A 144,179-nucleotide genomic window follows, 5' to 3' on the forward strand; every position below is an offset into this window, starting at 1 on the left:
AACTGAAAACAGACACTTTAATTTGAAATCTTTTGGGCAAAAATATTTAAGTAAATAATCAGAGATTACAAAACATGCTGAGGATTCTATTATCAAAACATTTGAACACTGAAAAATGCAGTTAAAATGACATTAAAATATGACATGGAAAGCACATCCAACAAAATAAAAAATATATAAACAGAACTTCATCAAAATTAAAACCTGGGCTGAGCACAGTGGCTCACGCCTGTAATCCCAGCACTTTGGAAGGCTAAAGTGGGCAGATAACCTGAGGTCGGCAATTCGAGACCAGCCTGACCAACATGGAGAAACTGTGTCTCTACTAAAAATACAAAATTAGCCAGGCATGGTGGCACATGCCTATAATTCCAGCTACTGGGAGGCTGAAGCAGGAGAATCACTTGAACCCAGGATAGGGAGGTTGCTGTGAACTGGGATCGTGCCATTGCACTCTAGCCTAGGCAAGAAGAGTGAAACTATGTCAAAAATAAAAAATTAAAATGTAGTGCATTGAGGCTACTATCAAGAGACTGAAAAGACAGCCCACAGGATAGGAGAAAATATTTGCAAATGAATTATCTGATATGATTCTCTATACTAGAATATATAAAGTCAAGTATATATTCAGAAGATATAAAGTATCCAGAGTATATAAAGAAACTTACAACTCAACAAAAAAATGACAAAAAAACCCAGTTAAAACTGTGCAAAAGACTTGCTCATTATATCTTTCAAGATATACAAGCGGCCAATAAGCACATTAAAAGATGCTCCATGACATTAGTTATTAGGGAAATGTAAATTAAAACGACTTTATGGCCACTAGAATCGTTATAATTCAAAAAAAGAAAAAAGAATGGGCTTTGATAAGGATATGGAGAAATGGGAACACTATATATTGATGGAAGGAGTTCAAATGAATTACAATGTGATCCTGCAATTCAACTCCTAGGTATGTACCCAAAAGAATTCAGAACAGGTGTTCAAGCAAAAACTTGTACATGAATGTTTATAATAGCTCTATTCACAATAGCGAAAAGGTAGAACCAACCTAATTGTTCATCAACAGATGAACAGATAAACCAAATGTGATGTACTCGTATAGTGGAATTGGCTCCACTATAAAGCAGAATGGAATACTGATACGTGCTATAACATAGCTGAATTTCAAACACATTATGCCAAGTAAAAGAAGCCACAGCCAAAAGGCCACATAGTATATGCTCCCATTTGTATAAAATATCCAGAACAGGCAAATTAATAGAGACAGAAAACAGACTAGTTGCTGCCAGGGGCTGAGGGCAGCAGAAAATGGGCGTGACTGCTTAATGCGTATTGGAATGAAAAAGTTGTGGAAATAGATAGCGGCAGTGGTTGCACAAGACTGTGAATGGACTTAATGCTACTGAGTTGCATACTTTAAAATGGTTACGATGGTAAGCTCTGCATTATGTGTATTTTACCACAATAAAAGAGACAATAAATGTTTCAAAGGCATGATTGAAATTAGTTTTACCCATGCATTTTATTTCAGAAACTGGTGTTTACATTTTATAAAGATAGAGCTAATCCATGTTTTAAGCTTTTGTTCTAAACAGTGGAGAGAGAATGTTGAAATGTTTCTCACCATCACCCTGTGTTCTTGGCATATGGGCTGCAAATGTACATTATTTTATTTTTTTAACTTAATTTGGCCTCCACAGTTATGCGTTATAGCTTGAGGTTCAAGATATAAGAGAGTTTCATCATAAATGCTTTTGGAATCATATTTATAATTTTTTCTAAACTTTGTATATGTCTAGTTGTAGTTACTGTTTTAAAGTAAACCCAGTCTTTCACTTTCCTGGTAAAGTTTATAGCTATCAAAATCGCACCTAACATCAATTGGGCTCATTTATCTCTTAGATTTAATTAAATTTTCTAAACAGTCTTTGCTCATTATGTATTTTCCTTCTCCTTCAAAAATGAATCAATTATTAGTTTCCAACGTATTTTTGACCAAATTTAAGTTCTTGTTAACACTTCTTTAATTCTATGAAGCAAGTCAAGTGAGTTATCTCAACTATATTTTCATAATGTATGTAGACTTATTGATAATATTAAGTATTACTGCAATGGTTAATGTTATATGTCAACTTGACTGGGCTAAAGGATGTCCAGATGGCTGGGAAAGAATGATTTCTGGGCGTGTCTATGGGGGTGTTTCTGGAAGGAATCAGCCTCTGAACCAGTGGACTGAGTAAAGAAGATGAGCATCACTGACGTGAGTGGCACCCATTCAATCTGTTGAGGGCCCAAACAGGACAAATAAGCAAAGGAAGGGCAAATTCTCTCCATACTCTCTCTCTCTCTGCTTAAGCTGGGACATCCATCCTCTCCTGCCCTCAGATATTGGCATGCTCCTGGTTCTCAGGCCTTGGACTGGCATCTACACCACAAGGTTTTCTTGGGCCCCAGCATGAAGATGGCAGATCATAGTGTTTCTTAGCCTCCAAAATCATGTGAACCAATTACCTCATAATAAATCTCTTTAGATCTATGTCAGAATCTACACCTGGATGTATTCTATTGGTTCTGTTCTCTGGAGACCTGTTGATATGGTTTGGCTGTGTCCCCGCCCCAACCCAATCTCATCTTGAATTGTAATTCCCATAACCCCCACATGCGGTGAGAGGGACCCCACGGAAGCTCATTTAATTATGGGGGCAGTTACCCTCAAGCGGTTCTCATGGTAGTGAGTGAGTTCTTGCAAGATCTGTTGGTCTGGCTTTTCCCCTTTTGCCCATTCTTCTCTCTCCTGCTGCCATGTGAAGTCAGACTTGTTTGCTTCCCTTTCTGCCATGATTGTAAGTTTCCTGAGGCCTCCCCAGCCATGCTGAACTGTGAGTGAATTAAACCTCTTTCCTTTATAAATTACCCAGTCTCAGGTATGTCTTTATTAGCAGCATGAGAACTAACTAATACACCTATAATACAATTACTAATAAATGATAATGTAGTACAGTCAGGGAATACAGAAAATTATTAAGAAGAAAATATAAATCACTTAAGAACCTCTTACTCGCTGTTAACGTTAATATTTCAGTGAATAGCCTTCAGATATATGTATGAGAGATACAGAAAACGCCTAAAACAATCCTGCAATTTTTACTTTCACTCTACTGTACGGAGTGGATATATTTTCATATTAGAAAATAGACATAAGTCATCTACTGATAGCTCAAAAATATTCATTTGTGGGAACTTATCAAATACGATTTCATTTGGGATGAGCATTCAGTTTTCAACTCTTGCTTCTGTGAACCTCATTCTAGTGAATGTTAAACACCCATACATGCATTTCCATACACAAGCAGTTATCTTTGCAGGTATTTCTTGAGGTTATGAAGAAAGGCCTCATGCCGTCTATAGTTTGAATCCTATTGATACGTAATGCTAACTTTCCTCCCATCTGCCCTAGGAATCCCAACACCGGACCCCAATCTCCATAACCTAAAGACAATCTTTTCATTGTAAATTGACAAATGACAGTTGTATATATTTATGACGTACAAAGTGAGATAATGCTTTATAAGTAGATTGTAGAAAAACTAAATCAAGCTAATTAACATATCTATTACCTCAAATACCTTTCATTCTTTTGTGGTGAGAATGTTTATTCTTAGGGATTCCAAAAAGGTCCAATACACTATCACTAGTTATATTCACCACACTGTACAACAGATCTCAGAAACCACCCTTATTTTTCTTGTCTAATTGAGGCATCATCTAACAGTTTATTTTAGTTTTTATCTTTTAACCTCTACTAAAGTGGAACTTTTTTTTGCTTTCAGTGGTCTTTTGTATTTTTTTATAAATTGTATAATCATTTTCTTCACCCATTGCTTATTGAGTTATTTCTTTTTTATTAATTTTCAAGAGCTCTTTGTATATTAGGAAGTGTAACTCATCTTTCATATTCATTGCAAATATTATCTCAAAATACTGTTAGTATCTAATAATGCTCTTCTTGTCTTTTTCTTTCAAAAAAATAGTTCATCTCTGAAATTTTCAAATACATACATAGAGATAATTACATAAGGGATCTCCTTATAGCTATTACTCAGCTTCAATAATAATTGAAACTACTACCTGGTTTTATCTGTCAACCACTCTTTTTCTTTGTTGTTTTAAGCCAGGCTCATGCTACCCATAAATACATTGGTAGGCATCTCTAATTAATATGAACATTTGGACTCATAACCATGTACCATGTTCCCAACTTATCCACCTGTAATATGATGGAAATTTCACCAACTCACATAAAACCCTTTTGTATAGCATATACCCATTTCAAAACTTCTTACAGCTATCCATACTCCTCCTGGCCCAACTCCTGAAGCTGTTTGGCCTATTAAATCAGCTATTTCATCCATCTACTTGTCATAGGTTCTTGAACAAATTTTCACAATGTTTACCAGATTCACTTTTTCCACAAAGGTTTTTTGTTTCATTCAGATGTTCTCCCCACATTGTTCACTTTCTCTTTTCTGTGTATCAGATATTTGCAGGCTTTTGAACCTAAAGGCAGTTGTAATTCCTATTTTCACTGCCTCTCGTCAATTGCAGCTCAATATTTTCAATTTAAGTGATAGTGTATGCTCAGATGGCAAGCCCTTCCTGTTAATTTTCCATGTTGTAGGCATTTGCATAGGCATTTGGGGAAGTTAAGGGTTTTCCCCAAAGCATTTCCCACTTACCACAACTGTCCAACTCACAGCAGACTTTAGGATTTCCCCCAGATCAATACACTTATTTTAGTCTCATATTAACTCATCTTCATTAAATCTCCCTTTGCCTAGGCAGCAAGCAGCCTGCCCCCAGAGTCCCAGTCTTCACCAGGTGTCTCTCCTCTTTTACTCAGGAGGACTTTCCCAGGAAAACCATGCCACTAGCCAACACACACAAACACACACAACAAAGAAAAACATAAAACTTTTCTGTGAGGGATCTTTATCCCTAGAATACTGTTTTATTTCTTCTTCAGATTAGGAGAATTTGTGACTTCTTCACTCCTATTTACACAGTCCTGAAGTCAAACCACCCAAGTTTGACCAGGGGGGTTAGTCAATATAGATTAGCAGGTGATGGAGTTAGTGATTGTGCTTGTGCGTATCTGTGGGTGTGATAAGCTCTGGCTGGTTTTAGCATAGTTAGCTCTCAGTGCTTGGGTCCTTCTGGAATAGAATGGCATAAAAGCCAGGGAGGCCAGGTCCGCTTAGTGATGACGGGACAAGAACTTGCAAAGATTTTTCCCTAAAGCTGTTCTCAGTTCCGTATCAGCCTCCTAGAAATGTGTTACCAAGGCCAACCTGAAGTCATAGAGTATCAGTTAGGGGGTTTCATAGCGATCATCTTGTGAACCTCTATCATCTCATGAATAAAACCAACACTTAGGAAGGTGAACTGGATGACTTGCCCATAGTTGGAGAGAGAATCATGACCCAGACTAGGTCTCCTGAATCTTCCATCCACCAAACCAAACCAAACCAACCTCTGGCTACTGTGCTCTCTACTCAAGCACACAAGGCCAGTGTTGACTCTACAAAGCGTCACATGTTACAGCAGAGCCTCAAACAACCTCCGTGGGACTAATTGCCACAATCAATTTAACTCCAAGGGAATGAAACATAACTTTCTCAATCTGGGGTCTCATCTGTCGCAATTCTAGAATCCCTCATGATGGACATCAGGGAAATGGAATTCAGTATGGCCCTGTTGGATAAATTAAGTCTACTAAACAGAAGGGAATAGTAAGCATGGGACTAAGAAGAAAAATAAGATTTCAAAGGAGAACAAATGATGAGCTTTGATGCCCGCAGGAAGCCCCAGAGCAAAGCTTCAGTTCCATCCTACCCTTGACCGGCCTCAGATCTTAAGGTAGTTGGTCTTTTGTCTGTAAAAAGACAACAGGATTGGGTCTCTAAGTGAAGAAATAAATAGTAAGTAGTTCTCCAGGTTTTCTGCAGCTATGTCTCATATTTGACAATCTTACACTCACCGACTTGACAGTCTGCTTTCACTAATCCATATGCATATAAGGTGTATATTACCCCCATGTCTACGAGATTCTCACTTAGCCAACGACATCTGTCTTTGAACTGTCACGAAATGCTAGAATGATTCTTTTTCTTTTGTGGTGTCAATTCCTCTTTCTGTCATTATTAACCTTGTTAAATACCCTCTTCCCTCCCCTTCTGAAAGGCATGAACTGAGTGCTAAGTTTCAAACATACCCCCTTAACACATCAGATGGGGGGAAAAGCACATCTAGCTATCTACTTAATCAAACATCTACTTTCACTCCATCAGCGGGGAGTAGGCCCTTTTGTACATTTAACAGATTCAAGCAATTTAGCAACTGGGTTAAAGTCTATGTAAAGTACTTCAACAACATGGGAAATGAAGACACTGGTCTTCTGTCTTAGAATTGGTTAATGGAAGACATGAAGTCTCAAAACGCGCACAACAGTGGGTTCTTACGGAGCTGCCTAATGCACTGCTGGGAAAACCTTGAGAAGTTTTCCATCACAGGGGGAGGGGAGTTGACAGTTTTTGCCTTTGCTGTCAGTTCCACTGTGGGAGGCTCCTAAATTTATTATACCTGGGAAATGATTCTAGTGCAAACCCATCCTGAAAGAAGCCGAAGAAGTGAGGCATGCAGGATGCCCTTCTACAGGTAATGTTGGTTCCTACCCCAAGTTACAGAGGCCGAGTCAAGGCGACTCCATGGGCCGTGACCATGGAGCACTTTATCTAACTTAATCAATGTGGAGCACAGCAAGAAATGGATCCTGTTTGCCTTGCTACATCAATCAGTTTTCCAAGCCTTAACTGAAAAAAAAATTGTTCCGCTCATAAAACAGAATCGTCACAGTGGATTGGTGGTGTTTTCCATCAGCAACAATATCTATAAACCACCCTTTCTACTGAGTAGTCAAAATGCTTAATGCCACCTGTTAGAAGCTCCCATGTCAAACATTAGTTTTGGGTCGTCAAGAAGCAGCTGTATGTCTTTTAAAAAAAATTAAAAATAACTCTCTTCACTTTGGGGGACTCCTTTACCTCAGTTTCTCCATCCACAAAATAAGAATAATAATGTGATTCAACTTCCTGGGGAGGAGAAGATTGATAAGTGCTTTTTGCTGATGAGCTCAAAAGCCACGCAAATATAAATCACTGAGTACTGCACGCATTGCCACACTACTACGGAGGTGCTGGGAGCTTTCAATGAAATCAACAGGAGCTCCAGGAATGCAGAAGAAATACGTACTGGGAGAGATGGGCCCAGAGCATTTTGGCGGTGCTTACTGAAGCACAGTGTTGTAGTAAAGGGGCAGCTGCTAAGTGTATGATTATCGACCGCTGCATTTGGATTTGCTCTGAGAACTCTGCTACATCAGGTAGTCCGGCTCAAAGGACATCAATCATTTGGTGCAACACTCTGTGTCTTATGGACTTAATGGCCTTTGAATCCAAAGGGCCAAAAGCTGCCCTCTGAAGTGAGCAAAGGGCTCTTCAAAGGCTGGAGAAATACAAGGAGGATGAACTGACTTTTGATTCACAAATAATTAAGAACCTGCTAATAAGGTAATTAAAGTAGCACGCAGGTTCTGACCTTCAAAGGATCAATAAGCAAGTGCATATCTGTGCTCTACTCTTTAGCCCCTGGGACCAAATCCCTGGGTTCTATCCTCAGCTTAGTCCCTCGGCTTAGTCATCTTTTGATGGCCATGGAATGAGTCCCCAATTATACTCAACTCCCTTACAAACATATATATGTCCTGTATTTCTATTTGTACAAAGAATCGGCTCTTCATTCTGCATATTCACTTTTCAAAAGTAGCCTTCGCTTATCATCCATAAATGAAGACAACATTATTCTTTCTCCCAAAATGCAGGGTCATTCAATACAACTTGTTGGAAATATCCTGCTTGGCTGAAAATGTTTATGAGCTATAATCACAGAAAATAAAGGGAAACTATAATGAGAAGTCAATCTCTCAGTTTAATTGCAGAACACTTTTTAAGCTAAAGAAAATTGTGAATTTGAGCTCTGAAGTGGAAATAAAGTTGCCAGCTTCAGACTGCAGATCACAGAAAATGAGTTCTTTTTCTTCATTAGAAAAACATATCGGCTAGTAGTAAGATATTATGAGTAAATATTAAAAGAATACATTGCACTGGCTGTGTGTAGCTATAGAATACATTATATCTTTAAATTATTTCTAAATCACCAATTTAGAGAAAGTCTGCTTCTGGCCTTACTAAATTATAATCTGTATTCTTATTCGAAATAAAGAGGTATCACTCACTCAGGATAATTGCCTGCTACAACCAGAACAGGATTAGGGAAAATTCATTATGGTAGTGAAGTCTTGTATTTTGAAATTATTCTTTGCTTCCTTTCTGAAAAATAGCTTGAAAATGAGCAGAATAATGCACGTACAAGGAAAGTGTGAACCAAAGTGTCAACTTTTAGTTGAAGGAAGGAAATTTGGAATATTCTGTACTGAAGCCTTTCCTGCTAAGAGAGCATTAAAAAGGTGAAGCAGAAACATGGCTAGTGCATGATGTCGAGCCCCAGACAGGACAGAAGTTTGGGAAGGGAAGGAGGGGTTTTGGCTCACAGGAGAGGAAAACACAGTCCCTCTACATATTGGAAAACAAATGTGCCAACTCCTTGCCATGTTATGTAAACAAAAATGTTTTTCCTGAGTTACAAAAGTAAGATAAACCATTCAAAAGTAGCCCCATGAAATGGAACTCTCTGTTGAGTATCTGCTCACTGTTCCAGGAACTGAGGAAACAGACAAAAGCCAAATCTCTACTTTCATGGAGAGCAAACAAAAAAGGACACCAATGAAAACCAGAGAGAAGGCAGGAGGAAAGGTGACGCTTGGGTGGTTCAAGGCCGCTCCCTTTCATGGAGAACAGACAATGACAACTCAACCACAATGACAACTGAGAAAACACTTGAAGCCAGTAAGGGGGAAGAAATCCAGGGGAGGTAGAAATCCAGGGGAGGACCTTCTAAGAGAGAGCAGCGAGTGTAAGGCAATGAGCTGGTCTGGAGCATTTGAGGACTACAAGGTAGGGCCCGGTGGCCAGATACGGGCAAGTGAGCGGGAGAGTAGCCAGGCCAGTGTCATCAGGAGGGAGGAGTGAGAAAGGAGGGAAATCACACACCCTCCTAGGACTTTGGCTTGGACTGGGGGAGGGGTCTGGTCTGTATTCCACACAGAAGCACCCCGATCTGACTCTGCTCTTCATCAAGCTCTCTGTGGATTCTGTGAGGGACAGGGGTGGAAGTAGAGAGACCCCTGAGGAGGCTGCTGCTATTTGCAGGTGAGAAGTGACCAGCCGGTCTACAATGGAGGGAGAGGAGGTTGGACCATGGATACCTGTTACATGCAGAGCTGGCGAGATCCCCCCAAAGACAGCATGGCGAGGGAGACGGAGAGGCATCAAGAATGACTCCAAGGGTTTGGCCTCAGCAATTGCTAGTTGCTATTCAATGAGGTGAAGGGGTCTCAGCGAAGCAGGTGAGAGAGGAAGACCAGGGATTCAGCCGGGAGGTAGTAAACATGAGTTGCCTATTAGGCTTCCAAGTAAAGGCTTCAAGGAGGTGGGAGAGTTCAAATGGAGGTCTGAAGAGCAGGTATAAATTTTTGGAGTAAAGGTACAGAGTTGACATTGCAAATTGATTCTAGAGATGTTCCTTCAAGGAACTGACTGTGAAGGGAGACATATGCAGGGTCTCCTCTGGAGAGCTGCATTCGTTTGGGAAAGAGACAGGGGAGAAAACAGCCAATGAATGGCACAGGAGGAAAGCCGGGCCAGTGGGGTGTCCTGAAGATCTACCTCACGGATATCAGGGTTCAATGAAGTGTTGGTGCAAGTTTTTGGTAAACTTTAAAGTGCTAGATAAATGCTGACTTACTACTCAGTAGAGAGTTGCTATAATTCAAAAATAACCTCCGGGCCCTACCTTGTAGTCCTCAAATGCTCCAGACCGGCTCATTGCCTTGCACTCGCTGCTCTCTCTTAGAAGGTCCTCCCCTGGATTTCTGGAAATCCCCTGGATTTCTTCCCCCTTACTGGCTTCAAGTGTTTTCTCAATTGTCATTGTGGTTGAGTTGTCATTGTCTGTTCTCCATGAAAGGGAGCGACCTTGATCCACCCAAGCATCACCTTTCCTCCTGCCTTCTCTCTGGTTTTCAATGGTGTCCTTTATTATTTGTTCTCCATGAAAGTAGAGATTTGCTTTTGTCTGTTTGTTTCCTCAGTTCCTGGAACAGTGAGCAAGGAGGCTGAGGTCGACGGATCCCTTGCGCCCAGGAGGGGAGGTTGCAATGAGCCGAGATCATGCCACTGCACTCCAGCGTGGGTGACGGAGTGACACCTTGTCTCAAAAAAAAAAAGTTGCTATAATTCAAAAATAACTAGACTAAATTTCAGTGTACTTGATTGGCTGGAAAGGCTGTTCATATACCTTAATCTTTCCTGGACAGGTATATCCCATCCGACCCCTCTACAAGACTGCTTCTTCTAAGATTGACAATTCGGCCTTAGGGGAAACAAAAAATTTAAAGAGAACTGGAGAAAAATGCTTCACCAGTTGGAGAAAGGTGTCTTAAACCAGCAGTCCCAACCTTTTTAGCACCAGGGACTGGTTTCATGGAAGACAATATTTTTTTCACAGAGGTGAGGAAGGGATGATTTGGGGATGATTCAAGAGCATTACATTTATTGTGTACCTTAGTTCTATTAGTATTAAGTTTTAATATATAATGAAATAACAACCCACCATAATGTAGAATCAGCACGAACCCTGAACTTGTTTTCCCACAACTAGATAGTCCCATCTAGAGGTGATGGTAGACAGTGACAGATTATCAGGCATTAGATTCTCATAAGGAGCATGCAACCTAGATTCTTCACATGCATGGTTCACAATAGGACATGCACTCCTAAGAGAATCTAATGCCACATTGAACTGATGAGAGGTGGAGCTCAGGCAGTAATGCAAGTGATGGGGAGTGGCTATAAATACAGATGAAGCTTTGCTTTCTCACCCATCACTCATCTGCTGCTGTGCAGCCCTGTGTTGGTCCATGGCCATGAGGTTGGGAATTCCTGTCTTACAGGAATCAGTCCTTGGAGAGATCTCATTTCTGTGCTGGGAAATGTGGCTTAAGCAGGAGGAAAGAACACAAGGATGGAGCCATAGGAGGAGCCAGCATGATTCAAAAGGTAATTTGAAAAGAGAGGGCAGAGGCATGGCTGAAGTATTATAACTGGGCAAGATTTCAGCCTGGTCACATAAAAACACAATGCTTCAAAGTTCCGAACACTTACCCAGTGCATGATATCTGCCAGGGAGCCATCGAAGTGTCCTTAATGTACGTACACTAACTCGTTTAGATCTCAAACATTTTCAAGGATGTTTGTGCCACGGCAATGTTCCCATTTTACAGAAGAGGAAACTAAGGCACGGAGAAGCCTAGTCACTTTCAAAGCTAACTCCAATAGTTTGGCTCCAAAGTTTGTCACTTCACAGCCAGGCTCTGGGCTTTCCATCAGCCCATGGCGAGTCACCTGCCCTGAGCTTCAGTGTCCTCATGTGAAATGAGGACCACAGTGCTGGCTTTGCTGCACCATTAGATAACACCTGAATGCCTGTTACAGAGCTGGGCTCAGGGCGGGGTGATTGTTACAATATTACTATTAATCTTTGGTTAAGTCTCTCTTTTGAGAGGGATGTTTCTAAGTACCCCACCCCCGCCAGCCAGGTGTGGAGCAGAAAAGCATTTGCTCAGACCTCCTGAACGATCTCTCCTCCCCACTTCCCTCCTTGTGTCCATGAAGCCTTCCCCACCTCTGGCAACTCTTTATTGCTGTCCTTTGTGTTCCATAAGGCTCAAGTCAGAATTTATTGTGACATATTTTGCATCAGAATGAAACTATTAATTGTCCACCGACTTTACTAGATTGTGAGCTCCTTAACGGACAAATCCTACCTTCTGCTTTCTTGTGACTACCTGCATCTCAAGTGCTACCTGCAGTTGTACACTCTCAATAAATACAGGCTTTCTGAATTCATAAATGAATACATGCCGCCAGAATGTTTATGCTTCCAGAAATCCTGCTCCAATCCTATTCCTATCCAAAGAATCAACTGGGAGTGACACACAGCTCTGTTTTTCTTTGTTCTGATCTGTTCAGGTCAGATGAATATGTTATTTTTTATTACTCATCAAAAACATCTTCAGAAACTTTTCATCAGAAAGTTTTTTATATAAACCTACCTATCTCCTCCCAATCACTATATCTGACTCAGTGTGTTTTTTAATCTCTTCTAACCAAATGATATTGATAGAAATTTGTTGGTTTTGAGAATGTAAGTGTATTTCTCTTAAAATTTCAAAGGGAATAGAGTGAAAGTATTTTCAGGAAGTGGGAAGAATTCATATGTCAGCTGCAGCCCATCCTTGATTCAAAACCTACAGGCAGAGATGTGAGTGGTCAGTAGTGCTGAAGGATTTCTGTGGCTCCTGCAAACCAGCAGCCACTGAGGAGCCAAGATAGGGCCTTACAGATGTTTCAGGAAACTGAGCGCCCAGAAGAGTGTCTTGCAGGGCTCACCAGGTGCTTCCTACCCAGGCACTGCCAGCAGGATAGCCCTAGCTCTGCACCAGCCCCCTATCTCTCCTCTGTTTTCTGCTCCTTCACCTCTAGCAGCAGGTGGGAGCCAGTGGACTGTTCTTAGAAACGCCCAAAAAAACAAGGGAGCCCAAGAAAAAAGATCGAGGACCTCACCCCAGCTCAATGATCATTAGTTTTTAAAAACAGCAAAAGCAGAAGCTGGAGGTCATGAAAATTGGGAAAAAGAAAGCAAAGAAGCAGTGTCTTTGTTACAACCATTTCATCCAAGTCCTGGGTCTTTCTTCTTCTGCTCCCTGCTCCTGTTCCTTTTCAGATGAAACTAAATGAGTTCTCTTAGCGTAACACTATAGAAAGACAATTGGCTTTTATTTTTTAGCAAAAAACAAAAGAAAAACTTCTGCTGTCATTTAAAAATATTCTTGCTGTTTTACAACCATCAGAGGAAACATTCTCTTTATATTGCTGTTAACAGATTTGTAATTGATGAAAAATACAATTGTAATAACTACTTCCATATATTATTTTAATTTCACCTAATTCTATCAAGACCATTGTGCAGTAGATATGCTCTGCAGATAAGAAACTGAAGCTCAGACTTTAACTTGCCAAACACAGTAAGAAACAAAACTATTAACTATATCATATCACTTGAGTCATCCTTTTACTTTTCTTTGAAAGTAAAAAACTCACTCTCCTTTGAAAATCCCATCCAGGCTTTACCTGGACCAAAGTGCCTAGCTACCCCTCTTTCCATAGTGAGCTCTGAATAAGTAGCCTTCAATTAATCCTATAGGTGGTCTCTATTATTTCGATAATACAACCTCAAAAGAAGAAAAATTGGTGACTTAGCAATTATTTCCTGAATAAATTAAACTGTTTCATTTTATACTCTAACATTATGAAGAGGGCAATACATAAATAAAATAAAATGATTTTAGACATAAAATGTCTACAAAACAGTTTTATATGTTTCAATTTCTCCCTGTATGTTTTCCCATCCATTGTGCATTTTTCTGTTTTCCTAAAGGTTTGAACATTTGATTTAAGCCACCCCTCTGGTCCCTCTGAGTCTATCCACAGACCCCAGGTTACAATAATACAAGCTTGAGTTCCTTCAACTCCACCTGCTTGGGGTCAAGGGTAAGGTGTAGTGCCTGCAGCCTGACTGCTATTTTGGTTTTGAGACAGGGTCTTGCTCTGTCACTGAAGTTGGAGTGCAGTAGTGCCAATCATGTGGCTTACTGTAGCCTCAAACTTCTGGCTCAAGGGATCCTCCTGCCTCAGCCACCTACGTAGGTGGTTGGAACTGCAGGTGCATACCACAACACCTAATTTTTAAATTTTTAATTAAAATGGGGTTTGATTTTTAAAGTTTAACTTTTTTTGTACAAACAGGGTCTTGCTTTGCTGCCCAGGCTGGTCTGGAACTCGTAGCTTGAAATGATCTTCCTACCTTGGCCTCTAAACGCAGGTGTGAGTCACTGTACCCAGCCAAGAAGCCTGAATCTTCACAGCACACTCATTATCTCATTGGGAAAGTGGTTGTGTTAGCAGGGAATAAATTTCCTACTTGGAGTGTACTCCTCTCTGTCAGGCATGTGGCAAGGTATTCCATATGTGATCTACTTAACCCACAAACAACTCCACCAGGAAGCTTTTATTAACACCGCCAATTTGCAGATGGGGAAAGGACCTCATTGTTGAGAGGGGAAGGACCTCAGTCAGAGTCATAAGCCCAAACTATCTGGGCTCATAGCCCCATGCGCTCCTGCCTCAGTGGGCTACACCTCAGTGAGATGCCTGTTTCAGTCTACCAGTCCACTCCTAAGGACCAGGGCACATATTCAGAGAGACATACCAGCGGCTAAAGGTACTTCCGCATCCAAGAACTAGAGGAGTCCCATGTCCCCTTCACAGCATTGCTGGCCTCCCTCTGGGCCTTCTACCTTATGTATGTTGCCTCATCTAATCCAAGCAAGGACTCTTTAGGATTAGTGGCATGTATTCTTTTTATAGACAAGATGATGCCCAGGAGTTTGAATAACCTGCCCAAGGTCACGCAGTGGAGGAGAGGATTAGAAGGTAAATCAATGGACCTTTCACTACCCTCCCCTTCTTCAGGCTGTAGCAGTGAGTTAACTAGCTCAGGCTTGTCCAGCGGACTGTCCTTCAAGACGCACAGAGTACTGTACTGAGAGCTATATAAGTGCCCAGGAAAAAGGTGGCCTGACGCTCTTTGTGATTCACTGGTAGACGGGCCTTCTCCCAGGGCCAACAGAGGCAGATCTCTGTCTCTGGTGTGCCCGGGCCTCAACTTGACAGCCTCTTAGGCCAGACCACAGCCTTCCCAGGCTGCGAAGATCTCCAGCCACACTGAACTGCCTTGAAGGGACATTTCCTGCTTATTCCCTTGCCTGGCTGTGCCCTCTACCAAGAAGGCCTTGCCTTCTTCGCTTGCATGTCCTGCCCTTGGGAGGCTCCTTGGTCTTTCTTCGCTCTCCCTACGGATCTTCACGCCTTCCAGAGCCACTGCACCCAAGCAGAAGCCCACCCTGGGCCCTCTTCCCAGGGTGCTCCTCCTCACAGTGGTCCCCGGGATTTTTATTCTGTGCCTTCCTAGTGGCTCCTAAAAGTCTGGAAGGGCAGGAGCCACATCTCACTCCTCTGGGTCCCCTTCCCTAGCGCCCGGCTGGAGCCCAGGCTGCATTTGTGGAATTCATGACTTTTCCCCTCCTCCTCAAGCTGAACACACTGCTGGCTCCTGCTCAGGTGGAGCCAGGCTAATCAGAGTGAGGGGCTCCCCGTAGGGCGAAAGGGTGCGCTGTCAGAGGTGGCATTCCCGTTTTACGGAGACACACGGCGTCTTACACGCCAGGGAGAGGTCTGAGGCGCAAAGAGCCGTCGAGCGGACTGCGGGATTGCTCCGCTGTCATCTCCGCCAGCAGCCGCCCTTCCTCACCCACTTGCGTGTGCACCCAGGCCAACATGGAAGGCGCCATCCTAACTTCTGCCGTGAGCAGGTGGGAGGGAAGAGAGACGAGAGGTATTCCATTGGTTGTCTGGGAAAATGAATTGCACCTTCCCCTCCCTTACGGAGGATCAACTTTTCCCACCCCCTCGGGTGGGCACTCTCATCCTGGGGCCGGAGCCCGAACTCGGGAGCCAAGGGGCCCCAGTTCCAGGGAGGTGAAGCTGAGCGTGCAGCGGGCGCTCCCAGATACTGGGGAAAGTGCTTTACGGTGTCCCGAGTCCCTTGAGTAGTCGCCAGCGGGGCAAGCGTGCGGGTGCCCCGACCGGCTAGCGGCCCCGGGTGCAGGGTGGCGGACCAGGCGGCCCGCGTCCCCCTCCCCTCCCCTCCCCCTCCCGGCGGCCCGCACGTGTCGCCCGCGCCGCGCCCCCACGGGTTACGCGCGGGTCCCGCAGCGCCGCGGCCGAGCTGGGCTGTCCGGCCGACGGGCACAGAGCGGGCCGCCGCATCCCGTGCGGGGCCGCGGCGCGATGCTGCGCTGGAATGAGGAAGCGCGGCGGCGAGGGGAGGGCCCGGGCGCGCTGCGCGCGGGGGTGGCGGCGGCGCGCCGAGCGGGCCCGGCGCGGGCGAGCGGGCTGCAGCCGGCTGCGGCGCCAGCAGGTACGGCCCGCGCCCGCCGCCGCCCCGGCGGCCTTTGGGGGCTGAGCCGGAGCCCGGCGCGTTTGCAAAGTTTGCGCGCGCGGCCCCGCTGGCCCGGAGTTGCGGCTGAGACGGGCGCCGCGCGAGCCGGGGGAGCCGGCGACGGGGCGGGGACGGGACGGCGCGCCCTCTCCGTGTCCCGCTCTGCCCCCCTCTGCGCTCCCCGTTCGGTGTACCAGAGCTGCGAGCCGAGCGACGGCCGAGCCGTGCGCGCGGGGCCGAGCCGGCTGCGGGGCAAGTGGAGCAGGGACGGCCAGCGTGCGTCACCCCAAAGTTTGCGGAGCGCGGGGCGGCGGGGCGCGCGCTCGGGCCACCCGCCGCTCTGGGCGGCAGCAGGTGGCGACGCGAGGGCGCGGCTGGGGCGGCCGGCACGGAGAGGGCCAGGTACGCGGCCCGCGGGCGGCGCTGTGCGCGCGGGGCAGCCGGTCGGCCGGGAGCGCGAAAGCCGGGTCGGAGCCGACTGGGGGCGGGGAGTGTGGCGGAGAAATGGGGAACAATGCGAGTGAGCAACTTCAGGAAGTCATTGTGAAAGAAAGCTGGGAAGAGCTCCGCGGCCAAGTTAGCAGGACACTCTAACAAGTGCCTGCGCGGCCCGCGCCCGGGGCGGTAACTGCGGCGACCCCCCTGGGTCCCCGCGCAGCGCAGCCCAGCCCGGACGGGACGCTCGGCCGCGGAGAGGCGGGCGAGCCCGGCAGGGCAGAGGGATCCCCGGCTCCGAGGTTGCTCTTCGCACCCGAGGATCAGTCTTGGCCCCAAAGCGCAACGCACAAATCCACGTGAGTGTTTTCAAATTGAATTTCAATAGGAAAACTTGGGGTAACTGGTGAATATTTTTAAAAAATGTAAGAAAGGCGGTAAGATTGGTAATCCCTGGTGTCGCTCAGATCCGCCTCTTCTTTCTGAGGACAGTGAGAACGTTGACTTCTGTCAAGGGTCTGCCGCTCTGCACTGTGCCCGGCAGGTGCAGGACCAGGCCGGCATGGGACACTTCTGAGCAGCCCCGCTGTCACCAGAGGAGGATCTAGCTCCCAGCCATATTTAAATTTATAGACCCCCATAAACCCACAGAAGTCAGCCTTTGTAAAGTCATGTGTAAAGAGTTTTCCTTATATTTGGGCCGAGAGCTTTCTTTTTATACTGTAAAAATACGAGGTCGAGTCTGATCTTGATTTCTGTTAAAGAGGTATTATCCCGGCTTTGGAAAGATAGTCCTTTTGCTGACTGCAGGTTTGGCTCTCAAGTCACCAAACCTTCTTAGGAAAACAGTAATATTAAGGCACCAGGTTACTTGCGGTTACCTTTGAAATGTATTTTAAATATTTGTCAAACATCGCTGGTGATGCCCAAGGATCCTCGTGAGGGCTTGATTGTTTTTTCCTTCTAATTTGGTGGCACAATGTATGGCATCTAATGACCGAAAAACCCTAGCGATTCCATAGGGTCTGACCAGGCACAGCTTTCAAATGCAGCTTCCCTCTTTCTGGGGACTGCAGCCCACCCAGACTGAATTTCAATGTGGCACTTTCTGCTTAGGTTTCCCACTCACAATTTCCCACTGTGCTTCAGGCAGTATAATTCAGCTTTGAGATACCTTGCTTTAAACTTCCAGACAAAATAGTGTTGAAGAAATATCTCTTTATTGGTTCCATCAGCTTCTGTTAAAAAAGGAAAATTTATGGAAGTTGAAAATACTTCGTATGATATTTAAACCTTCATAGAAATTCAGATGCTTTTAAGGATGGTTCACTTTGGTTATGAGATGAGGAGGGAGAGAAACCAACAGAAAAATGTCCCGGGTCCTCCTGAATTTATTTATTTGTTTGAAGACATTTGTTCAACCAGACTCATTGTACTCATCTTTTATATGGGGTTTTAAAAAGTAACAGTTTCAATATTATTTATATTAGGTGTAAGAATTGTTTCTGTGACAAATCAGATCATTTGGGCTGTGGCTTAAAATGTACACAAGGCAAAAATTTATGACAGGAAGGTTCACCATCTTAAACTGGCATCTTGTAAAACGCAGAGCATGTTAAAGAAGTAATGTGTACACATACATATAATGATGTCACTTTAAAAATACTACACTATTCTTGCTTGATCGAATGTATCTGATTTCAAATTTCACCATGAAGATATTTTGTACCTTTTTTACATGAAAAAAAAAAAATGTGCTTCTCAGTCTCACAGTCCACCAGAGCTGATGACCAGAACATTTTATTGAACTAAGTGGTCATGTTTTCTTCTCCTTTTGTTTCATGGTGAGAGTTGAAGGAAGGAGTTTAGGAACTCTCCAGTACTTTAATTCATCAGCGTTCTAATTAGAGTGCTACCTCTTGGAAAACTACATATCCCCATAATGCAGAACCATCATAGCAATAATTGCCCACCCTCGGGGTCTTCAAGAGACCACAAGGGCTACAGATAAAAGTGTAGATTTGTTAGGTTTGACCCTTTTGAAGAGTTTTACACAGGCTCCTAAAGAGAAGATCAGCTGTGGCCATTTGCAGCCATTTCCCTTGTCGAAAAGTAAGATCGCAGTGAATGTATTGGCCAAGAGGTCTAAAGCCCCGTTGTGCCACAGGCCACTGTCTTCCTTGTTTGACTGGAGACTTGGAGTTTGAGAACAGTGGTTCTTTGGTTTGGATACATTTTTGTTCTTGATTTGGATGTGTGTGTTTCATGCATGGTTAATGTAGCATATTTTCAATATAAACATCAAAGATTTTGAAATTGGGAAGAACTCTATATACATTAATATATGTACGCACACATACTTCAAGATGATGAATATATTAACAGATACATGAAATAGAGAAATTCCATGTGCATATGAATGTACACAGAACATGCCCATAGCGTGGAGTGAGAGGCATGGGGCAATGTGAAAGAGTTTTAACATCAGACTGACATGAAATTAGTATTGAAGGCCCCCTTTATTTTTAACCTTTTACTAAAACAAAATGGATTTCCCTATATTATATAATAGTAAATTTTAGGCACAAATAACATTTTTTGAGTGTTTGCATAATGTTATGTATTAATGTAATGTAACTGCAGTTAGCTAAGAATTCATCAAGGATAGCACTGTTTTGTGGCATTTTTTCCCTCCTCTAATCTTTGGAATTGTGAAATAATTTCACCATGATATAAGTGTTGGTTCTTGTCATATTCTAAGGGAGATTGATGTAAGTGGCTTCACTCCAGCTTACAGAAGGTAAACCTTTTTGTGTTCTCTGAAAATGCTTGCCTTCTGATGCCTCTGTTTCTAAGACTGACAAGCACTCTGGGGCACTGCGAGCCTGCTTCTAGCGGCAGAATTGCTGCAGCTCCTGCCCTGGCTGTGAACATTGTTCTCCGTCTGGTGTCTCTACGTTCATATTTACAGAGACTTCAGATCTATTCCATTTCATATTTGTGCTGAATAATCATTCCATTTTATGGGAGAAAACACAAGATGTAAAAGCAACAAGTGACCCATCTTTTGAAGCTTACAAGAGAAGAAATATGAATCTATTTCACATCTTAAAAACAGATCAGTTTTATTTTGCTTAAAAAGGGCACATGTACATTTTGACTTAGGTTTTAGAAACGTAGAGTTTCAAAGGATCAGCATTATACACACTGTCGCTCACACAGGCACACTTAAAATTCAGATGAGGAACAAGATAGAAATGAAGTTTTATTAGGGACGTAGGGCACCTAAAACCAAAGGATATCAATAGTAACAAAACCGTTTTTACTGTGGTGCTCACTGAACATTCATGCTGGTGTCTTCATTGCAGACCATGGGCTTTCTCATATTTCTTTGCAGTTTAATAAATGACCTCATACCTCAGGTTACCTTTCCACATCTCCTGGAATATATATTTATGTTCTTAAAGTTTCAGTGTCATGACTTTAGTAGCTTTAGTTTGAGTTTTTAAACGTTTGGTGATATTCCAATAAATATTTTTGAAGACATTATGAAACCTTATGAAGTGCTGCATATTACAAGTGAGATACAGCAGCAAACAAAAGAAGATTTGCAGAAGGTTTTTAAGTGGCGAAGCGCGGGCCTGCCCATTTTGGTGTCTCCTTGGTTGGTTACTCCTGAGAAGGCCTGGAGGAAGGGCAACTGCAGCGTAATCCACAGGCAACTGCCAAACTGTTTCAGTTGGCAGTTTTTCCCTCTCACGTTTGACGGTGATAAATAGGTAGATGCCAGAGGAGCCTTCAGCCAACCACCTGGTAATAAACTGTTAAAAGTGGTGCAAACCCCAGCTCACAGGTATGGGGGCTATTTGTCTTGCTTGTTAACAGGCCTGGCCCTAATTCTTTTCTCCCAAGGCCATTTCTGCCTTTGGGGAACTCACAATTCCTGTTGACTAAAAGAGTGCCCTTTTCCACCACAAGCTTGACAAATCAGACGTCCACATAATTTCTGAACTCACTTTGGTTAGGGCAGGAAGCACAGGCTCCCTTCCTGTCTGTGTTTTCCTAAGAGAAAACGGTCTTCCCTCCTTTTTTGCATATTTGGCAAGTGGTTCCACCTTTCTCTGCACCCTGGTGGAGTGTGAAGGCAGCAGTGGAACCTTTTGGAGCAGGAGGAGGACACAGAGGCCCTATAGCCAGGCACCAAGATCCCTCCCAGGTGGCTGAGTCTGAGGGGAACTCCAAGCAGCCCTGGGTCCTCAAAGTCTGGATTTGTGTGGAAAAGGCCGCTCTCACTTGGCCTTGGCCGGGCCTTGGTTGGTTGGTGAGTGCCACATGGTTTCTTCGTGTGCTTGCCTGGATTGGAATAGCCAGTGTGTTCTTCCCTTTTACCTGCTGGGGTTTCTGCAGCGGGTGGTCTGATCCCCAAGCAGCTCCCCATACCCCTGTGCGGGCCGCCTGTCTTGGGTGATGGAGAGTATCATTAATGCTTCCTCTGCACGCTCTGCTTTCGGATGGCCCCATGCTCCACCTCCTCATAGCTCATGGCGCAGGGCCACGGCTTAACAAATGGCTGGAAATGGGTCCTAATTAGTGGAAAAGTGCTTTCTTCATATTTTCTCACTCAAGTGTGCAGTGATTCATTTTTCTTCTGCAATCAGCTCACTGCTAAAGAAAATCTGACTCTCTTCCCGCCATTTCACACCAAAAGTTAAGTTTAATGGGTAGGAGGTTGGGCTTCTGGAGAGAGCAGTGCAGTAGGAAGAGGGGACCCAGCATGGGCTTGTCTGGCTGGTCTTCTTTTCTTCCTTTTTTCCTTCCTTCTCTTCTCTCTCTCTCCCTTCCCTCTACTTCCCTTTCCTTTCCTGTCCTTCCCTTCCCTTCCCTCCCCATTTTCTTTCTATAATTGGTGGGGGTTTTGTACAGACTGTTGAAACACCGAGAACTGCATAAAGTGTTTTTGAATGACCTTACACATATTGAACTAGATTTTTATGCTCCATTTTTGAGATCACACACTAAAACCTACACCTTTAAAGCATTTTCTGTTAGTTTGAAACTATTTGAAAATGAACAGTATGGTTTAGAGTCCTGTTCTGAAGCTAGTACTTCCACTATGAATATTGACTGATCAGTTTTTGATAAACTTTTGTTGTTATACCAGATTTTCACTGGCAAACCTAAAACAAGTAAAATTCCACATAAGATACTTCCCTAGACCTAATGGGAAAAATGTTTAATTTAGAGTCTTTAGGAGAAATGAGAATGAGGAATTGACCTTTTGTAAGCTTACTTCTCAGGCACTCTGAAGTGTGTTCCAGTGCTGTTAATGGAAACTACAGAGAGCCAGCAACCCCCTAGTGTGAGCCCCACTTTTAACCTGAAAAAGCGACCTTTCTCTCCTCTTTTGTGCTGAGTTATGTGTAGGGCAGACAATTAAGCTGATATTCAGAGATTCACTGCAAAAACTTATTGATAAATTGTATATTCTATTTCATTAAATTAAAACCATACTGCTAATTATCTCAGGTTGTTAATGATAAGGCAATTAATTATCATTTTAAAAATTGGTAGGAAATTGTGAGTACTTTTGCAGTACCAGTGCTTTCCCTCTCTTAGTATCAAGTTGTGTATGTTTCCTTGAATTGAAAGAATTTTCACTTTAACAGCAGACAGTGTTTTTGTTAAAGAAATGAAATTTGCTAAAAAGGAACATATAAAGTAAAACATTAAAAATAAATAATTTTGACATACCTAAGGACTGCAGAAAAATCTGACTGCAGTGTTTAAAATGAGTTTTCCTGCATTTTCCTCTCTGATGGACAGGAGCACTTTCTGTCAGGTTATAAATAAAGACATGCCCATTTTTGTAGTCCTACAAATGAGGAAGTTGTAAACTCTCTGAGGTTTTACTGATGAGCCCCCTCTCCCTGGCTGTGCATGGAGAGATCATAGGCCACAAGTGAAGGACTATAGAATGGGGTCTAAACTATCCTGGTACAGCCTGATACCCATGTTTGGCATGGACCTTGCAGTGCGATGCGTGGTTTTGGCATGAGTGTCTTAAGAACTCTTCCAGATTTGGGTTACAGGACCAGCACTGAGCTCCCTATTGCAGAACAAAATAGGAATCTAGAACTTTCTTGCAAACAGGATCCAGCTGAAACACCAAGTTAGATTCCCAACTGATGTTCTTTTTTGTCATTATTTGATTGTTGTCAGTAGCAGTTATTGATACTAAGTCATTGATGCATTTCTTCTTCCCTTTGCCCTTTGAGACACGGCTTAAGACTTCAGTGGAACCCCTTGAAGGTGGGGTAACCAAGGTGAATTTCCAAAGTAATGCTACTAAGAGATCAAACTGCAATATAAGGAGATTTTTGAGTCAACTTTAGTGTGTGATCTCACATACTATAAGCATGGTTCAAAAATGTGAGCATAGATTAATTTCTTAGTTATGAAAAAAATCTCATTTTAATTGATGATAGCTGATAATTTTATGGTTGCCTTAAACACAACAGAGCTCAGAATTCAGTCCCTTTGGGGGAATTTTTGATTAGTCTGGAAACCAAATGGCCTCCCCTAGTTTGAAGAGAGCAATCAGGATGTCTGTACCTTTTCATCCTCTCAGGAGAAAAGACTAAATGCCCATTATTGTCTACAGGTTAGACCACAGCGGCTTTTTTATCACATGGAGTAAAAGGTAAATAGGTACGTTTGCAACAATGAACCCCTAATGTGTTTACTCTAGAACACACGTTCTCTCTGTTTATATGTAGATTTTGTAGATCTTGTCTTACCACCTGCTAATGGTAGATACTATATTTAAATAAAATGAAGAGAATTTACAGTACCTAGGAATGTGTCCTCAGTTGGCAAATCAATCAGTAATAACTCCCAGGTATTTTTAATAAATATGCACGTGTGGGTTCATAAACAATGGGGTATTCCTGTGAAGATCTAAATAATTTTAATTCTTTGGGACTAAATATAGCTCTTACCAAGTAAGCTCAGACGAACGCTTATTATAATAGAAGTCAGGTGGCTTTGCAGAAACTTCAGTGTTACAGGGACCTTGTTTGAGATGTTATGGGTAGGCAAGGAGACTTCTTTATTATGTAAAGTGTTAAGTTTGAGTTTTAAAATATCCACCTGAAATGATTTACTTGTGCATTAAGATAATTTCACTCCTGAGAAGGCACGATAAAGCATTCTTTGTGACACCATATGGCCTTGCTGAGGGAAAAACTTACTGTTACAACTTTGTGTTTATTGCTCTTTAAAAAAATTAAAAAAAAGAACTTTGAAAATAATGGAAACATAACTGTTCCTGGTCTCCTCCTCTATATTTTATCTTCTTAATATAAATTTTAAAAAGTCAAGACCTGGGGCATATCTGTGTAGACCCTTCTCTGGAGGCAGTTTCTACGTTTTGTAAAGCTGTAGGTTTTATTTTCATTTCATTGCATTTTGTTGTACAGCTAGCTCCTGGCCATGCATGAAGGTCTTCTGAAATCAGTAAGAGGACAGAAGAAAATGATTCTAAATTTAGATTTTTTAAGTTAAGTGATGAAGTGTGAAACGCCATTTATATTTGAGGAGCTACCTCGAAGTGGCTGATGTCGATGGCCAAAATCGGGAGAGGGCCTGTAAAAGCCTCTGTCAGTTTTGACTGTGTGTGCCTCTCCCATGGCTGCTCAATAAACAGCGGTAGTAGTTTGAGAGCAAATGGTACAGTAGTATAGACAGGAAGTCTCTCCTCTCCATGTGAACCGTGCACCCTTATGAGAGGGTAGAAACAATGCAATACACCTGTAACGTCAGGACAGACAGCCACAGCCAGCTCCAGCTCCAGCTCTGGGCTTCTTGCAGCAACAAACGTAAACACAGAGGACTGTCTCCAACTCCACTTTCTCCATTTTTAAAACAACCTTTCGAATACAGCATCTGCTATCTTTTCTGATACCTCACTTTAAGACAGGTGGCTCCACTGTGGCATTTAAAATGTTCCGTTTCTTTTCCCTCTGTATCAAATACCTCTTTACAAAGAAAACGTTCAAACAGCATAGTTTTTAACTGTATTTTAAAAGGTTTCCTTAGTTCCCTTTGACCCTTCCTCTTTTGCATATCAGTTCCTGGCCATAAAAATAAAAAAAATTGCTAGGACAGAATCGCACATCTGAGCTGATTCGCCCTCAGAAAGAGGGTTCACAGTGGAACAAACCACAGGAGGAGTTTTCTGTGGCTCAGTTAGATGTTGGGGGAGGGCGGTGTGAAAGCCAAATTGGATTCCTGCTTTCCTGTTTAAATCTTGTTTTTCATTGTTATTTGTACCAGCAATACTCTGTGGAATAATCATGAAAATGTGTAGATTGGCACCTAATTTTTGAAAAGTGAAAAGAATCAGAAATGAAATAAGAGGGCTCAGAAGTTTTTATGCTCTCTCAACCTGTTTTGTCAAATTGTTACGAAAACCTATAAGGTCTCTTTGACTAGATACAAAGACTTTGCATATTGCCTTAGCTTTCTCTTGAAGCATTTCCTTTTTAAAAATACAGTGTAATTCACAGTGATAGCATAGATTTGCAAAAGTAAAATCTACCAGTCTGAAGATGAAAGGACTTGTCTCTTAGCAGGAATAATGGGTTTCATTAAAGAGGTCTCTGACCTAAGGCATTTCAAATAAATTAAAGGCTTGGTCCACGTCCCTCCACGTATCTACTCCCTTCAATATAAGCATCATTGAGTATTGAAGGAAATAACCCGAAATGTAACTCTAGTGTAGCGTCACTTGCCAGGGAGGAAAAAGTAAATAGCATACATTTGGTCAAATAACCAGAACTTTACTGTACTATAGAAGTTTTATGATGAAGTTTGCCATTATTGCAGAGTATTACAAAGATCACGTTTGGTTTGTGGCAATATGTAAGTAGCATCCATCCTCATCTGTCGTACATTTGGAGTGTGTGACCCCTGCACTGGGCTGTGACATTCTGATGGGCAAGACTGCTAGAGAGAAAGAAGCATCACCATCAGACTGAACTGGTTGGAGTCTCAGCTCTGTTGTTGATTAGCTATATGACCTGGGGAAAGCTATTTCTCTTAGCCTTGGTTCTCTTATCTATAAAATGGAGATGGTAATGCAGAGATGCCTTGGGTTTAATTGGGAGCGTTAAAGACACATTTACGTATTTAGCAAATAGGTGGTGAATTTCAGCTCTACATTGGACACTATACCAGGTGTTCAAATAAGCAAGTGGACAAGACAGACAATGCCCAAGGTCTTAGGAGGTTTAACCATTGGTCTCTTAAAAGAAACTTAGTAGCTTGCTTGGATAAAGCCAGTGGGTACCAGTATCCTCTGCTTTGCAACCTTTTCCTGGCATACTCAAAGTATTTAATATATGTTACAAAATATCACTGGACAAAGAATCCTCCGTGGAGTACCAGTGGAGAAGGAAGCCATTTGCTTAAAAACAGATTAACAGAAAGGCACTGTAAGACAGCTGTTTAGGTCTCTGAGAACTACAATTATTTTAAAGCTCATAGAAGTACTGTGGGCTACCAACAGATAGGCTAATTTTGAGTGACCCTTAGTACTTTGTCCAGTAACTTTGGAATGCTGTGTACTTAGTGGTTTTTTAACAGACATAAATTTGGGCTGTTAGGAAAGCAGTACAGTTGTGATTCTTGACAGGCATCTGCATTTTCATTTTTACCTCATTTGTCTAGACTCAGCTTGTCAGAATTACGGAAGAGACTCCTTGTGTCACTGTGAAGAGAGGTATTCACTGTCAGAAAGCAGAGGGGAGCTGGAGGCAGCTCAGAGGCCTGACATTCCTCCACAGGGGCCCCAGCAGGCTCGGCAGAGCTCGGCCAGACTCTCCTCTGGGGTGCTGCAGTTAGAATGAGTTCAGTTCCCAGCCAGGCTTGCCAAGGCTCCTCACCTGGAAGCAGCAACTGCCCGGGGCTGTTGGATGTTTCTCCCCAGGACACAGCCAGGTCCCAGTCCTGCCTCAGTGTGGAAGGAGGAAAGGCAGGGTCCAGGAAGCTGTTTCAGGGCAGGCCTGATGTCCCCCAGGGACACCTCGCAGGGTCAGCGGGGGCTGTAGGTCAGCACCGCCCCTGGAACAGGCCCCTGTGCTGTTGGCTGGCCTGGCTCCTCGTCCAGCTTCTGCTCCTCCTTTGTAAAGTTATGGGTGTGCTATCAGTTTCCAACTGAAACTAGGAAAGCAAGTCCTATTTGGTCAGAAAGAGGGAAAGGAGAAGGACAGAGAAAGACTGAGAGAGAGTCAGTCTCTCTCAGACAAAGGGAGACAGAGGGAGGGAGAGAAAGAGAAAGAGATGGGAGGTGGTCGTAGGAGGACGGAGAGATACAGAAGACAGAGGAAAGACAGAGATTTGGACCTCCCAAGTCGGTGGGCAGTCCGGAGTGGGAGCGGCGAGTGCCTGGTGGCATGTGACTGCAGAGTCCGCTCCCCGCTCCTAGAGGTGCAGCCATGGACAGCTTCTGTCACGGTGGTCCTGCGCTTATCGCTGCATCTATTTCCCCTTATGCACGATTCGGAACTGCGTGCTCCTAGAAAACGATAATAGCATTCCTGTTCATAAGAACTGTGCAGGTGGAAGGTAGTTTGCTGATATTGTTGTATTTTCTACTATTGATTCTTTTAGCTCTTGGCTGAAATTGCTTGGATTTCCCAGGCAAAGTAGAAAACTGTGGTATGTTTCTGTGAAGTAATTATTCCTTCTGGCGTCTCCCTTTACAGGCCTACTGATTTGGGTTTTTCATTTAGGTGAAAGTTTGTGGAACCACACCATTAGTTTGCTTTTGTGATTAGCTCCTTTTACTGAACTTAAGCGCCTTTTAAGCTGAGGCCATAGCAAGCTTAAATTTTTTACTATACACTGTGTTTCTTCCATGTAGGAGAAGAAGCGCTACGTAAGTGCTTGTAAATTACACAGCCGAAGTGCTGCACATGCTGACAGGGGAGCGTGGTGGGACTTAAGGGCCCTTCTGGACACTTCAGGCTGCCCTTTGTAAGCTGTCTTGGAAGAGGCCACGTTTTTTTTCCCCTCAAACACTTTCCCATTGTTTGATTATTTCATTAGTCTTTCTCTGGAAGCTAAGCCACTTTTACGAAAAAGTCACTGCTTTTTCATCTTAAGAGATGCAAGTTTGGAGTCTGGAAAAGTTATCGGGAGCTCATCAGCTCATCCCTTATGATGTCAGACGAGGCAGACCACAGAATTCACAGGGCCCAATGCAGACTGAAAACTTGAGGCCCCTTATTCAGAAATCATTCAGAATTTTGGTGAATATCACCCCAAGCAAAGAGACCCCCTAAGCACCAGCCCCCAAGCAACTGTACTCACGAGCCCATGAAGCCCCTTGCTGTCACAAGAAGTGTGGTTGAAATTGTGTATGAATTTGGAAGTGAAGTGGATTGTGAAACACAGGTCTCCATGCTGGGGCAGGAGGTGGGGATAGGGCATTGAGTGGAAATGCCCACCCAGCAGGCCCATGTGCAGAAATGCAGAGTTCTCTGGCTCCTGCAGACTTGGCTGCTGACACTGAACTTGCTCCAGGAAGGTTCTCGCTGTGGTGTGATCTGCTGCCCACTCTCAGCTCCCTCCAGGAGACTGGTGCCTCGACTATTTGCAAATGACTACCAAAGGAAGGAGACTCCTACAGAGCAGAGTTTGATCCGGGGACCAGCCGAGGGCAGTGTGTCAGGATTCCTGCTTGAAACTGTTCTCACATCTCATGCCCTGAAATGATCCGTGTGTCCAGAGGACTCAGCATCGATCACCTCTGTCTCCATGCAGCAAACCCAGGGGCTCAGGCCGCATTCTACTACTAGAAGGGTGTTTGCCCGTGGTGCTTAGGTGAAAGAGCCTTGACTGTGCCTTAGGAAAGATTTTTTTTTTAATTGAAAATAACTTGAATATGCAACAATAAGGCATTGGTTGTATAAATGAGTTGAGTAGTGTGTAGCCAAGAAAATGATGATGATGATGTATATTTGGTAAATAAAAAGATATGTATAGTATTAAATTAAAAAATATTTTAAAGCAGTATATTTGTAATCTGTTTAGTGTCCTCTTTTTGTAAAATGCAGATAAATATATATACAGAAAAAAATTAGTAGTCCTGAGTGGTAGAAATTATGAGCGTTTTCTTGCCTTTAAAAAAGGTTGTAAAAAATTATATCATTTATGTAGCAAAAAGTTTAAAGTCACCATTCTAAAAATTTCATGTTGGTATAGTTGCTGTGACAAGATTTAACTTCTGCATGCTTCACCAATCAATACAAAGGCATGTAAGACCTGCTGTATGATAGGCCACATTAAAATACCATGCATGTCTTCAGAAAAGTAAATAACTTGAGTATGAAGTTAGAACACTAGGTTCTAACTTCTTACACTAGTGCGGCACAGTGATTACAAAGATTTTTCTCATTTGAGTCTGTCATGTTTCTTTATCGTTGTTTTGACAGTTTCAGAAGAATCATGGCTTTTTCCCTTTTTAACAGTAAAGGTATCTGAGACTCTTGATGTATTGCTTTTTTGGTAGTGCTTGTGCTGGTCACATGCTTGCGTCTGGGCTAGTGTGTCTGGCTTCTGTGTGCTGGAGGATGCTTACTCTAGTTTCTGACACATTTCCTGTACAGTGGCCGCTGGCTGTGCTCCTAAGCCACACACCCACCTTGAAAATTCATGCCACTTTTAGAAATAGATAAAAACCCTCCCATCCAGAAAAAGTGACTATCGTGTATATCCTCATCATGACTAATACTGATATTCCTGAAATTGAAAATACGTATTCCATATGTACCATAAAAGGTATTAAAGATATGTGGAGTGATAGATGTATTATATATAACACTTCTACCCACACAGTTTTCAGCCTAATTGAGAGGGTAAGGTCCCTGAATCATACATCAGTTTTCAGTTCTCTGCTGAAAGCAGGCCTCAGCTCAGATCTACACATCTGAACCAAAGAGATAGAGGTGGCCAAGAAAAAAAGGGGGACTGGGTAACAACCTGGTTTAAAGTCAGCAAATAGACTCAGTTTTCTGGTTAGCAAAGGAGCTCTTCTGAAAATCATTTACCAGAGCATAAATGAGCAGATTTCCTTGAGGTCACCTTCTGCTGGCCACAGCTTTCTTATCCATGGAGCTGCCAGCTGTCATCCACTTTGGGGCACCTGAGACTGCCGAGTGGTAGGCCAGGACCCCAAGTGTGAAACACACAGCACACTTTTTTGCTCCTACTCCACTGTTGCTGGGGTTCTCTCCCCGGTGTCTATGGCTCGTAGGGCACTTTGTGGAGCATTCACTGTGGCCACCGAAGGACAGCACCTTCCTGTTGTTGTTGTTGTTGTTGTTTTTTAATTTAAACCAATCTGAGAAGTCAGCCATCTGTCAGCAAAACAGGAAGGCTTGGGCCCTCTCCTGGGCTCGTTTTGCTGCCGTAGTGAGCTTCACTTCTCCCCGTGTAAGAGCGCTGGTGAAGGCTGAGGCAAGGGCCCAGAAAGATTGAGGGACAAAGACAGGAGCGCCCACATTGCCCATCTGCCAGGCTGGAGGTGTATTCATTATTGATGGAGGTAGTGCAGTTGCTGCTCAGATATGCAGCCCTGCCTGGGTAAATGAGACATTCTTCAGCAAATTGCTTCGTTTTTTGATTGCTGATTGTACGCGTGTCACCAAGCTGACTCAAGGTTCATCGATGCATGCTCAGTAAATTAGAAAGAACATAACTATGGATCAGCCAAGAGAATGAATTCTGTGCCTACAATGACCCAGGGCCATTTAATTTTCTGCTTAATTTTGTTGCAGTCAGTTTGCATTTTGGGTTATTATGCAGTAGGAAATTAACAATAAATAACAAATTTGGTCCTCCTGTGCTTGTAATGATATTTTTATAAATCTTTGTAATGCTGTTTTTAAAAGGATCAAGGTCTGTGCCAGTCTGATACTCCGGCAAGTATGTGAGGAAGAAAATGCATTATTCTTGCTAGATAACCTTGTTGTTAAATAGCATAGGGGTTCTTTCTCTCTCTCTCTCTTTCTCATATCTTATTAGTATTTTTGCTTTTGACTAAAATCCCTTCCTCTCTTTCTCAGATAACCTGAGGACAATGGATGCTGATGAGGGTCAAGACATGTCCCAAGTTTCAGGTGAGACCTTATGAGATACCTGTGTGGGGAGTTCATGAGAAAAGCTTCCCTGGGGCCAGAAGTCAGGATGCTTGGTACGCTCATGGGGGAGGAATAGGGGCTATTCTGCAAAAGACCATGATAGAATTTGCCTGAGTGTTTCCTTCACCCGTTACAAATTATCTGACTTTGAGAAGCTGAACAGAAAGTTTCAAGAAGAAATTAGTTTTACTATTAAACCTCAGGACACAAAAATGGAAAGAGCTAAATACATATTTGTACTGTTGGAAGGCGAAGTGGCTGATTGATCTGCCCTAAAACCCAAACCCATGCCAATGGTGGTACTTAAAAAGAGAGAGAGAAAGGAAGAGGAAGAAGGGGAGAGGGAGAAGGAGAAAGTAGCTTGAAAAACATGATTGTTGGGCATGGTCATGACTTTTTGTTCATTAAGTATGGATACAACATTGCTCCCCTTTGTCATATATCTTTTCGAGCCATATTGGACATAGCTCTTCTCATCCAGGAGACCCGGGAATTGGAGAAGTCTGTAGTGGGAGAAGCCTAAGGGTGGGTCACAGACTGTGACCATTTGGCAGTATTGAGGATGGATGGCCAGCCATTCCAGCAAAACTGCACAGTTCCCCAGTGCATGGACATAGGAAGACAGCTTTCTGTCTGGCCCTGTATCCAGAGGCATCAGCCCCAGTAGCGGCTTCCATGGACTTCAGGGTTTTTGGTATTTCATATTTTCATGCCTCATGGGGTCACAGCCAGCCCCAGAGGCTGGCCTCTATTCAAGAAAAGTCTCTCAGTGGCATCTTGCCTTGGCTGAGTACCCTCGTGTTTTGAAGTTTCTATGGGATTCCACATGTCAGTGCTCCTGATGAAGAGCAGGACCAGTGTGTGGCTGCTCCCCTGCTTGCTGGCCTCCCTGGAGAAGGCAAAGGAGAGAATCTTCTGAGTTCCATGGAAATGGAGATAGATCTACCAATAACAGGCCTCCCTCTCCACCGCTCCTTCAGCCACTCTATTCATGTTTTAGGTTTTGGACTTTTAACTCTCCAAGATGCAAAGAACAAACAAAGGCTAGCTTATTTTTCTCTTAGAGTTAGGCTTCATATTTATTACAATATAATTTTCATATTCTTTATGTAATCTCATATTCTATATCTTAAATGTAACACTCACATATGAGAATTATGTAATGCTCTTTTTGTATATCACTGAATATTTTCACTTAATTTTTAAATTTTTTTAATAGACATAAAATAATTGTGTACATAGACACAAAATAACTGGGCACTTAGTGATGTTGTGATACATACAGTATATAGTAATCGGATCAGGTAAATCAGCGTATACATCGTCTCAAACATGTATCATTTCTTTGTTGGGGACATTCAACATCTTCCTTCTAGCTATTTGAAACTGTATCTTATTGTTAACTACAGTCATCCTGAAACAGTGTAGAACTCTAGAACTTATTCCTCCTATCCAGCTGTAATTTTGTCTCCTTTAACAAATCTCCCCCTCTCTGCCCCTCCTCCCACCTGTCCCAGCCTCTGGTGGCCTCTGTCCCCCTTTTTACTTTGATGACAGCATTTGTTAGCTTCCACACGTGAGTGAGAACATGTGGCTTTTAAACTTTTAGAGTGTGGTGTTCAGGCACTTCGTGGTACAGTTGGGAGAAGTGAAAATGTGTCCAAAAGTTTGTGATTATCTGTATAAACTAAAATTGTATAAATCCAACAATCTATCAACTTCGCGTTGAAGAACTTACCTTAGAGGTGTAGTCTCACAAGTGCACAGAGCATTTAAGCATTTGTTCATTGGAGCACTTATCAATGTTTTAAAACTATGGTACATTCGTGTACTTCCACATTCAGCCTTAAAAATAAGGAGGATGAGAATGAACTAGTATGAAAGGAAGTCCAAAATACATGTGAAAGTGACAAAAGCGTGGTTCTTGATGGTATGCCAAATATGATCCCATTCTTTAAAAAGGAAATAAATTATATACACGTACACGTACACGTGTATATAATTTATATACTTGCACATAAGTTTAGGAAAATTCTGGACTTCCTCTTGGAAGATTGGTGGTGGAAGGAAGTGGGTGAGTTAGGGAAGAGGAGGGGGAGAAGGAAAACTGCTTTTCATCTTCTACCTTTTAGCATTATTTGAATTTATTTTCCTTAAGCACATACTTTGTTTTTTAAACAAAAAAGCACAACAACAAAAAACTACTTAAATGGCGGCGGGGGGGCGGGGGAAGCAGTTTAACTCTCTGTTGGCTTTGCCAACCTCTCATGCAGCCTAGGAGAGCTGGTCTGGGAAACATTGGCACATGAGGACTGTGATCCTCACTCGTGGAAGAGGGTCTCATTCACTGGGTTTTCTGACTGTGACTAGAAGTGATAGAGTCAGAAAACCCAAAGATGTTACAAATTTCCAGGGGCAAAAAGATACTTTCGTTGTTTCTGCTCTTCTGCTTTTCCCTGTCACTTTCACTTTGGGTAGCTTCTAATTGGTATTTTGCATGGCACATCTGAAGAAAATGAAACCCCTTTGGCCAATGCAGGGATTTACACTCAGTTATTCTAGAGTCAAAGCTGAATGCTGACGCCTAGGGATTCATCTCTAGAATGTTTCTATAAGGAATAGCCACTCGATATTCTGATCTCAGGTCTTAGTAACAAAACTAACAAAAGCCTGATGTTCCTCTGGTGGTTTTCTTGTCCCTACCACTATACAAAATAAGTAATTCCTTCTGCACTCTGACTGTTTAAAGGATAGAGTAGCTGGGGGTGGGGATAAGAACGAGCCCTTATTACACAAGACTTCCTGAAAAAGGAAACTTTTTTTTGTTGGAATGATTTGGTCTGAAATTTAGTTTGTATACACTTACCAAAGGGATTCCTGTTTCTAAAACACTCATGGTACTTTTGATTTCTGTTAGCCTTTGAGTACTCTACATAGTGACGAGAGCACTCAAAGAGTCATGTCACTTTTAGAAAGAGTTAAAGGATACTTTTTCTACTTCTTGGAGTTTCATCTCTGGTTCTCCAGTTAAAACCAGTATTTGATTTTTCATTTCTAAAGTTGGAATAAGTGACAGCTATGGCATAAGGATGTACATTTAACCAAATAGGAGTTGACATTCTTGATAAGAAATCTCAGGAATATGTTGCTGAATCATCCTCTTTTCCCATAAAATATTTAAGTATCAGCAATTTCATAGGATTCAACCTAATATATGTGAAATGCTTGATAAACAGATAAAGACTTAATATCTGGTTTTTTTTTTTCAAAGCACTGGATTCTGTGTTCTTTGAGATTTATCCTAAATGTGCACTGTGTCCTGGCTTACTGTGTCTGGCAGATGTGTAGTAGTAGACACTCCGTGAGTGTTTAGTGACTTGAATCCACAGGGTATTGAGAAAATGCTATTGATAGACTTGGAGGAGAGCATATCTAAAGCAGGGTACCCTTTAGGGCACAGCTCACTAATTTTTGGGTAAAGCATATTTTTCCTTTCTTTGTGTTTTTGGCCATCTTTCCAAAATGTGTGTTATAACTATGCGTTATTTTTTGGTTTGGTTTCTAAAGTAAGAGTTAGCCAGTGGGAAAGTGAAGTATATGGGAGCTGAGAGACTTGCATCAGCATCCCATCTCCGCCTCCCACGATGGGAACTGAGACAGTTATCTTTGCCTCCTGGACCACTGTAGTATTTTCTATAACAGGAGGGCCTTGAGCCAGTTGATCTCTAAGGTTCCTCTGGCACCTGTGACCCTAAACACATGTTGGATTTTTACTTAATGCTATTTGTAGTTTTCTTGGGATATGGAAACCAGAAGTACACCCTTAGATATATATAATCTGCTTAGGTAAAGAATGTTTGTATATATTGCAGTGTCAATGGCAATATTTAATTAATTAAACATAGTAAATCACATTGATTGAATGCTTTGTATTTACCAAACATTACAAGAAGTGTTTTCTCATTTCAAACACACAAACTCTCACAGAAGAAAACACAATTATTATCTCCAACTCGCAGGGAGCTGAGACCCAGAGAATTTAAGTAACTGACCACAAGTCCAGTAGGGAGTCAGAGATGACTCTGGGGTGTGAGCCCTATGTGGACCCTAGAGTTGAAGCTCCTCCACTACTTTATAGAGTTGAGATTCTATATTTTGAGCTTGTATTTACCCAGGGAGTTATGCCCCCTTGGGCAGTTGTATATAATAAAACCTCATGCATTTGGGAGGGGGGATCACAGAACTTTGTGGAGTGAATTATAATCTACTTGACAAATTATTTGCTTACAGTTTATAAGCTAATTGTACCATATCTCATTTAGTTTTCCCAAAACACTTCTCCTAGGTAATGCTTTATTTGAAACATAGGCCATAGGTAAGTTAAATGTAAATTCATATTTTTATAATTTAGCCAGAAGTTTATTTCATTTTTCTAAATATGTGAATGGTATTGCATCTTCTAAATTATTCTGTTTAAACACTTGACGTCGTGCTATCTCCGTCTCTGTGTGTTTGCTGGGAGCTTGGTGGAATATATGCCTTATGTTTCTGTGTGCACATAGTTTACCAAATAATGCCATAAGCTTACTTAGCGTATTAGAATCCATGCACATTATTTTTATCTTATCTTTACTGCAACCCTGTGAGATAGACCAAAATCATGTTTTTCAGCCTCCTTTTTCCACTTGAGGAAATAAGTCTTAAAAAGGTGACCAGTCTCACGTTCCCGTTGGTCTTACAACTAATCGGTGAAGCCAGAAAGCCAGAATTATGTCCTGGGTCAAGTAACTTCTAGTCACTGTGTATTAGTATTTGAGGTGTGTTGGCTTGATTTAATCATTTATTTTTTAGTGTTTTTTAACCTTTGCATACTTTTACATTTTAAATGGTTAACCAGACAAATTCATTTAAAGTCATTGCATAAAAATACTGTGCCTGTTATGACAGGTTTCATGAAGTGATAACTTTTCATCATGGAGATCCTCAGCTGTCACAGACAACGAGGGGCCCTGGGTCCAGAGGCTCACATGAGGGATGAAAGTCTCAGCAGCCTGGACTCACACTTTGGGGCTTTTAGGCAAATCAGACAACCTCTTAAGAACTATCACTTAGTTGAGGCAAGGAGAGCTTGAATTAACGCAGAGCCCTTGGTGAGCATGTGAATATACCTCACTTAATGACCATCCAGTTCTGACTCTTTACTGGATGCTCCTATATGTACCAAGGCTGATTGTTTATTCTCCCTTCTCCCCATGTGGTTTCTTCTGCATAGAGAGTTTCTATTGATCAGTCTGACCCATGGTATTTTGGAATTGCGATCCCTACTGTTTCATTATTCCTTTTCCTCCCCCATGTTGAAAAAAATAAATGTCCTGAGATGCAAGATCAGGGACAGTGGAGCACTGACATTTAGTTCAGGGCAGGAACCGAAGGCAGATGTAATTCTTAAGAAGCACACCTGTTATTATGAACCATCCCTCAACAAATTGTAGGGGATCCTCTTCTCTCATAGACACAGCATTTAATTCTTTTGGAAAAAGTAGGAGTGATGTGGATGTATTTTAGCATGCACTGAGCAGAAAGGATGGCGTTCCTTCACTGGTTAACTCCTGATTCTTCATGATCCTTTCTTGGCTCCAGGGTGCTGTGCACCTGAGGGCGCCTCAGAGCACCTCTCAGTGCTCCAGCGTGATCACAAGGAAGAGCCATAAGAGGAAAAGAGTCAATAAAGTTTAGTTTCTCAACCTCCCACCCTGACCCCATAACAATGACAGCTAGTTAATCATGAAACACATGCACACTGCACGCGCTCTGTACGCATTTACTCATTGGGATAGCATGTCAGGCCTGGAGGCTCTATGGTTGTTTCTATGAAGGTACTTTAGCAGGTCTTCAAGAAGGGAAGTGGCCTAGGTTCCTTCCTCCCCAAATTGCAAGGTCCCCACTTTACACAGAAGACCTGTTGTATATATTACAGTTCTGTGTAAGATTATCTTGTTATTCTTACCCCCTGCCCCCACCCACAGAAAAAAGATTCCTCTTCCTAAAGTCCTGGAAGTTTGAACATCACTGCTCTAGGAAGTCATCTTACACAAAAATAAGAGTTGTCAGGTGCTTCCTATGCCTCCTGCGTTCTCCTATGTGGAGTTTTTCCCGTTTATGAAAGAGGTGAAAACACGAAGGTATTTAGCAATTGTCACTTTAAACTTTTTCTATTTATAGCATGAAAATAGTAATGACTTAATGTACCTTTCCAAGGCTTTAACATAACATGAGGACATTCAGTCAGTGTCTCTCTGGCCGTTGTTTTTCCTTGGGAAATTCTTATACTCCTGCTCCATCTTTAGCTATGCATTTTGTATTGGCTATCCAGATATACCGAATAATGCTCTTTCTGAAAATATGCCAGTTGTGGTAATTACAGGTAAGCTGGAATATTAAATTGTGATATCTGTTTTCTAGAGAGTGAAGTAGTATTCCCCAGAGCCTAGGCTTGGTGCCTGTGCAGGTTCTATTTTAAATATTCCAGTAAGGGTTGTTTTATATGCCAAGGATGATTTTACTGGTCTTGCCAGTCAACTGAAATGCTGGTGTTACTCTTCTGGGAGGTTTTATTTAAACAAGCAAGGACATGGCACACAGTACCTACTCATATTTTTCAGACCTTTTAATATTTGGTTTATCATTTGCACACACTCTTAAAAATCTAGCTTTGTCTGTGTGTTCATGTCATTTTGCCTTTTGCTAGCTCAGTCAGCAGACACACACTGCCAGGCTGTTGCCATTTCATTAGACTTCTTCAGGACCTTCATCTAAAACGGTCTTCCACACCCGATACAGCATTAGTTCACATCATCTGTTTCTTGCATGTGGGTTGTGTCTCATGTCAAGTTTAAGTTAGATTGGAAGGGCAGAAACTACAGGAGTTGCAGCTTCAGTGGAAAAAAGAAAAGTATTTTCTATTAGTCATGGCTTCCCAAGGAAGGTTGGATTCCTGAGTAGGAGTGATTCCACATTGTCAGAGCCTCTGATCCAATTTAATTCTAATCCAGTCAAAATAAATATAGGTATTCTGTAAAACCCAATTTCATTTTCTAAATCCTACTTTGTATAGTATAAGCAATTTTTGTATTTATGTGGATTGTGTTTTATTTTCCTATTTCAAAGAAAAGTATTTGTGTTGGCGGACTCCCTTTGCATGCAAGGGGGTCATTTTCCCAGTGGGCATGGGGTTCCCTTCCATTCCCTGTCCAGTCTTCTTCTCCCCACCAAGTTAAGTCTAACTAAGCAGCTGGTAAAATAATCCCTGGCGCTTGCAAAGAAAGTGAGCAGATAGCAGAATGTGTGGCTCTAAGCAGCGTACCTACTGTGGTGTCCTCAAACACAAATTGACAGAAGGGTGTGGCGCAACAAGCTCATTGGGGTACTTGGGGTGGGAACAAGCTTACGGGGGGAAAGTTGACAAAAGATAGGGAGAACCTCAAAACTATAGATGCCTTTTGATGCAGTGATAAAGCGTCTAGCTATTTATACTGTGGTGATTGTTAGGGATATGAGCAAAGATTGGCTATTAGGATGTTCATTACAGTGTTGTTTAATAATAAAAAAAAGAACACAATATGAGTTCAAAAATAGGAAAATAATTGAAATAAATCCTGGTATACCCGTTATAAATCAAACTATGGAAATATGGCCACTAGCATGGAAATATGTTTCTGAGAATGTCTAAAATCTAGTTTATTTTGTAAAAGAAAATATGTCATCTCATATTATTTATAGTATATAGAGGTGATTTTAAGAGTGGCAGTGTCTAGGATTACAGGTGATTTTATTTTTTCCCTTTTACACATCTGGGTTCTCTCATTTGTTTTGTGTGGGGAGCAGTGACTTTTTTTTTTTTACAAAAAGATAAAGGTATTTGTATCTCAGCAGAGAAAGCAGTGGCTCCACCCGGTACCTGCCCCCTCATGCCACCCTCTCAAGCGAAGCGAAGGGAAAGCCCAGGCACCTTGACAATGAACGCCCAAGACTCAAGCTCCTTCTTTATCCTCAGGGAAGGAAAGCCCCCCTGTAAGTGATACTCCAGATGAGGGCGATGAGCCCATGCCGATCCCCGAGGACCTCTCCACCACCTCGGGAGGACAGCAAAGCTCCAAGAGTGACAGAGTTGTGGGTAAGTGGGTCACTGGCCACCTCCATGCCTGTGAAACCTTTATCTCTTTATATTTGGATGCAAGTCATTTTATCCATTGTGTTCCCTCAACTGGCATATTAAGGAAATATGGCACAGAGATCGCAGGATGGGGGTCTTCTGGTATGCGGGAGGATGGACACTCACAGGCCAGCATGACCGTGAGAGCCACACACACCCCATAAAATGTGCGAATTGAGGAGCAATTTTCCCCAGGGATGCGTCTCTGTTACTGTCCCCTGTCCTCACTGCCCTTTCAGGAATATCAAATGTTATGGATTGTGTTTTGGCAACAGTACTTCAGTGTTTGGGGTTAGAAGAAGCCACATCTGGCCATTTTGTGTTATCCCTCTAATCCCTAGTTCTTAAATTTCAGATTTAACTGAAAATAGAAAGTTTCATAAATGGTAATTTTTAAATGTTAGAAAAAAATCTAAGTTAGCACAGATTTACATACCTTTCCCATAAAAACGTATGTTTGGAACCGACACCTGCAAGTCCACTGGCTAACTTAGACATGCCACAGTTTGTGTTTGGAACGCGTCACCCAACCTCTTTATTTCAAGAAATCAAAGACTGAGAGAAGTCAATTAACCAAGGTCAAATGATAGAGTCAGAATTGAACCGAATTTCTGACTCAAAGGCTAGTCAGAAATTCAGTTATACCATGTTCTCATGAGCTAATGAGTCAACAGTTCTTTTGAATACCTGTTTTCCTCCTTCAAAAGAGAAAAAGCTGTGATACTGAGAGCCACCCATTGACACAAAAGAGTATCATGAAGGACATACAGGTAAAATGAGGTAGACTGGATCAATGTGGGTCAGCTACATAAGCCCCCATAGCCAAGGAGGGAACATGTATGTAAAATTCTCAGGCTTATGCGAATCACCTCACTGTCTGACTATAGGACATCCTAGTGCAATAATGGGAAATTGCGATAACTGAGAATTTTATCTACATGTATAGAAAACATACTTTATATGTTTTTTATGTGCATTAGAAACCAAGTAGACTAAGTATAATGGTTCCTTTTTTTTAATTCAGCAGTACAGTTAATGACACAAACAGATAAAGATAGTGGCTAAAGCCATTTGGCGTAGATGAATCCAGAAAACAAGTACATTTATGAATTATTTTACCCTATAGGAAAATGGCTATGATAAGCAGGAAAGCAGAGGGGAAGAGAAATGAACTTGTGGCTCATCCACTCTATTCTACCCAAGAAAGATACATATATCATTTCAGGGTTTTCCAGCATTGGGATGCAAATGATTATGTTTGATTTCAACTTAGGTTTTTATTTTTGAGATTATCTTCTATGTATTGCAAGTGATACTGGTTTTACCACACACTGTACTGTTATAAGGGTTCCTTTCAAAACACATTTATGTAAGTTAAAAAATCAAATGAAATGGAAACATTAAGTCACTAGTAGAACATAGATATGATAAAAGTTTGCAAAAGTGGTGCAGGAATAGCCATTTGGAGGGTGATGTTACCTGACTTGTTTAGTTCCTGAAGCACCCAGTGCCAAGGATACTATTCTCCCTTCTTAACACAGGAGCAAACAGATGCTCACACCCTGCCTGAGAATACAGAGAGGCTCAGGGACTGAGCCAGAGTAAATGACCCACTAACCATGTAAATGAAAGTCTGGATGTCAGAGTGAGGACGTCGGCTTGGGTCACTATGGAGAAAGAGATGGGTTCTCCCTGGAATCCCTGCAGCTGCCCTTGGAGGCTGTGAGCCATCGTGGCTGGGGGCATCCTTTAGAGAACTGAAAGTCAGGCTGATTCCTGGAGAGTGAGGACTAGCACGTGTGCCTTCAAAACAGTGTCAGTATCCTGTCCCTTATGGACTTCACATTGTTGGTAGGTTTTCCTGGATGGCAGATCACCCAGCACTCTGATGGGTTCCCAGAGCTGTGTCTCTTGGTTCAGAGTCCTGCCCTCGGTCTTATCTGCACTCAGCACAGGCATCACCTTGGAGTCAGGGGCAGGTTTGTCATTGCCCAAGGCCATGACCCTCCCTGCCCTTTATCATGTTTGACATGATTTTCAGTCTACTTTTCCTTCAGGATGAAGTTGAGAAAATATGACTTCAGAATTGTGAAATTAAAAAGCTCTGGAAAACCTCTTTGCTTGGCTTGTAAATAGCAGTCGATGCAGCCCTGTGGACAGGTGGGGACAGCCATGTGACCTGGGCACTGAGATGATTTAGGAGGATGGGAGAATGAATGCTTCTCAGTGGAGCTGGAGGCTATAGGAGTGATGGGTTACTGCAAAGAAAGCAAAAAATATGAAGGCCTGCATGACAAACTGGGCACCACACAAGGGACGGGCTTGAGAAGAGGAAGTGAGGGAGGGAGAGGATCTCACAAGACTCAAGCGCCCAGGAGACACGGAGGGAAGAGAGGGCTCTTCACAGAGCTGAGTTAGAGACTACCCTCAATGGTTCTGGAAGGAAACCAGCCAGCTTTCATATGTGGTGACAGGCTGTTCATTAATTTGTAGTGTATAGCATTAAATAAATCAAATATGTAGAGAACATTAGGAAACAATATAAAAAGGTAAGGAAATCCATGGATAAAGGAAATAAACTGGGTACCATATTTCATCAAATTATTCCATGGGAATAAGTCATCAGAGCAAAGAACTGTAAAGAGTGCACAGCAGGAAATGAGAAGACAGCCCTCTCCGGTGACAGAAGCCATGGGGCCGGCAGGAGGAAGTGGAGTTGCTTAAATGCAGGGTGAGCAGCAGGGTCGGAGAGTGCCGTGTGGGGAAGGCACACCTCGGAAGGGACAGGTCCAGGCCCCCTCCCTCCTCCCTGGCCCGGAGCTTCTGGCAAGGCTTTTCTTCTCTGAGCCTCAGTTTCCTCTTTATAAGGTAGCAGTAGCAACTGAACCCATGTCAGAGTAGCAAAGACACAAAGTAAAAAGTACAGAAAAAGAAGTGTAATTTGTGCAAGATGGAAATTTCAGAGATTTAGGAGAAGGGTAAAGAAACCTATTGGAGCCTCAGTTGGGAAAAGGGAGATAATAGATGACCTTGTAACACCAAGGATAGAAAAAGGATTTCTTACTTTAAAAAAAAAATTGATCCAAAGAATAAGCACACTGAAAACAGCCAGAAGAGAAAGGAGGAACCCGTTACAATAGGGCAAGACCAAAGGATAGAGAAAGGGTGCTGGCCAGCACCACTGACCGAGTCGAGCCAGCTGTCGCTCTTGAAATTTTAAGGAGAAATGGTGAGAGGCTAAAAGATGGGAAAAAAAGGTGAAAAGTTATTTGCTAATAATAGATTACAAGGGTGTCTGCTTTAGAAAGAGACAAGGAACCCTTTTGGAAAGCTGTGAGCTGTTATGACCACTGGCATCCTTCAGTTTTAGACAAATCTAATCTCAACAAGGATAACAGACCATATTAATAAACAAATTGATGGGAATGGTGGAAATCAGTCCCCTGTGATGAGGCTGTGAGGATATCCTTATTGGTGAGTCACTCCCAGAATAAGCAAGTAGTGGTTTCACACCTCATTGCTTTATTCAATGTGGAAGGAACATTCTAGGTTTGTGTATAAGTTTGGGGAGAAGGAGACAGAGCCAGGAGGGAGAGCAGCCCTGCAGCCGTGAATTGGCCTCAAAACAAAGGATTTAAAGTGCTGCTTGGAGAATTTAAGTTAGACTTAAAGGAGAGATGTCGTCTTAACTCTCCTTTTGGCGAGGGGAGATTTAGTCATCAGAACGGTCTATTTAATGAGACTTGTCTATTTAATGAGCTTGTTCTTCTGAAGTGGTCTTTTTAAAAACTAGAGAACTCTCGCCTCTCTGAAGTGGTTGTGTCTGAAACTGTTTCAAGCTGAGCATGCACTCAGTGACCTCTTCAGGCAACCCCAAATTTACTCAGTCAGCCATGGCACTCATACTAGAAAAGTAGAAACATGAATTCAGACTTATTCTGAAAACTCTTGAGCAGGGGCTCTTAAAAGGTTTTCATTTAGGAATTATGTCAGAGTTGGCGTCTGGAGAGCAGATAAGTGTTTTGGATGAGAAAAGCCACAGCTTAGTTATTTTCTTCTCTTATTCAGTAATACCTCCATCTTTTTCCTCCTTCTCTATTCATCCCTTCTTGCCGGTTACCGACTTCTCTCTTGTACACATTTCCATGTCCTAAATTAACCAAGGGTCCTCAACTAGGATTCTGTTGACAGGCACACGGGTCTGGAGGTGTAACGGCATTCCTCCCCCATGAATTCAGGCAGCAGGGGAGGTATTTGGGTGGGTGGAACAGAGGAACAAAAGACCAGAGGATAAAGAAAAAAGATTCCAGGTTAGAAAACGGGATGGCCGCCCTGGAGAAAGAAGACAGGCTAATTTAGGGCTTAGAGTAAAACTGAAGAAAAAAACGCAGGGCAGAGGCACAGGGATGCTGTAGAACTGAATTGGGACCACGATTGACGTGAGCAGAGATGGGTTGGTTGAATTCGTGCAAGGTGGAAGGATGGAGGCCCATATGGGCCTGGGACAGGGCCTACTAAATGACTTGCTATCTGGCTTGATAATCGGGACAACCTCAGGCAGTATTATTCAGGTGGGAGGAAACTCGAGTTTGAATATAGGGAGATAAGGTATATTTCTATATGCCCTGGTACATTCTAGAGTGTGCTTCTTTGGCTCTGTACCCTGGAGCAGCCAGCTCCTCAAGTTGTGAGGAGATCGTCACGATTTCATGAGCGGTTTATTTCAGCTTGCATCTCACAGTGTGGTGTTCAGAGGCACAGGCTCTAGGCGCCCTGAGTGAAACTGAATCAGTACAACTTAGATTCTTCACGTTGAATCCTTTGAACAGTATTTGATTTCCCTTAGCACAACTGAAAAAAAAAGTGGAAAAAAAATCTAGATATTTTCCTCCGGACAACAGAACAAATGATCGAGTGTGTAAAAGCATAAATCTTTTTTTTAAAATTCATTCAATCGAAGTGAAAATTTCTTTACTCAGCCATGAGTTCTAGGACTGCAGTGGGAATTGTAAGAGGATTACTATATTTTTAATTGGCTATGCTGTTGCCAAATCTCCCCTTCATTTTCCAGTGTCAGGCAGAAGACCAGCACAGTACTAGGGGGTAGACAAATGGTGGTAACAGTCCTCTACAGCCTGGGCGGGAAGGAGCGGTGCTGGGGACAGCTTTCACCATGGAAAGAAAGCAGCTGCTCTGGTCTAATTGGAGATTGGGCAGCAGGCTTTTGAGCACGGATGCGGAGCCTGCTTATCTAATCAGCAGCTAGAGGAAGTTGTTTTTATCTGCGAAATGCATCTCTTCTGAACCGATAAACCCCATTTTTGCTGGGGAGAAATATTATCTAGCAGCATCTGAGCATTAGCTGAGCTCAAGCATGTTCAAATGTGAGAGAAGGCTCAAGCCGAGAACTATTTGCCAAGCTTCAAGTGCCTGGAGTATTGGTTTTCAGGTTTTCTTTTTTCTTCTTCTTTAAGGAATAACTGAAAGCATATTGTTTGGATTCTTGTTCACCTTGCTTTTTTAGTTCCTTTCCCCCTTCATAGTTGAATTATTATTCAGTGATCCATAGAGCAAATTTTGAAAATTCTGTCTTCCTCATCTTGCAATTTACTACCTCTGTCTTGGAATGGCTTGTGAAGACGGCAGGTGTTGTCACACGAACACATCCAAACCAGAAAACGCCAGTTGGAAAACCTCCTCTTTTTCAAATTTCCCAAACATGAGATACAGCATCACAGAATAATCTGCCCACCTCTGAGCTTTTCCATGTTTGATAAGAGAGGCTATGATGTAACAGGTTCATTGCTTTGCATTTCAAAGTAAATTTTAATTTACAATCTTCTAGATTGCCTTTTGGGTAGGTGTTTTATGACTGCTAATTTGTCAAAAAGTTCAGAATGCTTAGAGATCATGATGTCTTCCACAGAACCTCATGACAGCTTTGACTTTAGATTAAAGTAAGTGACCTTTGTGCTATATCAGATACTGTCTTGCACTAGGTTTTGGAATAGACCGGTGAGATCAGACAGCAGAAGTTTAGTCACTTACCTTGGAAAACTGAAATTGATGTGTGTGCGTTTGTGTATATGTGCATGTGGTAAATGTATCTTGTGTGTGCAAGTGTCTGTATATATGTGGGGGGTATATGTTGTGTATGATGTATGTATATGTGTATGTGTGACACGTGTGTTTATGCATGTAGTTGTATGTGGTATGCATGTATATGTTTGTGTGTGCTGTGAGTATATGGATGTGAGGTGTATATGTTATGCTGCATATATGTATGTGGGATGTGTATGTGTGTGATGTGTATATATGAATGGGATGTTTAGTGTATATGTGTGTTGTATATATGTGTATGGGATGTGTGGTGTGTATGTGTAGTGTATATATACATGTGAGATGTGTAGTATGTATGTGTGGTCTGTATATGTGTATGGGATGTGTGGTATGTAGTATGTATATGTGTATGTGATATGTGGTGTGTTTTGTATACTGTGAGGGATGCATGGTGTGTGATGTATATGTGTGTATGGGATATGTGGTGTGTATATGTGGTGTGTGTGGACATGGAATGTGTAGTGTATGGGATGTGTGGTGTATAGTGTATATATGTGTATGGGATATATGGTGTGTATGTGTGGTGTGTGTGCACATGATATGGATATTTCTGCAGGATGTGTGAGGTGTGGTGTATATGTGTGGATTGGATGTGTGGTGAGTATATGTGGTGTATATGGTATGTCTGTTTGCATGGGATTGTTGCATGTATGTGTGTATGGGATATGTGTTGTGTATGGGATGTGTGGTGTGTATATGTATATGAGATATGTGGTAGGTATGTGTATGAGGTATGTGGTGTGCAAGTGTGTATGGAGTGTGTGGTGTGTATGTGTGGTGTGTTGTATGTGTGTGAGATATGTGGTGTGCATGTGTGGCATGCATGTGTGTGGGATGTGTGGTGTGTCTGTGGTGTACGTGTGCACATGCATGTGGCAGCTGAGCCACAGGGTGTTGCTGTGCCCGGGAGCAGGCCATGTGGATAGGCAGGCCCGGCTCTGTCATTTCCTAGCTGCCGGCCCTGGTATGTGGCTCTGCTATTCCTGCACTGTGAGGTGAGGGCATTCCCCCGATCCTGGCTGTCATGTGAAGCCTGACCCAGAGGAGCACAGCATGGATGGCCATCCCAGGCAGCCGCGCTGACATCATCATCTTCTGCATTTTGGCATGCTCTGTGTCAGACATTCCTGTTAAGCAGGTGGCTTTAGGGAGAAGCCCTGACTCACTGATCCCAACAAAAAGCTTACACTTCCTCGGTGATTAAAAAAAAAGGTGGGGAGGGAGCAGCTTGTGGCTAGTCTGGCAAGGCCCAGAGAGTCCTTGAGAAAGCTCAGTTGGCAAAGCCATGTGGTTGCCACAGCTGGAAGCACTGGGGCAGGAGGAGCCCTGCCTGGCCCCCGGGGAGACAGAGGGAGGGACGAGTCATTTTGCCACAGGTGTGCATGTGCTGGTAGCGGGGTGTGCTTAGTCACGCCTCAGCTGTCTCCTTCTTTTAGGAAGGTGTGGAGGTGGCAGGAGGGTGGGCTCCAGCTCAGGCTCAGAGGCACTGGAGGCCCGCACTTGCTGTGCAGCTGAGGAATGAATGGTGCACTGCTGGAAATGGAAACCTCAAACGCGCTGATCTGGGTATAGCCCTTCAGGTGGCCTATCAGATAGCTCGTCCTCGGGACAGGCAGTGGCCAGAGGCCAGGAGGCCTTTGGTACAGAGGAGAGGTGGGCCAGAAAGCACAGCACCAAGGGAAGAGGGGCAGGGAGGGGTGTCCCAGCAGCCCCGTGGTGTTTGCCCTTTTGAGGCAGCTCCATCCATTGTTACAGTGTTCACCTCAGTGGGTGACTGGGGCCACAGTGATCCCACTGAATGCAGTGGGAACAGCCCAGAATAGGGGTTAGCGTGAGACCCAGGGATGGTGCCTAGCCTTGGAACCATCTGGGCAGTAGGGATGTCAGCTCTGAGTGAGTTCCAGCTGTGGGACACCATCAGCTCAGGAGGGACAGCCAGCAAAACAGCAGGACCACAGGGGCTCTGGGGAGTAAATACCTTTAACTGTCTAAGGGAGGAGCGGAGAAGGAGATAGAGAGTAAGTTGTGTGATTTGAGCAAAATTTCTAGAAACAAACATGGCAGGAAAGCCTGGGACAGCGATTTTAGCGAAGGTGAAAGTAATTGCTGGGGACAGGATGGTGCCCAAGAAAGAGGTGTCTAGGGGGTCAGTGGTGGGTTTCCCACAAGCAGCTCAGTAGGGTTGGGGCAGAAACCAACCTTGTGAGAGGGACCAGGAGCAGCCCAGGAGAGGAGGCAGCAGCTGTGGGCTGGCAGTGGCATCTGAAACTAAGGGAAGAAGACAAGGAGTTGCTTGGGGTCAGGGGTCAGAGGGGACAGTATTTATAGAGTTTTTAGGGGAAGGTTTAAATGTGATTGAAGGTCAGTAACTGGGAGCTAGTGGGGAAGAAAGGATTAAAATCTAACCGGCAGCCCCAGGGTAGGCTGGCATGAGTCACCTATAAGCTGGGGCTGGTCTTGGACTATCCCCTAGGTCTCCTCCCGGCGCTCTCCTCCCTTCGCTCAGGGCTCTATGCAGAGGTCCCGCACAGAGAGGTCTTCTTGGACACACGCTCTAATATAACGTTCTCCTTGCCCTGCTTTATAGCAGGAATGTCACCACTCACAGGTGAAGGACTCAGCTCTGATTTGCTCCTTGTGCGATCCCCAGCACCTGGGCATCCCCCAGCCTACAGTAGGTTGGTATCCGATACATGAGTATTGAATGAATGAATGGAATATGGCACTGCTGTCTCAAAGATAAGGGCAAATAGAGCATTAGGACAGTAGAGAGAACTTTCTAAGTGAGAGGAGAGAATTTAAGACTGCATCTGACTGTTCATCATTTTATTTTAGGTCACTGTTTCTCAGTGGACACAGTGATATCTGGGGTAGAGGGGCACTGCTTCAGGTGAGACTCCCCTTCCCATTGCGGGATATTTAGCCACCAACATCACAGGTGGTACCATGGTGATTGTGACACCCCTAATGTCTCCCCATTTCCCAGGTGAGGCCCCTGCTGGAAAAGCCATCATTTAGCCCAGACTCATTCATCCTCACTTCCTTCAGTACCTCCCACTCAGAAGAGCTTTGAAAATTCAGAAGGGTCATCCTTGGCAAATTTGTTAGGATTTTTACTATAGCAAGTAATGTTCCAGAATCTGACATGTGAATTTAAAAAAAAAAAAAATCTGTAGAGAAATTGGACCAGAAAAGTTTGAAAAATGCAAACCTTGCATTTTCGACCATGTTTGCAGTGGTGACTACGTGTCTCAAAGGTGCAGATTAACTACGAAAAGTTGCTTGTTTTTATAAACAAAAGCCAACATTAGTCTTATTCTTAATCTTCATTTTATTTTGATGCCTTCAATTCAAGATCACATTGAACCTAATTGGTTTAATTAGTGGAACCAACTTCTAGAAAATACAGCGATCTTCAGATTAAAAGTGCTGTCAGAGTAGATAGAGAACGTTTTCTGTTGCCAGGTTTTTGGTCCCAGTTTTATTTTCTACTTTGTTCCATCTGCGTTGAAAGAATAGTTAGCTCTGTGTATAACACAACCAACTGACATTTCGTTAACTTTCCTTCTACATGGGGTTTCAGAAAGAAATGGGAAAATAAAGCGGGGCGGGGGAGTTGAGCTGTGGTTGCCAGTTGCCACCTGTCCCCCTATCTAGTTAGTGCATTTTCTGATTTGGGAAGTGTAAATATAACCCAGAAAAAACAGCTTCCCCTCCTTTTATGCAAAAGTAGAAAGCTGAACAGAGTACAGCCTTAACATTGCCCCGGAAAGTTTCTGCAGAACGCGTTAGACTAAATGAAAGCCCTTGCTCTGGGGGAGTGGGCTATGCCAGGAAGCTGCCTGCCAGGCCCTCTCTTGCTGGCAATTCAGGGCTGGGCCTGGGCTACTGTCTCCCACCAGATAAGCCCAGTTTTCTTCAAACCGTAACAAGAACTTGCATTTCACAAATGACCTCAGACCTGCTCACCGTTTTAAATTCTTTGCCTGTTAGGATCAGTGAGATAACAGAAACTTATGAGAAACTCAGAAAGCATGCTCCAGTGAGCAGTGAGCTGCCTAGAATCAGCCAACTGCTAATATTCAGAACATCTGCCAGGCTGCTGGCAAACTTTTGGTAGCTTGAAGTCGACTGTGGTTGGGAGTATTTACAGCACAGAAATCGGTGAATGCTGCAAATCTGGGCTTTTTCTTTTTCTTTTTCTTTTTGAGAGCCAGTTTATCTGCGCACCACTGACTTAAATACACTTTTAATGTCCTGACAGCTGAAATTTGACAGTGCAATTTGAAAGGAGGAATTTTTGTGGGGTAGGGGGGTGGGTGCGTGCGTGTGTGTGTGTGTGTGTGTGTGTGTGTGGTGGAGGAGGAGCTGGGAAAGGGTGACTCTATTGGGGAGGACTGTGGGGTACACATATATAATTTGTCCAACAAGAGTTGGTTCCAAATGACCCTTTGCCGTCAATATCACAAACTGGAAATGCTGGAGCAACTAGACTGTCCATATTCTAAACAAAACACTTCTTTAGCATTTACTTTGGTTGCTGGGGGAATATGATTAGAAAAGTATTCTGTATCTTATTTATGAGATATTATTATTGCTATTGCTATTATTTGGAGCTGAATGATTTTTATTTGGGGCTGAATGATATTTAAATGTAAAGCAAAATGTCTAAATTACATTAATATGTCACTAAATTCATATGATTTTTCCAGAAAAATACTAGCCCACGCAATTCTTTAATTCTTGTGATTAACTTGATCTTCTGCAAAGAAATTTCTGTTGACTTCCTTAGATGAAATGCAGCCCTGAGATGGGTATGCAGGCCCAGGAAGTGGCCTGTGCAGTTCTCCCTGTGCCTGCAAGGGGTGGCTTCTTGAAGGCACTTTCTCAGTAAGCGCTTAGCAATACGTGCATGTGTAGGGAGACTATCAGAAAACTTCCTCTACTGCAGAAGGGCTGGAGATACTGTGTTTTTGTGCTTTGAAGCACCTGACACTTGCTGCAACTCCATTAACTGAAGAGCAACCCGTTTGGTGCCCTAGTTTCAGGAGTGAGTTCAGCTGCAGGGATCTGAGAAAGACAGGTCTAGGGTGTGTCTTTGCACGGCCTGCTGCCAGGAGAGTACTTCCCCCACAGGGGATGTGGCTGCAGGCTGTCGATTTCCACTGAAATCACCAGGCGATGATTCCGGTGAAGCCCTGAACATCCGGTGTCACTCCTCACCAGGTTGGGTGTGATCGATGGAAGGCCTCCAGCACAGCCCCTTGCTGCATGGTGGAGCCCAGTGGCAGATGTGGCTGTTCTCTTTTTCAGAATGAAGGACTGTTACCCTAGAAGTGAAATCCTGCTGAAATGAGAAGAGCACTGCTATTATATTTCTACAGGCAGCTATATGATCATTTTTATTATTATGCTTGGAACCCGGCAGGATTTTGACTGCTTTTGCAATATCTCTATGCTCTCCACTTGAACTTGGTGGCAATAAAAATAAGAATCTTCCAGTGCCCCTGAGCATTTCTACTCTGTCCGTAATGTTTAGTGACAGTTAACTCTTACCAGGTGTAGCTACCCTTACTTAACCTTAGCATTACGGTGTAAGTAATCCTTAGTGAAATTATTGTTCCGTAGAGAATGCTGTGATCTAAGGAAGTGACTTTCATCCTGAGATGATAACGGAGTTGTTTCTGTCATTCCACAGGCTGCATTTACTCACTGTTTTAAAGTATTATTGCTACTCGTGTATGGTCTTAACACTGATTTTTATATTTGACTTTGTAGCTTTAAGTGTAAAACTTTCTGTTCAGTTTATATGTGTTAGTTAATTTTTCCCATTTCAATAACCATGTTTATTGTTGATGGAGTCTCCTAAAATATACCCTTAAAATCTGCTTGCCCTGTGCACATTTTAGCATCCCAGGCTGCGATGCAGTCGTGCAATCTTGGCTCACTGCAGCTTTCGGCTCCTGGGTTCAAGCAATTCTCCTGTCCCAGCCTCCCAAGCAGCTGGGATTATGGGTACCCACCACCACGCCCATCTACTTTTTTGTGTTTTCAATAGGGATAGGGTTTCACTATGTTGGCCAGGCTGGTCTCAAATTCCAGCCAGACTTTGTGATCCACGTGCCTCAGCCTTCCAAAGTGCTGGGATTACAACTGTGAGCCACCGTGCCCAGCAAGTATGGACACAACCTTGAACAGTCATTGTTTGAGGGACAGAGGTTTTACAGATGGATGATAGCTAGCATCTGTGGAACGTTATTTGTGAAGTATAGGAATCTGATATTACAAGGTAGCACTGTCCAATGGGAACATAATTTGACCTGCATTTGCACTTGTCCATTTCTTAGAAGCCACATTCAAAAAGAAAAATGACACAGGTGAAATTAATCTGAATATTATTAACTGAGTATACCTAAATATTATTTAAATATGTACTCAGTATAAGCAATTGTTAATGAAATATTTTACTCTTTTTGAACTATGTCTTTGAAACCCAGGGTGTATTTTTTTTTTATCCTCACCACACACTTCTGTTTGGGTTGGTCACATTTCAGGTCCTCAGGAGTCACATGGGTCTAGGGGTCACCTATTGGACAGGGCAGATCTCGAAAGTTCCAAAGAACTATGTGTCATTATATTGTGGGGGGGAGGGCCTATTTAGATGAACCCTTATTGAATGTTAGCCAAAGACTAGTCATTTATCAACTCTAAAAGCAGTTTTTAAATCAGTTTGCTTTTTAACACATTTCTCAGTGTTCAATCATGATTATTTTTGAACACCTGATTTTTAATTCTTTCATTTTTGCCCACATTTGACTTAAAGAAAATCTAGGTCCAGTCCAATTTTAACCATTGGGTTTATTTTATGTAGCTGTGTTTTAAGTATAGGTCTTGTACTTGTAGGCATTTTGGTTAAGTACAAAGTAAGGAGAATTCAGCAAATACAGCAACATGTAAACATGTCAAACAAAGCAGTTTTTCAAAGCTAAGTAGCTGAATTAAATGTACAAATACATGACATTTAGCTTTTGTCTTCACCTTCATTTTATTTCCATGTACTCTATGGTAACTTTTTAAAGTTGGGAAGTCCTCTTTAAATTTTTGAAATGAGGTAGGCTGCTTTATAGACATGAGGCAGGTTCCTTGAGAGTGCCCTTGAGGACAGGCTCTAAGTAAACTAAGCTACAGAGACAGACACCATCACACCTATGGAACTGTTTTGCAAAAGTGTGGAGAGTAATGCCTCTTGATACTTCCTAAAAGATGCTTTTGCAACCTGATGAAGCAACAGAGGAGAGGTGATGAAGGAAATGTTGTGTTTTGTCTTTTTTTTTTTTTTCAAAGAGAGAAAGATAAGCAGCAAGCTGCCTGCCTGCAGCCTGAGAAAGCAGTTCCACCTTGGCACGCATGTCCTCATAGCCCAAGCAGGGCCACCCTGGCATGTGAATCTCCTCCGCAGTGTGCAGCCCAGACCCCAGCCTTCCTGTGTAAGGGACACCTCCTGCCTCTAACCGCTGCTCTTCCTGCAGTTCAGGAGACAGCGTGTGCTCCTGTGGCGGCTGTATTTCCTGAGTACACCGTGATCCAAAAAGGCACAGATTCGTCATGGAGGCTTTGATTGGGCTGTTGCTGTCTTTTGACCTTTCTTGTTTGCTTACCTGTTTTTTTCCTTCCTCCTTTTCCTTCTTCCTCTGTCTTTTTTCCTCTTCCTTCCTATCTTCCATTTTATCTTTCTTTTCCCTCCTTTCTCCTTTCTTTCTTTCCTTCCTTCCACTTTCTTTCCCTCCTTCCTTTCTTCCCTCTCTCCTTCCTTCCTTCCTTCCTTCCTTCCTTCCTTCCTTCCTTCCCTCCCTCCCTCCCTCCCTCCCTCCCTCCCTTCCTTGCTTTGTTCCTTCCTTCCTTGGCTTTCATCCATTCTTCCTTCCTTCCTTCCTCTCCTCTTTTCTCCCTCCCTTTCTTCCTTTTAACATTTGATCAGGGATATTATTTCATCAGGATTCTGTTACTTGGGTCCAAGAACTAGTGAACAAATTTTTTTTCCCAGGAGTAAACTTGTCTACAAACATAGAGAAAAGGCTGCCAGTACCATCAGGCACACCTCCTGCATGATAGGTAACCTAAAATATTAGTACAGCTGGGAATAACTGGAAGAGTCAAAGCTACCCAAATTTCTTGCATTTTCCTGCTTATTAAATGAATTAGGGATTGCCTGGCTTGAGATTTGTGGACAAGGAGAACTACCTCTTTGTATAAGAGGCTTGTGCCAGGAGAAGACACACCGTGCTGAAAATGTTGCTGTCTCTAGCTATGGCCATCTCGTGTCTTTAACTGAGTGTACGCAGAGTGTAATACATGCAGAGGGATGGGCTGAAGGCCTGAGGCACCAGCACGCATGTCCCGCAGACTCGACCCTGGGGGTCCACATTTTTTCCATCACTCACATTTATTTTGCATCTCCCTCTTTTGATTACCTTCAGAGACCCAAGCACTTGCTTTTGTATATTTGAGTCTGTGTTTTATTTTTCTTTTAAAAATAGTCCAAAATCCCTTTAGAACCTACACCTTTGAATAAAGTGTTGACTTAACCCGGGGCATGCTGTTTTTGTTCACAAATAAGGCTTAATTGTGAAGTCGTGAGAATCACTTTCTGGGCTGACTTATAAATTTACCCACCTCTTTTTCCCCCAACCCCCAGAAAACCTCCAGAAGGTGAGCCCAGCTTGTTGTAAAAGATTTTTGAAAAGGGAGTCCTGGTTTAAGTTTCAGTTCTCTGCCTTACCGGAATCAGGATATGTGGGGCAGGCCTACCTTCTCTTTCTTCATCTGCAAAATACATTGAATGAAATTGTATTTTTTCATAAATATATGATATGTAAAGTGGTATTTCAAAAACGCATTAATCTACATGACCAGGTTGGAAAGGATGCACTGTTTGCCTTGTGTCTGGTGTGCGACTGTCCTCATATGCAGATGCTCAGGCCACATCTGTTGGTGTCCTCTGCCTTCACTTCTTTGTCCCTTCCAAAGACTCCTTTACAGACTCACTCAGCAGTGTTTATTAGCCAAGTTCCTTCTCTTCACACATCACCAATCATAGGGCAGGTTATCCACATTTCACCTCTATATTTCTTTGTGCTTTGGGAAACACATTTTACAACTTCCAGACTGTTTTCCTATGTTCATCTGAGCACATCTAGAATTTCTCCATTCCTCCGCATCAGTGCTAAAAGCACAACCATTGCATATAAGCTGTTATACTCCAGTTATTTTGTACCCCATGTGCAGGTAGATTGCAGGATCCTTGCAGGCAGATACCACATCTACTTGAATTGCTTCGTGATCAGGTAACACAATGCAATGTAAAAAGTAGGAACGTAATCAACATCTGGACTTACGAAACACTAAATTCAATGTATTGTGATGATGCCTTTTTACGAGACAGACTTTAGAAATAGAAAATCATCTTAGTTGGAATTGCAAGTTAGGAAGCAACATTTTAACTAAGAGATGAAAATACTTAAAAGGGAAAGGAGCAGTTCTTATACAGTTGAGGGGGAAAAATAAAATGTGTCATCTAAAAGCTAAATGTATTAGGTTGGTGCAAAAGTAATTGCGGTTTTTGCCATTAAAAGTAATAGCAAAAATCTCCATTACTTTTGCACCAAACTAATAGATGGGAAAAATAAGAGGAATGAATATTTTAAGCTTTGCTATATAACTAGAATATTCTTAGAAGTCTGGAGTCTGTGAAGGTCACAGCTTCTGGTCTTCTTCAAGCCCTTAGGGTGTAAATAATCTGAATTGACAGCATCCTGGGATCTCAGAAATTATTAGCACATCCCACATTGAATTACCGCCTTACTAAAATACTTGTGGGTGTATATTACAAATTTGTTTTATCCTATTTGGTTGTAAAAACCATAAAGAAATCTTCAGGCTTAGTAACACCATACTCAGAACTATGTTGTCTTCAAAGCACAAACCAAATCAGTTATAAGAGACTGGATCAATCATGGCAAATCAGAGGTAGATAAGACCTGTTTCTCCTGAGGAGCTAAACAAACTGCAGAGACCTAAAGGGAAGCCTTGCACCACACTCTACTTGAGGTTTGGAGCTCAGGTTTTGAGTGGTGTCAGGACCCCAGAATGCATGGGACCCCCTGGGAGGTGGAAACTGAGATTTGGAGGATCAACTAATGAGACAGATGCATGTTAACTATCTGCTGTGGCCCAGGCACTCTGCTAGGCAGAGGAGTGAGCCAGAAAGATGAGATTTGTGGGGCCAATGAGTTTGCCTTCTGGTGCAAGAAAAGATAGATGTAGCTTGGCAGAAAGAAAAGAAAAGGTAAAAGATAGAAACGAAATAGAGAATAATCTGTCTCCTTGTCCCACAAGCAATTCTGCCTGGTTTTGAACATCTGGTTCAGTTAAAATACCTCATGAAAATATTTAGCTTGATGCACTGAAGTCCTTGGCTGCTTTTGTGGGATGCACTGATTTCAGTCTGACTGTTCTCCTAGTGGAAAGGGGAGCGGTAGCTTCTGTCTGCATGTGCATGAAACAGATGGAAATTAGAAGTGCTTCTAATGCAGACATCTTCATCCTACCCCCACTGCCCAGAGCTAGCCATGTGCACAGTGTGCTTGAACGGTGGTATGTCGCCGCTGTGCACAGAGATCCCCAGGCCCATAAAACTGCCAAGAAGATCATCAGGAAGGCTGTCAAGAGATCATCAGGCCCCAGTGCATAAGTTCTTTGTGGGCACCCTTAACAGGTGATCAGCTCACATGTTGAGACCCCTCAGGAGGCAGCCCGCTGTGAGTTTAGGGAAGCACTGATTTATTAGAAAAGCCCTAAACTTCTGCTTCTCTCTAAAGCCAGCTCTGCAGATGTCTGCAGTGTACCTGCTTTCTCTTCTGTCAAGCAGAACTGCCCTTCTAATCATTGACAACACGTCTAAATAGCCTGTTCTCGGCTGGGCGCAGTGGTTCATGCCTGTAATCCCAGCACTTTGGGAGGCAGAGGCAGGTGGATCACAAGGTCAGTAGATAGAGACCATCCTGGCCAACATGGTGAAACCATTTCTCTACTAAAATACAAAAAATTAGCCGAGTGTGGTGGTGCACACCTGTAGTCCCAGCTACTCAGGAGGCTGAGGCAGGGGAATCTCTTCAACCCAGGAGGTGGAAGTTGCAGTGAGCCGAGATCACATCACTGCACTCCAGCCTGGTGGCAGAACAAGACTGCATCTCAAAAAAACAAATAAACAAGCAAAAATAGCCTGTTCTTTTGGCTAAACTGTGTTGGTTTCCTCAGAATGTAATGAAGCAGACACCGTGATACTTTTTCCTTGCGTCTTCTCGCTGGTCTCACTCTTCCCTGGCATTCTTCAATGTGCCTGTGCCCTTCCTAGAACATTGCCCCCAAAGGGCCTTCCTGGCTTTGCTAGGGAATGCAGAATGAAAAAGGAAGCCCAGCCCCTGCCTCCAAAGGAGCTTGCCCGTGTGTAAATCTACCTTTCCCCTCGGGGTGTGATGGCAAATAGTTTCCCAAAGCTAACTGTGTAATTCCACACAACTCACTGCCATTAGTCTGAGAAAGCATGGCATATTAAACTCATTTTCCATGCTTCCCACCTTTATTTACCATTCCAGTTCTGAGGGGCAGAGAGCTGGGCAGGAATAACACCTTCTCGCTCCTCCTAGTAGGGCACATGCGCACATATAAAATTGTGTTCAATTTCTGCAGCCACAACCCACATTAACTGTCAACTAAGAACTCATGAGTCAGTTTCTCGGGAACAGCCCTGAAGACATTATCTCCGGATTCTTATATTTGTGCCTTTGATATTTGGAGGGAAGGGTAGGATCTGGCAATTATCGTTATCTCATTTGGTTCACTGTGTTTCATTTCAGCCTGTGAAGATCTTCTGGAAATACTGTATGTGCTAGTTACAGGGACTGATAAATAAGGCAGCATTCCTGCCCTTGAGATGCTATTTCCACAGCTCCGTAAGATGCCTAGCTTAAAACAGAGCCTTTTTTGAAAACAGCCTAATGATCTGTTAAAATAATAATTGAAAGAAGATGAAGTTAGCATACCTGAGCTGCTAGCGATGCCTCCTGTTCGGATCCCTGACAAGGATCAGGTCCCAGAGCCTCTGAGATCACTGGCCTCCCTGTCTGCACCAGCCCTCACAGAAGCAGAAACAGTTTATGATGGTTTGTCAGTGAACCAAGCTAAAAATCAAAGTCATACCCTTTAAACCATTGGAAACCAAGTTTTTGCAAGTTGCCTAAAGGGGGTCAAAAATCCCGCAATGCAACTGACACAAACAGGAAAGCAGACCACTGAATCCCCAGGAGCCCTCCTTGACTTCTTCTTTATCCATTGACGCTAGTCCTACAGGTACCTTTGTCCATCCAATTTTTAATTGAATTTCGTTTTTATTTTCATGAGTGGTAATATTATCTTTAAACAAATCAATCCTCTCCTGAAATCCAGAATTCCTGGAGCTCAGTTTACATGTTTGACCCATGTCACATGATTCCACAAGTCACTCATGGGCAGGTGGATTACCATTGATACAGAAAGATTTCTTAGAAAGCTTAAGTGAAAGGGAAACCAGGGAGAGAGTGCGTTTCATGAGAATAGGTATGTGGACGGCCGTTTGTGACGCTCTGTGCAGCCCTCCTGTTTGCGTTGAACCAAACTGTGCTGCAGATGGATGCCCATCCCATCTCCCCCACTCGCACCAGCGAAGCTCACGTTGCAAGGTCCACAGAGGGGATCGCAGAGCAAGGGGCCACGCAGGGGAACAAGGGTCATTTTAGTGTAATCAAAGTGTGAAATATGCACTTTCCTTTATTTAGAAAGAATAAAGAAAATCCCAGGGTTTCCCTCTGATATGCTAGGGACATTTCCAAGAAAATTCCTTTTTTGAGAGAAATCTCCATTGATATCCCATCAGTCAGCCATACCTGTGTAATTGTTAGATAGTGAAAGAAATTCATTTTTAAGTTTGTCAGAAAAATAAATTATTTGAAGTCTTAAATTGCTGTCTCTGGACATGACGTATCTGGCTCTTCCAGAATCCATATTAGTCATAGCTGAGGAATAAGGAGAAAGAGAGGGGGGTTTGTTGATTATTGATTTCGTAAGATGCCCCACAGGTTGGCTGTTAGCAGAATTCTCACCTCCAAAAGGAAAATGAGTATGAGCTCTGTTCAAAGAGAAACAGTTATTTTTAGCACATTCTTTGAGGTAAAACACCTCCTTAAGCTGCTGTTTCCTCATTGCTGTGGGACCAAGATTAGAGCAAGAACGTAGACGTCATCCACGGCTACTGCAGAGGCCCTGCCCTCTTGCATAATGAGACAGGCCACCATTGTTTTTTCAAGAATGAACCAAGGGAACCACCACGCCAAATGTGGTTAAGTCAGCAGCTCTTCTGAAGATGGACATGAGCTGGTCAGGGTAGAGCAGTCTCAATCGGCAACTTGTTATTTTGCACAGCAGTGTACCCACTCATTGAATAAAATGCACCGAACCACGTACTGCAGATGCTAAGGAGAGTTGTCCTTCAATAAGGGAGACGGGCTGTGCTGGCCGCGGGGCACGGTTTATATAACTCGGTCCTTGTCATGGGCAGGCATGACTCTCTCTCCGCTTCACAGATGTGGAAGGTCCCCAGCACAGACCCAGTCTCCAGCATGGCCTAGAGGTGTCAGGCACTAAGCATCACCAGCCTCCTGCTTAGTCACGGGGTCAGCCAGTTTGTAACATAAACAGAGGTTAATGAACTGATCTTTCCATCACACAACTGGTGTGAACCCATGTCTTCTGATCTAAATTTTTTGCTCGTTAACTCTTAGTTGTTACGACTTTTTAGTGTAGCCCTGTGTGTTCATGGCCTTTGCTGCCATCAAAAGATCAACTATTAGCTGAATGACATACTGAGACATGTTGGTGTTGTGTTCTAAATAGCACTAGGAAACTGGTAGGGAAATCTGACCATGATGGCTACTATCCAGTCTAGTTTGTCATGCAAAGTGTTTGTTGTGTGTGTAATAAGGAGTAAGGAAGATGAACAAGAAATGGCCTGAGTCTTTCTAAGGGGGCAGCATTTACAAAGTAAGCAAGGAGAGAAATCGGCTTTGTTGAGAAGCGTGTGGGCTTTTTAGAAGATAGGACACGTATTCTGTACCTTCGAGAAAGGGTAGGATTTTGGAAGAGATTGATGGAGAAAAGGAACAGGGGGTGGGAACCAAACGTAGACCACGGAAGAGCAGGTGTAACCGTGGAAGCCCGACCCCGGCTTTGGTTTGTCATGGGCCAAGAGGATAGACCTTGTGGGGAGGGCTGGCCGCGGGGAGGGCCGGCCGCAGGGAGGCCTTCCAGAAGTCTATCCTGCAGGCAGTAACAACCACCCAGTCTATAAGCTGAGTGGGCATGGGGGTGATGGGGCATGGGTGGGGAGTCATCAGGGTAGTTTACTCACCCCAAAATGTTAGCTAGTTGGAACCATTTCTTCTATTGCCTTTTATCAAGAAATCTTACAGCAAGTATCATCCTAGTGAAAATCTTGTCACATTGAGGGCATCTGTCCTTATGTTTTAATACGTGTTATTGAGTCTATGAAAAATAAGGCTGGAACCTATGAGCACCTTCCATGCAAAGTTTCCGTCAAGGCTTTGGAAACAAGACAGAGTGTCTTACTCATTTTATAAATTCATTCAGAAAGCTGTAGGTTGAAAATTCCAAAGTTAAATGTAAGAAGCTCTGAGACACACATGAAATTATCCCCACATCAGTAGAGGTGTCTCAGCCGAGATGGGAAAAGGGGCAGCAGGGTGTAGGGAGGCAGGGCGGCCCTGGTGTGAGCCTTGCAGGCTGGGCTGAATCCCACGGCCACCACCATCCACTGCGAGGCCCGGAGCCAGCTGGCCCCTCTCTGATCAGCACATGTTGATGCCGTCTCCTCAGCGGTACTGCTATCTGACATCCCGGGATGCAGATCTGAACCCAGCACCCACAGGGTCTGCGCATTCCCTCTTTGAGGCAAAGCCCAGCTCCAATGGCTGGTCCCTGACTCTGTTTCTCAAGAAGCCTGTGCAGATGTTCCCCTCACAACTGTTTCCAGTCACCTTTGGCTTTCATGGTGCAGATGCTAAGTTTCGTTTTTCAAGGTCCATCTGGGAATTCAGTGAACTGAATGGGCAGCACTTCTGAACCCACAGGTAACCCATGCCCTCCACACTGATTTTGAAAGAGAGTTTGCTTTAGGTGACTGTGCAGCCAGGTACAGAGTCCTGGGGCAGGATTCCAGGGCAGGCACACGAGCGAGGATAAATTGGGTTTTGATGGCATGTTACACCAGTGGACTCTAACGACGACCTCACCTCACGTACAGATTACTCTGCCTTGTGCTTAACCGTTAGAAATGTGTCACCGAAGTGTGAACATATTTATGCTGTTAGATTTCCCATCATTTCTGTTCTTTCATTCCCTCTCATTTGCATTGGTTACTCATAAATGTAGATCTTTGGTACGATTTGTACAACTGCCGGGTATCAATCTGTGAACTTGCGGAGCAAGCTGGCTCTGGTAGTGCGTTATCCCTGTGTGCTGGCTTGCCCTGGTTGACTCACATTCAGCTTCGCTGGGGCCAAGGACCCAGGGAGCCAAATGTGCTTCTGTTTTCTGTATTTACCAATTTAAGACCTGCGTTTAAATACTAGCGATGCATTTTAGCAAAAGAGGTTTATATTTTAACACAGTAACTCTAATTGTTTAATTCAGTTTGTGTATTACCTCTCAGAATAAAATAGTAGAAACCAATTAACTCTAGACTTCCTAAGTTTTAATTTAAGATCACCAAAACATTTACCATGTCACAATGTTCATTACATGCTGTCTCTTTTTTAATGTCGTTTTTATAATATGGGAGTGGGGGTGTGGATTTAACCATTATATTTTTATGATATTGGGGGTAGATTTAACCATTATGTAAATTGGGTTTTTTAATTTTTAAAAAGTCACTTATCTTGATGTAAAATCATATGTCTTCCTAACCTCGATAAAATAAGTTTTGCATGATTACACCTTAAGGTTAAAACATATTTCATTTCATCATTTCCCAGAAGGGGCACTGAATTCACCCATTTCCTGTTTTTCATCTCAGAATGTTCTATGTTTCCTCCATATCTACTTTCCCAGCAGCAGGACCCTGGAAGCAGTCACACCAACCTCATTTACCCCACCTGAGATGTATGCACTTGGAACAGAGTTGCAATCAAATCAGCAATATCTTTGCTTAGAAATGGATATGGGAGGTAGAATGTGCTGCCCCGATCATTATGTATGAAATCATTCAGCCAGCTGGCCAGCGAGCCCTTCGTTGCAACAAACATTTTTCTAGAGCCCCTGCGCTCTTTCGGGCTATCCCAGGCCTCACACTCCTGCTCACACATTCAGAGGTGGTCTCGGCTGGTATTTCCTTAAACCAGCATTTAGGGGAGGGAGTATTTCAAGACTAAATTTTCTGAATGACTCAAGCATGCCCCCACTTTATTTCTTGTGTATTTTAATATCTTTGAATGAGAACTCTTCCTAGAACCTACTAACAATCCCCCAGCTCCCACGGCGAGATTCTTTAAAGACTATCTTGAAAACACTTCAACCTTTTCTTCTTAGCTTAAGCGTTCTTTCCTAAATACTATCTCTGGCATTGCAGGGAGATTAATTTGTGGGCACATTCTAAATTATAAATCCCTTAAACAGGGAAGATTGTATCATGTTTTTATTACTTTTCTCATTGATTCCTTCAGCAAACATTTCTATTGCTTCCAATGAAGCAGAGGAATTGACTTCTAGAATTTCCGTAACAGTCCAGATTTCAACTGTGTAGTCCTCTTTCAGCCAGAAAGTATACTTGTGTTTCCCTGCCCGTAGATCCCGAACCTCACTTCAGAAGAGTCATCGTGCATAGAGAGCTAATAGCCGCACCCGGCATGATCCTGCTTTGAATTCTCTTGTCTATTTGGAGAGTATTATGTGTCTCTTCCTCTGCATTCTAATTTGCTACTTCTAATCAGCTGGGAATTACAATAAGAAAGAACCATTTAATCATTTTCACAACTGTGCATAAAGCAAGTGTGCGTAAGTGCCAAGAGAGTGTGTGAGGGACTTGCCCATGAGTAAATGCCTGAATCTTAGGTCAAGGATTTTTTGCTTCTCTTTTGGTTGATTACCTCAGAGATCAGTTTTACTTTCTTTCTCGCTCTTGACCTGTCATCACTAGCTGATGGATGATGTGTACAACTTCTGAGTAAGAATAACGTCCATGGGATGGGATGAGATTGGCTGGTGTTTCTGTTGATCTTAAAGTTTATATATTTTAAGTTCAGTGTTTCAGAATGAGACCAAAGGGGTGACATTTTCAGCCTCTTTCGTCTGTCTTCAGTTTTTTCATTTAAATTTTTTGTTGTGCTTGAATCACTTAAAGGAAGCCTCCAAGTTGAAATCAAATACTAATGACATTTTGTCTAATGTATAAATATGTTATTATTATTTATTAGGAAATTGATTTTACTTGGCCCTCAACCATGATGTATCATGGCATAATCACTATCCTAAATTTGAATATCTTATCCTTGCATAAGGTAAGGCTTTCCATGAATTACATGTAGTATGTGTTTTCCCCTCTTACATATTTAAAAAATTTTTTGTACTTTGTTTTCTGCAAATGACTTATTGCCCATAACCAAGGTGATGACTGCCCACACCTCTTTTCCCCTGCTTACCAGTGTTTAGATCTTATGGTAGAATCTTTTCAAATAGAAGACTCAGAAAGACATGAAAGAAAGAGCTGGAGAAGCCTGAGGGGCTGACTGGGTGGTCCGCTAGGACATGGTGCCACAGTCCAGCCACAGGAGGCAGGGAGAGCAACAGGGCCCTTCCCTTCCACCAGCATTCAGCAGAATTTGCAGTTCCGTGTTTCCAAGGCTCCCAGGGCACTTGCATTTAAAGAGAGAGAGCTAGCAAGCTGCCTTTCCTCTTCCTCAGTTCTGCTGGCCATACTCTTGCCATGATGAGCAGTTCCATCCAACATCTCCTTCCCCTGCCCCCACACCTCCTGCAAGGCCTGAGGTCTGGAAGCCTTTTGAGCCTGCTGGCCTCTCCTTTCTTGTTTCTGTAATGGATGCCATGGCCCTGTGAGGGAGAAGAGCAAAAGAAGTTGCCCTCCTCCCTCTGTCCTTACTTATTGCCATGCTCTCACCCTCATAAGAGAGAAGGACTGACCATCCAGCCCGGTCCTCCAGTGACTCAGGAGAGGACAACTGACCGGAAGAGTCGGAGCTTCAGGTGAACTAAGGTGGGTCAGCCCCTGAGGCTGTGAAGAGCCCAGGGGCCAGTGGCTGCCACTTTTGCTCCAGGAAGAATTTTCAACTGTGTCCTTTTTATTTAAGGGACTCTTCTTTACAGTGAATCTTTAGATTTACTAGTCACAAACACCTGCATGTATTTAAAAGTGTCCACGGTCCTCTTACATATTTCTCTCCAGGAGCATCACATTTCCGAGGCCCCTGCGCCTGTTTTCTGCAGGAAGTTGCTGTTGTTGCAGTTCCCCCTGCCCTCAGTGCCTCTGTTACTATAAGAAGGAGACCCTTTGTGCCACGCTGGGATCCAGCCGGGCCCTGAGCTGGGATGCTGGGATCTTAGTAAAGGTCCAAATGATGTCAGGACATAGAGGAGGCAGAATTCCTCTCCCCGCCCCTCCTGGAAGGTGCTGATTTGTGTGTTCCGCCAGGCTCTTCTGTAACTGGGGATTTAATAGCCCCAGGTGTGGTGCGCCTTCTGTGCCTGCAAGGTGCGTCTTTAGCATTTCTCCCTGGCATGGAAGGATCAGTGGTTCTTGCAGCCTGGGTGCCCTCCACAGCAAGCCCAACACAGGTGCTGTGAGCAGCTAGTTCATGAATGGTGATCCTGGGGGAAAGGAAAGGAGAAGGGGAAAAACCAGTGCAAAGGTGAGTCACCCAGTTGGTCACTGCTGTGAGTGCCTGGGCTTCCATCTCACTAGAGCCCCCGCTAGCCATGGCAGCCTGGCAGAGCTGAGAATCATTCTGCTTTCTGGCTGCACCTGTGTGCACAGAGCCCGTTCCAAGCGTCCCAGGCACAGGGCAGACATCGAGCAAGGGGCAGAGCTGGAGCGAGGGCCCTGGGTGGCCCTCTTATTGAACACAGACCTGAAGGGAACCTGAGAGGTGGCTGGCAGGAGACACTACAAGGAAGAAAGACAAGGCAGCAGTCTTTGAACTGTATGCTTTTGTTTTTTAAGACAGAACAAAAAGTCAAAGTGAGAGATGAGAAACCTTGCCAAAAAGGGAACACCAGATCCTGGAGTCACAGGTCTTCCGTTACCCTCTCTAGCATTTCTGCCTGACTCTTCCCTAGCATTGGTGAAGAATTTTTAAAGTAACTAATCCATACCCTTGGTTACAGGCCCTGTGGTCATCGGGCTGTCTCCCCATGATGAGGACGAAGAGTGGTTAGTGCAGAAAGTTAGACCCCCCCCAGCTTGTTGAATGCACTGATGTCTATCCAGGAGGGAGGATTCTCATGCATGGGATTTCACTGATGCATTTGGACAGCATCAGCCTTATGCTTTAGCGTCAAAATCATCACATTGGGTAGGAATAACACATAATGAATGGAAATGCCTTTTGTGACGTTTATTCAGGAGATTCCCTTAGGAAGCTTCAGAGGCAGAGTCCTCAAGTGAGGAGGGGAACAGGCCTGAGTCTTGGCAGAAGGTGGAGATGATCGGCCTCGTGCCTCTCTCCCTGGTGGCCTCAGCCTCCATCAGGAAAATCTTGAGCAGCCTCCTCCATTCTGCAGGTAAATGACAGATGTCTGAGCTCTCCTCCCCACAGGCAGAAATTCACATGGGGAGAGGGCACCTGTGAATGGCCTTCTAGAACTATCAGGAAGTTCTGGATCTAGTACCCTGTGGGAGCATGGCCTGGGCCACATTCGGATGCTCCCGCCCAGCCAGCTGGACCACAGAGTGGTCATCATCATCAGTGAGCTGTTGAGGTGTTGAGAGCAGTCAGTGTTGTGTATAGGATGGGTTGGGGTTCTGGCCAACCCCCACCTTGAGGCCTGGCTGCCAGCTGGGAGGTGGGAGCAGAGGAGAGTCCTGGCTGGGTCTGCCCCCTCTGCAGGGCCACACCGTCCACTGGAAACTCTGTGCCCACTAGGCTGTGTGCTAAGGGGCTGTGGCCACTGTTCTTGTCCAGATTTTACTGGATCTGCAGTCTCTCTTGTTTTAATTCACTCCAGAGTTTAATATGTTAGTTTGCAAATAAATAAATAAAGGGAAAGAAACAGTCCTCAGAAAGTCCCAGCCAAATTTAAATTTCAACAGATGGTCAGCAGTTTCCTCTAAGAACAGTGAGAGTCTGGGGCTAGCCAGTTTTTCTCTTGGAAAATAAGGAAGAGGGAAAGCATTGCATTCATTTAAAAACCTGCACTAGGGAGGCAGCGTTCGCTATGAACTCAGAGGCTGCAGTGAGCAGAGCAGGCTGGAGGCCTCCCGGCTGTCCTGCCCCTCCAGCCGCATGCCTGTGAAAATGCTAGATAAGGACTTTTGCTCAGCGACCTCCACACTCCTTGGGTGGCAATGTCTTTGACTCAGAGCTCTGCACTGGTTATCTCCACAAACAGAAAATGCCACAGACGGGTTAATTCACTGTGTTGTTCTCCTTTTCCCTCAGTTTCAGGCTTTTCTCTCTTTGCCTGTTTTCCTCACTTAGAAAATGATTTGGGGTCCCTAAGTGCATCTACCCCAGTAGATCTATGTTTTCTGTTCCATTAGTCCACTTTGCATCTCAGCTCTAAAATTAAGTTTTTGATTACAATGTAAGGAAGTTTTACTGTTTAACTCTGGCTTTTTAAATACAAAGGAAAAATAACAGAATGGTCTTCTAGAACCATCAGGAAGTTCTGGATCTAGTACCCGGTGGGGGCAGATGGTCCCAGGCGGGCGCACTTGGATGGTCAATCCCAGCCAGCTGGACCATAGAGTGAACTTGTCACTGTCCCTCTGAGGCTGGGAACTAAGAGGTCATACTTTTGTAGCAGTTTGATTGAGACTTGAGAAAGACTATGTGTGTGTGAATTTGTGAGTGTGAAAGTGTCTCTGTGCCTGTGTGTCTGTGTGTACATGTGTGTCTGTGGGGCGTGTCTGTGTGTGCGCATGGCTGTGTGCGTGTCTGCATGTGCATGGCTGTGTGTGTGTGTGTGTGCATGGCTGTCTATGTGCATGGCTGTGTGCGTGTCTGCGTGTGCATGGCTGTGGCTGTGTGTGTCTGCGTGTGCATGGCTGTGTGTGTGTGTATGGCTGTGTGTGTGTCTGTGGGGCATGTCTGTGTGTGTGTATGACTGTGTGTGTCTGCGTGTGCATGGCTGTGTGTGTGCATGGCTGTGTGTGTGCATGGCTGTGTGCATGGCTGTGTGCGTGTCTGTGTGTGCATGGCTGTGTGTGTGTGTATGGCTGTGTGTGTGTCTGTGGGGCATGTCTGTGTGTGTGTATGGCTGTGTGTGTGTCTGCGTGTGCATGGCTGTGTGTGTGCATGGCTGTCTGTGTGCATGGCTGTGTGCTTGTCTGCATGTGCATGGCTGTGTGCTTGTCTGCGTGTGCATGGCTGGGGCTGTGTGTGTGTCTGCGTGTGCATGGCTGTGTGTGTGTGCATGGCTGTGTGTGTGTCTGTGGGGCGTGTCTGTATGTGCATGACTGTGTGTGTGTGTGCGCACGCGCACTCTGCTGAGCCACTCAATGCAATTCCTTACTCTTACTTCCCTTTCTGTCACTTCTCCATAATTCTTTGTATTTCAGTTGGGCTGGTATCTCGCGGCGGCTTCCTCTTTTCCTGCATTCCTATATTTCATTATTTGCTCTTGTTCCTCTTCTAAGGCTTTTACAATACAGCCAGGAGGATGTGGAAACCCAGTTACAAGATGACACACAAGTGCAGTGTCACAATCACTGTGCTTGGGCCCTACACTCCTGGAGACCAGGGCAGGACGGTGCCTCTGGATGTGGAGGGAAGGGCGGAAGATCACGGGTGGCAGAAGGCCCGACTGTCAGGTCTTCTGGACGCTGGGGTCTTGTGGTTGCTGGGCTGGTGGTACTCTAAACTCTAGAATAACCGAGAGCAGGATGACCACACCCCTGATTGCGGACTCACTGGGCTCCGGACGGCTATGGGTGTGTGATTCTACTTGTGATCCTCCTACTTCCCCGCCCATCCTGCCCCTACTTCTCTCTCTCTGTCTGTGGAGTGTTATGACTGACTCCTTCTCCCAGGCATCTCCATCCCAACACCAGACCAGTTCCCTTAAACCAGCTCCCACCACAGAACCACCCCCCCGACTGCCGCCCGCCGCAAGCAGTGACCTCCCACAATTCCCGTTGCCTCGGGACTTTGTCTCAGCTTCCAAGGCCTCTGGAACTGGGCCCTGCATCCTGGGGATCACTGTTCCCGTGTCTCCCTGAGCCAGTCATACCCCTGCCCCCTCAACAACACTGCTGGCCCTGCTGTGGCCCTGCGCCTCCACTCGTTGAGATTCTCGCTTCCTGCTTCTCATTTTGAATGTCACCCTTCTGTGACTTCTCACAACCCCCTGCCACCCCACCCTCCAGTGTACACACCTTGTCTTCCTAAGAAACCCCTTTGTGTTCGGCCTCCCACTGCCCGAGACGGCTGTGCATCGTGGTGCATGAGTTTGGGCGCGTTTTCCTCCTGCTGCTTACAGACTGCGGCACCCCTGGACAGAGCCTGGGTTTTCCCTCTATAATTTCTCTGGAGACTCCCTCAGGGCTCTGCACACACATACCCGTGGAATGCCCACGTCAGAGATGGTCCCCCCTGATGTGTAGTGTGGGCTATTCAGTGGGCCTCTTCTCATAAACTCATTAACAGCTAGGGCAAGAAGACTTGCAGAAGTCAGCTCAGGACCTACAGAGAGAAGGGGAGGCAGCAAGTGAAGAAATAGGCCTGAGTGCCACAAATTTGGGCTCCACTCTGCTTTGCTACTGTCTTACCTGGCCTTGGGCAGGTCAGGTGACCGTTCTGAGTCTGATTTTTCTCTCATTTGTAAAGTGGGGTGATATTTTTCTCGCAGAGCCGCTTCAAGGATTAACAAAGTTCATGCCTAGCAAAGACATGGCATGGCACCTTCGCCTGGTGCAGGTGCCTGGAGTCGCATGGCGACAGCTCTTGCACCAGGTAAATGACTTGATGTTACATGCTGTCACTCGGATTTGTAAATGGGAAGAATGCGTGACCTGAATTAGTCATTTCCAGATACTTCCTGGTAAATGGCTGTTGAATCACAAAAGGAAAAGAAAGGGAGGAACCCCCCCTTACTTCAAAGAATTGTTGTGATGTGAAGGACAGGACTTTCTGAGACACTCTCATCCTAAGAAACAGCTGATATCTACTAGGAAAAAACATGACATTTGAAGGTTCTTCCCAAGAGATACGAGGTTTTGACAGAAGTGCCAGGAAGCAGAGGTGTGTGAGTCTCGGGCCAGTCTCATGTGAAGGCTGTGGGATGGGGCAGGAGAGGGGCAGCCAGCATTTCCTGAGCACCGGCTGATAGCGGGGACCTGTCGCCTTTGCTCTGTGACTCTCCAGCTGTATGGTGACGTGAGGCTGGCGTTTTCTTTGGTTTCATTCGTGAGGAAGCCAAGGCTTGGTGATGTCCTGGGCGTGGCTCAGGCTCCAGAACTACTCAGAGGCAGAGGCTGTCTGTAAACACTTAGAGTTAGCTGGAGGCAGGGTGCTGTGGCCAGTGCTGATTTGCTCACATGCCAAGGCTTTATTGTGAGGAATAAATAAAATAACATATGCCTGGCATTTATATAGCACGGGGCTTCTTAGGAAATAATGAGGGGATCGGGGAGAGATGGAGGAAGAGAGAAAGGAAAGAAGAAAGAGAAAAAAAAGTCTTAAAGAGTTCCTTAAGAGAACTATAAATTACAATGTCCTTGGAGTTTATTTTTCCCTAGTTAGAAATAAGTTTACCCAAAACATTAAATGGCTTAAAGTATCCCCATCTCCTTCCTGATGTCTTCTCACAGTCACTGTGTGAGTTTCTTATTGACATACAGAATTATGGTCAGGTGCAGTGGCTCACGCCTGTAATCCCAGCACTTTGGGAGACCGAGGTGGGAGGATCACATGTACTCAGGAGTTTGAGACCAACCTAGGCAATATGGTGAAACTCTGTCTCTACAAAAAAAAAAGAAAAAATACAAAAAGTAGCCTGGCATGGTGGCATATGCCTGTAGTGCCAGTTACTTGGGAAGGTGAAGCAGGAGAATCGCTTGAGCCCAGGAGGTTGAGACTGCAGTGAGCTGTGATCTCGCCACTGCACTCCAGCCTGGGCCACAAAGCAAGATCCTGTCTCAAAAAATAAAATAATTTTGCCACAAGTCACAATTCCTTGCTCAGAAATCTCTACAGGGGTGCTTATTGGTTAAGAAATGGCGGAAGCCTGCATTTCATCCTGATTTCTGAGTCTTGTAGAGACCATATCTGACTCCTGCGGCCTTCTGCCTGTAGAGCTGGCATGTGGGGGAATGTGGGCAGAGTGACAAGGAGCTGGTCCGACGTTCAGAACAGTGGAGACTGCTGTCTCTTTGTCTTCACTGCTGTCCTTCTGCAGGGAAATGTCATTGTAAATAATGAACTCTCTATCTCTGAGTCAATTTTACTGAGCTGTCTTTTTAAATATGTGTGTAGAAAGGGCGATCTCTGTGTGTCATTGGCACATGTGCATACATATGTGCACACGTGATCACTCATGTGTACACGTGTGTGTACCAGCACACCAGACCAGAGGCACAAATCCCAATCCATGCTCCTCAGCCCCTTGCTTTCTTCTGCAGACAGTTCAGCTACAGCTATGCCAGATTGCCTGGCACTCTGATCTTTACCATCACCAGGTTCCCAGCTTGAGCTCATGCCTGAGAAATTCACTTTCTGGGGAGAGACTGCCAAGGCAGGACTGAAGGCTTCACCTCCACCTGTAGCAGGGTCAGGTCACCAGGGGCTGGCTGACTCCCTAGGATTTCTCAGCAGGATTACTACATAAATACCCCTTCCTTAAAGATTAGCGACCATTTAAAGACACAAAGTGTGCAGGACTGTACCCGTGGCCAAGAGCCGAGGGTTAAAGAGGGTGACTGCATTGTTCTTCCCGTCCCTCCTCCTCTGTGCTGAGTCACCTTCTGCTTGGAATTCTGGCAGGGACCCGTTGGGCTTCTGGAAGGGAGGGACAGGACGGCAGAGGATCCACCCTCTGTGTGTCCTGGGGGAGATTACTTATCTCTGGCCTCCCTGCAGCAGGGCCTGCACTTCTGGAATCTTTGGGGCTGACACCGTGCCAGCCCTGGGGATGAGAGGGAATGGCCATGTCTGTCTGCAGAGCCTAAGAAGGAGCAGCGCGCAGCCTGTGGAGTTCTCTTCAGTTGATCGCTTAGGAGTACAAAGCCCACAGACATGGATTTAAAGTCCTCAGCCCTTTCTTTGCATGTTTTATTTTTCATTTGAAGTCAGGAGTGGTAGGTCCTATACCTCAAGAATATGTGAAATGCACATACAATAATCCCATTTCAGTTAAGCCAGGTCCAGCTTAACAGTGAAAAAAACATTTCCTTCAGTCGTTAGTCCTTCACTTTGCTGAACTCCCTTCTACACGGGCAGCAAGTTTCACCTGCTGCTTCGGTAAGAGCGTGCTACCGGGAAAACCACATCTAAAACACGTGCGCAGTTACATCAGCTAGAGCACATGCCAGACAGTTGATCAAAGGCTCTTGCCTGTGGCCCACGCTGCAGACACTCTGACGGCAGCCCCAGGTCCCTTCCGCGCTGCGCCCCGCCTCTCCATGCTACAGGGAACACCGCCATCCATCGCCATGTGGCTCTGCCTGGCGCTCCCCCCGCATGTCCTGCTGGGGCCTATGTATGTAAACGTTGCTGTCCATCCACACATTCTCACCCCTCCTGCCCACCGCGTGGCCCACACTCTCCTGGGCAGCCCAGTTATTTTGTAGAATTTCTCTTCCTTATCATTTTGGCCCCTGTGATGCAGTATAAATCTCCCTTATTGGAATAAAATTTGGAATGACAAAGTATCATTTTTCACCTATATGGAGGACCTCACACTCTGCCACCCTGCTGTGATCCCTGACAAGAGCCTTCTGTTCTAATCGGAAACTGTAGAACTACAGCCCTCTTAGTTTCCTTCAGCCTTTCTTGATTGCCTGAATGTCCCTTTCCCGTTTCTCCTTTTAAAGCACGAGCTAAGCTCTGACTCCGTTCTCACTATTATTTTTCCATTTTCTTCTGTGCACATGATTCTCCTTCAATTATAAGACTTGTGGGTAGTTTCTGGAAGTGCCATCTTAGTGCTTCTCGGTAGCTTTAGAATAAGCAAATATCATTTTTGCAAAAAAGTAGTATTTCTTCCAAAGGAAGGATACAACATTGGAAAAATACCTCTAAGCCTGTTCTTCAGCCCATTGAATGTTTTCCCCAAAATTGTTATAATGGAGATCCTGGACCCGGAAGTCAGCTGACACGAAACAGGCCTCACAGTGCAGCTGAGGAAGTGCTCCAACCTCGGGGTTTAGGAAGGCTGCACATGGCACCAAAACAATCATTTAAAAGCTAATCTCATGAAAGAACCATCATTTTGAACCTGCTGTTTTCTTTCTTGTACTCTTGAGAAGTGTCCATTTCTCCCTTTCTAAGCCATAGGTGCGTTAATTGGAGCTTTTTCTATCTTAATTAGTTCATTATGAAAAATTGACCTTGTGTTAGTAAAACATAAACAAAAGTAGGACAGGTGCCTAGTTGTGCTATGAGGAGAGAAAGGGCCGGACGTTGGTTTTTCCTACTTCTCTGTTCAGTTCTCCAGATCATCTGCTCTGCAAGGTAGCTCTGACAGCTGGAGTTTGAAGTAGAGCAGAGTGGCTTTGATCATCACTGACATGTCCCATTTGAAGCAGCCAAAACGGTCCCTTGATCTGACATTCGTCCCTGAAACACCATGAGGGTAAGTGAGGCCCTGCAGAAGGTCCACTCAACCCCTTTCCCAGATAGAGTAAGTGTCTGCCAGGGGCATTTGGAGCTGAAGGGGAGACAGACTCAGGGTTTGCAGGCACTGGAGGCGTTTTCCTGCATTTTCACCTTCGGTGGACTTGCAAAGCACTAGCCCTATTGTCCTTCCCATCAGGGAAACATGGTGAATGTTAGTCGGCTGTAGCTAATCCTATGGGTCTTGAAGTCTTCATTGACAAGAAGGTAGATATTACCTTTATCTGCCTATGGCTTTCTACTGAAAAACTAGCTATGGGGCTCTTTTTTGATTTAAAGCATTTTTCTGTAAGGTTCATCCACTCACTTATCTGAATAATATTACCTGTTGAGAAGTTTATTGTCATTGCTCACCAGTTGTAGGGGGATTTTGACACAGGAGTGGACGTTTTTTCCTCATCATAACAGTGCAGACCCATGGAAAATTTGGAAGCAGATGTGACCAGATAAGGGCAAGTTGAGGATGATAATCTTAGGGCAATGAGCACGGTGACCGAAAGGGAGGTCCTCATGATGCAAACAAACCAACTTATATGCCAGACAGTGGACAGGAAACATGGGCAGGATGTGGTGCCAGCTGGGCTGCCTTAGCTGGGCGAAGGCAGGGGCTTCACGGCCATGCTGGGATGTGATGCGGATGGAAAACAATATGGAGACCTCTCCAAAGACCTCAGACATAATTTGGCCATGAGAGGCAAGGGTAGAGGCAAGCCCTGTGTGGGTTATAAAGTATGGAATCCAGATGAGGCCCCATCAGCATGCATGGGCTGCATAGGAGAGCTGGGTCTGGAGATTTGGGTTTGGCTGAGCGTGTTCTGGGCATGAAGGGAAGAATGGGCAGATTACTGAGAATGGAGCCCTGGTGGAGCCCACCAATGGGGTCCTGGGCATATTTTCACTTGCCTTCTTCTCCAAACTTTTGTGTGCCTGCTGGGTGGGCTATGCTGGAGTCACACAGGACCCAGAGTGGTGTAAGACACCGTGGCCTGCGTGGCATGACCCCGGACTTCTGAAAAGAAGGGGCTGGTAGAGTCGGAAGGAGACAAGTTGGCAGCAGAGTTGAAACCCTCAGGATTGACTGTAGGACAAGCAATGAAAGGAGCCACTGAGGAGTTACTCAGTCCCCTGGGGAGCTTAGATGTAAGACCAGCACCAGCCAGCACTCCCCAGCTCTGTGTCCCTGGGTCTGACTGAACTTGACTGCATTTTAGCTGCCTCTTTTGTGAGCAATCTTCCCCTTTTTCTGGAGCAACAATACCTTCCTTGAGTGTGCAGTCAGTAGATGGCAGCCAGTGTTCTCTTCCCGTGAGGAGACTCAGAGCCTCCTAATTAGAGGGTGGTCTAAAAGCAAATGTATCCATCCACAGAAGGTCTGAAAGGTTTTAATAGAATCTTGACTAGGTAGCTCTTCTTGATCTAACTAGTACTTTCTAGAAGTGTGGCCTGTGGCGCTCTGTCTAGGGTACTTGCTCCTCCCATCCACCTCCACCTTGCTGTCCTGTGCTGTGACTCTCACTAGCTCAGCCATGGGGTCGGGAAGCCCCACCAGGAAATGCTAGATTTGGAGGCATTGCCAGGGTCACCACAAACCATATTCACACAAGGTAATAATAGACTAATGAAATGACTGTGACTAACAGGTTAATGTGATTAAAAGAACATATACAAGCAACAGCATTTTTCTGAATTCTCCTAAATACAAATCTGAATGTGTTTACCTTTAGAAAGATTTTCCCAGAAAATTGTCAGTGTTCTTGCATTTGAAAATAGATCAGATCTCCTCTCTCTTGTTTTGAAAATCTCAAGTATGTTTAGCCTCTCCTCAGAGTGACAGCGGCACAAGAAGTTTATAATCTTATGCACAGGTAAATGCAAACTGAAAGGCGTGGTTTGCGGGTATTTCGTTTTCCCCATAATGTTCATCAATTTGGCAATTCAAATAGGATTCAGAATCCAAGGTATTCACAGCATTTTATATGAAAATGTGCATGAGAGTTTGGGGAATAGAAATTCCTACCAATGAGTTAAATTTTTTCTGGATAAGAATGTATTTTATAAAATGCAGAAAACTAAGAACAAAGTTGAACATCTTTTTCATGTGCAACTTTTCATCAAACAATGGCCTGAATTTACTAAAGGAAAGAGAACAAGGTTGAGAGGTCATCACTGAATAATAGCTTCCCTAATCCCACAGTGACTTTCTTATGACAAGCAAGAGGGTCACCTTAGAGGCAGGACTGTCTTCATGGGCAAGGCAAGTCAGCACCTGCAAACCTCTCCAAGTGAGAGAAAAAGCAGGTTGTATGGCTCCCTTTTCAGCTTGCCAGAAGCACCGTGGGATTATTGTCAGACTGCACAGCCCCTGGGGCCAGCCGGCTCCTGGAGTACATTCAAGGAGCTCTCAGTGACTGCTGTGCATACTCACCTGCTCTGTGACTTCGTTCAGTCCCTACCCTGGATGTGCGGTGTGCCAGGCTCAGCTCCTGGAACAGTGAGGTCCCTGAGGGGGTGGGGCTAGGAAGTGTAGCAGCCACACTTGCCCAATTGTTGGTTCACTGGGTGGGAATTTGTTCATTTGGGGACACCATTACTTCCCATGCTTCACGTGTAGGTGAGTGTGTGTATATTTGCATTAACACACACAAACACGCTTATGTGTGTCCCTGTGTGTGCAACTGTAGAACCTTACACACCTTCCAGTGCCTCTCAAGCATCATAAATCCAGCTTCCACAAAACCTCTGCTACCCACCTGGCATCAGTAGAGCTTCCAGTGAATGGCTTTAGCATGGAACAGAGTGAGTTTCCACATTGCCTATTGTACATAATTACCTGTTCAGCTAGAATAGTACACGCTTCATTTTCTGGGCTCAGAAGTTTATGTGCATGAACATAGATGCTACAGGAGCCAGAGTAAGCTCTTATCAATTCAGCATTACTGTGGAGACAGGACACAAACTAGTAAGTCCAGCTATATTTTGTTTTTTAAACAATTTTGTGACATTTAGGGAACCACATATTTGAGACAAAAATAAACAAATAAATTTGAATTACACTAGGCAAAGAACTGATTATTTTCAAACGTGATTGACATTCAATATCCACCTTTCCAAAAGAAGACATCCATGTGGCCAACAATCATATGAAATAAAGCTCAACATCACTGACCATTAGAGAAATGCAAATCAAAACCACAACGACATACCATCTCACACCAGTCAGAATGCTTATTAATAAAAAGTCAAAAAAATAACAGATACTGGTGAGTTGTAGAGAAAAGGGAATGTTTATACACTTTTGGTGAGACTGTAAATTAGTTTAACCATGTGGAAGAAGACAGTGGGGCAGTTCATCAAAGACCTAGACACCATTTGACCCAGCAATCCAATTACTGCATATATACCCAAAGAAAAATGAATTGTTCTACCATAAGTCACATGCACTCATATGTTTGTTGCAGCACTATTCACAATAGCAAAAACATGGAATCAACCTACATGCCCATCAATGATCAACTGGATAAAGAAAATGTGGTCGACATACACTGTGGAATACTATGCAGCCATAAAAAAGAATGGGATCCTGTCCTTTGCAGGAACATGGATAGAGCTGGAAGCCATTATCCTTAGCACACTAACCCAGGAACAGAAAACCAAGTACACATGTTCTCACTTTTAAGTGTGAGCTAAATGAGGAGAACACATGGACACATAGAAGAGAACAACATACACTGAGGGTGGAGGGTGGGAGAAGGAAGAGGATTAGGAAAAATAATAGGTAGTAGACTTAATACCTGGGTGGCAAAACCATCTGTATAACAAACTGCCATGACATGAGTTTACCTATGTAACACACCTGCATATTTACCCCTGAGTCTAAAAGTTAAATTTCTAAAAAATTTAATGTCTATTACAGTATTCTTTATACTAAATGGCAATGTGTGGAATGGGAAGTGTCTTGACAGAATTCAGTGTTTCAAGGCTTACGCTTTGACTACCCAAGACTGCAAAAGCCTACATTTTCTACTGGTGAGACAAATTTGAGACCCATTGCATTCAGATCTAATCTCTTAACTTCCTAATCTTCAGTGTATTCAGTGTGTCGGTAAACATGAAGCCTCCCCAGTGCTGTAGTCATCATCATAAGTACAACAGGTGGCTGAGCTCCGCTCTAGAGCTGCAGGGATATATTAGGAAGTTAACTCTCAAAGCAAGTCATCTTCAAGCACCATATCAGCATTATCAACACTATAAGCAGTATCTCAGTGCTTTGATGTTTAGTCAGAGTTTTTTGTTTGTTTGTTTGTTTTTGAGACGGAGTTTTGCTCTTGTTGCCCAGGCTGGAGTGCAATGGCACGATCTCGGCTCACCGCAATCTCCGCCTCCTGGGTTCAGGCAATTCTCCTGCCTCAGCCTCCTGAGTAGCTGGGATTACAGGCACGCGCCACCATGCCCAGCTAATTTTTTGTATTTTTAGTAGAGACGGGGTTTCACCATGTTGACCAGGATGGTCTCGATCTCTCATGATCCACCTGCCTTGGCCTCCCAAAGTGCTGGGATTACAGGCTTGAGCCACTGTAGTCAGAGTTTTGTACTCTATCACTGTGGTAATGTTCCCATTTGCAAAAGGTGATACATACCCTTTAAGACATCTTTGCCTTTTCTCCCATTATCTGAGATGCTAGCAACTCCACGAAGCAGAATATGGGCAAACAGATTATATAAAGGGCTGGAGCTCAATGAAGATGACAAGCGCAGCAAAGGTTATTGCAAAATTGGCTCTTTGCGGGCCAACAAGCACGTCCCCATGAAGGCAATTTATGCTACCTGTGTTTGATGGGACTCATAATATGGACTTATCCATTAGATTTGGACTAAATAAAATAAGCAGATAAAGAGTAAAGATTTGCTAGGAAATGATTCAACGAGTCACTTCAAGAAACAGCTTTCAAAATGTCTCTTAAACTATGATGCCTGTTATTCCAATAATTTATTTCTCAATAATTTCATGGGAAAAGAAGGAGGGTCTGTGGTCAGATAAGCCTGGAAAACACTGGTTTAAGCAAAGTTCAATAGGTCTGTTTCCTGCAGGTCAGCTCAGAGTCTTTATTCTGCTAACCTAGGAACTCATCCAACACATTGGATGTAGCAGCTACAGTGTGCATGCAACTTCAGCAGTTGCTGAGATGTGACTCTTGGAGGGAGAATTTTGTGTGTGCATACGCATGTGTGCACATGTGCAGAATCTGCCAAATCTTAAGGAAAAGGAATATGCTGGGAAACTGTCCTATGAAAGAGAATAGGAACCTGAAGACTTGAGGCAGGGATAGTATTTATGAAAGCAGCTGATAAGGATTACTCACCAAAATGGGTAGCTCTTTTGTGGATTGGGGAAAACAATAATTTTCCCCCACCCAATGTGCTGCATTTTCTAATTTTCTATGAATGCTTTCTAAGAAAAAGCTGAATGCAGAACATTTGCAATGCCATCAGCTCATTAAGAAGCACGCACTTTTGTGGAGATAACGTGCTGTCCCAGGAGACGCTCTGCGAGGAGCCTGAGGTTCTGGATCGGAGCTGCTGAATGGTTTCTCAAAGTTCTAGAATGTTTGGAGCTGCACCCTCTAAGATGTCAAAGCCATCAGTACTTGCTCCAAACCACTTTATGGGATATGATGCTGTGAGTTGAGGCCTGAGGGGATTGTGGTCCTGTTCATGAGTAATTACTTTTCTTTTGCCTGTAGGGGGGCCAGCAATAGCACATGAGTAGCTCAACAGTGGTTTTGAGTAATAAAACGTTCTTTTTTAAAAAGTAATGCTTTCTTTTAAACTCTGACTGTATCTCTCTACTGGTATCACAACCCAGCTTTCTTTTTGCCTTCTTTATTGCAGTTACATATGGGGCTGATGACTTTAGGGATTTCCATGCAATAATTCCCAAATCTTTCTCTCGTAAGTATTTACCTTGCTTCTGGAAAACAAAAGCATGCCTTCATCTCAGTCCATCATGTAAATATCATGTGTGCATGTTCCTTCATTAATGCCTTTCTCACGCTTGAAAGAAAGGAGATACATTAAAAATTCACTGTTCTATTCGTTAGACACCCAATGTATCATTTATGGGTATTTATACCATGAAGTGCAAAAGGAAGGTCTAGGCAGCTGTGCGGTGTGCTGGGAGGGTGGCAATGGAGTCACAGTGAGGGCTGGAGTTGCAGTAGCACTGATGGGATTGTCACTTCGCTGGTGCTGCTGGAGAGCTTTGAGATTACTGTTGTGACGATCTCCTTTTTATTGAGTGTGGCCATACTTTCAGTCACCAGCGAAGAACTGAACATGGTTTCAGATAGTTTTTACAAATTTGTGGAACAGGAGAAAGAGACAGTCTCTTCATCTGTGGCTTTGGAGTATTAATTTCAGAACTGAGAAGAGAAAATCGCAGGCCTCCAGGCCGTTTCTCTGTGGCACGTTGCTGCTGGAGCCAACGTTCTGTTCATGCTTAGTGCCCACAGGACCTTCTCTGATCTGAGCTGTTAAACCAAAAACAGATGTGAATTTCATTTTTCTTTTTTAGGTATTGAGAGCTGATAAATGATAAATATATTTGAGTAACATCCTCAAAGGAGTACTTTAAAGAACAGAGAGTGCTTTTTAAAAATGTATAGAGAGCTGAATATTTTAAAGTCATACAAGATCCCTTAGGATCTGTATTAGTAAATTCTCTAATACTGTAAAGCACCATTAGAAAACAGGTCACCTTTGTTAACACTGTGACAGTCATAATTACAGGCTCTAATTCAAAAGTGCCAGTAACAGTTAAAGATAGGTTTCTTACATCCTTGTTATCAAATACTATCTGGTGTCTAAGGAATTTAATAGTACCAATCCAAGTGTACCCTTTTGCTTATAACCTAGGTTGGCTACTTTTCCAGTCTATAAAAGTTACAGAATCTTTGTTTTACTGATATTTCTTTGATCACTTTAAACAATAGCTTGATACCTACTGTGACATGTCTATGTATGTACATGTAAATGCTTGTATGTGTGTATCTGTTTACATGTAAGCTTATATGAACATATAAAACATTACAGTATTGGGCAGAGAACTAATATTGATCTGAAGAATCATATTATTGAAGGGTTTTGAGAAGTCAAATGCACTTGGGAGTAAGCTAGTGCACCCTAAAACATGGTTCTGTGACGTCTGAGGAAGATGTCAGCCAGAGCACACTGAAGTGTTGAAGCAGACTCCCGTGAAGACTTCAGACTGTGAGAATCACTGCATGTACAGATGTATTATTATGATGCTTACACTTTTTGTAAAAGAGATGATATACACTTGGATACACTTTCTGTCTGTATATTTATGCAACTGTGTCCATAAAGTATTGGTGCCTCTCTTACCCCTTCTTCCCAGTGTTGGAATTGTGACTGTCCTCTTCACACAAATAGAAGAGGTCTGCCTTTCCCCCAAAACAGCAACCAAACTGTTCTGGGCCAATATCACCACCTTGTGGTCATAATGAAGAATTGCCCTCTTTGCCCTGAACACCTCTTTTCTTCTTAAAAATTAAAAACAACCCCTTTGACCCTCTCTACTGTCCTCATTCCGGTCTGTGTACCTAGCTGCTGGAGGAAAGAAAATGTCTATATGCTTGTAGCTTGCTCTTTTTTAACCTGTTAATCTTTTTACTCTCTTGCCTTTCTTTTCTCTCCCGACCTTATTCCATTTAAAGGTCTTAAATTGCAAATAAGGAGAAAAGTATTTTCTAATAATGTAGCCTGGTGGGATGAAAACAACCATCTACATTTTAAATGATATTAAGTTATAATAAATGGTTCCATTAACCTTAAAATGCTTAAAAGTTTTATCAGTCTCTTTTAGAGGCAGCACAAAAATATCTCTATTTATCTCCTCTTCATCTCAAATTTTCATTTAATTACCGTGATTCAAGAGATACCTTATTTTCATTTCATTTGCTTTTTACTTGCTAGTCCCCAGTGTTGTAAGAATATTTCTGTCTACTAGTTGTCAAGTAAAATATTGAGCATTTCAAGCTTACATGGCCTAAACCCACACTGGAGTGACTATTTTGAACTATCTTTCCAATGGAAAAATGCATTCTGAGTGCCGAACACTTACTTTTTCAGTAAATATGAAGACACATTCTAAAAAGGAAAGGGAAATGAAGAGGAAGCATAACTCATTGGTCAGGTGGGGACTGACAGTGTACGTTATACCTATGCATTAAAAAATGTTTAATTATCCATGAGCACATACAGTGCCTGGCACAGATTCCGGCCTCTTGGCTCCTGTTGGCATCTCAGTTCCTTGAATTATCCAGATTCTTCAGTCCAAACTCGTCTGTCTACCAAAGTTCACCTTCCATACAGGGGTGTGGGGTCTCTCTTAGTCTCCTGTTGGGTGCCAGTGACATAGAAGGCCTCCAAGATAGGACAATGAAATTTTAATTTTTCCCAATTTTAAATAGCATCTGAGAAGGACAGCAGCTCTTGACTGGGACTTTGAAAGCATCCACTCTTCATATTTATTGCTTCATTTATTGAATAATAAAACTGGGCTCTTGTCCATTATCTCTTCGTCAGTGAAAGGGCCCAGGGTGGGCCTGAGCCAGAGTGTTCTGGGGAAAGAGAAGACCAGTCTCCATTTCATGTTCTATATTTAATCAGTTCATTTCAGCACCTTACTGAGTTTGGCATTTTTCTAAGTCATGGGGTGGTGGGGTTACAAAATATTTATAAGTATCTTTCCTATCTTCAGGGAGATGTACCATTTCACTGAAGCAATACCACAGCTAAGCAGTTCCAGCTCCAAGTACCAGAGGAGGGAGTGAGCAGTTTAGGAACTCACAGAAGGGCATGGCCAGGCAACTTGGGCCCTGGCAAATGTTCCATAGAGACCGCATCCATAGAGTTGGACCAATCACAGTGCCTGCAAATCAGGGGCAGGCAGGTTTATGGAACTGATTCTGGGGCAGGTATGATCAGCATTAAAGGAATGGCAGTTGTTAGGAAACTGAAGGAGTTTCTCATATGTCATTTTCAACAGAATTAAGCAGGAGCCTTGAATATATCCCTTTTGGTGGGCTCCGGGGTATTATGACGCTGCCTGCAGGTGGGCAGCTTCAGTAAGGCCCATTCCTTCCCACCTCCTCTCTCATTAGTGGAAGCAACAGCTGGTGTCATTGTCTTCTGCAGGATGATGGTTTCCAAAATGAAGGAAAGGGCCCACAAAACTCACATTCTTGCAGAGCCTCCCTCACAAGTGGATGTGTTCACTGCCATCAACAGGCCAAGCCCACTTGTTCTTTTCTTCTAGGTAAAGGGAAAGGCCTGCAAGACAAAGGTCCTGAACTCCTCGCTCCTTGAATGGGAGGCATATTGATGGAGGCTGTCACACAACTACGGTGGCAGGCACTTGCCATCAGGGCTCCCACCAGCCTCCAGGGCTTGCTTCTCTGCCCTCTATGTGGACGCCTTCCACAGCTGCAAACCCCTCTCTCAGAAGAACCCCTTCTTGCACTCACCTCCCACTTGCCTCTCCTGGGCACCTTCTTCACTCTCAGGGGCCAAACTGAGGAAGTGTGAATCCTGTGCCACCAATCTTGCTCTCAGGAGTTAGTTTCATGCCCCACCGATTGACTTTCTTCCAAACCTGCACCAGCCTGTGCTGTGCTTTTTAAAGGAGGCATACATACAGCCTGGCTGGTACAGAAGATTCCAGATTTCGGTGAGTACAGGACTCCGTGACTCCTTCTTCTGTCTTTCTTTCTTCTGTCCACATCTCTGATTGAGCTTACCTTCCAGGGAAAACCCCAGAAGCCTTTTTCACACTTACATGGGAAGCCAAGACCCTCTCATTCTGGGCTTGTGTTTTTAAAATGTGTATTTTAAGTTCACAGGTCCTTACATTTATGACTCATAGGTTTCAGATTTTGAGATCCAGTCTATAGTTGCAACTTACGAAGATAGTTTGAAGCCCTGATTTCTGTCCCCTATGAAAACCATAAGCAAGTTGTTGGTATTCTCCTCCTAGCTAGATAAGAGACCCCATTTTCCTGAACAGCCTCCTTGGGTGGACAGAAGTCTCTTGATCTCGTCTATATAACCAGCACCCCGTCTGCATTTTTCCACAAAGAAACGAGGACCTTAACCCTATTTACGGGAAATCCACACACTGCTTGAATCTAATGTGCCCCATGGGGACAGTGTTGGCCACTCTGTTCCCACCAAATCCTGCCGGCACCCAGCAGTTATCCAGCCCCTGTCTTAGACTTTACAGACCTTTCCTGTCATAAAATGTCTTAGAACTTGTCTGAATAGCACTGGAAGCTTCCAGCCCTGGAACGCTCAGCACCTGCCATCTAACTCCTGTTTAAAAGGTGTTGAGCATTTGCTAACACAGGCTTCTCTGTCCTTTTTCCATTGTTTTTGCTTTTTCGCCCTCACCCACAGTGATCTGTGGATATTGTCTACATACTCATTTTTAGAAACCTAGAGCATCTCAGCATTTTTAATTTTCCTCTTCAAATTCTATCTCTTCCTGAGTTGATCATCCCTACTGCCGTTCCTACAGACCTGTGTGACCAATCTTCTGTAGATGTCCTTACACCTAGCCATCCGGTGTAAGGATGGAGATGTAGGTACCTATCTCCCTAGGATTGTACTTGGTATCCACATCAATCTCAGGACAGTATGTGATAGCCTCTTGTGCCTTTTGAGCCTCTTTCTCTTCTGGTTCTGTTACATCTCTCGGAGATAGTGTCATGAAGGCTAACAAGGACAGAGTGCTGCTTTCAGCCACCATTTGTCCAATGAGTGACTCATCTCCAGGCTTCTGGCTTTGAGGACATCCGTGATATCTAAGGCAGCATCCATCGTGGGCTTTCCCCATGCTTCTGCTTCCTTCCTGACACATAGCTTTGCCTCCTCATGCAAGCAGCCTGCTATAGCAGAACTGGTGCTCCTGATGCCAGAAACCCAAAGCTTGTGTCCAAAGCTTCCCTGCTGTTCTGCTCCCTTCCTGCAAGTGCCCACACATTCATCAAGAGCACACGCCATAGAGCATGCCAAAGAATCCCAGAAATACTCGTTCTTAATAATCCAGAAGAACAGTTGATGGCTTCTGGCAAGTTCTAGTAGGCCATATGTGCCCATGGGAAAGCAAGAGTCAATTCTCTGAAATTGGTTGCCTCTACATTTATGAAGTCAAGCTGCGTAGGGGAACATTCCAGGGGGATTATCCCAATGCCCATTCTTCTGCGTGCCGTCCTTTCTCTAGCCTCTGAAGCACTCAGCCTACACCTTCACTATGGCCCTTGTCTTAGCGCCTGTATTTGTAAAACTTGCCACTACAATCTGAATTTGCTCCATTGTGTTCTAATCTCATTTTTTAAACAAGATAAATGATTAAAAATATATATTTCTTTGAGACAGAGTCTGGCTCTGTCACCCAGGTTGGAGTGCAGTGGCACAATCTTGGCTCACTGCAATCTTCACCTCCTTGAAGCAATTCTCCTGCCTCAGCCTTCTGAGTAGCTGAGATTACAGGCATGCCACCATGCCTGGCTCATTTTTTATTTTTAGTAGGAATGGGGGTTTCACCATGTTGGTCAGGCTGGTCTTGAACTGCTGACCTCGTGACCCACCTGCCTTGGCCTCCCAAAGTGCTGGGATTACAGGCGTGAGCCACCACACCCAGTCCTAAAATTAATCTTAGATTAAGGAGTACACAGATCTTTGCAGCCTCATTGTGTTTCCAGAGCAGGCTAGTGTAGACACTGGTGAGCAAGGAGGGCCTAGAGAATTAGGTTCCTCCCAAAAAGATGCACAGCCCCTACCTGAGAGTACCGATTCCAGAGAACTCAATGGTCATTAAGAACCATTGCCTCTACAGCCAACCAGCCTCACCTGCCTGCCTGTCTCCTTTGTTTTCCAAGAATCTCATCCCTGGCAGTGGGGAGAGGATAGCAGGAGGCTGCTCAGATGCTCTGAGGCTCTGATCCTCAGAATCTGAAGGGGAGAGCATTTGGAGAATCCCCACTGCTGGATTTCTCAGGATGATCCTGCATAATGCCAGGATCTGTTGGAGGAGACAGGCATCTCTGTTCAGCCTCCGTAGCATCCTCACTTCAGCGCTCTCCAAGTCCACCATGTCCCAGTTAATTCATTTGATGTCCTTATTCATCTGTAAGTCATTTCCCTAAAGAGCTAATGGGAAAATACTAGAGTACAGTCAGCCCACCATAGCCATAGGTCCAGCCTCTGCAGATTCAACTCACCATGGCTTGAAAAAACAGTATTCGAGAGACACAGAACCTGTGGGTACGGACAGCTGATTTTTCGTAACCATAGGTTCTCTAGCACCAATTTAGGGACTTGCGCATCCATGGACCTTCAGAAGCTTCAGAACCGATGCACTGCAGTTACCAAGGGATGGCTGTATAAGGGTTAGGAATTTGGGTGTTGGAGCCAGGCTACCTGCAGTTACCTTCCAGCTCTGCCCCTTGCTAGCTATGTGACCTTAGCAAGTTGTTCAGTCTCTCTGTGCCTTGGCTTCTTCAACTGTAAAAGGGGATAATGATAGCACTGCCCTTAGGGAGTTGTTGTGAAGGTTAAATAGCAGAGTGCAATGAACGTGCTGTGTGCTTGCTGTGTGCCCAGCACGTGGTGTTGGGGTTAGGTAGAACACTGTACGGGAACCACTGGGGGTGAGCTTCCACCTGCCATGCCCCAGCCCCTGTTGTCAGCTGACTTCTCATCTGTCAGCCCTGTTAGGCTGGTGCTATAATAATTCCCATTTTCATGGATGAGGAAATCAAGGCACAGAGAAGTTACATGACTTGCCTAAGATCTCAGCGTTTCTAAATAGTGCAGCTAAGACTCCAGACCAGGTGTTTTTATTTCAGTGTCTGGATTGTAGTTCTCTAAATCAAGAGGAACTCACCGAATAAAATAAGCTGGGAGTGTTATTAACTAAGTTAGTTATTTAAAACAATTGCTCTCAGTCCCCAGTGTGCCTTAGAATCTTCTGGAGTGTTCATTAAAACAGACTGCTGGGCCCACAGCCGAGCTCCCAAGCCAGCAGCTCTGGGGTAAGCCTGGGAGTCTGTGTTTCTAGCAAGTTCTCAGGCGATGGTGATGCTGCTTCTCCAGGGACCAAACTCAGAGAACCGTTGATTGAAAATGTTCATCTAAAATTATGTAGTTTAGGCTGAGCACAGTGGCTCATACCTGTAATCCCAACACTTTGGGAGACGAAGACAGGTAGATCACCGAGCTCAGGAGTTTGAGACCAGCCTGGGCAACATGGCAACACCCATCTCTACAAAAAAATACCAAAAAAAAAAATTGGCCAGATATGGTGTTACACAACTTTAGTCACAGCTACTAAGGAGGTTGAGGTGGGAGGATGACTCTATCCTGGGAGACAGAGGCTGCAGTGAACCGTGCCACTGCACTCCAGCCTGGGTGACAGAGGAAGACCCTGTCTCAAAAATACATATATATGTGTTTAGTCTTGATTTTCATCTGTCTTATTGATCATTTTACTTAGCAGAATTTACCTACCTACTCTTACTAGTCTGTAACAATGGTTATTAAAATGATGGCTTTCAGTGTAACTACAAATTCTCTTAGTCATTACAGTGTTGGATTCACCAGTGTATCATCAGTCAGTTTTCTGAAGTGTGCAAATGAAATATCTCCTATCTTTTTTAGGAAGGAAAATATTTGAATGACATAATTACCCTAACACGTGTAACTTAAAGGAAACAGTAATGCAGAGTCAGTAGTGGTCATTATATTCAAGACACAAAAAGTTCACCTCCCACCCGCACCCCACACAAGCTTCTTTCTCTTTGGAAAAAACACTCTTCCAGATATCTACATTCATAAACTATCCCAACTAACCCTTCAGCAAGTAGAAGTGGTGGAAAAATGACACCGTTCCTTTAGAACACAGGGTTCATTTGCGTTATTTAAGATAAACAGGAATTCAAATAGTCATGTACCAAAGAAACAGAAACATCTTCCAGAAATCCAAAAGGGAAATGTGGTCAGAACTCTGAGCATTTTTGTGTTTACCGAGTTTTGTCCCAAGGTTTATTAATGTTTACCTGGCACAAGGAAAGGTAGCCTCACAAGTAACAGAAAACAGACGTTTTCAGACTTGATAACCACTTACTAGGTATTTTGCCAAACAAGTTCACACATCTTAGAGAGTTGGATTGTGTGACCCAGTACCCCCCTTCTAGGGCAAGGTGCCCATCCGGTGGGTTGGGTGGAGGAGTTGGCCTCAGACCACTCCTGAGGTTCCATGAGGCTGCGGATTGGTGGCGTGAACCTGCTTAAAGTGAAGGCCCAACTCTAAAGTGGGAACTATGTAAACAGCTTTCTAGCACGTTTTCAGACACTCGCCACTGGAGCCTATGGAGAGGGCTAGCAGATCCCCCTGTAACCCCAGGGGCATCCCAAGGCCCGCCACCAAAGCTTTCTCAAGGCTGAATGCACGGGGAGCTCAGGCTGCTCTCCCCTTGGATTTGCCAAGAATTTCTGTTAGTGGCTCTCCACGCCTATTTGACTGTCTTTTTGCTGCTGTGTTGTTTTGCTGCATCTTTTTTTTTTTTTTTGCAATGACACTGAGTGGCCTCCTGTATTGTTTCTTTCAGCCAGTAATGTTAAAGTAGAGACTCAGAGTGATGAAGAGAATGGGCGTGCCTGTGAAATGAATGGGGAAGAATGTGCGGAGGATTTACGAATGCTTGATGCCTCGGGAGAGAAAATGAATGGCTCCCACAGGGACCAAGGCAGCTCGGCTTTGTCAGGAGTTGGAGGCATTCGACTTCCTAACGGAAAACTAAAGTGTGATATCTGTGGGATCATTTGCATCGGGCCCAATGTGCTCATGGTTCACAAAAGAAGCCACACTGGTAAGGCCTGGCTCAGTTTTTCCTTTAGTGGCCTGAGAGGGTCCATGGGGTTTGAAGGAGGAAAGCATCCTGTCTTCCTTGAGTGTTCTGAGCATGTTTCAATTGACTGGTATCTCAGTTGTTGCAAGCAATTGGTGCCAAGTGGTCCTGAGTCAGAGTTCTTACCTGGTACAGCCTTGGAAAGAACTTCTCAACATGTACCAATTCCACGCTCTAAAAAAAACAAGGGAAAAGTGAACAGTATCACCTGAGAGGCCTGATGAGGGCCTGTTATATTAACACGTACTAAGTAGTCTCAGCTGAGCCCTCAGGGTACATGTGCAAAGTGATCACCCTCCACAAAACAAAACAAAAATCCTGATACACCAAAACTTACTCCTCAAAATTTCCACTGAGAAAAATGTGTGTTTTATTTGTATTCAGACTAACAGGGATTGATTTTTAGAAACAATACTGAATGATGGAATAGTAGAAAAATCAAGATTTCAGAAAGACTTCAGATGTGCTTTCAGATGGCTTGCCCTCCAACAGGGGAGACTTTGAATCAGATGCTTTTATGGCCACTGGTTATCAGCTCAAATTCCTGAAGAACTCCCAAATCCCCTGTCTTGCTGAAAGGTTTACTGGAGGTATAAGAGAATGTCATGTTCTGTGTCCAGAAAGGAAGGAACATGGGCACCCTAGTGTCAGCAAGGTGTGCCCAGGCTCGCAGGATGCCCCCTCACCAGGGGTGTGGGAAGTATGGCAAGCCCGTGCTGGCCGTGCTCTGACAGTCCACGTGTCTCTAATAGTCGGTCACGTTGATGGAGCTGTCACAGAACTGTCCAGTCACTGCCACTCATGAGGCTGAAGTCTTAGAAGTAAAATATGAATGGCACACACTTATTTAACTGCAGGCAGGAGGTTTCTTATGAATTGAACAGAAACGTTTCTTCACGTGGGAAGCTGTTCTAAAGTTGGGTAAAACACAATAGATCCACCACCTCTCGCAGTCACTGAAAGCTGGAAGATGAAACACAGAGACCCTGAGCCATCACTGCCTCTGAGCTGGCATCATCAGGTCATCATAAAGCTAGCGTCTGCCACTGCAAAAGAGGAAGACACTAGTTGAAAGTCCTGTTTTAAAGGCCTAGCAGATTCTGTTAAGATACTTCAGGAAAGTGATGGAGATGACTTGAAATCAGACCCTTGTGTGCTGCTTCCGTGGGACCAAACAAAAATATGTTTATCAAAAATTAAGCAGGAATTCAGAAAATTTCATGAGCCAGAAAGCCGTTTTATCAAGAAATGCAGATATCTGTGGGGTGGTAATTTTTACATTTGAATCAGGGCAGTTTCCAAAATGATTTATTCCATTTGTAGTATACCTGGAAACCTAAAAATAAGTTGATATCAATAGATACCCATCTTCAATAAAAATTCAACTTCTAGAATTAAGCAAACTTTGCTTTTTCGAATGGTCTCTAACCTCAAATCATCCAGTGAAATAGACACATCACACTCAGCCCTAAGTGAAGCAAGTGTGCAAGAGGGTGGTCCCAGCCTCACCTTTGTAATGAGGTGGAAATTAACGTGAAGATAGGCTCCCCTGTGACAGACACTTAACAGGGTACTCCAGGACCCATGGTAATCCATCCCTGATGAGGAATAGACCTCACAAATGAATTACTTTCCTGTTAATTCATGTAAAGCCTGACTGTACAGTGAAAATTTCTCTTAAATAAATATTTGATACGTGACTCAAATTCTGGCATACTAAATTGCCAAAATATAATGACTGCCTGCCTTGATAAAAAGAATAATTACATTTAATGAATAAGCCTGCCAAGTACAGATATGCCGGGTGGCACCTGCTGTTTGCTGCTCACTTCTCCCAACAAATAGTGGCTAGGTGCCACCTGCACACCAATAAACTGAGTTTTTCACTTACAGAACAAATAACTTTCAGAAGTCAATTTTATAGTTTCTGCCTTGCCCTTTATTAAAGAAATAAACGCACTTGAAGCAATGAACTCATGAATTATCTTCATCATGCATTTCCACTTGCCTAAATATAGAGGGTCCCAGGTAGATACAGAAATACTTGGTTTGACCAAACGTAGTTTGAATAACTAGACATGCTAGAAAGGTTTTCATTTTCCTGGGATCTGAGAGGAATATCTTAGAAAAGAAGTGGTTTCTCCATCCTTTATGCTTAAAATATTTCGAGAGCAATGCTTCTCAAACTTGAAAGAGCGTGTAAATCACTTGAGGTCTTGTGAACAATCAGCTCTGCTTCAGACTGGGGAGAGGCAGGAGAACAGGCATTCCTAACAGCCTCCCAAGGTGTGGAGCGCTGAGCCTCCTCAGGCAGCCCGGCAGTGCAGCTGAGCAGTGACACTAGCAGGGCCGTTCAGTGGGCTCTCCATCTGGGGCTTAGGTGTGACGTGAATCCCCACAGGACAGGCTGGGACTTGCACTGTGACCAGTGTTCCTCCTTTTGCCCATGGCTGAGTCAGCTTCCCAGTCCCTTCTGGGATACACTGAGGGGATTCAGGGGGCAGTCTTGCCTCGGCCCGTATCCCCATGTTGGTGAAGTACCTCTGGTGCCATTTTCTAATCAGCTCATCGACACCAGCACGTCACTTCCCCTGTTGTGCAGTTTCATATTTTTGACTCGGGTGTAATGGCCTTCCCCACCAGCATCTCAGGGCTAGTGTGAGAACCAGCGGGGAGAGAGGCAAGAAGGAAGCAGGAAGTGCAGAGTGCAAATACACTGCTTTATTATTCTAAATGAGGGGCTTTTCAGTAATAAAGACCAAGAAGAGAATCTGTGCCTACTTACTTCCCATCTGTAAGATAAAAAGGTGCAGTCCCCAAGCTTCCTAAACACAGCACTCTAGTGGCACTGCTCTTCCTAGGTATGGTTACAGTAGACCTACATCAGTTCTTGCAGTTCAAACATATTTTTTTCACTTTCTTCTGGTATGCCCTCAAATTCTATGATGTAGGCATCCATGAAGACTTCCGTTTTTACCCAGCGAAGTTATTAGAGGAGGCTCAAACATTCTTATAGAGGGTTCCTAAAATGGGAGATCTGTGGAGTCACTGGGATTCAAAAATAAATTTCAAATTCATGACATCAAAGTCCTCATCCCAATGAAATAAAAGTAAATAAAACCTTCAAGAAACTCGACCTACTCAGCTGCAATAGCTATTGACTTTCAGAAGACAAATGATGGCCCTCAGCCATACAAGAACACACAGGGCGTGGGCTGTTCTTGTGCCTCAGCTCCATGGACGCGTCTTCTTAGCTGCAGACCCCCCTAAAGAAAACTGCTCGAGTAGAGTGCTCTGTCTTGTCACTTTTGGGAATGCTCTCCTAAGACCCCATGCCTTGTGCTATGTGTTCCTGCCAGCATAGGCACTCCGAAGCAAAAAAGGTTTCCAGTGAAATTTGTTTGCAGGCACAGCAGGATCCAAGTGAAATCATGCCTGCCTGCCCTGCTCTGCTCTGCAGAAAGGCAGTGTGTCTGTGGCAATCTGCCCTTTCTGTCTGTGATGGACAGAGACGTTGGCTCTGCCTCCTGTTTTCCCTGAAGACCCCCAGATTTGGGGAGAGACACTGGACTCCAGCACCTTCCCAGCACGGGAGGAGGTCTTTCCCAGGTGTAAGTGCAGGGCTGGAGTCACAAACACTGTTGTGTCACCAGGATTTTGCCACATTCTTATTGCGAGCATTTCTGTGACGTGAGCTTTCTTCGGGGGGCCACCCTGTCCAAATGAGAGCTGTAGTTGGGGGCGTGTCCATCTCACATTGCCTGGGTCTTCCTGCACCAGCTCACTCTACTTCTCCTTTTATATCCACTTGGAGCTAAATGCACACATCTATGCTCAAGTGCAAGGAAAGCCCAGAAGTGCTCCTAATAGATCATTAAATGATGTCTCTCCAGTGGAAACACTCATGGGCTACCTGGCTGCTAGCTCTTGTAGTCTCTTCATCCAGTATTGATTTACGTGTACGGGTTTGTAACTCAGGGAGTATATTTAGTTCGTTACTTAGTTTCACCATCACCTTCCAACCTGCTTACATTTAACCTCCTCTCTGCTTAGCCAAGACCAATTTCTATAGGGATTTGCAGAAATACTAGATACCTCTGGGTTAATATCAGGACCCCTCCAATTGGCCTGTAATTGAATATCACTGTAAATTAGTTTCAGCTTTTATAGTAGTGCATCTAACCTGCCAGCTTAAAAAAAGTGATGATAATCATGAAATTCAAGTGTCAATATACACTTTTAAATTTAATCTGGTGTGGATGTTAATAGTGCCAGATATGCTTCTGTATGATCATTTTTGAGAAGTGCTGTCTTCTTTACCATAATCACATTAATCAGTCGGGGAAATGGTTCAATCGACATTTTAATACATTGTCTTTTCCTGAGAAAAAAGTGACTCCAGGAAATATGTTGATATGGTATCTCAACAGCAGGCATTGTGGTCACACAGCATTCTTCCTCTAAATAAAGCATTTGTTTTTCAAGAGTTTCATGTTTACTTAAACATGACAAATGTATCACTCTTCAAAGTGAGAGTTAAATGAAATGTTCCCTGATTTGGATTCTAAGACCTGTGACTACTCAGTAGGACAACAGCGTATTTCTTTTTCTCAGATACCTGTTTATTCCTTTGTCAGCTCCAGAATGGAGACACATGTGCTGTCACACAGAGCAGAGGGTCAGGAGTTTTCTTAGTCACAAATGCAACAGTATCACCCCTGAAAGAATTCCTTCATAACAACTAAATTGTGTCTCTTAGAATACCTCTACTTATAATTTGTCTTCTATGGAGATAGAGAAATAATAGCTTAAATGTTTTAGGATTTGTAAAGAAAGAAAAAGCCAGAAATCTCAATGCAACTCTGACTTGTATTCCCTGACATAGGGAGGTTTGGGACTTTTCTTTGGAAGACGGGGGGCTTCCTTCACAGTTTCTTAACTTCTCATTTTATTCAATCTTTCTCCATCTCTCTCTCTCTTTCTCTCATCCTCACGCTCTCTGTCTGTCTCTCTCCTGATTTGCCTGCTTAGGGACAGACAGGTAATGGAGAAGAAATTGAAAGGGAAAATACAGGGAAAATGTAAATGAAAAGAAGTTATTATAACTGTTATAATGAAGTGCCTTTCATTTAAATATAAGAATGTAACGCTGAAATGAACTTGTGATCCTGAAATGCATTTTTAATGAGTTTCCTTTTTATTTTGCTGCTTCAGTGGCATATTTTAAAGACCCTTTGAAAAAAGCCACATTAAAAACCCCACCAAATGCCACAACACGCAAAATTGGATATTGGTTTATTCCAAAACTGCTGATCAGGAAGAGTGGCTCTTCATCACAAAATGTTGCAGTCACTTTATTTAAATGAGTTTGAATTTGCATTGTGATGTGCCATTCTGATTTAGGGAAAAAAAATTAGATTTTCAGATCAAATTGACCCAGCCAGTGAAGCGTTAAGGAGCTGGCAGGTTTAGTCTGAAAGCCTCATGTTCTATCAAACCTGCAGCCGGTGGAAGTCACCAAGCCCCCGTGGGAAACAACTTTCCCATAGCGTTGTCCTCGTGTCCCCACGCTGAGTTTAGTTCTCACCAGCTCTCCTCTCTCCGTCCCAGGAGAACGGCCCTTCCAGTGCAATCAGTGTGGGGCCTCCTTCACCCAGAAGGGCAACCTGCTGCGGCACATCAAGCTGCATTCCGGGGAGAAGCCCTTCAAATGCCACCTCTGCAACTACGCCTGCCGCCGGAGGGACGCCCTCACTGGCCACTTGAGGACACACTCTGGTAGGTCCCCTGGATGCAGTCCGGGGCTGTCTGGGTGTCTGGGGCTCCTCTGCTCTGCCCTCGAGGGTCCCAGATTGCATCCTGGCTGGCTAACCCTGAGGCCCTCCCAGCTTGCAGACCTGCATCAGGTGTGGGCTGACGCTTCCTTGACATTGCCCCCCCGCCATATTCTACTTTCCCCATCGCACCAGGGGGATTGGGCGCTGGGACCCCCATGTACAAACACGCACACACACACACGCACACGCGCGCACACACACACACACGCGCGCACACACACACGCACACACACACACGCGCGTGCGCACACACACACACGTGCGCGCGCACACACACACGTCTCACCTTAGGTAGCGTCACACGCGCACGCACACACACACGTCTCACCTTAGGTAGCGTCACACGCGCACACACACACACGCACACACACACATGCGCGCACACACACACACACGTCTCACCTTAGGTAGCGTGTTTCAGACACACACACACGCGCACACACACACACACGCGCACACGCACACACACACGCGCGCACACACACACACGCACACACACGTCTCACCTTAGGTAGCGTCACACGCGCACACACACACACGCACACACACGCACACACACACACGCACACACACACGCGCGCACACACACACACGTCTCACCTTAGGTAGCGTGTTTCAGACACACACACACGCACACACACAGGCGCACACACACGCGCGCACACACACACACACGCACACACACACGCACACACACGTCCCACCTTAGGTAGCGTCACACGCGCACACACACACACGCACACACACACGCGCACACACACACGCGCGCGCGCACACACACGCACACACACGCGCGTGCGCACACACACACACGCACACACACGTCTCACCTTAGGTAGCATCACACACGCACACACACACACGCACACACACACACGCACACGCACGCACACACACACACACACGTCTCACCTTAGGTAGCGTGTTTCACAACAGGCCTCCTCCTCCCATATGCCAGGCTAGTGGGGTTTCCATGAAGAATTGTGCAGGAAATGTTTTCACCACAGGTACTGCTAAGAGCAAAACGTTTCCAAGTACAATTTGTTATGTTGGTTAAGTCGCACTTCGGAGTGTTTTACACAGGTATAATGGGATAGCTATTTTGCAGAACCGGTAGACAAGGGTGATTTAGGGCACACCCACGCAGACTGAGCCCAGTGTAGCTCTGACACCAAAAAACAGCCAAGGCCACAGTTGCAGAGGCCAGTCTGGGGCTGTTACCAGATTTTAGACAGCAGCCTTTCTCTTTGAATTAGGCAGATAAAGTACAACCCAAATAATCGGGAGTCTTGGCGAGATCATCAGAGGCATAAATGCTCCATCATTCTCAAAACACTCCTGTCCTGTGAAGCCCAAATCCACTAAAGTTTGGTTAGATCCCCTTCCTCTGCCTCCTGAGAAATAGTCCGGGTGTTTCATTATCCAGCAGCCCCATAATTCCACAGAGCAGAGGAAAAGCGGGCTCTTGGCTAGTCTGTCACAGATCATGTTTGCCCGAGTGTGGTCTACACAACATGACGCCCACAGGTCTCCTTCATACGGTCCAGTTGCGGATATTTGCTGTAGTACACTGCATGGGGCTTGTGGGTGGGATGTTGATGGCCTTTGTCCTTCCCCTTGAAGAGCCTCCTGCCCCAGCCAGCCACCAGCCAGGGCGCTTCTCCAAGCAGTAGTCTCTCTAAGCAGGTGCCCTGGGGAATGGCGATGCTTCAGACCAGCTGCTCCTCACCCTCCCTGGATGGCAGGATAAGGAGGAGCCTCCCTCAGGGAGGCAGGGACATGTGCTCTTTGTGAAGGGTCTGCAGCAGCCCAGGCCATCTCTTCCCAAATGTGACATGTGGATTTGATGGTTGGGGGTTTTAGAGGCTGCTCATTACGTCCATCTCTTTATCACACATTTACTGAGCACTCTGGGGTGACCATTCTGCACGGGAGACCTCAGGTGCACATAAGGAAAGCACCAATGTGTTATAGGAGGCATGACATTGAATCCGAGGGGACGGAGGGAGCATAAGGAATGGGACAGTGGGTCCTGCGGTGAAAAGTCAGGAAAGACTTCCCATAGAAGGGAGGGACTTCTGAAGTACATGCTGGAAGGCGAGCATCTGAAGTTTGCTTTAGAGAAGTTCTAAACCAATGTGTGAGTTAGCAGTAATCCCAGAAAGGAGTGTGGCCCCCATATTGGCAAGAATTCAGTCTCTCTCCTGGCGGGTGGTCCCTGCAGTAGTCCACCCAGTTGACTGCAGACAAAAAGGAGAGGAGTCGCAGGGACCAGTGCACTTCCTCCTCTCCATAGTGACCTCCTTCCTGGTGGTGCACATGGAGAAGGATCCCCACATGCTCTCGATCAGAAAATTGTGAGGATTTGGGTGATATGACTTCCTAAAAACTTCCAAGAAAGTGGCTATACCATGAGGAGTTGCTTCTCCCAGAGGGCAGGTGGGTCAGCAGGGGAGTTATGAAGTGGGACAGTTGCCTTCTTACAGGGGGCAGGGAGAACAGGTGGCTCCCCTGAGATGGGAAGACAGTAGCATGACAGTGAGCATCTTTAGATGTTCACCTAGGCGATGAGCATGGATGGTGGTTCCACCTGGAGCCAAAAGTGGTGCCTGGGGTTGACGAGCAATGGGCCTCAGCTGAGAGGACTGTGCAGTCTCTGTGCCGTGCTAACACGTGATCTAGGAAGAAGCCTCACAGCTGTCGTTTCTAAGGGGTCATGGAGACAGACAGAATTGGCAGCAATATTATCTTAGGTTAGTGGGAAGCTACACTTCCCGTGTCAGTGGAAAACACAAACATTTTTAGGTTGACACCAACGCTAGGTCATCAACATTCCCAGATTACTCTGATTGCAGTGGAATCTCTCATCTACATCAGTCCTTAAAAGGAGAGCTGCTCTCTTTCCTTTCCTGTGTGGAGTTAGGAATATCTAGTGGAGTGTTTTATCTTATTCTGGCTCCAGGCCTGTATGTTTCATTTCAGGCATGATGGTATCCTACTCTAAACACCGCAGATGACTTGAGTAATTATAGAACGTGGCAAACTCTGGACCGTGTATTTCTGTTCTGGTTTCACGGATGAGCAAGTGGAGAAAACCATCATGGGAGCGGGGCTGCTGGGGATCTGTCTGACCAAAAATGCTGTGGAGACACACACTGCTCTTGGGGAAAGAAGCAGTGATGATTGCTTCAAAATGATTTCACTGAAGTAAAATAAGGACTTCGGCCTTCGTCTGGCAAATTCAAATGTGGTCACACTCTACTCCATTGTGAAATGACCATTTCCCCGTCCCATTAAAAACCAAGATCAATATCACAGCTTTCCCTAGCAGCTGGTGGTGGCCTGAGGTCTTGTGGACCAGCATGTTAACAGAAATAGAGAATTCGTCTCATGCTGACAGCAGGAGGGGGCTGGGGGATTTGGAGGGTAGAGAAGAGAGCTCCCTTCCCACCTCATGGCTTCCTTTGAAAGTTACAAGCTTAGAACTTCCTTCCTACAGAATATTGGGCTATGCTTCAAGATACTCTTGATCTCAGTTGCTTATAGTGAACATGCGTCTTATGTTACAGAGTTAAAATCAATTTTTTTTTTTTTTTCAGAAAAATGGATATTCAGACACCATAGCATATATACCAGAAACAATTTGATCATGAAATTTACTGAAGTCACAGCTTTTTCAGGAAAGGACACTGAGTGGTTATCTATAGCCTATTAATTTCTAAAAGCAATACTCAATCAAATGTGCAATGTTTAGGCAATATTCTATATTGCAACATTATTTCTTGATGTTGGGGTACATCACTTTATATAAATAGAGATCCTTTTCATGCTCTATTAAATGGTCCAGAAGTCAAATTTTTGCTTCCATGTTGATCTTCTTACTGTGGCTTCTGTTCACCTAGGAAAGAGATTTAACCTGTATAAGCTTTGGCCAAACCACTTTACCAAACATTCCTATTTGGATGGTCTTAATTTTTATACAATACTTTGAAATATGTTCAATGAAACATGAGAAAGAAGTAGAAGATTCTGCTGTTAAGCTGGAAATTTATATTCCTTATAGAAGTGATTAAAGATACTTTATTCAGTTTATCTCTTAAGATGGTATCTACTGAAGTCCTTAAACTCGGGCATGATATGAATTCCTGGCTAGTCTTTCTTTTCCCTAAAATATAACTCAGTGAAATCCGGGAGGGACCAAAACTCATTATATAGAACTGCACTGCCCCATCCAGTACCTGCTACCTACATGTAGGATTTTTAATAAGTTTAAAATTAAACAAAATTAACCTTTCAGTCCCCAGTGGCACTAGCCACACTTTTTATGTCCAATAGCTCCATGTGGCTGGTGGCTACCATGTTGGACAGCACCAATGGAGAGCATTTCTATCATCAGTGTAAGTTCTGTTGGACAAGGCTAATCTGGAAGCTACACCATCCTAAAGCTCTTTGGCAAGAAAGCAGAGCTTTTCCATAAGCTCTGTTCATGAAAAATACATTTTGTGTTATCTATGTATATGTATATGAAAATATTACATCTACGCATACATGGGAAATACAAAATATTTTGTATTATAATGTAAGATACATTCATATTATGTAAGAAAGTATATTTTAAAAATAAAATGCTCATTTCATTCAGGCGTTTTTGTCCAGCATGGTTTCTTAGAGACCTCAAGTTATCCATTGTAGCACCTGGAACTGAATTCACTCTGGCTGCATTCAGCGTAGGCCCAGCATCATGGCAGATCCGGACCATGGCATAGACTGAAGTTACTCTGCAGACAATGTAGCCAACACACAGGCCTTCCTCACATCTGTGTCCAGCCACCGGCATCCACATTACAGCACAGCAGTGGCTCGTTTCTGCCAGTTAAAGGATAGGATTCAGTGACTGAGGAGGAGAGAATTTGGTAGTCAGTAAAGCAGACAAATTAAGACAGAACAAGAGTCTCATGAGTTCTTGGTACAATGAAAGAAACCTTGTGCACTAACATTTTTAAATTCAGTAATTTTGACCAAGTCCATAACACTTTTAGCTCTCAAGGGTAGAATTTTTTTTTAACTTTTTTTGGTAATAATTGTATTGCATGCATTCCCCTTACACGTAAGGCTGACATTTAATTGGGGTCTTGAACTCAATTGTGTTTTCTGCAGTTGGTAAACCTCACAAATGTGGATATTGTGGCCGAAGCTATAAACAGCGAAGCTCTTTAGAGGAACATAAAGAGCGCTGCCACAACTACTTGGAAAGCATGGGCCTTCCGGGCACACTGTACCCAGGTAAGCGCTGCTGCTTGGAGGCCAGCCTGGTCGGCTCTCCCCCCAGCACGGCGGGGAAGGAGGGCGCTCTGCAAGCAGCCTCAGGAGCAGAGCCACGGGCCTGCTTCCCGCCTGGGCTGGGAGGGAGGGCAGTTTTTGGCCAATAACATCACAGTTTCACCAGAAGCACACTGTGCTTCCCAGCTTTCTAGGTTCTCATCTGACCAGAGAGAGCTTGATTTTAAAACCCTTCCCGTTTCCAATCAGGAGAAATGAGGATAGCAGTGACCTTAAAAGTTTTGGGGTTGTTTCTTGGATGTTGGTGGTTTTAAAACAACAACAAAAAAAAACACCTCAAGTAGTGATCATTTCTTTGTAAACAGAATAAAATGCAAAATCTTGTTTTAAAACATTTTTTTTAAAAAGTTGATCAAATAAGAACTTCGAGGCTGTGATTTTAAGTGTCAGTTCAGACCGAGGGCATGGTATCCACGCCTGCCTGGAGTGTGAGGCTGAAGTTTGTTGGAAGCCCCCTGTAGTTGATAGTATTGAGGCTGTCAGAGGATGAGAGGGAAAGCGACTTCTTTTGTAGGAGCTGTGATGCTCTGAAGTGTGTTGCATAAGGAGATGGCACTGGGTTCCGACCCCAGAGGCTGTAGAGTAATTGATGTGGAGATCACTAAGGAAGGCTGGATTCACCCGGGGGAATGGCAATGTTATAAAAGGTTCCTTCCTAATTATTTAAGAGATAAGCAATTTATAAAGAGATCAAATAAAGTTAATCTCTTTCAAAACAGTATTCATCTAGCACTGCCCCTGGAAAAATCATCACTAGACTGTGAGGTCGAAATTCAACCAATGGTGGAGAATTTATTAAGCCTTATTCACCTTTCTGACTTTAACAAATGGTTCTAAAGGGAAAATTCACCAGAGTACCCTCAGATTATTAATGGCAGCTGAGAGCAGGAAGAAACAATGTTGAGAATGGCTAAAAATGGATTCTGGTTAGTCTCGGCATGGAGAGGCAGCATCTCATCTGGCCAGAGCTCTGCACCCAGATGCTGTCTCCTCTGCCAGTCAGCCAGGGACCTGGGGCTCACAGGAGATTCCTCTGGGCCTCAATTTTCTCACCGGTGAAATGGGAAGATACCATTAAATTATCATTTGGCTTCTTTCAAAATCTCAGGCCTGGAATGGAAAGGTATTGAGGGTGAGTGGAAGAGAAGAAAGTGGATATTAAAATAATAGTAATAGTAATTTAACAGTTATTTATGCACATGGCAAGACTGCATGACAGAAGACTAATGGATGAGGAGATGATTATGTTCCTTTGAAATAAAATGTCAACACTCAAATACCATTTTCTCTGTAAAAAATAAATGAATGGGTCTTGGAAGTAAGTGCTCCTAATGATGTAGTTTACATATTAATGCTTAATAAGCCATTTTATTTACTCAACGAATATTTACTGAGGACTTCTAATTGATAATAGCAAGCCCTGTTGAATACAGTAATCTGATATGCACATAGAATTGAAAAGACAAAGTGAACAAAAGAAACAGTATATTGTTTCTGTCTGTCTCCTCCACTGCATTCATTACTAGAGAAACAAGCTGCAGTGCGCAGCCAGCTGCGAGGGGCTGCTCTCAGAGCAGGAGAGGCAGCACTCATTTCACTGGGACCTGGGTTTGGGTTTTCTGTTTTTGAATGTGACTCAGAGCTCGTCACTTAAATGTGAGTGATAATTCATGCCTAGCCATCCTCATAGTAACGCTCTGAGAGAAACGTGAGGGAGTAGATCCGGGTGTGAGCAGGAGCGTAGACATGTGTCAGGTACTTACCTAAACATGGACGTTTCGGCCACTGACATACTGACATCTTCAAGCTAATCCTTCTCTGTTGGTCTCTTTGTCAGTAAGATTATGTCCCAGTATGTGTATTAAATATTACTCTGTGATGAGTGTCAATTTCACCCTAAGATGTTAATTTATTCACTTTGATTGTTAAGTTACTTGGACTACCACAGTGATGCCTCTACGTCCCCACACTCAGGAAGCATGAAAGCTTCTCTAGGAAGGAGCAGTGATCTGGTTTCAGTGTGGCAGCAGACAGAGCCAGGCCCGCACTTAATTACATTGAATTGTTTCTGTCTGGTGTGGCATCAAAAGGTGCAAAATGATTATACACCTTTTGACAGTCATCTTTGGTTTTTGCCTTTGCCAACACCTAACCCTGGTAGTTCCTGCTGGTTTAAGGAACTTGGAGCATTGAGGGGATCCATAAAAGGACTTTGACGGAAATCCTCCCGAACTACGCTTGGGGCTAGGAAGACAAGCAGGGGCTTGGTCATTCCAGCTGTGCTGAGCCTGGCTGGGTGGAACCTGTGCCTTCTGATGCATCTCTCCTCCTCTGTTCCCCTCTGAGAACCCCTCATCTCTGCTCAGATGGATGGGCGAGTAGTCTCTTTCCCCACCCCTAAAGCCCCATTAGATTGGGTGGTTTCAGTAAAATCAAAGCCTCTGCTAGTGATGTAGAAAAAGATGAATTTTTCTGAATATAATTTTCTTTAGTAAAAAGCTTTTGGGTCACCTGTTATAATTTCTCAATGTCTTTATAGAAAAAAATAAGTTTCTCTTGAGCCTCTGGTGCACAGAGTCACCGGCCTTTGGAGATGCATGTGTCTAAGGACAGGGTAGCCCATGACTCGGGAGCATCAGGCTCACTTGTTCCTTTCTGTAATCGACTCTGGGGGTGGAGGCTTTTGGGAAGCCCTGTGCCATGGTGCAGAGGAAGACCCCTGATTGCTGGGAGCCCTGGGCAGGCTGTGTGCGCGGCTTTGCAGAGAAGGATGGACATGTCAGAAAGCACATTAGCTTAATAGATGAAGTGTGTGACCAGTGGAATTGGATTTTATGGATTTATGTTTATCTTGCATATAAATCAGGATGTGAGCTATATATGTTTGCCATTTAATAAAACACACATATTTCAAATGTTAAAAAATATACCAGCTACAATAGCTGATTTGAAGTATGTGTTTTCAAAGTCACATTTGTAATAGCAATGAAAACATAAAATACTTAGAAATGAAGAAAATCAGCAAACCATACTGAGGCAAGAAAGAAAATGTGGGAGGTTGGAGAGGTGGAGCGGGCTGGATGCTGTCCATGGGCCCCTGCCCAAATTACAGCATCACTTCAACATAAAACTGGCCTGTATATCTTACCGGAATCTGGTAATCATGTATCCTAAAGTATCTGGATATATACATGAGATAATTGGCAAAGTTCTAAGTGAAGAGTAATGTCAAGTGATGTATGAAAATGTGGCTAAAAATGGATGGAACTCTTTGAAGAATAGGCAGACAAATCAGTAATAGAGATGGATAAACCTACCGAAGACCCCGTGATAAATCAGCGTGAAATACCTGAGGCAGGAGGAAGCATAAGGCAGGAACAGTATAGGAAGAATTGATCAGGCATTTAAGGTAGTCAGTTTACATTATCAGCTCCTTACACACGGGGATAAATTGCAGGTAAATGAGTTATATTTTTAGAACTCCAACTGCAATAACTAGATGTAAAGATAGATGCTGCTACACAGGATACAAAGTTGTACCTTCAATTATGCAAAGAGATGACATAGAACAATTGAGAATGACTAGAAATGGGCCACACATCAACATTCACCTCCGTGATTTCTGAATTCTCTACAATAGTCAGGGGGGCTTTGGGTTTCAGGAGTTTGCCGTGTGTTCAGAGATAAGGGGTTCTGGTTTTTTCTCCACATTGCCCAGATCTGTTGCGGGACTTTGGGGGCCACTTTTTTGTATCTCAGTTCATTGTGCTGGTCCGTGAAGTCAGACGTTAGGTCAGACAGTTCTTTGCATCTCACGGGGCTACTGTTAGGACTGAGTGAGTAGTGGAGTATTTTGAAAGTTAAAAGGACTTGTCCAAGGGACATCGTTGCTTAATCCAGTCCAGCCCCTGGCGATGGTGGTGGTGCCTGTGCATTTGGACATAAAGGGGACAATGTGTGGTGAGCAGCTGTCGGAGGAAGAAGCCTTTGCAGGTGGCTGGTCGTTGGCATTGCTGGGGCTGCCTCTGCCTGTCTGGCAGTGTTGCTGGGAAGATTAGAATTAATCTCTAGGAAGGGCCTGGCTCTTGTAGGCACTTAACAGATGTCAGATTTCACATTGGACGTGACTGAACCCTTTAAACATAAGGCATTTCTAAACTGGCCTCTTTAACTGTCTTTGACTTTAGTCATTAAAGAAGAAACTAATCACAGTGAGATGGCAGAAGACCTGTGCAAGATAGGATCAGAGAGATCCCTCGTGCTGGACAGACTAGCAAGTAACGTCGCCAAGCGTAAGAGCTCTATGCCTCAGAAATTTCTTGGTAAGAGTTAAATGTTTGCTGTCTCTTTAAAAACAACTATGTGGGTGTTTTAGGTGCAAGTGGAAATGAGTTGAGCGTACAAGAAAGGGAAAAAAATGAGATATTTTTCAAAAGCAAAAATTGGTAAGCTATATCATTCCTTAAATATCTTAGAATTGTTTCCAGTAAGTGGCTTAGAAATAACAAATCTCCTGCCAGTTTTTCCTAGATGTGATTGTGTAGTGTCTGCGGCCTGCACTGTGATCTGCCTGTGGGCATCGCCCCTAAGGGGACGTTGGGCCACCGTGCACGGGGTGGAGAGTGTGGGCCTGGCTCAGCTGGGGACATTACACTGCAGGACACTCCAGGCCTAGCTGGCTTCTCTGAGCTTCAAATCCTCATTTTTCACATGAAGCTCTTAACGTTCCCCTTATGGGGACTCTGAAAGGTTCATGGGAGGAATTGTACAGTGACTGACCCCTGAGAAGTGTCTGCTGAAGACTGGGTTTAGCTAGGATTGCTGTTTTGCTTAATGCTTTGAGAGATAAAAAGGAAGAACAAGACCATGCTTCTCTCTAGGAGCATTGCCCAGAGCAGGTGATAGGCACACCAACACCACCATCCAGCCAGACGCCTCAGGGTCGGAGCCAGGGTCCGATGGAAAGGCGCGAGGTTTGGGGACTGGTGCAGAGTCAGTACAGAGCCACTGACACTCGCCAGCTCTGCTGCCTTGGTTCCATGCTTTAGCATGTCACGGGGTGATTGTGAACATCCCATGACTGCCAGGATGTGAGAACATTTGGAAACCCTCAGCGTGAAGGTTAACTCTGTCCAGGAAAGAGGACCAGTAAGCGCTTCATGAAGCTGAGATGAACCTTGGAAGAGGGATAGGGTTTCTGCACATTCTAGGTGTTGGAAGAATGGGGCAATCTAGGCAGATGGATAAAATCAGTGAGAAACCGGAATGCTGACCACGAGGGCTGGAGTGAGGGCCTGAGGACATGACGGAGGAGCAGGGAGTGTTCCCAGCTTAACTCAGGTCCCCATGGGGAGGCAGGAAAAGTGAAGCTGTCCCAGGCAGCTCTACTACAGTACGAATGGCTTCCGACACCAGGTAAGAGAGAGACCCTTCATTCAGTCAGCAGGAAAGAAGCACTGGTATATTTTTGATGAGCGCAATGGCTAGGACAGTAAAGACAGCAAGTACCAAAAATGACCGGAAAAGGGGAGGCGGCTGCAGCGGGCTTGGAAAGAGAGGCTTGTGAAGGGGAAGGGTTGGTGTCCGGAGGAACGTAGCAGTGAGGGGAGGGATTGGGTGAAGGAAACCGGGAGTCACACACACTCAAGTAAAGTAGTGTGCTCTTGATGGAAAGGATAGCACCAGGTTCTGGGAAAAGACGGGGTTCTGATTTTGACGTGTTGATTTTCAAGGACCTCTGGTACCTGTGACACATGGGGAAGTTGTGGTGGGAGAGAGGTGGGGCCAGAACAGGGGCTAGTGAGGCCAGGGGTCCCAGAGGGCACCTGTTGACCTGCAGGATGGCAGGAAGGGGGAAGGACAGAGGCAAGGCCACGTACTGGGCACCAGCCTCAGTTTCAAACAGGGCTCCTTTTTGACCTTTGGATTAAATAGTGGTTTGTCACAGGTTGGGGATCAAGAGGAGCAAGAGAGAGAAGGATTCAGTTTACAAAAGGAATGAAAGCCACTGGCTGAGGCAGTGAGGAGGTGTCCACATAGGCCTGAGCCTTTGGATCATGAAAACGAGGGAGATCCCACCTTCCTGAACAGAGCAGGAGTGACATCCTGTGCTGAGCATAAGCGGTGGGATTCCAACAGCAGTGGGCACAGGGCCCACAGGCTGCCCCCTGGGCAGCCAGCATCTACAGCACACTCAAGTAAAGTAGTGTGCTCTTGATGGAAAGGATAGCACCAGCATCTATGTGGAGGCCACCTGGGATGGACATAGTGACAGAGAGATGGGTGTTGACTGGGAGATGGGCAGAGATAAGGCAGTGAGTGTGTGCAAGGGGAATGAAGGGTTGCTGACCTGAGAAGCAGGGACGGCATCCTCTGTCAAGTGAGGAGCCTGCAGAATGCTTTGGTGAATGAACATTCACAGCCCCTTTTAGCTTTGGAGACTTGAAAACAAATGAGAAATTCATCTGTGAAACTACTGGAGCCACTCCCCAGCCCCGCCGCTGTGAGACCACAATGTGGGCGTTGGCTTGGCATGCTTCCATGTTGGTAGACGAACTAAGCAACACAGTGCTCTGACGGGGCAAAGCGAAGAGGAAAGAGTCCCAAGGGGACACAGTGGGCACAGTGGGCAAGGGTAGCAGAAGAGAAGTTAGGAGCACAAGACTCACAAGCAGCTGCACGATCTGTGGGTGATTGGCATTTCATTTGTAAAATAATGCCTCTTCCTGCCCTAAAATGCCTACCTTATCCCCACTTCAGCTTGATGAGATTTCCATCAGTCATTCCTAATGTGTCACAGCTTCTGCAGCCCTAAAATGAAAAGGCCAGTGAGTCTCTAAGGCCTTGCCCCACTTCTCAGGTGCCGAATTTAACCTTCATGTGAACTTGGAAAGAGAGTAGGAATGCAGCTGTTCTCATACAAGCTGGCCCAGTAGTGCTTCAGTTGAGAGCTCCATGCTTCAGAGTCAGCTCCAGGTAGGAGTGACTGGTGGTGGCCTTGAGCATGGTGCTGGGCTCAGTGTTGCCATCTGTGGAATGGGTGTGGACCTATTGCCCTGCCTCCTCCCAGAGCTATTCTGAGGCTCAGAAGGGGTGATGGATGTGATGGTGCTGTCGACACTAGAAAGCATCTTAAGAATGTAAGATGAGAGGATTTTCATGTTGACCGTTGCTCAGTGGCATATAGTTGTGCTTTATTCATCTATAACCTATGGTTAAAATTTTTACCTGAAACTTGGACATGAGTATGAGTTGTTGTTTTGCCAGCAACATTCCTCACCATCGGGGCCATTAAAGATCTCCTCCTCTGAGATCATCACATACAGGAGAGCAGGACTGATTCATCTAATTAGAAAAGGGATTATATTAAATAGTAATACTTGTTGTTTTTAGACTGGTGCGTGAGGTAGGAACATTTCTGTCTTAGAGAAAAGCACAAAGAGGAAAACAACAATTACCAATATTCCTGCTACCCATTATCATTTCTTTGGTATATTTTCTTCTTTTATAAGAAAAAGAAACCCTGTTATATTATTAAAGTAACACAAAGTTAATATAAGGAATTTTAATGCAAAGATAAATGTTTTCAAATCACCACAAATCTCAACACCCAGAAATTACCAGTATTAAAAACATGGAAGCATCCAAATATCTTCCTATGCATATGTATGTGAGTGGATAGGCCGATGAATAGTTAGATTGATGGATAGGTAAATAGGAAATAAATATCTTCATAAAGATTCTGACATTTTATACATGCTTTAAATTCAGGAGGTGAAAAAAGACCCAAACAAAACTGGAGAACTGGCTTATCTTAAATATTCTCTCACATAAAGGAATATTATTTTTATTATTTTTTTTTTTTGAGAGGGAGTTTCACGCTTTTTACCCAGGCTGGAGTGCAATGGCGCGATCTCGGCTCACCGCAACCTCCACCTCCTGGGTTCAGGCAATTCTCCTGCCTCAGCCTCCTGAGTAGCTGGGATTACAGGCACGCGCCACCGTGCCCAGCTAATTTTTTGTATTTTTAGTACAGACGGGGTTTCACCATGTTGACCAGGATGGTCTCAATCTCTTGACCTCGTGATCCACCCGCCTCGGCCTCCCAAAGTGCTGGGATTACAGGCTTGAGCCACCGCGCCCGGCCAGGAATATTATTTTTAAAGGCTCCTCTAAGATTAAAAATATGTCTTATGTATTAAAAACATTACGAAATTTGAATTATTTTTTAAATCCAGTTGTTTCACTTTAAACAGTATCTACTGGTTCACTGCTTTGAAAAATAAGGACACCTCAGCATTCCAGTGTTCACAGTATCTTACTATTTTCACATTGTTCAGCTTTGTAATATTCACATTCTGTTCTGTAATCATAATTCATAGCAGTTTATTTATTACTAACTCTATTTAAATAGATTCGAGGATCAGACCCTGCCCTTTTATCCCTATTTCTGTTTATTTTGATTAATCTCTTAACTGATTGGACTTTACATTCAAGCAACTTTTTCCAGAAAGTTTCTGTAGGTGTTCTGTGGCTGTGTTGTGTTTGAGGATGGTGGCCTATTGCCTTTGTTTTTGACGAGCATTTTGACAGAGCCTAGGGTCTTGGGTCACTGTTTTGTTTTGTTTTGTTTTCTCCCTTGAGAACTCTAGATTTTGCTGATGGCATTGCTTGTTGAATGTTGCTATGGAGACATCAAAGTCTAGTGTAACTGTTTCTTCTTTAAGGTGATTTGCATTTTATTCCTGAATGCCTGAGGGTTCTTTCTTTAACCTTGAAGTTAAATACCCTAATTAGGATGTATCTTGGTCTATTCATTCTGAATAAAAATTTCCTACCATTTCATCTAGAGAGTCCCTTTTTTCTCTATTTCTGGGAAATTCTCTTTTATATAAATATGTTTTGTTCCATCTATTGTGATCTCTGTTGAGGGATACCAGTTGTCTGTATGTTAATTTGTCTTCCATATCCGTTAACAGTTCTTTAAGTTATTTGTTTATTTCTTTGTCTATTTTTACATTACTCACTGTTCTCTTGTGGTTTTCCTCTGTCAGTAATTTAATTTTTAGTAGTTCCTGTTCTATTACTTGCTATTTTTAATCCATGCATTAATTCTGTAATAATATTATTTTTCTCCTTATTTTGTTTTCTGAAATCTGAAATCTCTTTCTTTCTCTTATTCTGTTGCTTTTGCATTTTATTTTGCATATTTTTTAAATTGGTTCCATGTTGTGAAGCAATTATGAGGCATTTCCTCTCTTCTTGGAATTAAGGACTTTTTCCCCTAGGATGTTCTCAATGGTCTGTGTTTTACTTCCTTTCTTCCCTGTATTACTAGAAAATATTTTCATAGTAACCATGGCATTTCTTTTCATCTTGCTTGTTCTACTTGGTCTGATACAGTTTGATTGACGTTTCAACCTTCTTCCCACTCTATTTTTTTTTTCCTGTGAGAGCTATTGAGTTTTCTAACTCCTGAACGAATGCCAAAGATGGGGTTGGAGGAGTTTGGTGAGGAAAACTGCAGCCTTTGTTAAAATACTTTTCCTTTGCCTTCGCTCCCTCATCTGAAATTTAGCTAAATGCCCTAAGCCATCAGCAGTGAACCAAGTTGGGGAATGCTTCATCCCCACAGGAGATACTCTGGGGCTTTGGGCCATCTGCCCCTTCACTGTAGACCACGGAGGACTTTGCTTCTGTCCCAGGGAGCCCCCAGGGGCTTACTTCTCCATGGTCATCTGATTCTTGCCAGCCAAGGTTTCAACTGCTGTTTTGATCAGAACAGGAAACAGATACCTATTTGAATCACGTCTGTATAAATATGAGGCTATGAGGGAAAATGCTGAGGTTATTGTTGACTTGCACCTAAAGATTTGGAAATGAGATTAGCAGCCAAGCTTTGCCCTACATCTCATGCCAGAATTCTCTGTTTCTTTCCAGTCTTTGGTGTGTGTGTGTGTGTGTGTGTGTGTGTGTGTACTCATACACACCATAATGAAATATGTATTATATATGTAGTTGTATATATATAATATTTGATTTCTATACGTGACATGTTCTTTCAGCTGATTGCTGTTGGTGAAATTTATAGGTTTTTATTTTTCTTGTTTTGTTGGATAGTAGGGAAGAGAAATTCAATGGCTAATTTCCAAGTGCCACAGTAATCTGGCATATGTGTTGATTTTTTTCGTACACCCATTTGTTGTGATACCAGGTTTTGAAAACAACAGATTTCAGTGGTTGCTTGGGAAACCACTGAACCATGACTTGGGGAGAGACAGGATGATTAGGTGGGAAAGCATCTTTCCAGTGGGGCTGGAAAGACTTTTATGTTTAGCAAAATTGGCTACAAAGTCCATTCTCCTCCTTTTCTTGCCTTGATTAGGTAGAGGGATAGACTTGGATACAAACTAGAATGGATTGTCCTGCTCTGTCGTAAAAGTAACAGGACATTTAGTTGCTCAACACAAAAAAAACGTGTGTGGTTTCAGCAACGTTATACGTTACTTTTTCTGACCTTTAAGGGAGAGAAACACCACTTCTTTGGTCCCTACCATTGGCTTCATAGAGTTTTCATCCTGTTCTGTTTCTGGGAGGGTATAATTGGCCATGCACAAGTTTTCTTTCTGTAATCAGAGTATGTGCCACTTCTGACCACCAGTATATGAAAACAGACAGAAACCAAGCTATTATGTGTTACATACCCATTACAAAAGAAGACATGAAACTCAAAGGTACTTTATAGTATAATGGGGCATATATTCCTGGAAGATTCTTAATGGTCACAGATTTTATAAAAGGACTATTAGTAAATTTGTGAATTACAGGGTAGTTTATCTTTCTGTTAGTAAGAACCAGCTGAAGCCCTCAGTGTCAGGTGCACCGTGGGAGGTGGTGGAACCTTCCCTTGTCACCACCCCCATGAGCCACCATCAGCCATAACCTGCACTTTGGGGAAGTCTCGAATTATCCCTCACTTTTGCCCCTCTTCAGTCTGTTCTTTCCACAGTGAATGAGAAGACCACTTCTTCCTTCAAATCCTTGAGTGGTTTTCATTTTCCTTTAGACAAAGTCTCTGCCTGGCTGGCCTCTGCCTGTCCCTCCTGGATATCTCTCCAGCACTGCCCCCACCTGGGGCTCTGGTTCCCTGACCTTCACCTGGTCCTGTCACACCTCCCAGCCTCTTCTCTCAGCCTCTTCTCCCTTCAGAACCTTCCTTCTTGTTATCCCCGACAGTGGGACACAAAAACCCTCCTTGTCAGGCTGACTCTTACAAGATCGGAAGCCTATGTAACGCTCTCATAGCAAGCTCCCCTTGTCTTCATGGATTCTCAGATGGAAGGAATTATCTGTGCGATCATGCATGAACTTCTACCTACCCTCCCCTAGTAGCTGTTTGGGGCTAAGGATGGGGACCACTCTTACTTGCTCACCGTTCTGTCCCTCTGTCCCATCCACATGTGTTGAAGGAAGGAAATACACAGAATAGCGGTAAGATATGAACTGTTCAAACATTCCCTGGATGGGCTCGTGTGTTTTGATTCATTAATGTACCACCACTGAGGGTAGAACACAGCCACAGTCTTGCCAGTAAGGGTGCAGTTACTGTCATTAATGAACTTCCTAATTAAGCCATGATTATTGAGAAGGTATGTCTTCAAGAAGTTCTGTTTTTATTAAGATGTTTACTCCAAAGCTAACTGAACAAGCCAAATCTAGGCTCCTGTTTCACGATTGCCAGCGAAATGAGCTCATGGACTCCTGTGAACTGATGATGTTAGATAAGAAGTTTCTTGAGGCCAGGGCCCAGTCACTGATGATACCTCTACAGTAGTTACATCAGTAGTTCTCAGTACTTTTTTAAAATAACAGATGAATAGCAAGTGTCTTCCCTGCAGCTTCCTGCCGCACTTCCTGCCCTCCATCGAGTGTTTCTGCCGAGCCTGCTTCAGGCCTGCCGACTACAGAGAGCTACTTTTAAGTCTGAGTATCCTTTCCACTCTCATCACAAATCAGAGCTCATCTACCTTTTGGCTGTTTGTCAAAAATGTGTCATTTTATTATTAAAAATATACAGTCATCACGGATTTTGATTAAATTTTATGCTAGATCATTAAAATTATTAAACATCCCATATTTTAAATATATTGTATATAATGAATAATAATTATTATGTATTTTAAGTCAATAAATGTAGAATTTAGTTGTAAATTACTGAGAATACTCTACTGAAAATGCATCATTTAAAATACGCTATTTCAAATATGAAATGAAATACAGTAACATAATTCAATTCAAGTCAATTAATCTTTGGTTCGCCTATTTATTCATTCATCCAACAAAATCTCTTTAAGTGAGTATGATGGGTAGGTCCTGGCTCGTTGCCCCCCTAGACAGATGCATGGGGTGTGGTGCAGGTGTGATGTGTCCGCAGGCGCGCTGGGCCCCCAGGCAGTGTTCCCCTTCCCCTCCCCAGGCGTAGATTTCAGCCGTCGCTGCCGGACCTGACCGGTTCTGGAGGTGGTCACCCCCCACTCACTGTCACCTGCCTCCCACAGGGGACAAGGGCCTGTCCGACATGCCCTACGACAGCAGCGCCAGCTACGAGAAGGAGAACGAGATGATGAAGTCCCACGTGATGGACCAAGCCATCAACAACGCCATCAACTACCTGGGGGCCGAGTCCCTGCGCCCGCTGGTGCAGACGCCCCCGGGCGGCCCCGAGGTGGTCCCGGTCATCAGCCCCATGTACCAGCTGCACAAGCCGCTCGCGGACGGCACCCCGCGCTCCAACCACTCGGCCCAGGACAGCGCCGTGGAGAACATGCTGCTGCTCTCCAAGGCCAAGTCGGTGCCCTCGGAGCGCGAGGCGTCCCCGAGCAACAGCTGCCAAGACTCCACGGACACCGAGAGCAACAACGAGGAGCAGCGCAGCGGCCTCATCTACCTGACCAACCACATCGCCCCGCACGCGCGCAACGGGCTGTCGCTCAAGGAGGAGCACCGCGCCTACGACCTGCTGCGCGCCGCCTCCGAGAACTCGCAGGACGCGCTCCGCGTGGTCAGCACCAGCGGGGAGCAGATGAAGGTGTACAAGTGCGAACACTGCCGGGTGCTCTTCCTGGATCACGTCATGTACACCATCCACATGGGCTGCCACGGCTTCCGTGATCCTTTTGAGTGCAACATGTGCGGCTACCACAGCCAGGACCGGTACGAGTTCTCGTCGCACATAACGCGGGGGGAGCACCGCTTCCACATGAGCTAAAGCACCCCGCGTCCCCCCCGAGCCACCCCCAGGAAAAGCACAAGGACTGCCGCCTCCTCGCTCCCGCCAGCAGCATAGACTGGACTGGACCAGATAACGTTGTGCTTGGATTTGTAGCTGTTTTTCGTTTTATGTTTGAGTTGGTTGGGGTTTGATTTGCTTTTGAAAAGATTTTTATTTTTAGAGGCAGGGCTGCATTGGGAGCACCCAGACCTGCTACCTTCCTCGATGTTTCCCCAGACTGCTGGCTGAGGTTCCCTCACCTGTTGCTTCCTAGAATCCCCTTTTCCAAATGATTAGTCTAAATTTTCAGAGAGAAATAGATCAAATAGGCCATAGCCGAGGAAGGAGCGTGCTGGTCTCTGTGCTAAACACGGGGTTCACACGCCAGGTCTTTTCCAGTCCCAGACACAGGGAGCACAGCTCCTGCCTGTGGTTCTGCCAGTGAGCAGACAGGACAGACGTGCCACCACCCAAATGCCCATACAGCAGGGCCAACAGTCTGTGCCCAGGCCAGCTTCAGGCTACATGCAGCTAGGGCTGAGAGGCTGCACTTTTGAGAGAAAATACTATTTTAAGTCGTATTCTGCGTAGGAAAATGAACTGTTTGGGGAAAGTCTTGTCTGTCTATCTGCCCTGGGTGGAGGGAGAGGTCAGACTAGGGCCTTTCGGCTCCTCCTGGATTCACTGGCTTTGCGGAGACTGCTCAGATGACCTGACCCTCCCAAGGCTTGCTGCCGGCATAGGAGGAGCCGGTCTTCCTGTGGGCATATCTGGGGAGCCCAGTTCCCCACTTTTTCACTCCCATGCCTTTAATGGCCCCCAAGTCTATCACTACAATTTAAAAACCAGTCCTGAAATTTGGATCTTCATTAGTTTTGAACCTCTCAAACGGCAACATTCATCAGAAACCAAACTTTATTTCAGATCTGTTCCTTCCCTGGCTGGTTCCACCTAAGAGCAGAAGAAGCCTCATTTCCTGAAGAAATCCAGTTCTAGTCCTCATTTTAGTTATGTACATCTGTTTGTAGCCACAAGCCTGAATTTTTCAGTGTTGGTAAATTTCTTTCCCTCTTCTCACTGTATATTATTCTCATTTTAAAGCCCATAAAAGAGTGATTTAGAATGATCATTAATTTTCAGCTTAATGAACTACATGAAGCCCAGCATCTCTTTTGCTAACACACAGAACTCACCTGTTTGAAAATAAGCTTTCAAACATGGTGAAGCTCTTTTCTGTAAAGGTAAAGCAGCATGTGTATTCACATGCTGGCTCTGCACCTGTGGGATATTGGAATGCACAGGGCAATCGAGGGACTGAGCCAGACCCTCAGATAGTAATGCCACCAGATCCCCCAGGAAAGAGGAGGCAGGTGGCGCTGCAGGTGAGAACCCTGCCCATCCATGCGATGACGTGGAGGCACTAAAGCCCAGGAAAGGTGTGTGGAGATTCTAATCCCAACCGGCAAAGGTCTCCTTCAAAATTAATGCTATCATTAAGGTCATTACTCTCAACCACCTAGGCAATGAAGAATACACCATTTCAAATATTTACAACACTTCACCAACACTGTCCCAAGATGAAGCAACAGAGGGGAAATTGTACATAAGCACCTCAGCATTTAATCCAAACAGGGGTACTTAGTCTCAGCACTATGACATTTCGGGCTGAATACTTATTTGTTGGGAGGGAGCTCTCCTGTGCATCGTAGGATATTCAGCAGCATCCCTGGTCACTACCCAGGAGAGGCTGGTAGCACCCCAAATTGACAACCCAAACTGTCTCCACGTACCACCAACTGTTCCCTTTGAGGAGAAATCACTCCTGTCGGAGAACCACGGACCTGAATGAATTCTAAACCTATCAAAGGTCTGGGAAGCCTTCCAAGAAAAATAAATAAATAAAATAAGGCACTTGAAGAATATTCTCAATATTCCCAGTCAGCAGTATCAAGCCTGACTTGTGATCCTGTGGAATCATGACAAATTCTATAAATGAATTATTTCCCTTCAGTCTTCAAAAACATATTTTCTCATAAACATTTGAGTTTTGTGGAAAGGATGGAGTTTACAAAGATAGCATTCTTGAGTCATGGATTTCTCTGCTTACAGAAGGGTGTGGCATTTGGAAACTGGAATAAACAACATAGCTGCACCGATGCACTGAGCGAAGGAAGAGAGAGGAGCAAGGGCTTTAGACAGCACTCATTCAATATGCAATTACAGAGAAAGATGCGCCTTATCCAAGTTAACATCTCTAAGGTGAGAGCCTTCTTAGGGTCTCTCTAAGAGACTCTCTTGGGTTTGTTGCAAAGTTCACCTACTCTGTCCTTTTCCATTCATCCCACTGTGTCAATTGGTTGAAGAAAGTTATTTTTCAAGTGGAATTCAAACAAAGCTCAAACCAGAACTGTAAATAGTGGCTGCAGGAATTCTTTTCTAAACTGCTTTGCCCTTTCCTCTCACTGCTTTTATAGCCAATATAAATGTCTCTTTCCACGCCTTCTGTTGTGGTTTTATAGTGTAACACCATTTTTCTTTGAAACTCTTGTATTTAAAGTAAGGTTTCATATTATGTCAGCAAGTAATTAACTTATGTTTGAAAGGTGGTCATATCATATACCAAAAGTTGCTGAAGTTTCTCTTCTGGCTGGTAAAAGTAGGAGTTTGCATGACCTCACATTTTTCGTTGTGTAGTTCATTCTGTTGTATGATGGCATGAGTATGTGTCTTGGGTACCGCTGTGTACTGCTGTGTGCCTAGATGCCATGCCCTCTCGTTGTGTTTGAAGTAAATATTGGAGACAGGAGGGTTACCCATAACAGCTTGGCCTGTTGATTACAGCTAGAAATCACTGTTTTTTGTTCCCTCCCGCTCCCTGCCACCCCAGCTTCCCAGGATGTGGATAGCCTGAATCTCAGCCCCTTGCCTCATATTCCTTCTGTAATTTGTACCTAGAGAGTGTGATTATCCTAATCCAAGAGTCACTAAAAAACATCGCATTATCATTGCATTAGCACCAAAGGATAAGTCCTAGCACCTGTTGCTTCAGATAGCAGCATGTCCCATTTCAAATTTAGACTTAGCCCCATAATAAAATCTTAGGATCTTCCTTAAGAAAGAGCTACCTGAGATGTAGGTTTGTTATATGGTTTTCCCTCCTGTTTTGTGCTTTTCTCTCTCTCTCTTTTTTTTTTTTTTTTTTTGTTTTTTTTTTTGACTGCACTATGAGTTTTGTCGTGTCCTTTTCTTGCCAAAACAAACACGACATGAACTGGACTTACTCAAACAAATCATGACGCCGATGTATCCTTCCTTTCTTCAGTTCCAGCAATAATGAATGGTCAACTCTTTTAAAATCCGTATCTCTCTTATTCATTTCAGTGTATTTTTACTTTAAGATAAACCAAAATTATGAGACTTATTTAAGATGTACAGGCATCAGGAAAAAAGAAGCACATATGCTTTCGGTGCGATGGCACTCACTGTGAACATGTGTAACCACATATTAATATGCAATATTGTTTCCAATACTTTCTAATACACTTTTTTATAATGTTGTTTGTGGTGATTGTTCAGGTCGAATCTGTTGTATCCAGTACAGCTTTAGGTATTCAGCTGCCCTTCTGGCAAGTACATGCACAGGATTGTAAATGAGGAATGCAGTTATAATATTTCCAGTCTGCCTCTATGATGATGTTAAGTTATTGCTGTTTACCTGTGAACAAGGGATGTACCACTGGAGGAACAGAGTATCCTTTTGTACACATTTTGAAATACTTCTTCTGTAGTGATAGAACAAATAAATGCAACAAATACTCTGTTTGCCCTATCCCCTGAAACCACACTGCCATAAGAGAAGACCCAGCAGCAGAGCAGGAATCCGCCTAGACTTTCTCCCAGTGAGATCCCAGTATGAGAGGGAGAAGAGATAGGCCTCGGGACAGCGGCAGTACCACTTGGGAACGTGCGTGGTATCATGTGACTGGCGCAGCAGCTCAGTGCAGCAAACCTCCCATCTGCAACAGTGCTGGGCAAGGGGATTCTAAGTCTCAGTCTTGAGGGTGGGTGGGGATAGAGGGCAGCAAGAGATACATTTCCAGTTCTCCACTGCAGTAGGCTGCAGTCATTCCGTGAGAGGCCGGGCCCAGGGTGGTGGGAGCACAGAGGGCAGAGTGACCACAGTGAGTACACCTTCAGCATAGCCACTTTGCAGAACTGCAAGGACTGGGCCAGTGCCGCGAGGTTTGTCTGAGCTCTGCTGCAGAATCTCACTACTGCAGACTCTGGTGAAAATCGTTGTGCCTTTCGGATGAATGGCCAGATATCGTTTGGGTTCAGATCTAGCCAATCTAGCCACATTGTACCTTTAATGTGGCACAACATCAGATCCAAACAAGACGAAACTCCAGTGAAATAAACTGTATTGGGTTTCACATCAGGGCCTGGCATCACTACCCAAGCAGGACTTTTGAAAATGTCTTTGCCAAGGCAGCATCTTTAGGAGAAGTTTTCAGCCTCCTTAGGTTATCTCATTGAGGGATCATGTTGTATATATGTACATAAACATATAATGATACATCTGTTTACAAATCTGTTCAGCCATTTTTATAGCTATGCCTTGCATATTTCCCAGTGATCATGGGGCAAAAAAAAAAGAAAATCTACAGTTAGTTAAAAAATAGCCTGGACTCAAACTAAAAGGGAAAAGTAATTTAGAAGGGTGGGGGCAGGACGAGAGGATGATAAAGATGTTGATGTATATTTTTGTAACACTGTAAAATACAGGCTAGCAGCTCAGTGCCTTAGGAAGCTAGACCAGCAACATAGTGACATGAAAAAGAGGTTCCAAAACTCTTTTAGGAGCCCCAGGTAGGATGACAGGCTTCATTTGTTAGTTTTCACCACCTTGTCTTTTACAGAAGAATTATCCTCAATATAGCCTTTCGACGCTGTAAATCTTGAGTATTCATTTACCCTCTTCTGGTCTCCTGGAAATGGCTGCCGGCCACATTTCACTTCTCTTCCTGAGGAGTGGGGTAAATTTAAGAGTCAAGCTATAGTTTATTTTATTTTATTTTATTTTATTTTATTTTATTTTATTTTATGAGATGGAGTTTCGCTCTTGTTACCCAGGCTGGAGTGCAATGGTGTGATCTCTGCTCACTGCAACCTCTGCCTCCTGGGTTCAGGCAATTCTCCTGTCTCAGCCTCCTGAGTAGCTGGGATTACAAGCACGTGCCACCATGCCCAGCTAATCTTTTGTATTTTTAGTAGAGACAGGGTTTCACCATGTTGACCAGGATGGTCTCGATCTGTTGACCTCGTGATCCACCCGCCTCGGCCTCCCAAAGTGCTGGGATTACAGGCTTGAGCCACCGCCTCCGGCCAAGCTATAGTTTAGATGTTACTATAGAATTTTGGAATTGGAAATTTAAAATCAGGACTGGGGACTAGGAGATCCAAAATTCCTGATCTCATTTCTGATGAGTTTTTCACATTTTCTGTCAAAATAAAATGTCTTGGAGGTTGTGACTCCCTGGTGAAACCGTCTCACATGGGTTCTCGAGGAACAAAATCCCTTCACCTGTTTGCAAAACTCAGGTCTTGTCTTTTACGGCCTCTCAACTCCAGCACAGGGCCAGACACAAAACAGACACTCACGGTATTGAGCAATTGGTAAAAGACCCAGAGGAAGTTCTCAGACAACCAAAGCAGAAACTCCACGTTCCTCCAAAGCCCAGGACATCCACCTGAAAACTTCTGGCCTTTTCTCTGCACTAGAACTCAGAACCGCTGGCACAGGGTTGCTGTGCAGAGCTGAAGTCCAAATGTTGCTGTTGCCTGTACAGATCTGTCTTCTCTGCCTTTTTGTAAATCGTCTACCCGTAACGTCCTCTAAGGAAGCAGAAAGGGATTCCCCATGGCTCTTAGAATAGCAACCCTGCCCCCAGCATCCTAGGCTCCCATTGGCTTCTCCTGCCATTAAACAGGCCTGAGCAAAGCCAACCCCCAGTTTTGGGCCACCATGAGACTCCCTCATGGATTCCAGCCTTGCCCAGGCTCCGTTGCCTCCAATCGTCTCCCAGGATTTTATTTCCCAAATGCAGCTCGGAATCACCTGAGTGGCTATTACAAATGCAGCTTTCAGAAGCCTCCTCCTGAACACTCTGGAGCTGGAGGTCTGGACACAGCCCACCCATGAGATGTGGGACTAGCCCCCAAATTGTGCTAAGCAGATTTCCAGTCCTTTCCTCCTTGAGACAGTTACACCCTTGCCTCTCTTCCTGAGCCTAAACCCATTTTTGGAGGGAAGGAGAGGAATCAATAGTCTCTTTTTTTTTTTCCTCCCAAGTTTGAAACAACCCAGTTATTATAGATAAAAGAAGCAACAAGTGGGAAACAAAAAAAGAAGTAGCTTTCTTACTTATAAAACTGAGAGGAGAGGACATAGCTTCACAGTGTGACCCCAGCGGGCATTACGCTCATCCTGCGTTAGACAGACTTGCCACCTGGCCACAGGTAGCAATTAAGCTCAGGAGCCCCCAGCAAAGGCTGAGCCCTGCCCTACAGGATGGGGAGAGGGGACCAGACCCTGAAGCTACAGGCAGCAGAACCCCGTGGAGCAAGAGGAAGCACACTCGGTTCCTACAACCAGACTCAAGTTCAAGCCACTCCTTTCCTCCTGGGGAAGGGGCTTTACCAAAGCCCATCCACATGGAAACAGGGGCAAGTTTCCATGGCCATCCCCACATCACACCCTGGATCTCAGCATGTTTCCCCTAGTGGAGAAGCCAAGCCTGTTCACCCGGACCTCCGTGGTCCACTGAGATGGGAGGTCATGCTTAGCTGCCATTGGCCTCCGCAGCGACTCTCAGTGTCACAGTGCCTCTCTCTGGCCACACTTCAGTGGGAGCCTCCTAAAGGCCTCCCTGTCTTCCCAATCTCCTTAGTCCAACCCAGCCTTCTGAGTTCTCAATAGTGATTGTGTTAAAGCAGGAAACTGATCAGTCACTGACCCTGCCTGGCACACAGATCTCCCCTGGTTTCCTACTACTTCAAAGCCAAGTGCCATTTTCTCAGCCAGGAGCTCCAGGTGGCCCTGCCTTAGAGGTGTCCCTCTGGGCACGTTGAGATGGGCATATGGCATCGTGGTTAGGAACAGGACTCTGGAGCTGCCAAGCCTGGGTGTGAATATCTGCTCTGTACATTAAGGCTGTGTGACATTGGACACATGGCCTAACCTCTCTGAGCCCCAGTTTTCTCCTTACTGAAAGCTTTGAGGGTTATAGTGAGCAAGGATTTAATCCTCAGTGTCTGTGGAGCGCTGGGCTCAGTGCTGCGAGAGTGGCTGCTCAGCCTTTCTTGCCTCACCTGGCGTTTGTATAGCACCGTCTAGCCCCCTTATCTTGTTCCAGCTGCGTGACAGCCAAGCAAGACAGAGACTATCCACATCCCCCTTAGAAATCAGACAGGTGTGTCTGGGAAGCACCAAACCACCTTTGTAGCCACATTCATGTTCTGTATGAGCCTGGGGAAGATGATATGTGCCCCATCATAAAGTGAAAGAAGCATCTCAGGGCTCCACAGAGCACTCAAGTCCACTGCAGCAGAGACAGAATGGGCCCAGGCCCCTCAGTCCCTGTCTTCTCCCGGTTCCCATTCCATCTCGGCAGTGCCACCTCCAGGGAGGATATGGGATTTGATACACAGGAATGCCAGGGTTTGCAATCCCATGGCTTCTGAATTCCAGGGAGGGGAGGAGAAAGCTGCGGGTGAGAATCTGCTTTCAGAGAAGTTTCCCTTGGCTGCCTCCTCAACCAAACTCATCCACAAATTGCACATCAAGTTTCCCAGCCTCCATCTCAGTGAGCAGGCCCCTTCACTTCAGAGAATTCAGAGGCCTCTCCAGGGCATATGCCAGGGCAGGCACAGAGCGAGGACGTGGGGTTGGGGGTTCTGGAGAGCTCTGGTACCCTCCAGCCCTGCAGAGCGTGCAAGGCAGCGGAGCTACTGGAGAGCTGGTCCCTGAGAGTATGGAGAATGCATGAATCTGAACTAGAAACAGAAGGGCAGGAGGACCAGAAAAAGAAATGAGAGTCAAACAGAGGCTGGCCAATGAAGGGCTATTTCAGAGCGCTGGAAACACAAGCTAAGCTAAGCATCAGGGGCCTGGGAGAACTCTGCAAAATGTCAGGAAGCCTGAAAGGATCTGGTCAAAGATGAGCGCAATTACAAGTACACTCAAGACCAAAGACAAGAGCAGGAACGTTTCCCCAATTAGACAGTGTCCCTTCTGTGTCCCTGCCGCCAACATACAATGACACATTTGACTTTTGACTTCATTCTGTTATCTCTGCACTGAGTCTTACTCCTGGCTCTTCTTAATCTTAAGATCCTTCATTGGTTTGCTGAATAACTCGAGCTGCAAAGGGGGAAACTGGGAAGTCGGGAATAAAGTAAATCAATTTCTTCTTGACACAAAAGACACTCCTGACGTCACAGAGTGACCTGAGCCACTCACATCACATCACTCCTGAGCCCTCAGTGCCTGGCTGTGTGCTGGGATCAAGGCTCACAGCATCACAGGGGTTGGGGATTGTAACCACCTGTCTGTCTCTATGAGTACCGTTGTCACCTCTAGTTCTGCAGATGAGGATTTTGAAGCTTGGAAAAGCTGAGTAACCTGCCTGGGGTCACACAGCTGGAAAGGACTAGGACCAGCACTTGTCCCTGGGCATCTGGCTCCCGTGCCTGCCCTCCAGAAAGCATGGGGAGAAATGACCCAGCACAAAGGTGATTATGAAGAAAGGGGCAGTGAACAGTGTTCTAAAGTGATAAAGCCCAGTGGGAGGACACGCCCCTTCTCCCTGGAGGATTACAGCAGGCTTCCTGGAAGAGACCTTGTCTGATTCCAGCTTTTCAGAATGACTGGGATTTTGACATTGGAAGCAGGGGGGCAGCAAATGTGAATGAAATCTATTGTGTGTCAGAACCGGAAGTCCAGCAGCAGTAGCCCCGTTTGTCTGGGAAGGAGTACTCAAGGAGAAAAAAAATGGGAGATAAATTCAGAAATGTAGATTGAGGACAGACAGGAGGAGTTTGAGCAGGTGAACTGGGAGGCATCCAGGAGCCTTAGGAGGTGAGAAGGAGCGGGTGTGCAACAGGACTCTGGAGACAGGGATGGGAGCCATGCCATCCCGGCAGAAGAGAGGCGTTACCCAGAGCAGGTGTGCTGACACTAGCCAGCAGAAGACAGGAGACGAGAGAAGCAGAAGGAGAGGACCAGACTCTGTCACAAGGATGCAGGCTCCATGAGCGGGGATTTTTTTTTTTTAATTTAGTGCCATATCCTCAGTGTCAAAAAGAGTACCTGGAACACAGTAGATGTTCAATAAACATTTGTTGTGTAACATCTACTTAAGATAATTAAATCTATTGTGTTTGAAGAGAGGTGAGGAGTTGAAACCTAGTCTCAGAGCCTATATGAGCCATCATTGAGAAAAGGGAAAATGGGCAGAGGATTTGAGGAGGGAAACTTGGTTTTGTGTAAGCACGAGTGGGACAGCCAGGTCCCCATGGATGGCTGATGCATTTGGGAGTCATGAGGCATGGGCTCATATAATGGGGCTATGACAGGCACATGTCACCTCAAGAAAGAGGTGGAGGCATGGGATGACTCTGGGAGCATGGGGAGAGGAGAAACAGGAGGAATTAGGCAAAGGAAATAAGAATGGCTGCTCCAGGTAGGAAGGCCTAGGCATTGGGGACAGCATCTCAGATTTGCTTTCTTAATTCAAAAAGAGAAGCCCATAAATAGGTTCAATAAAGCAGATGGAATGAGGAAGGGAGCAGAGATGAGGCCACTGGGCCAGGTATTTAGGATACTGGCAATGACCTTCAAGTGGTGGGTGGCAGCACCCTGCAAGGGTGGGCAGAGGCAGGCTCTGGAGAGCAGCCGTCAAAGAAGACGGGACCCTGAAGCATAGCCCAGGCCTCATGGGGGCTGATGCTTTAGAAAAGCCAAGTTCTTGGCTGCATTTTCCTAAGGATAAAGGTCTCATGGGGACGTTCCCTTGCTTTTCCAGCTTTTTGACATGGTCAAGACAGTAACAAGGTGGACGTCCCTTGAACTCTGCCTCCTGTCCATGTCTGGGATCTGGGCCACTCAAGGCAGGCTGCATCACCTTCCAGCTTCAGGAGTGGCCCGGCAGGTCCTGGAGCAGCAGCCTGGCCCCTGCCCATGCCCATGCCCCTCCTCCCTGGCAGCGGGCCCTGGGCCTGGGCTGAGCAGATGGCCCTGGTGACTCGGTGAATAGGCACCATGGGAAGCTGATGCACCCGCCATGGGTCCCTGGGCACAACTGGAACCTGCTGGGGGAGGAAATTTGCATAATAAGGATAATTTGGTACCAAAACTGTCCCCTGAACTGAACTGCATGGATCTCGATAGAGTTAACAAATTTCACTTCTTCTTTCCCATGTTTTGTCAAACCAACTGGTTGTGACGTTGAGTGTGTGAATTGTCCCAAGGTTTCTCTTTCTCTGCCCCATGAGTCAGCCCTGGCCTCTCTGTCAGCTTGGCTACCCCCTGGCCCAAGGAGGTGCCATGCATACGCATAAGGGCCTCTCCCGAACAAGGCCACCCTAAGACCTCCCTCTGTGGGCACGACCACGCGGGATCCCAGGCTCCCAGAAGGCCTCAGTGGCTGTGGCCTCCTTTCCGCCACCATCTCACGGTGCTGTTCCTCCCCAGGCACCTGCGAGAGCTTCCTCATTGTCATCCTCCCTCCAGCTTCCTGTGGGTAGAGGGTGGGCTGGGCCCCACAGTAAGTTTGCTGTGCCGTTTCAGGGCCCCTCAATTCAATTCCCCTTTCAGGGACCTCCTCCCTCTGGGCACTGCCCTGATCCCCACCCTCAGTGGGCACTGACTTTTGTAAAATCTTCTGTAAATCCCCTCTGCCCACACCCACTTCCCACCTCTGCGAGCACCATGATTCCTTTTTTACGTTGGTTTCATACCACCCCATGGGAGAACAGTGGTGTGTTTACATGCATTGATAGGAAATTAAAGCCGGTACTCATGGAGGCAGGGACCCTGAGAGCTGCAGGAGGCTGGTCAGCTGGTGTCCCGGGTCAGATCCCCATCTCCAGGAAGGCATCGAGCCCCAATGAGGTGTGAGGGCAAATGATCCCTCCAGCCTTCTCCCAACATCGAAATCACACCTGATTCCCAGGTTCCCTTGCACCACAGGAACCTGCTGGTCCTGGGAAGTCTTCCAGTGCCCAGCTGCCTGCTGAGTTCTTCTGGGACAAAGCAGAACTTATTGCATCTAATTTTTAGAGCTTTCTGAAGACCTGGTCTCTGAGTTCATGTCAGTCGTGTTAGGGCTCTCACCCCGGAGTGTGTGGGACCATGAGCCTCTGGTGGGCAGAGGCTGGCCTCACAAATCCTGAGCCTCTAATAACAACAGAGTGAAGGCTGAAGATTTCATCCCAGAGCCCTGAACTCTCTGAGTTCTTATCTTGTCCCAAGCAGTGACACGGGCCTGAGGCCCTTGGCTTTCCCTTTTAAGCCCAGCCCATCTTTCTACTTGCTCCACTGCCAACATCAACTGCCCCCCACCCCAACCCTAGAGGAAGGGCCAGACACAACAGGATGCTGACCCCCTGGGCTCCCTGAGCTCCCTGGGTGCTCCAGGAGGGTCTTCTCCTCATCTGAGCATTCAGGCCCTTCTTTTGGACAAGGAACTCCTCCAGAGGACAGGCAGGATCCCCAGGTCCTGGAGGTGAATCGGCTGAATCTAGAGGAGGGCTGCGGGGCGTGGAGGAGTTCAGCCATGCAGCAGTCAGTGTGGTGAAGGGGGATTTCCCTCAAGAAGGCTTCTGGGGCTTATTATTTTCCAATGTAAACATGCTTATAGTCCTATAAACATGTGCTTGTGTAACGCTCATTCAAGTGCCACTCTATCTATATACACAGTTCTGTCCTGTCCCACCAGCACTGACCCAGGACCAGGGTCTCTGTCCCTGACCCCTGGTCCTTGCCATCCCAGAACCAGGGGTCAGGGACGGAGACATGAGGATGTAAGGCCACTGCCCTGGAGGAGCCGTGGGTGAGATGGGCAAGAGTGTCCACAGACAGGCTCTGGGCTGCTGACACAGACACCTAGGACCCAAAGGTACCCAGGACCCATGGGACCAAGTGCACCTCAGCTGAATCTTGAAAAACAGAAGGCAGAGAGGGGACACATCGAGTTATGCAAAATACTTAAAGCCAAAGAAGGCAGGAAGACTGGAAGACAAACACGAAATGAAAGAAAAAGGCCCACAAATAGAATAGAGAACAGTTACAAATACAGTCAATATAATCCAGCACCCACGGTCTCTTTGAACATCAGTAGTCTAAGGACAGCAATTGAAAGAGAGACTTTCAGTGGATCCAAAGACAAGACCCAACTAGATATTGTCTATAAGAATCCATGTTAAGTATAATGACACATATGGATTAAAAATAAAGAAATGAAGGAAAAAAATATCATAGTTACACTATCAAAAGAAAGCAGGAGTAGCTATACTGATTGATTTCAGCATAGCAGAGTCACAGAAAGCAAAGGCATCAGGGTAAGTAGGGTCATTTCATAATGACACGGGGGTCAATTTTCCAACAAGACGTTCAATCCTTAACATGTACACTCCTAACAACAGAGCATCAGCATAATGAGGCACAGCCAGAGGGAACCACACAGAAATCAATGAACCCACTCTTATTGCTGGAGACTCCCAACATTTTCCGTCAGAAACGGACAGATCCAGTAGGCAGAAAATCAGTTAGGACACAGTTGAACTGGAAGACAGCAGTTACTTGGGCAAAGAAAGGCAGCAGACAGTTTCAGGCAGAGTGGGCAGCGTGAATGCGGACAGAGCCCTGGACTCGGAATAGTGTTGAAGGAAGGCCTGGTGTGGGGCTGGGCCGGAGGAGTGTCCTGGGGGCTGGGGGGTGCCAAAGGCCCAGGGAAGAGGGATCCACCACTTAACCAAAGAAGCGCCCTCTGAGGGCTGGGGAAGGGGGCAGAAGCTGAACCCCGTCCTGACCTGGAGCTGCAGGGCTGTCATGAATGCAGGAGCCCCCTGAGGAAGGGCGGAGAGGGGTGTGAGCACCAATTTCAGGTAGTGAAACTAAGGCCAGGGAAGCAGAGAGCCGTTTTCAAGGTCACAGGGAGTCACCCTCAAGCCACATTTCCTAAAGCCCATTATGCATAATGCAAAAAAGGAGAATGGGGCAAATGATTTGGGGAAAGCCGCACATTCTTCCCTCTTTTGGAGATCCACAAGGTACGTTAGCATTTGAAATGCCCTGGGAAGAATGGAAGATGGTTTATTTAATCCAGCTTTCCACAGGTACAGTTAACCTAAAAATGTCCCACCTGCCCTCTTTAACATTACTGTCAATATGCATGTCTCTGTAGGAAGGGAAACACTTTAGGAAATGGGGTCCTACAGGGAACACCAAGAGCCAGGGAGGGGCCACAGCCAGCCTGTCCCCTGCTCTTCCCTGGCCTGGCTGTGGTCCTGGCCTGCTGCCCTCGGGTTGCTAACGTCCCCAGCACTGTCGTTCCCTTCCTGCGGTGCCAGGCCCTGGATCATGGATGAAGGTACAGGCTTGGCTCGCACAGCAACTTGGCCGTGGTTATGCCATCCCAGGGTGAAGCAGGTGGCCCGGAGCCAAGGTCACCAGGCAAGCTGTCTCCTGACTTCTGGAAAATAGCCTTACCCTGAGAGAGGACCTGAGAGAGGAACTGGCTTGGTGGGAGCCTCTGTCTGCTGTACCCAGAGTGGGGCCAGGGGATTTTAGCACTGAGGCTGAGCGGGATGGAGAGGGAGCCTACGGCCCTTTCTCCTTAGGTCAGGAAGCAGAGAGGCAGGACTGTCTGGCATCCAGAGCTTGCATCTCTACTCAGCATTGAAATTCAGGACCTGACAATGGGCCTGAATAATTCAGAACAGACTTGGGTCCTAAGCATCTGTGTGGACCATATGAAAAGTACCAGCTCACATTTCTGTGTGCTTTCTCGTTCAGGCCTGGATGAAAAGTAGCATTAGAGTCACTATAAAATGCTTAGATACTCAAATAAAAAGGAAGGAGGAACGTTAGCATTTGCTGAGTTGGTATCACATAGGTGCTCTTGTCATTATGACAGAACATTACTGTGCCCACTCACTAATATGGGATCCTAAGGCTCAGACAGCACAAGTAACGTCCCCAAAACCATACAGTGTGCACAGATTCTCGAAGCCAGGATAAGGCAATTTGCAATAACAAAATCGGTGCAATATGCCAATACCGAAGTAATTTAAGATCTTAATAACATATCTGAGTTTTAAAAGTCGAGAAGAAAAGTTATCAGTTAAGTCAATAAATTATCTTTGTTTTCCAAATATTTCCCTACAGCTGAATGCCTTTAGGTCATATTTATTTTTATGTTTGACCATGTACAGATCTTTCCATGTGGAGTCAATCATTTGCAATCATGAACAAGAATCCTCAAAATGAGTTCTCTTGGGTAGCAAACCCCTTACAATACTGCATGTGGGGAGGTTGCAGGGGGGAGGACAGAACAGATTTGGGAAAGAGAAATATGATAAAGAGATCTGACAATGTACTTCAGCAGCATGTACCAGACTTTCAACAATGGAACAAGGAGAAGTGCTGAACAGGACTGGTAGTTCAGAGGAAAAATCAGAAGCAGAAGTGGACTGGGCGCCGTGGCTCACACCTGCAACCCCAGCACTTTGGGAGGTCAAGGCAGGCAGATCACCTGAGGTCAGGAGTTTGAGACCAGCCTGGCCAACATGGTGAAACCCTGTCTCTACTAAAAGCACAAAAATTAGCCGGGCGTGGTGGCAGGTGCGTGTAATCCCAGCTACTCAGGAGGCTGAAGCACGAGAATCACTTGAACCCAGGAGGCGGAAGTTGCAGTGAGCCAAGATCACACCACTGCACTCTGGCCTGGGCAACAGAGTGAGACGCTGTCTCAAAAAAAATGTTGGAGAAGTATTTTGGGTAGAAAAATAGCACAGAAGAAGTTTCTTTTGTACCCTGCTTGTTAATATGTAGTGATTATTTTCAAAGTTTTACCCAGATACCAAAGAGATGCACAGCCCAAGACAGCACCTTTCTGAATGAAGCAAGTCTCAATGATCTCAGGAGAATCTCCTCCACAGCCCCTGTTCTGTACTGTGCCAAACCCTTAGCCCAACCTTGGGATAAAATTAAATCTTTCCTGTTCTTGACAATCTCCATGCTTTAAAAGCACATTTATAAAACCACAAGTGGCAATAAAGCCTTCCAGCATTAGCAGACCCCAGAAGGCATAATGCCTAAGCTAACAGCACATAGTGGGTGTGGAGTAAATGTTTGTGAAATAGTCATAATCCCTCACTTCACATCCTGATGGTAGCTCTTCTGGTCATCTAAATATTCCTCAATATGTAGAATGGCTACAGACCGGGTTTGATGAAAGCCTGACTTTATTTCTGCCCTAGGATCCAAGAGGGCAGGAAGCTACTGCCTTGACTAGCGACCAACCATCTCCAGCATTTCCATGTCGACCAACAAGGAAAGCCTTTCTCACTGCCAGGCCGTCCTACAGGGCTCCAGACCCAGAAACTAACTAGCTTTCCCACTGCACAGATGAACAGAGCATTCCCCGCAGTGGACACCGCCACATTCACGGAATGAGGATTTTTTATGGGCCAGACACATAGAGAAAAGGAATAGAGGAGTCATTATCCCCACATCTTATCGAAAAATGGGGCTGGGCCAGCCCCTCACTGAGGTCCCCCAGCTGCTGGGTACCACACCCCTCACCAACCCCTGGCACCCAGAGAGCAGCTCGGGCTCCCGATAATGTGAACTGCAACTCATAAAGAGCAGCGTGATTCTAAGAAAACAATCCCTCATTCTAAGGAGTACTTGGTCACTGATACACACTGGGTACACATAACCCCCTTAGGCAGTGCTAAGTGCGTGAGAGAGTAAATGTAGTCCTGGAAAGGCACACCTCCCAGACATGCAGGGATCCTGCTTCCCCATTGTCTTCCATTTCACACCTGGAGCATCACAAAGCCAGAACCTGCAACACAGTATGTTTCTTTTGTTCCCCACGTTGAGGGTCTACACGGGATAGTCCTTTCCCACAGAGTAGCCACTAGCCACACATGGCTATTTCAATTTACGTTAAAATGAAATAGAATTGAAACTTCAGCCCCTCAGCTTTACTAGCCACATTCCAGGTGTTGCATCAGCAGACTGTGCCCGCCATAGTGGACAGCACAGATACGGACACAGACGTTTCCATCACTGTAGAAGGCTCTGTCAGGAAGTGCTGATGACACACCGGTGCCTGCCTTGCTCCCTGGGGCTCCCCACGGTTTAGCACAGTGCCTGCTACAAGGTGGGGGGTGCCCAGAAAAGATTTAATTCCCACCCCAAGTAAACCATTCATTCCCAGCTTCTTCCCCAAAGAAGTCTGCCCTGGGGCACTAAATCCTGAAGGCTGCCCTCAGTATTCAAAGTATGCAGCAACTTTCACTTCTTCTTTTGCGACCTGGCCCTTCACTCTTCCTGAGAGGGAAATGCCACTTGCCCGAGGACATGTGCTTTCTCTCAAGCAGGCACACTGGTCCCTCTCAAGGTGTGGGCTGACATGCTGGCTCTCTTCCTTGAATGCCGAGACATGCCTGGGATCTCCTACCTCCACGCCTTGTGAGGCTGAGCCCTGCTGGGTTTCTGTGACTTCCAGTCCCCTCCTGCCAGTAGCAACCTACAAAACAGAAACTGAGAGGGTGGGATTTCCAGCAAATAAGGAAGGACTCGATACGCCCTGCTGGTAGATGGTTGCAGGATCATCCTCCTCTCGGGAGAAAAAGAGGAAAAAAAGGCAAATCACTTTCCTCTTGCTTCTGCTTCTCCTAAATAAACTGCTTGCCTAATTTCCTTTGCAGTTAGAGAAATGTTCCTTGTGAAAGCTGCTATTTCCACACATTCACACACACTGCAGATTCCGGGGCTCCTGGAGGCATTTGCTCTTCCAGGTTCCCTCTCTCTGTAGTGCATGCTGTCCTTGGGTCTCCACTTGAAAAGAAACCCCTGGGCAAGTCAGCCTGGCTGAAGTCTTCAGATTCTCCTGTCAGTGGAGGGGTGCTGGCCTCCACTGGACCCTAGGGACAGGCAGGACACAGCTCTGGAAGGTTCCATCTGAAGGCTGGGGGTGTCCCTGCATGGCCCCATGACCACGCCAGCCAACATAGCCACTCCGTGAGGCAGGCTTCCCTGGGCTACGTGCAGGATTTGAGAAAGTCTGATCACTCCTATACTCACAGGCGCGTAAATAAGGTCCAGCCCCTTTCCTAATTCCAACCTATGCTTGGATAGTTGGTGTATGTTGGGGTGCAGGTGAATCTATTTGGCTAATAATAGCCTCACCTGCTTCCTCTGTAAAAGCAGAGACTAAAAAGTGCTCATTGTAAGAGGAGTAGGATTGGATGAGATAAGAGATGTGAAGAGAGCACCTGGAAATGCCCAAGGTGATCAGTTCATTATCAGGCATGATTGTGAGAACAGTTTGCACTGTGCGGAGGCCGTATGAGTTCCCAGGGGGCGGGGTAACAGAAATCTCAAAGCTCCTCAGCTGAAAGAACGAGTCCTTACCACTCTCTGGCTTCTCCACCGTTTCATTGTGTCTGGTTGATGCAGGAGAGAACAGTTCACTTAAAAGAGATCAAAAGCACTTTTCACAGAGATAGAAGCAAGCATCAATAAAGCAACTCTGCTGGATGTCTCCCAAGTTCTAAACACAGGCCGGAACATTTTTAAAGTCCAATTAATTTAGTATAAAAGTTAAAAAAACAAAAAATAAGTGCAATATATTAAAATAGAAAAATAGAAAGTGAAGAAACCCAAAATCTGAGCTCTTGGGCAACTGAATTGACCGAATATTCCCTAACATCTGAGTTGGAATTCCTTAATAAGCTGTCACAGTTTAAATGGAGGGATGGGTAAGACCGTCTCCAGGGCCTCCAGGGAGCAGTGGGGAAACCTAAGAGACGCCCTCCACCTAGTGGTGAAGGAATGCAAGACTGGACTGGACGGAACGGATGTAGTTAACCAATGCCTTTTCCAGGAAGGAGGAGCCGCCCCACAGATCCCTGCAAGCCTAACCCAGCTCCTCTTGGGGAGAGGGAGAAGCCGAGCTGAGGGCCAGCAGGGAACTTACCCAGGTCACTTACCAAGTTAAGAGTAGACACAGAGCTGCCACCCAGGTTGATTCTTTGCTTAGGCCTTGACTTCAAAATTACTCTTAAAATCAGCTTTTGTGCCTACTCACATGGATTCTTGCATAAACCCTGCTAACATCCGGAGCAGGGTTATCCCCCACACCATAGGGGCTATGCAGAGACCGTCGCTATGTGGCCCAGAACCCTTCTGGCCTGGATGGATGCTCCCGTCCTACTCTGGCCTATGGACCCTCCCTGCCTCTGTTGAGCCTCGCCCAGGCCTGCACACGGGGTGTAAGGAGCCTGCATGCACTAAGAACCCAGCTCAGAATGCACTTTTTCTCCCTGCTGTTCCCTTTACCGTGGTTGCCGCTGCTGTCTGCCATCTGCACATGCCACAGCCTGCGAGGCCATCCCGGAGAGGGTGGATGAAAGAAAACAGCCCCTGGAAGCCAAGAGACCTGGGCTCAAATTCCCAACCTGCAGATTTTGAGTCAGGTGAGCTTGGGTGTGTTATTTACTGTCTGTGAGCCCTCATGTTTGCCTATGAAGTTCACGATAATAATCTGCCTAAAAAGGAGGCTGTGAAGATGCATGAAATAGTAAAGGAATGACATAGTGCCCAGCACACGAAAGTCTTGGAAAAATGCAGCTCCCTTCCCCTGGCCCCTCAGCCTCCCATTCACTCCCACACCCTCGGTGCTGCTTAGATCTCGTCATCTGCTTATCCAAAGTGACTCACTTAGAAGTGAGTTAGGCCCAGCTTTCAGACAGGGAGACCCAGGAGCACCACTGTGGCAAGGACACAGCTGAGGGGGAGACGGGCATTCCTCATGGCCTCTAGACCTCACTCCTCCTCTGCACGCTTTTCTTTTCCTGTTCTCTCTCCATGAAACAAGGCATCATCCACCAGAAGCCTTTACTTCTCTTGTGATGACTCACTTGTATCTTTGAATAGGCAACTAAATTCAAGCGAATCATTCAGCACTGTTTTTTTTCTTTTTTGAGATGGAGTTTTGCTCTTTTGACAGGCTGGAGTGCAGTGGCACGATCTCGGCTCACTGCAACCTCTGTTTCCTGGATTCAAGCAATTCCCCTGCCTTGGCCTCCCAAAGTGCTGGGATTACAGGCGTGAGTCACCATGCCCTGCCCATTCAGCACGCTTGATACCAGTTTTATTTGTCAGAGACAACCCAAATATCCATCAACACGGATGGATAAAAATCATGGCACATCGATGCAATGGGATACTACTCATCAGTGAAAAGGAATGAACATCGATGCATAAAACGACATGAATGAACTTCAAAATAATTATGTTTCACTAAAGAAGTCAGACAAAAAAGACTCTTTATATAAAATACTAATAGATGAAAACTATTCTTCAGTAGTTGCCTGGGATTGAGGAGAGAGCCATAGGTGGGAGGAAGGAGTTTCCAAAGGACAAAGGCAAGGAACTTGGGGATTATGCATGTGGGTTTTATTTTCATTGTGGTGATGGTTTTATCTGTGTATATATTTGTTAAAATGTATCAAATTTACATAGGTAGAGTTTATTGTGTCTTAATTATACCTCAACGAAGCTGCTTTGCATGTTTAGGGATCTGACTGGGATGAAATCATTTTGAAACTGCATCTGAGTTTTGAGAGCTTTTCTGAGCATGCTGCCAGATCCCCAGGAGGCCTTCAGTGCTGACTCTACAATGCCAGCGCATCTCAGGAGAACACTCAGAAGCTGGGGCACACAGCCATGAAGCCGAGGTAGGCAGCTGATCTGGACTCACAGATACTGTTGTGCTAGTCAGAACACACCTGGGGTAGCCTTATATTTTTAATTGTATTTAATGTTTGAATTATGGCTCACTTCAGTTCAGAAATTCTTTGAGATGATTTTAAATACAGAACAGTCCCCAATAATGGGTGTGCAAGAAGTTACATTTTTGCTTTCTTCCTTTTCTATTTTAATGAATTATTTTAATTTTATCTCCAGGCCTTGTCATATTAAGAAGGCAGAAAATCAACCTCAGCAATCCCGGGCCCTCCTACTCAGGCTGTCATGCTCCTAGGGCCTCACACAGGGATCCAAGAGTCCCCTGCACCAGCTGCCATCTGTCCACTGATGATGGCCTCTCCTTGGTCCTTCTGGCCTTGCTGGCTCTTTTGCTCTGGGGCCATGCTGAGCTGAGGAACCCTTGGTAGGGTAAAGTTGGTTCTTCCTGTTGCACTATGGCCCCACCTCTGAAGCTCTGTCATTCATTGCCTTAGGGCACTGCCAAAAAGCTACGACAGTGGACCAGTCCCCATCTCCCCTGCCCCTTACCCTTCTCTCTTTCTTCTCTCTCCTTCCATCTCTCTCCTCTCCGTCTTTCCCCCCACCCTCCTTCTTTCTCTCTCTCTCCTTCCTCCAGTCCAAAGAAGCGTTGCTTTTGTCTGAAGGGAATTCCCCCTTCTCTCCATAGTTTCTTCAGGCTCCCCTTTTCCCCACATCTTATTGTTTTGATTAGATTTAGGAAGCCTACCTTAAATATCCTCCCAGGCAAGAGACTACAGACTTAGCTACCTGTTATGGGAAGAGAAAGAAGAAAAGAAAGTGGGAACAATAAGTGAACATCTCAAAAACTCTCTTTTCCCATATGTAAGAAAATATACATCCAAAAAATCAATACCAGAGCTAATATAAATTAAATCAAATGGTTAAAATGATACAGACAGACAGACACACACACACACACACACACACACACACTACATGTGTGCCTGTATCTTTATCTACAACTCATCTCCTGATTTAGGGTTCGAAACTATGTTACTAGTTCCATGCCTTTCCTTTTAGGAGAATACAATGTACATTACACTTGACTCTGAGAGAAATGTCTCATTCATGGGACTTCTAATAAGAGACCCTGTATATTTGTAATGCTTTCATTTTCAACCCTGCCTGCATGATAGGATTGCGTGGTAAGCATTTATAATACGAAAGCTCAGGACCCAGGCCGAAACGATGACATCAGGTGTCTGGGGGTGCTTAAGGGTCTGTAGCTTCAAAGCTGCCCAGGTGCAGCCAGGGCCGGGAACCACTGACATAGGTGATCTATGTCCTCAGCAGTCACCCTCTTCAGGCACCATCTCACAGGGTTCTCCAGGCTTTTCCTCGTTAGACAACACAAGGTAGCCTGAAGGCCTGATGTCAAAAAGTAACTCAGAGGCCAACCCCGGCCCGGACATTCAGCTCTCAGATGAACTGACTGGATCCAGAGATAAACCAGGAAGCCAGCCTGTTGAACAGTAATCCTCCCACATGACCGGGTACTGCAGAGGCTGCGATGTTCGGTGATGGGAGAGCAGGCTCTGGGAGCCGCATCACTTCCACAGGCGGTCTGCTGGCCTCCCTGGACCGTCACTTCCTTCAAGGCAGGCTCCAAGTCTCACTCATCTTTGTACCTCCACTGTAGCCAGTAGTTGTGAAAAGAAATGTTCAGTTAATCAATGATTATGACAAAGAGACGAGACTGATTCTAAGTGAATGCAGAAGGAAGAACTGGAACAGTTAAAGCTGGCCAAAAACTTTCCACAGTGAGATGGCTAATAGATGCCTGGGAAGGTACCGAACTCTCTGTCATTGGAGTTAGTCAAGTCTCCTCAGAATCACCGGAATTGGTGAGGCACCCTGACATTCGACATTTCCAGCTCTCTTCTATTCTAATATGAGTTTTCTGTTTGGAAACATGAGAACATCAAAGCAAGCTGATGATCTTTGGTAATTCATGGACAAGCGTGTTTCAGTATAGAACAGGCACTCAGCATTCACAAGCAACTTGGGCTGAGGGAGATTTACGGATCCCCAGCTCCACAAATACCACCACACAGAGTGCCGTGCTGAGATCCTGAGTAGTGAAGAGCAGAGACTTGGGAAGCCGATGCTGCCTTTTATACTAGGCTCACCCTTTAGGCTGAAAGACTGGCCAGCACGCCAGCACGCGCAACATGCCCGTAAGATGCAGGCCTCAGCACAGCTAACAGCACTACCTGTCCTGGAATTTGGGTCCTCACAAATGGCCAAAATCTCAAATGTTTAACCAAAAATTCAAGATTTCCTGTGTGCATTCACTTTAAAGCCAGGAACTGAGTCACATCGTATTTCATGCTAATTCTCAAGTTGAAATGAGATAGTAGCTCTTTTTCATGACCCAAAGAACTTCGCTTCTGCTTCACTCTATGAATATTACAGACAAAAATAAATAATGAACACCTAATGTGAGAAGTCTCGAAACCTAAGAGCTGAAGAAATAGATTTAGCAAAGATTTTAGCTCTAAATTCAGACTTGGGTTTGGAGCTTAAAGCCATTGGCTGAATCATTGATATGATTATTAGGCAGCCAAACCTCTCATCTGTAGAACGAGGATAAAACTTGTTAAGATACATGATCCAAACAGAAAAGAGAATGACTGGCTGTGTCCTTTTCATGGCATACTGGGACACAGACTGACAGACTGAGCCAAGGACCCTTTAATTCTCTAGCAGAATCTATTTATGCTTAACCTGCATTGCCATTGACTTGGCACTAGAATCTGCAAAGCTGCTGATATGCATGTACATTTGTCTTGTAGAGATTCAACCCATTTCTGCCCAATAGTGAAGATAACCCCAAAAGTTACACTTTAGTGGCCTGAAGACATGGACAGGCTTTGTTGCTAACTTAGCAAACCTGCTCCTGCAATCCTCTCCCGGCTGCACGTGCATACTCAGCCTCTCAAGTGCTCTTTTCATCAATTTGACATCTTGCTGATCGCCCATGAACTCATTAAATAATTCCTCACGAGTCCTCACCATTTTTGTGTGTTGTGGGTTGCACAGTGTCCCCGAAAATTCACGTCCACCAGGATCCTCAGAACGTGACCTTATCTGGAAGTAGAGTTATGGCGGAGGTCATTAAGCATACCAAGAGGAAACCATTCTGGATTTAGGATGGGCCCTCAATCCAAAGACTGGCGTCCTTATAGGAAAAGAGAGTGACACAGACAGACACGCAGTCTCAGGGGAAGAAGGCCACGTGAAGACAGAGGCCAAGACTGGAATAGCACTGTGGCAGACAGAGGAGCACGGGAGCCAGCAGCACTGGTGCACGGCCTGTCAACAGCTTGAGTTGAACTTCCAGCCTCCAGAACTGTGGGAGAAGAGATTTCTATTGTGCTGGTCATTTGTCACAGAAACCCTAGGAGACTAGTCCAGTGTTTGTCAGGATCAAGTTTCAACTCTGAAAATTAGACTTTAACATAAGAGTACCCACCTCATAGGACTGTTGTGCTGATCAAATCATTTAATGCGTATCAAGGGATTAACATGTGTCTGCAACACAGTGAACGCCCAGTAAGTATTAGCTGTTATTATTAATGTAACAGGTGACTAGTAGAGTTTCCACTAGCGGAGACTGATGATGCAGGAGAGTGCTGGCGGTTTCTGTATTTTGTGTGGATGCTGAAATTTCTCAAGTCTCCTCTGGGAGCAGTAGGGACATCAGGTGCAGCTGGGATACCTGTATCCATGGTCCTTAGCCCACCCCCAAAGTAAATAGTGCATAGCTTCAGGGCCTGTCACTCTGCAGCCTTCTCCATGGTTTTGCCTGGGTCCTGGAGTGGAAGATTCTCCTGAAAGGAGAGACCGTTCTGGCTGCAATCACTCTAGAGCAGAAAGAGAAGAACTTTTACTGTGGAGGGAAGGATTCTTTGGGGGCTGGAAGCAATTGGGTCGGGGCTCTGGGCAAGAGGACAAGGCTAAGGGTCCTATGTTGTAAGGTGAACAGCCTTCTGTAACACCGAGGCTGGGAGTCATCTGGCTGCGATGTCCCCAGATGCCCCTGAGAGACTCCCTTCCAGTCTGTGATCAGTTAACTTGAGGAACAGTAGTATGTCCTAGATCATTTTCTGATTTCCATTTAATGCCTAATAACTTATCTCTATGAACCACACAATTCCCACAAAGTCTGTTAAACTTCACAGCTTGGTGTTAGCTGTGCTTTGGCATCTCATGGGAGGGTCCTGAGCCCACCCACTGGAGGGAGAATTGGAAGCAGTGCCGCCCTCTTGCCTTGCCCATGAAGCTTGGAGGGGAGAGTCTGTCCTTTTGTGGGCATGCGCTGGGAGTACAGAGTCCCTGTGCTGAACCTGTCATTCAAGCAGTCTTCCCTGTGACATGTCATATCATGTATCATAGCAGATCATATTATTTTCACTATACAAAAATGCTTCTTGTGACGAGAACCACCCTGGGCTCATATGGTGCTATGCTTTCCTAGTGGCACCACTCTGAGTCCATCTTTCCTTCAAAGAAGAAAAATGTTCACATAGTGAGTGGCCATGATTCCAGTTGCCAAAGGATGGGATTGCCCAGAGTCCCTTAAAACTAATAAAGGAGGTATTAGAAATATCAGTGGGGAAAGGAAGATCATTCAAAAATTTTTGCTGAGATAATTGGTGAGTTATGTGCAATAGACATCTAAATGTCATTCTGACATCAATGGTCCTGAGAGAGCTCTGCTGTTGTTCATAGCTCACTTCATGTGCCTTGTTCTGTTTTCTTTTCTCTTAGCTTCTTTCAGATTCTTGCATCCTGCAAGTTGATGCTGTCCAGGAAAATTGTCTGTGGCAAAAGAAATGTTCCATATCTGTGCTGTCCAGTCTGGAAGTCACTAGCCACATGTGCTCCTGAATGTGGCCAGTGCAACTGAGGGACTGATTTTTAATTTTATTTCATTTTAGTAGATTTAAGTTAAATAGCCATACGTGGATAGTGGCTGCTGTGTCTGGATCTGAAGAAAAAATGGCATCATCCATCTTCTAAGTAGATTATTTCTTTAATGGTATCTAATTATTTTGCTTCGCCAGAGTTTGCACTGGTGAGATTGAATACACACTTCATCTTAAGTGAAACATCTCTATGGGATTTTAAACTTGGAAATTATGGTTAAGCTTGCTTGCCTATCCTGAGAGATATGAAGCAAAGAGAATTCGTAATTTAGAAAAGAACTTGAATCATGCTCACGTGAAGTCTGACACTTAGAATGTCCATGGAGACATTATTGAAGTGACATTTATTATCTCTGGACACATTATTGAAGTGACATTTATTATCTCTGGACACATTATTGAAGTGACATTTATTATCATGTCAATAATGTGAATTCAAATAACAGTGCCTCCCTACTTCCTGGATCTCTACTTTGTCCATTATCATCATTGATGCTGTTGCTGCAGCTGCTATTTTGGTAGCACCGCCCACTCCCCACACCTGCTGCTCCCAAGGCTCTCTGCAGCTCTGGGAATGAGCGCCCTCTAGGGTGCAGGCCTTGTCAAGGCCCTGATGAGTGGACCATTTTATTGCTCTGTTCACGTTGGCTGGCAAGTATAGATTCCCACTGAGGTTCATTTTGTTGTCGGGATCTGAGGGCCCCATCCTCTACATAGTACTAGTTAGATCTGCAGCCACATTTCTGGAAAAGTTCTAATATAAGTAAGACTTTCCATAGAGGGTGAAAGCCTACTAATAGATCTACCAAATAGAATTGCTTTTCTATTCAAGAAAGGAATCAGATGATGTTGACAATCTATTATGCTTGTGTACAGTGTTATTATTGGGGGAAAGTGGGTAAGGGTACAAAAGAACTCTGTTATGTTTGCAACTTCTGGATCTGAAATTTTCAAAATAAAAAAGTATCTTAAAATGAAAAAGGTAGGAGATATTTTAATCAGGCAAAAAAGTGCATGAACTAGCAAGTTTCTAATAAGCAGTAGGATCTCTAAGTTTTTTACATAAAAAGCAGCTATTGTAAGGACATTCTGGGATCTATGGAGGTAAACTATAAGTCTTTCTTTCACTATGAGATTTTTAGGGGTAAATACACATGGTTAGCAGTGAACTCACAAATAGTGCAGTGTATTTGAATTTTGGACCACAAACTCAAATGTGCTAGAAATATCATTTTACTGCCTATTTACTGCTACATAAAATTTATTCCAAAACTTAGCAGTTTGAAATATGAAGTATTTATGATCTAGCCATGTCTGTGAGCGTTTAGCTGTGTTTTCCAGCTCAAGGTGTCTCACAAGGCCTCAAGCAGTTTAGGCTGAGGTCTTATCTGAAGACTCAACTACCTGAGGGTTCATGTATAAGCTTTATGATTGTCGGTCTCAGTTCCTCATGGGCTGTCAGACTGAAAACCTCAATTCTCTGTGGGCTGTTGGCCCGAGGTCTCCCTCTGTTCCTTGCCACGTGGGCCTCTCCATAGGGTGGCTCCCATTATGGCAGCAGATGCGCATCAGAGTGAGTGAAAGAGCAAGAGAGGATGAACAAGCCGGAAGCCACAGTCTTATGGTAAATTAGTCACAGAAGTGAGACCCTAGCACTTCTAAATTCTGTTCATTAGTAGAAAGTCTCAAGTTCCAAACACACTCAAGGTGAGGAGATTACACAGAAAAATGAACAGAAGGCAAGGTTTGCAGGGACCACCTTAGAGTCTGTCCACCGGAGTCCACCCTCTGGCCCGCAGTGATTCACATCCATGACACATGCAAAATACATTCATGCCCCCAAGGTTCCCAAATGTCTCTGCCCATTCAAGCCTCAGCACAAAGTCCACAATCTTATCATCTACATCAAGTCCAGGTCCAGATAAGTACAGTTCCTGGGGCCCACGTTCCCTTCATCTGTGGATGCGGGAAACAAAAGAGATGAATAATCTGCCCCCATCTCACCCTATACACACACGTGGACAGGCAGAGGATAACAGCTATACACATTCTCATACATGGGAGGTACAATTGAGTCACCAATCCATCGCAGATCTGAAATCCAGGCAGGTGAATGTTGGGAGTTTCTTGATTAAGCTTTAAACCCTGAGAATAAATGACTTGTGTCTCTTGGCTTTGGCTTCTGACTTTTAACGCTGCCCTCTGGGTCATCCTTCTATTTTCATAAAAGGCATTTGAGGGTGAACAGTTTTATCAGCCTTTTTCCTGCCAGTAAAATCTGGGAGTCTGACGTGCCTTTTGTATTTACTCTGTCTGTCCCCGTCAGTCTAAGCTGGTGATGTTTCTCCTGAAACAATTTTCTGAAATATTCTACGGGCTTTCTGTGGATTTCACACCATTGGACACAAGTCCCATCCATAGACCTTTTTGTAATAATACCTCCTCCACCGTGGCCCCCTGGCATGACAGACAGCGCCCTTAAGCTTCCCAGAGGCCCACTAGTTTATTGAGAGAGTCTGTGAGTAAATATTCTGAGCTTGCATTCCTTCTAAGGTTTTGGCAAATGGTTGTATAGTTACACCCTCTGCTTTTCTCCCAGAGTGCATTTTCCTGACAATAAATCTCTTCATGCTGGCATCTTTGCCATTTGGTCAGGCTAAAGAATTTTCAAAGTCCTCAAGTCATGGTTCTGTTTTATGTAGTTGTTCTATCAATGTACCTCTGTCCTTGTATTTTACTATAAGCAGCAAAAAGGCAGCACCTTCAACACTTTGCTTGCAAATCCCTTTTGCTATTTAGCTCAGTTAATCATTTACAAGTTCAGCTTTTCATGGAACTTCAGGAGACAGTTTCATTGAGCTTTCTGCCACTATATAACAAGATTCTGCTTCTTCCAGTATCTAAAAATATGCTTCTCCTTTTCTTTAGACCTCAATGGCAGTGCCAAAGCCTGCATAGCTAATAACAGTCTGCCCAAGGTTCTTTAGGTATTGTCTGTGATAGTCCTCAAAATTCTTCCAGCCTTCCACAATGGCCTGCTTCCAAAGCCACTGTCCCATCTGTAGGTATTTGTGATAGCCCCCAACCACTTCTAGATACCAAAATCTGTATTAGTTACCTAGTGTTACCTAACAAATTACCGCAAACTTCAAATCACACAGTGTCTATGGGTTTGGAGTCTGAACATAGCCTAGCTGGATTCTGTTTCAGAGTCTTGCCAGAGTGCTTTCAAAGTGCCATCCAGGCTGCATTCTCTTCTGGAAGATAAACTGGGAAAGACTCCATTTCCAAGCTCACTCAGGTGGTTGGCAGAATTTATTTGTTTGGGATTATATGACTAAAAACTTAGGGGTTTTGCTGCCTGCTGGCCAGATGTGGCCCTAAGCTCCTAGAGGCCGTTCCATCTTGTGGTTCTCACAGCAGGCAGTTCACAACACAGCGGTTAGCTTTCTCATGGCCAGCAGGAGTGAATGTTCTAGCAAGACCAAGTCTTAGACAACACCATCATGGGACTGATAGCCCATGACCTTTGCTGTATGCTGTAGGCTAGAAGAAAGTCACAAGTACCCACCCCATTCAAGAGAGGGACTGTCAAAAGGCATGAGCTCCAGGAAGCAGGGATTTGTGGAGGCCATGTCAAAATCTGTTCACCACTGTTCTCATCAGAAACATCCTGAAGTATTGGGAAGCTGCTTACAATGAAAAGCTTCCTAAAATTCCAATTCTTCTTTGGAAACTTAAATTTTATATTATGAAGAAATATTCAGTTGTTCTTCTTGAAGTGACAGGCTCACTCTATTTCACTTATACGAAACTCAAGTGTGAATAACCATAGTGTGCCTGTCATTCTTTTCAGTAAACATGGTGTCCCATCAAAGAAGTGGCTAGTTTAGCTTGTAATTCAAATAATTGTTCAAGTGCTTTTCCTCAAGAAAACAGGTACTGTGATACACTGTCTACTTCCTGTTTTGTCTCACGAAATACCAGATATTTACACTGGATTGAGATTATTAAAAAAACTAATAACTTCTACTGCTTCATCAAGGATATTTTTAAGTAAAGGGAATTTTTAAAAACTGGGAATGTGTTGCAATAAAAAATACAATAGCTACTGGCATAGTGTGGGGTCACGGTGATGATTCAGGCACCGGCAGTGTTACCCACACTGCTTTTTCACCATCGTTTCACATACGTAACAGGGAAAAGCAAGTCATATCTGGGTTTAATGTTTCCATATCCCCTAAAAGGGGCTTAAGGAACACAGAGATCTGTGAACCACATTTTGAGAGCTGATACGAAAGAAGAGGTAGATAAGAAACAGGAGAAAGCATAACTATGGAATTCATTCTTTAAAATCAGCAAGCTATTAGAAAAAAATCAATCATATCATATTAAACACAAAAGATATCTAGACAAAAAGGTGGAAATATCAATATAAGAGATATACAGGATATCTCACCCCTGGCTAGGAGGCGGCATTCTAAATGGAAAGAAAGAAATGACAAAGCACAGATTTGAACGTTTGACTGATAAAAAGTCTCCAAGATGATTATGCCTTCTATTTCAACCTAACTTTCCTATGAGTTTTTCCAAACCCCAAATCCCATTTCTTAAAGTTAGCCTGATATGTTAGTGAAGAATATTATGACCTGAAATTATTTCAAGAATGGTACCCATAGGCTGCTGTTTATACTATTTGGAAATATTGCTGAGAGTTTTCCACTTACATCCTTTTCTCTGTTGCATGAAACCAGAGCTTCTCACACTGTAACGTGCACTGGAATTACCTGGGAGTCTTGTTAACATGCAGATCCTCAAGGCAGTGGGACTGGGCTAGGGGCAGGTCCTCAAGGCAGTGGGCACTGGGCCTCATCCAGTGATGAGGGTGCTACTGATCCCTAAAAACACCCAGGAACTGAGGTGCTGACAGAAATAAGATTCTGGGGGTCTTGTTATGGCAATTAGCTCCTTATTTCTCTTAAGCCCATATGGTTATCTGCTGTTCTTATAAGAATTTTCCCAACACCTAAAGACCTTGTCCTCTGCAACAGTGGAACATCCAGGGACCAGTTGAGTAAGTGTGGTATACCCACTCAATGGGAAACTATGCACCCCTGAAGAGTTTTTAGGAATGTAGAGTTCCACATATGGTACATAGAGATATTTTAATGATGATTGTATCTACAGTGTAATTCTAGCTTTATTTCTGCTCCATTAATTCACTCATATTCCTCTCTGAGTTGTCCATTATTGTTATCATTTCCTCAAATCTTTTTTCAAGGTTCTTAGTTTCTTTGCATTGAGTTAGAACATGTTCTTTTAGCTCACAGAAGTTTCTCATTACTCACCTTCTGAATTCTGATTCTGTCATTTCATCACACTCATTGTCCATCCAGCTTTGTTCCCTTGCTGGTGAGGAGTTGTGATCCCTTGTAAGAGGAGAGGTGTTCCGGTTTTGGGTGTTTTCCTCCTTTTTGTGCTGGTTTCTTCCAATCTTTGTGGATTTATCCACCTGTTGTCTGTGTAGTTGCTGATTTTCAGATTGGGTCTCTGAGTGGACGTCCAGGTTGTTGATGATGAAGTTATTTCTGTTTCTTAGTTTTCCTTCTAACTGTCTGGCCCCTCTGCTGTAGGACTGCTCTGGTCCACTCCAGGCCCTGCTTGCCTAGGGATCACCTGCAGCAGCTGCAGAACAGCAAGGGTTGCTACCAGTTTCTTCTTCTGCTATCTTTGTCCCAGAATGATGCCTGCCAAATGTCAGTCTGATCAGTCTTTTGTTAGGTGACTCTTTGGATATATGGGGGTCAGGGAGCTGCTTGAGGAGACAGTCTGTTCTTTATAGGAGCTCAAGAGTTGAGCTGTGAGCTCCGTTGTTCTTTCAGAGCTGCTAGGCAGGTACATTTAGGTCTGCTGCAGCAGAACTCATAAACCACCTTTTTTTCCCCAGTTGCTCTGTCCCAGGGAGTTAGGGCTTTATTTATGAGTGTCCATTGTGCTGCTGCCTTTTTTTTTTTTTTTCAGGGCTACCCTGCCCAGCTAGGAGGCAGCCTAGTTACTGCCTGCCTGCAGAGGCTTTGCTGAGCTCCACCCTGCTGCCTTTGAGCTTCCCTGTAGTCCTGTTTATATGGGTGTGGTTAGAACTGCCTCGGCAATGGTGGCCCACCTCTGTAATGGTGGACTCTCTCTGTTGTGGTGGGTTGCCTTGGCAATGGCAAGCTGCCTCAGCAATGGGGGACTACCTCCATAGGGGTGGAGTGCCTCGGTAATGGCGGTGCCCCCTCCCCCACTGAGCTGCACCATCCTGGGTTCAGCTGTGCTTGCTGTGAAACTCTCAACCCTGAGCATTTCCAATTGCTGTTTTTTTTTTGTTTGTTTTTGTGGGGGTGGGACCCGCCGAGCCTGATCACCTGGCTCCCTGCCTCAGAGCCTTTTTTCTTTTTTTTTTAAGTTGAATGGTTGACTCTCTCCTAGGTGTTCCAGTCGCCTGCTGAAATGGCACCGGGATCTGTGTGATTTCCCATGTGGCGACCCACTGCACTGGCTGAAACAATGGCGCTACCCAGGAATCTCCTGGCCAGCTTAAAAGGGCAACCAGACCAGTGTATTTTGTTTGGAGAGCCACCACACCGCAGCGCCGGCAAAACAGCCTTGCTGGCTAAAACAGCCGCATTAGTGACCCATAGGGCTCCTCCGCCTAGGAATCTCCTGGTCTGTGAGCAATAAAGATCCGTCTGGAAATGCTGCGTCCACTCACCCTCTGCACTTTCACTGGGAGCTACAATCCTGAGCTGCTCCTAAAAGGGCCATCTTGGATCTTCCAATTCTAGCTTTATTAAAATATATTATGCTGTGTGTTTGTGTATGTACCCAGAAAGAATGATCTGGAGTGAAATACACCAGAACATTGTGAATTGTAGAATTGTGTCTGTTTTCTTCTCCATTTTGCATTGTGTATTTTTCAGATTTTCTTCAATGAGCATATATTATAATAATTAAACTTTTATTATATGCATTCAATCTCTTTTAAATTAAGATTGCTCTAATCTTTGGAATCTGTGGTGGGAGCATACTATAGAGATCCATATAGAAACTTCACTGTAGTCTCAAAATGAAATTTCATAAAGATAAATTTTCTGAGTTGTAGTTGTTTATTTTTAAAAGCCAATAAAGTACTTTATTATTTATTTAATTAATGTTTTTGTTTACTTATTATTTGGTTTACTAT

General features: G+C 44.6%; 1 protein-coding gene across 12 annotated transcripts; it reads left to right on the top strand.

Moving 5' to 3' along the window:
* Positions 1 to 16,267: 16,267 nt before the first annotated feature.
* Positions 16,268 to 115,751, top strand: IKZF1 (IKAROS family zinc finger 1). 12 transcript variants are annotated; one of them, XM_035253388.3, is made up of 9 exons: positions 16,268 to 16,761; positions 30,924 to 30,977; positions 39,052 to 39,171; positions 78,390 to 78,449; positions 87,188 to 87,448; positions 93,098 to 93,265; positions 98,482 to 98,607; positions 102,852 to 102,986; positions 111,222 to 115,751. In XM_035253388.3, the coding sequence occupies exons 2-9, from the start codon at positions 30,938 to 30,940 to the stop codon at positions 111,929 to 111,931; spliced, it is 1,620 nt and encodes a 539-aa protein (XP_035109279.1). In that variant the 5' UTR covers positions 16,268 to 16,761; positions 30,924 to 30,937; the 3' UTR covers positions 111,932 to 115,751. The 12 variants fall into 12 exon arrangements, with proteins under 12 accessions (XP_035109279.1, XP_035109280.1, XP_078198561.1 ...); XM_035253389.3 differs by having other exon boundaries at positions 16,268 to 16,338; XM_017975177.4 differs by lacking the exon at positions 16,268 to 16,761 and adding an exon at positions 16,900 to 17,153.
* The last annotated feature ends 28,428 nt before the right edge of the window (positions 115,752 to 144,179 follow it).

Source organism: Callithrix jacchus, chromosome 11, assembly GCF_049354715.1.
Source record: "Callithrix jacchus isolate 240 chromosome 11, calJac240_pri, whole genome shotgun sequence".
NCBI lineage: Eukaryota > Metazoa > Chordata > Mammalia > Primates > Cebidae > Callithrix > Callithrix jacchus.

Excerpts from the sequence above, each read along its gene's own strand:
- IKZF1 (XM_035253388.3), top strand. The coding sequence starts at position 30,938 with ATGGATGCTGATGAGGGTCAAGACATGTCCCAAGTTTCAG. Across the intron at positions 39,172-78,389 it reads CAAGAGTGACAGAGTTGTGG|TTACATATGGGGCTGATGAC; the intron begins GTAAGTGGGTCA and ends TCTTTATTGCAG. Across the intron at positions 87,449-93,097 it reads TCACAAAAGAAGCCACACTG|GAGAACGGCCCTTCCAGTGC; the intron begins GTAAGGCCTGGC and ends TCTCCGTCCCAG.